The 143,116-nt window shown below is 44.5% G+C and overlaps 3 protein-coding genes and 2 long non-coding RNA genes across 18 annotated transcripts; 3 read left to right on the top strand and 2 right to left on the bottom strand.

Moving 5' to 3' along the window:
- The first annotated feature begins 30,947 nt into the window (after positions 1 to 30,947).
- Positions 30,948 to 107,317, top strand: SPATS2L (spermatogenesis associated serine rich 2 like). Of its 2 annotated transcripts, XM_081175292.1 has the most exons (13): positions 30,948 to 31,450; positions 59,961 to 60,022; positions 62,749 to 62,857; positions 68,222 to 68,271; positions 74,702 to 74,945; positions 80,085 to 80,273; positions 84,196 to 84,331; positions 95,185 to 95,243; positions 96,487 to 96,596; positions 98,657 to 98,759; positions 100,126 to 100,352; positions 103,342 to 103,768; positions 106,209 to 107,317. In XM_081175292.1, the coding sequence occupies exons 2-12, from the start codon at positions 59,984 to 59,986 to the stop codon at positions 103,738 to 103,740; spliced, it is 1,665 nt and encodes a 554-aa protein (XP_081031418.1). In that variant the 5' UTR covers positions 30,948 to 31,450; positions 59,961 to 59,983; the 3' UTR covers positions 103,741 to 103,768; positions 106,209 to 107,317. The 2 variants fall into 2 exon arrangements, with proteins under 2 accessions (XP_081031418.1, XP_081031417.1); XM_081175291.1 differs by lacking the exon at positions 106,209 to 107,317 and having other exon boundaries at positions 103,342 to 104,023.
- Positions 45,122 to 59,466, bottom strand: LOC308582226. Its single transcript, XR_014005562.1, has 3 exons — positions 59,415 to 59,466; positions 47,435 to 47,539; positions 45,122 to 46,646 (listed from the first exon to the last, which is right to left on the bottom strand). It is a non-coding gene; the product is annotated as an uncharacterized lncRNA (long non-coding RNA).
- A 119-nt stretch (positions 107,318 to 107,436) lies between the features above and the next one.
- Positions 107,437 to 125,218, bottom strand: KCTD18 (potassium channel tetramerization domain containing 18). Of its 3 annotated transcripts, XR_014004691.1 has the most exons (8): positions 119,904 to 119,985; positions 115,891 to 116,092; positions 113,927 to 114,138; positions 113,162 to 113,355; positions 111,798 to 111,892; positions 110,289 to 110,391; positions 108,479 to 109,532; positions 107,437 to 108,254 (listed from the first exon to the last, which is right to left on the bottom strand). XR_014004691.1 is itself a non-coding variant. In XM_081181217.1 (7 exons), the coding sequence occupies exons 2-7, from the start codon at positions 116,045 to 116,047 to the stop codon at positions 108,977 to 108,979; spliced, it is 1,317 nt and encodes a 438-aa protein (XP_081037343.1). In that variant the 5' UTR covers positions 116,048 to 116,092; positions 124,756 to 125,218; the 3' UTR covers positions 107,437 to 108,976. The 3 variants fall into 3 exon arrangements, 2 of the variants coding, with proteins under 2 accessions (XP_081037343.1, XP_081037342.1); XM_081181217.1 differs by lacking the exon at positions 119,904 to 119,985 and adding an exon at positions 124,756 to 125,218 and having other exon boundaries at positions 107,437 to 109,532; XM_081181216.1 differs by having other exon boundaries at positions 107,437 to 109,532.
- Positions 125,219 to 127,722: 2,504 nt separating this feature from the next.
- On the top strand, positions 127,723 to 142,150 carry SGO2 (shugoshin 2). 11 transcript variants are annotated; one of them, XR_014012534.1, is made up of 9 exons: positions 127,726 to 127,859; positions 128,897 to 129,074; positions 131,603 to 131,778; positions 133,328 to 133,405; positions 134,103 to 134,185; positions 134,996 to 135,210; positions 136,579 to 138,063; positions 138,404 to 138,518; positions 140,575 to 140,682. XR_014012534.1 is itself a non-coding variant. In XM_081211461.1 (9 exons), exons 2-9 carry the CDS (start codon positions 128,930 to 128,932, stop codon positions 141,864 to 141,866), a joined length of 2,427 nt encoding a protein of 808 aa, XP_081067587.1. In that variant the 5' UTR covers positions 127,726 to 127,859; positions 128,897 to 128,929; the 3' UTR covers positions 141,867 to 142,150. The 11 variants fall into 11 exon arrangements, 10 of the variants coding, with proteins under 10 accessions (XP_081067584.1, XP_081067587.1, XP_081067586.1 ...); XM_081211461.1 differs by lacking the exon at positions 138,404 to 138,518 and adding an exon at positions 141,761 to 142,150 and having other exon boundaries at positions 140,575 to 140,713; XM_081211460.1 differs by lacking the exon at positions 138,404 to 138,518 and adding an exon at positions 141,761 to 142,150 and having other exon boundaries at positions 140,563 to 140,713.
- Positions 129,083 to 130,671, top strand: LOC308582405. The gene is made up of 2 exons (XR_014005663.1): positions 129,083 to 129,576; positions 130,054 to 130,671. It is a non-coding gene; the product is annotated as an uncharacterized lncRNA (long non-coding RNA).
- Positions 142,151 to 143,116: the final 966 nt, after the last annotated feature.

Genomic DNA, 143,116 nt, shown 5'->3' with positions numbered 1-143,116 from the left:
CAGGTGGTACATGACACCAGTCAAGCTTGCAAAAATCTATCATCTGCCCGATAATAAATGTTGGAAATGTAAAGAAACTGAAGGTACATTCTTTCACCTTTGGTGGACGTGCCCAAGGATTAAGGTTTTTTGGGAGATGATCTATAATGAATTGAAAAAGGTATTTAAATATACCTTCTTGAAGAAACCAGAGGCCTTTCTGCTGGGCATAGTCGGCCAATTGGTGCTAAAGAAGGATATGACTTTCTTTATGTATGCCACAACAGCAGCAAGAATACTTATAGCAAAGTATTGGAAGAAACAAGACCTACCCACTCTGGAAGAATGGCAGATGAAGGTGATGGACTACATGGAATTGGCGGAAATGACTGGCAGAATCCGAGACCAGGGAGAAGAGTCGGTGGAAGAAGATTGGAAGAAATTTAAAGACTATTTACAGAAATATTGCAAAATTAATGAATGTTAGAATGATGTTGGAATGAAGCTAGGTGGTTTAAGCAGTAATGCTATAAAGGTGTATGTAAAAAAGGATTGATAACAGATGAAAATTTAAAGTTACAGTATATTAAGTTAAAGGATCGTGAGAAAACAAAGAGGGAAAGAAATTGCTGACTTAAATAATTGAACTGGAATACAAAAAAGGGAGGTATGAGGAGGTCAGGGAAACAAGGATATGAATGTAAGCTTTAGAAAGATTGATTCATTTTCCTTTTCTTCTTTTTAAGTGTTTTTTATTCCTTTTTTTCTGTATTTTGTATTTTCCTTGTATTTTTATTTTTTGTTTTTGTGTAATTCTTTTTTTCTCTGAAATTTTAATTAATAAATATCATTGAAAATAATAAAAAAGGAACTGCTAGGTTGGCAGGAGCTGGGACCGAGCAATGGGAGCTCACCCCATCGCAGGGATTCGAACCACCGACCTTCTGATCGGCAAGTCCTACGCTCTGTGGTTTAACCTACAGCACCACCCATGTCCCTTAAAAAAACTACCTTACTACTGCAAAATTTGATATTATATCAGATCTCATTCTTCCCTCCTATCCTACTGCAGTTACACACTAGTACAGATTTCCAAACAGACCACACACCCCAAGAGTCACTGCTTTGGATAATGAATTTAGACGTTGTGTTTTTTCTGTCTTCCAGCCTCTTCCTTCACTGCTAAAACAATCACTTTACTTGCAGTACTCTGGGATCTGTTCTAAGCAGCTTCCCCCCCCCCCCCTGTTCTCTCCATTCATTCCTGCTAGAGAAACTTAAATAGGATCTGCAGCGATTATGGCTTCCTCCCACACTGTTGCATTGTCTCTTGTGGTTTGAGAAAGTATTTTTGCAGGAATTTATGATCACTTACTATGATTTTTTTTTTTAAAAAGGCTTTAATTCACAATACCCTGCTTATTTCAGCAGTTCGCTTTCCTGCTTTCTTTGTGTGCGGCACCCACTGTAATTGTTTTTCCATGCTTAAGTCTGTTCTTGAACACTTTGCCATCACAGAGGTAAAAGGGCTACGCTTATGCTACACTTGGATGTCTTGAGCACATCCATGCACACACACACACACACACACACACACACACAATCCTAGAACCATCTTAATTTGAAACATCCTGAGTTCAAATAAAAAAATTCCTTCCAGTAGCACCTTAAAGACCAACTAAGTTAGTTCTTGGTATGAGCTTTCGTGTGCATGCACACGAAAGCTCATACCAAGAACTAACTTAGTTGGTCTTTAAGGTGCTACTGGAAGGAATTTTTTTATTTTGACTATGGCAGACCAACACGGCTACCTATCTACTACTGGAATCCTGAGTTCAGGCATCCTCCAGTCTTTAGATCTGTATTGATCTTGCATCAGTTCCAGTCACGGTGTACAGTATTTGGATGTTGGAAGATTCAAATTCATATACAATGCGTCATAACCCTAATGGACCATGCTAAGGTTTGTTAAGTTGGCTATTTTTATACCGTTTGCTACTTGTTGTCTTGGCTACGGGTTAAGATGATGTAGAGAGCTGTGATTCCAAATGCTTACTAACACCTTGTCTCATAAAGTGCTCATAGATTAAGTATTTGATGTTCAGGTTTGCTATTGTAGCAGGAACCCCCCACCCCAATCATTCAGTTTGTACAAACTTCACACACTACATATGCCACACTTCTGTTATAAATTCATAGAAAAATCAACCATACATCGGATTTGCACTGTTCCATTTTTGTTTTACTCCATAAGACAAGGACTATCAAAGGGGGGTGGCTTGGTTCTGGTCAGCCATAATCCCTTCACCATCCCAGCACATCCACAGGAGCCCTGCCCAGTTGCTATGCCAACCCTGATGGTCCTAGACAGAAGACCATCAAGATCACAAAGAACTTGCATATAGGAGTGGGTTCAGCATGGACTGAAACAAAGGACAATGATCAGCTCTTCCCTCTGGGGGCAGGAAACTGCCAACTCCCCTTTGTCTCCTGGAAGTGACTCATGGGGAGGGGGAAAGGAGGAACCAGCCAGGTGACAGGACACTCAGGTTACCACCACAACTCCTCCCTCAACCCATCCTTTCTGTAATGTATGCATGATGTTTCTGGGGGTGGGCTTGACCTAGAGGATGGGAATTTCAAAAGTTTTTATAAGGTCTTGCACACCATCTTTCTGGGTCTTTCCTCTCTCTTGCAAGTGAGGGGAACACCCTGTTGCAACAGTTCAATAAAGGCCAAGCCTACAGGCTGCTGTTTTGCTCCAAGTTATCCTGGTTGGTGTCTTTGTTTTTGTCCAAGGGAGCCCTCAGATTTTTCCGGTAACACTATGCCAGCAGAAGCCCCTTCCTGTTTGACAGGATTTGTAGGGGTTTAGCTCCTCTAATGTCCATTAGCACGCTGAAAGGTCCGGGGCGCTTCCTGCTATGTGTGCAGAACAAGGAGGCAAGTCATCATTTACTCCTGTCCTTTTAAAAGGGGCTGCTTTGCAGAATCACATTATCCAATGTTCGTCATCGTCGGAGCAAGCGGAACCTAAGTAGCTCACATCCATCTCCATTAGCTCCTATCCATGCTCAGGGAGGGAAGGAATAGACCAGAAGGTTGCCAACCTCACTGGTTCTCAGATTTGGGGCTGTAAAACAAAGCTCTGTTTAGGAAAGATAACCATTGAATGTGTTGAAGAATTCCCCAAACACCTAAAAACAGTGCTTTTTTAAATGTTTAGGGGTACTCTCATTTTCCTACTCATATTGAAATACTGCCCCTCAATGAGGCCAAACTTACATGCACAAAATGTTTAGGGGTATGCGTAGCCCTGCGTCCCCCCAGAAAAAAGCACTGCCTAAAAATAAAGTGTTAAGGGAAAAATCTAGGTGTGAGGCTGCTCAGTCACCCAGCTCGTCAGGCAGAGCCCGCGGGTCCCTGCGGAATAATGGAAGGAGTCCAGCCAACCGGAGCAAATAGCTGTAGACCAAAGTTTATTGCGCAATAGGTTCAAAGAGCAAATTTTGAACCCCGAGGATGGGGTGACAAAGACTTAAAACTTTCCCACCATATCCCAGAATACAGTTCGTACAGCATCATTGCTACATCACTGACATGTCACAAAAGGGGAAGGGTTAACCTTGGCAAACATGTCCAGACAAGTCCTTGGTACAAGATTAGCATAAGCAGACATGGCAGGTATAAGATTAGCATAGACAAAAATGTCTTAAGTACCCACCACCCAAAAGTACAATAGAAGTTCCTTTGCATGTCTGGAGCCTGAGGCGAGTCAGGTGATGAGATTTGGTTTCCTTTGGCTAACAATGAGCCCAGCAATTGTCACCTCTGGGAACATAGCTTTGGAATGGAGGAAACTGGGAAAGGAGATGATTTTATATTATTTTTAAAGCTAGGTAACTTCCCTGAGCTGTCAAGTTGAAAGGATACATTCAGGCATAATATTTGTAATATTTAACTTTAAAGATGTGCCCCCCCCCGTAATTTCCGTAACAAAAGAAACATCTAACCTTTCTTAGCCCTCTACCCCAACATCTGTTAGTTCTTGAACCATGGCAACTTAGACCACATGTTTCTTCAGACAGGATCCTGTCCCTTCTTCCCATGTCACACTGCCAAAGGCTGTATACGATGATGCACCGTGTGAACAGTAACAATTTATATCCTCCTCCTTATAGGTTGTCGTGTTTGTAAGGCAGAGTGAAAGCGCCACCTCCATGGCATTGATGTCCCCCAATGTGTTTGTTTACGCCATTCTGCAACCAACGCCCAGTGCTGATTCTAGTGCCTCTTGAACGCAGGAGAAGAGAAAGGAGGTCACACTCACTTTTCACATAGAGCAGGAGATCTGTTGAGCACTTGAGTGATTTGGCCTCATGGGCTGAGAGGGGAGCTTCTATAACATAAAGGTGCGACACAGCAACATGTTTACTTCTCCCGCTTGTGTGCTGTTGATGTAAGAGAGCATCTCCCTCTCCTTTTGGTCCTTCCTATACTTCTGGGACGCGGGTGGCACTGTGGGTAACAGTGGTGCCCCGCAAGACGAATGCCTCCCAAGACGAAAAACCCTCTAGACGAAAGGGTTTTCCGTTTTTCGATGCGCTTCGCAAGACGAATTTCCCTATGGGCTTGCTTCGCAAAACAAAAAAGTCTTGCGAGTCTTGCGATTTTTTCGCTCCCCCCTTTTTCTAAGCCGCTAAGCTGCTAATAGCCTTTTAGCCGCTAAGCCGCTAAGCCTTTAATAGCCACTAAACCGCTAATAGCGCTAATCCGCTAATCCGCTAATAGGGTTGCTTCGCAAGACGAAAAACCCGCTAGACGGAGAGACTCGCGGAACGGATTAATTTCGTCTTGCGAGGCACCACTGTAAAACCACAGAGCCTAGGACTTGCTGATCAGAAGGTCAGTGGTTCGAATCCCTGTGACAGGGTGAGCTCCCGTTGCTCGGTCCCAGCTCCTGCCAACCTAGCAGTTCCAAAGCACGTCAAAGTGCAAGTAGATAAATAGGTACCACTCCAGCAGGAAGGTAAACGGCGTTTCTGTGCGCTGCTCTGGTTCGCCAGAAGCAGCTTAGTCATGCTGGCCACATGACCTGGAAGCTGTACGCCGGCTCCCTTGGCCAATAAAGCGAAATGAGCGCCGCAACCCCAGAGTCAGTCCCAATTGGACCTAATGGTCAGGGGTCCCTTTACCTTTACCTAATAATTTGGGAGGGGCAATGTTAACAAAAGCAGGAGGCAGAGGAGGCCAAGCACAGAGCTGAGCATGGCGTGGCTTCATTGGCCAGCATCAGCTCCTGCCATGTGGAAATCCCTTGCAGATGACTGCAGCGCCTGGAGACAGACTGTCAGGTCATGTATCCACAGCAGTAACCAGAGGAGGAATGACCACTGGGAGGAGCATGGAGAGAATAAATGCCATGGTGTATCTGCAGCAGCACAACCGGATGGCTTCATCTGCCCCAGCTGCAACAAAACATGTCTCTCTTGTATCAGTCTCTACAGCCACAGCAGGAGCTGTAACTCCCCAATGAAAGGTCCACTTCTCCATTGTCTCCCAAGGCAGAGGGATGTCAACAGTCCACACCAGCAGTCTTCAGCCATCCCCTTTTAACTGTCTTTCCTAACTCCTTATTTCTCCCCTCTGACCATCAACTCCAAACTGACAACCAATCAGAGCCTGTTGTTTCCCAAGATCAATCAATATGAATTTACTTGATCCAGGCAAGGGATTTGGGTTTTCTTTCTCTCTCTCTCTTTTCAAATCTGGTTACCAAGCAGCTACATACCACTAAACAGGCAGCAACAAAGGAACGGCAGGAGACCTCCAACGTCAGCAAAGGTCACAGAAACATAAACAGAGCCACATCTAGACAGCATTTATCCATAACAACCTATGCTGTGTTCCTATTAATTTGGCAAAAGCTGTTCCTTGGCCAACACACTACCAGACAGACAACATAGAATCATAGAATCATAGAATCATAGAGTTGGAAGAGACCAGAAGGCCATCGAGTCCAACCCCCTGCCAAGCAGGAAACACCATCAGAGCACTCCTGACATATGGTTGTCAAGCCTCTGCTTAAAGACCTCCAAAGTAGGAGACTCCACCACACTCCTTGGCAGCAAATTCCATTGTCGAACAGCTCTTACTGTCAGGAAGTTCTTCCTAATGTTTAGGTGGAATCTTCTTTCTTGTAGTTTGGATCCATTGCTCCATGGCCGCTTCTCTGGAGCAGCAGAAAACAACCTTTCTCCCTCCTCTATGTGACATCCTTTTATATATTTGAACGTGGCTATCATATCACCCCTTAACCTCCTCTTCTCCAGGCTAAACATGCCCAGCTCCCTTAGCCGTTCCTCATAAGGCATCGTTTCCAGGCCTTTGACCATTTTGGTTGCCCTCCTCTGGACACGTTCCAGTTTGTCAGTGTCCTTCTTGAACTGTGGTGCCCAGAACTGGACACAGTACTCCAGGTGAGGTCTGACCAGAGCAGAATACAGTGGCACTACTATTTCCCTTGATCTAGATGCTATACTCCTATTGATGAGGCCCAGAATTGCATTGGCTTTTTTAGCCTGTCCTTTGGCAAGAATAGCGCACTCAGTTCTCCCTGCCATCTCTTGTTCCTGGAGGGCTTATTCTTGGACCTTTATTTTGTTCACTAAGCAAAACAAACAAACAAAAAACTGATGTGGGCTCGTCCTGATTGCTCAGGAAGTTGTGAGGTGTGGGAAGTTGTAGTTAGAGGACATCCCTTCTTTGACATGCCCCAGGGATCCTTCTCTCAGTGGCTGCGAATGGGGGTGGAGCTGCAGAACCAGGATGATCACCTACCAGGTACAGATCAGTGTCAGGAATAATGCTGAGGACTGCAAAGAGAAGAGGTTCGCCAAGCACCAAACACAATTCCTCCAGCCACTATTGTCCCCAAACGGCTTATTCCTGGAACATGGAAACAGCTTTTAGATAAGAATAGAGAACAGTATCCAGGGGCGTCAACTATGGGGGGCAGAAGGGGCTTTGCCCCCCTCAATATTCTTCTTCCACTTCTTCTTCCACGTTCTCCACCCCGGCCTACACAATCAGCCTAGACCATGGGTTGGCAAACTAAGGTCCGCAGGCCAGATCAGGCTCAATTGCCTTCTGGATCCAGCCCATGGACGGTCCAGGAATAGCCGTGTGGATCTGCAGTGTGCACATTCTTTCCCTCTCACTCACACGGCGCTGGTGTGGGCTCCTCCCTCCCTCCTCCTGGCTTCTCCCCGCCCTGCCTAGAGGAGGAAGGGGGCTGGGCTTTCTTGATGTCAGCAGCAGCAGCAGCAGCGATCGAGGGCTGCCATTTTAAGCAGCCCCTCTCCAGAGTCCTTTCGTATGCCACTCATTGTCCCTCCACCGCCACCGCCAGCCCCTGCCGCTCACAAGACACAGGTAAGCAGTCACCGGGGCTCATGATGCTCTTGCATCATCCCCCCCCAAAAAATATAGTCCGTCCCCCCCTCCCAAGGTCTGAGGGACAGTGGACCAGCCCCCTGCTGAAAAAGATTGCTGACCCCTGGCCTAGACTCCATCTGGAGGAGAATGGGAGTCCCTCTGAAGACAGTAACTCAAGGACAGCCATGGCTGATGTCTCTGCAGAATCAGGAAAAAAGAAAAACTGTCATTGCCATGCTACTTAAAGATTTTGTACATAATAATACAAGGTCATTCTCTGAATGTGGTGTTTTATTTCCCTCCCTAACCACACAATTATGGTTTTTCCAGTACATAGCCACTGAAACAAATGTCAAGGTCTTTGTGTCGAAATGAGTTCTGTGACCCTGCATTGAAAGCGGTGTTTACATGCAAGGTTTGTAGAATTGACTTGTGCAGGCCTTCTTGACATGGAGCTGACCCCTAAAGCTGACAGCAGACCATTTGATGTGCTTGCAATTTGTTTGGAATGGTCATTGATTTTTACTCTAGCATCTAACATCTGTCAAGTTGTTATCTCTAAGCAAAGCCGCTAAAGGCAATCCAAAGCACAGAGGACAGGAAGGAGATAAGGGTAAGTCATCTTACTTTCTATGGAACAACTTTGCTGATTTGGTATAAATGGTGTTCTCCAGGCTTTTTAACAAAAATGAGAAAATCAGCACTTTTCATATTGGTAATCTCAACCTTCCTCCAAGGAGCTGGGAGGGGGGGGTGTACATTTTATCTTCACAATTCTGGCTCATTCACACAAAGCTCTAAGCCATGGTTTGTTTAACAAACCATGAGTTTTCCTATCGACCATTAAAAAGAAACCCACAGCTTAATTTCTCAATCCCCCCCCCAACTGCTCTTGTATTGTACCTTTGTAATTTCATGGGGTGGGATGACCAAACAAACTATGGTTAAGGAAGAGTACCGGCTTTACATGTAACACCAAGTCATAGTTAAGACAAACCAAGGTTCATAAGACAGAAGCAAACTATGACTTGAACAAACCATAGTTAAGCTCTTCGACAGGATTCATACATAATACTAAGATGTGATTTAATAGGCCCTAGTTTAATAAACCATGGCTTAGCATTATGTGTAAACTAGGCTACTGAGAGGCTGATTTTACATATACATTTCTGAAGGCCAACTGGAGATCTTCATACTTCAAACCAAGCACTTCTCTGATCCAAGTTGATTATACTCTGCCCACAACACATGTTCTTGGTAATCACAGTGACAGATGATCTTGGATTTATGATTGTATTGAAAACCAAAATAGCTCTCAAGTAAAGTAAGTGTACTACTAAGACACTTGTAGAAACAGGCATTCTTACTTTTCAGTAACAGGAAAACCATGCGGCTTGTTGCTGTACAAAATAACAGCTGTACAAAGAACATTGAATTATACGTAGGGCTGAATTGGTGGTATGCTGACGCTTAATGTTCGAAGAACATCCTTTTATTGGGCTCTGCAGGTTTGACTTTTAGTATCTTTTGTTTGCCTCATACTTCTAATGTACAAATATTATTATTTAGAGAGGGGTTGTTATTGGTGTGATTTTGCACAGGAGCAGCAAAACTATGACACAACAGGTTACTCAGTGAATCTATAGGATTGGAATACAGTGGTCTAAGGCCCAAACACAATACTTCATGCATTAGTAGATGGATTGGCTGTGTAGCAGGTTGGCTTTCCTTGTCAGTTCCTCTGTACTTAGACTCCCTGTAGCTTGGCATACTTACAGAATCCGTGTATGAGTGTTAGACAAAAATCTTGCTCATCTAGCTCAGCAGTCAGTCTCCAACACTGATCCAGTAGATTAGTTTTCAATTACAATAATCCAATAGTAGCCTCATTATAACAATGCCAAATTATAATACTAATGCCAATCATTCAGATACCAAATTACCGTATTTTTTGCACCATAACACTCACTTTTTTCCTCCTAGAAGGTAAGGGGAAATGTCTGTGCGTGTTATGGAGCGAATGCCTGCGGGGAGATCTGCTGCAGTCGTGAGCAGAGGATCCATGGTTCCCCTTCCTTCCCTCCTCCATGGTTACAAAGCATGGATCCACATGGATCCTCAGGATTTTTGCATTGGGCTACTCCAAACTCACTGTCAGATCACATGTCTGTGGCCACAGCATGAACCACAAAAATCATATATCCACTATTTCGTTTAGAATATTTTTTCCCTTGTTTTCCTCCTCTAAAAACTACGTGCGTGTTATGGTCTGGTGCGCGTTATAGAGCGAAAAATACGGTATATAATTTAGGTGGCCCCCCACGTGCTAGAATTGATGGTTTGATTATTTACTTTATTTCTGCGTTCCAAGATCTTATTAATTTCATTTGCCCTCCTGTCAAAAGAACAATTCCTTATACAACAACTGCAGTATTAACAACTTCCATTCGTATTGAGACATCAATCTACAGGTGAAGCGTTCAAACTATATCCTTGTTCTTCCTGTGTGTGGCAATTATTCTGTCCGTGTTGTTTCTCCCTGTCCTTGTAGAATATTATGTCTGTCTTTTCCCAGTTGTTGCTGTTCTCCATCATGCATTGGGCGGAGCTAATATCCCATTGGAGTTTCAGAAATTCTCCATTGTTTTGCAACTTTTTGGATCTCCGTGCTCCATTGTTTTGCAACTTTAACAGCAGTTGCAAAAATCACACTGTCCCAATAAATAACCTGTTTTCACCATTTCCCCCTCAGCCTGGGAAGATGCCACTAGATACCACTGCCAAGCTCATAAGCAAAGGATGGTGGAGGCAGACATTCTGTACCTGGTTATTAGAGGCAAATGTCCTCTGAAAAAGAAGGTGATGTTGTTAACTAATAGGTGTGTAGCTAGATCTGTCCTCCAGTCAGGGGCGCCAACTCCTGGGCCCCACTAATAATTTGAAGGGACGCGGGTGGTGCTGTGGGTTAAACCACGGGGCCTAGGTCTTGCTAATCAGAAGGTCGGCGGTTCGAATCCCCGCGACGGGGTGAGCTCCCGTTGCTCAGTCCCTGCTCCTGCCAACCTAGCAGTTCAAAAGCATGTCAAAGTGCAAGTAGATAAATAGGTACCGCTCTGGTGGGAAGGTAAACGGTGTTTCCATGCGCTGCTCTGGTTCGCCAGAAGCGGCTTAGTCATGCTGGCCACATGACTGTACACTGGCTCCCTCGGCCAATAAAGTGAGATGAGCACCGCAACCCCAGAGTCGGTCACGACTGGACCTAATGGTCAGGGGTCCCTTTACCTTTACCTTACTGCTGAAGGGGGGGGGGATAACAAGGAAACTAGTGCAGTTTGGTGAAATGTAATAAAGTCTGAAACGTTAAATGGCTAACGTATTTATTATGACATATAATTTGTCTTCAAGGTGCCACAGGGCCCTTTGTAGGTTTCTCTGTAACAAGATAAACATGGCTGCCCTGTTCCTGAATTTAAAATAGCTGATTCTATATTTATGTAATGTGCTGAAAATTTGCACAAAACATTCCAGAGCATTCTAATAGTTCACAGATTTAGAGTGATTCTTGTGGAGGAATATACATGGAATACTGGCGTTGAAAATTCTCTTAACTTTTCAAGAAATGATATCTTATGCTATTTAGATACCATTTAGATACAGGGTCGGAATCTTTTCTGTAAAAATCCACATGGGTTTTCAATTGCAGTGCAATGCTTACCATATGTTTTCCTCCAGAAGACTCATTCCAAAAACCTCCCTGAAATTAAATGTTATGATGGCAGGGCTAAACAGCCTAGAGACCAAGAGTTAAATTCCCAGTGCAGTGAGCATATGAGACAACGTGTGGAAATAAATTTTCAGGCTGTAAAATATTCCATAAAACGAAATCTATGTTTGTTTGTTTTTAAAAAATACTGCTTGGGCCAATATTGATTTCTTCCCCAACACCAAATTTTAACATCCTTCTGAGCTAGCTTTACTTAAAACACTAAGCAAATGCCATTAATATCCATTCACCACGAGCAATGGAAGAATGCTAGGAATGTTTCATATAAGTCTAATATTTATCACCGTCTCCAAACACTGCTTAACATACAGGACACTCACTGCCTTGAACTGCTTGTTCCCGATAAACATAAAAAAAACCCAAGTTCTGCTAACTAGTGAGTTCTGTCTGGTTTGAGGGAGACCATTTCAGACGTGCCGAAAGGAGCTTCTCACAACAGGTCCAAATAAAAGGCTAGAATGTCTGGATATATTCTTAGCCAAGGTCAACAGGAAAAATAAGGAGCAAAAGCCAGGGAAAACATATCCCATGCATTGCATTACTTTAAGAATTTGTTTGACATAAAACTAAGGGATGGAATCAAGTGGAACAGGTAAAAGAAAGAGCAGAGGAACAGGCTTTGATGCTGTAAGAATTCTAATCTGAACTACTAGTTGCCTTTTATGAGGGGAAAGTATCTTAATTCCAGTCCAGAAATGTAATGCGTCCAGGTTTAAACAAATCAAAAAGCATTCTGATTAATTAGTAAATCAATTAGTAGAGGAGAGCTGTTGTTATTATTATTATTATGATTGTTTTACTATTAGGCTGTCAGCATGCTAGTTTCTGCCATGTTTTTATTATGTTTCTATCATTGGTGTTTTGTAATGTGTCTCTTGTTGTACATTGCCCTGAGATCTTTCGATAAAGGGCAGTGTGTAAATTGAAATTAATAATAATAATAATAATAATAATAATAATAATAATAATAATAATACTTGTTTTCCTTGCTCAAGGACTAAGAGCCTGTGGTCCTTCAGTTGCGTGTTGAGGTCCCCCAAAACCCCTTTCCCAATAACTCACACATCACACATAATTTTTGTTTAAGGTTTTTGGCATAATTTTGGCCACAACTTTATTTGAATACAAATTGAGAGTGGTTGCTTAGGCATTGGTTATGACTATCTGTCACCCCCCGCCATGGGGGACAGCACTGACTCCCTAGTCAGTCCCGGAGGAACAAGGGACAGAGTCAGCTGGAGCTGCGTCACAGGCCCTCAGCTACTCCGCGCTTGTACCTTGAAGCTTACGCGGCCCGCACCCTGCCGTCAGGGTTTGGACGAAGGGGATGGTAAGCTTCAGAATTCCTTTAACGGAATACCCGTCAGCAGCAGCATTGGAGGGGCAGGCACAGCCAATCCATACCCCTCCACCAACCAATTTTTAACCAATGCCTAACCGCCAACCTTACAAGTTGTGACGATTTGCTAAGCAGTAGGCAAAACCCAAAAGGCACGCACTAATCAGCCGATTGGAAAAATTCCTACTGGGCCCCCGCACCAAGGCGGACGACCCCATGACAGGCAGAGCAAGGTCAAGGCGCAAGCCCAAGCAAGGGAGGGCGGGCGGGAGATCCGGTGTCCACAGCAAAAGAGAAAGAGAAAGCTGTGGACCCTGCTTATAAAGCCATTGATCCCACCCCTAAATTGGCAACATCCAAATTGCCCCAGTAACAACATCCTCCAATCTGCTCCCAGGCCTCTAGCCATCTATGGCCTGGCCACTAAAATGGGGTTTTGTTCGGCCCCAACCGCAACACGTGCTCTCTTTTAATGTGAACACGCTTTGTGATTGGACTTCCGTAATCCTTGCCCACTGGTCATGTTGGCTGGGGAAGATGGGAGTTGGAAATCAACAACATCTGGAAGACCACATCCCTGTCCTAGCCCAACCCCCTAAAGCAGACATGTCCAAAGTTTGATTTTGGGGCCTAATTCGGGGGGGGGCTGGCCATTTTTATCCGGCCCCTCTGGCAGTTTATTTATTGTGGTCAAATCCCAAAAGAAGCTCAACAAGTTAAATCCTTTTAAAAAAGCCCAACAACTATGGGGTAAACTTGTAAAAAAGCTCAGCAACTTCAATGCTAAAAAAGCTCACCTCAACAACTTCAATCCTTTAAAAAGGTCAACAACTTTGGAGTAAAATCATAAAAAAAAAATATCTCAGCAACTTTGGTCGGCCCCCACACATGTTCACTTCATCAAATCTGGCCCTCTTTGAAAAAAGTTTGGGCACCCCTAAAGCATCCTCAGTGTAGAAACCATATAGTGGATATGTGATTGGTAACCAGGTGAGAAATGCAGAGTTAGAATGGGCCAGCACATGCAAACTAGTCCTTTCCCCCACCTTTTGGCCTAGAAAGGCTTTCTCAGCTGAACATATGAACTTGGCTTATACCATACATCTGGAGGGCATCACATTGACTATCCTGATCTGGCAACAGTGGCTGGCCAAGGTTTCAACAAGAAAAGAGTCTTCCCCAGCCCTGTCTGGAGACGCCAATAAGTCTTCAACATTTATTGAATACAGTGGTACCTCAAGTTAAGAACTTAATTCGTTCCAGAGGTCCGTTCTTAACCTGAAACTGTTCTTAACCTGAAGCACCACTTTAGCTAATGGGGCCTCCTGCTGCTGCTGCGCCGCCGGAGCACGATTTCTGTTCTCATCCTGAAGCAAAGTTCTTAACCTGAAGCACTATTTCTGGGTTAGCGGAGTGTGTAACCTGAAGCATATGTAACCTGAAGCGTATGTAACCTGAGGTACCACTGTAGATGGAAGAGAAGCTTTGGGGATTGCCACCATCTGTCTGCCATCACAGGAAACCATTGTCCAGGAATTGGTCAGCAAAATGTCCGGTAAAAGCCGGACGTAGGGCAAGTAGGGTGAGGTGTTGTTGTTTTTTAATGCTTTTAAAATCCAATATGGCAACGCTACTATAAGGGCTTCTGCAGAACCATCTTGCCCTGAGAGGAATGAGAAGAAGTGGTAAGAGCTGCTTCTAAATAAATAAGCTGTCTTTTCCATTTTATTGTAACTTGTTTTTTAAATTGATGCTTATTGTTTTAATAATATGTAAACCGCGTTCTATGGTTGGGGTATTATTATGGGTGGAGTATTATTATTATTATTCCTAAAATGGAGTCTTTCCTTCACTAGATATGTCCCATGTGACCAACATTAGCCAATCACATGAGAACTACTAGAGAACTCTCTAGAATTTAGTTACCAACCAATCAAATTTAAGTACATGGTAATGCCCACAAGCATTTACCATTTCAGTGAATTAAATCACTATACTTAACAGACACAAGGTTCCCTAACTTGTTCTTAACTGAACAAGAACCCTTGTGGATCTCATGGCTTTCAGTCACATGCCTACTTGGACAGTTTTAAAATTCTGTCAGTTGTTAGGAATGCTTTCAATGCTGCTTTGCCACATCTCTGACGGACTTCAATTAAGAGATAATTTAATTTGAATGCTCAAGTTGTTCACTTGGTTTCTTGATGCCAACCAATATATTGTTTATCTGCATAATCCATATTATGCTTCGCATCTTTCAGCCTTGATATTTTAGACTCATCAGTACGTTGCGAGGCAATCAATTTCCATGCATTGCAAGTGACACGACACAATAAACGACCGCTTTACAGTGGTACCTCGGGATGCGAACGGGATCCGTTCTGGAGCCCCGTTCGCATCCCGAACGGAACGTAAGACGCGGTGGCGTATCTGCGCGTGCATGGGTCGCGTTTCATTGTTTCCGCGCATGTGCATGATGTCATTTTGAGCGTTTGTGCATGCGCAGGCAGCAAAACCCAGAAGTAACGCGCTCCATTACTTCCAGGTTGCCGCTGAAAAGCAAAAGCGCTCAACCTGAAGCACATTCAACTCGAGGTATGACTGTATTCAGCTTCTAAGCAGGCAGGTAAAAAGGTTAGATCAGGCATAGGCAAACGCGGCCCTCCAGATGTTTTGGGACTACAACTCCCATCATCCCTAGCTAACAGTGGTCAGGGATGATGGGAATTGTAGTCCCAAAACATCTGGAGGACCGAGTTTGCCATACCTGGGTTAGATGCTAAATGCTAAGAATAGAAAGCCCCTCTGAAGTCATGAGTTCAGGAGCGTCCAGTGAGGAGGGGCAGTGACCCTTACCTGTCCTCTCAGCACCAAAGTCACTGTTGCTTACCAGGAGTGAGAGGGGCAAGGCATTGGGAGGTCAGCACAGGGCTAATCTGGTGGTCCTGTCAATGCATCCTCCCCATGCCAACCTGCCCACCATCCTGTCCCCCTCCTCCTAACAGCATACTGCATAGCTGTCAACTTACAGATTTGAAAATAAGGGACCAGCAGCCTCAAAAATAAGGGATCAGCAGCCAAAATAAGGGATTTCCCAAGCACAGGTATGTTCAACATCTGAGCCCCTCCGAGCCAAAGGCAGAAAGCCCAGCCAGCAGCCAAACGAAGCCTCAAGCGGTGGTTCCCACAGCGCAGCAACCCAGCAAAGGGGATGTAGCAAGGAAAGCCACCGTCACCTCTCTGCTGGGAAGCGCTGAGCAAAGATGAGTCCCCAGGCAACGCGGCCAATTTGATTAGCACATGGCATGCAAGCTCCACCCTCCAGTCGTTCTTAGACTCCTTATTGGGTGAGCAACGCAGCCAAGCAACACAGTTGGAGCCTCCCTCCTCCCTGGCTGGCAGGCAGAGAGGGAGAGGAGCTGCTTCCTTTGAAACCCGGGAAATTTAAGGGACATCATCAATAAGGGACAGCAGCGGGACATGGCGCTGGGATAAGGGACTTTTCCGCCAAATAAGGGACGGTTGACAGCTATGCAGCATAGGCATACATCAACTGGGGAAGCTTTTCATGACATAGCGTTAAACATAACCGCCTACCAATTGCTACAGATCCAGCAATTGTTATTGGAGCCAGCAATTATGATCAGGTTGAAAAGTCGGTGATGCTAGACGTGGTGTGCCACTCTAATTATTCTGCACACAGTTTGAAAAGGTTGGTCTTCTCACTTGAGCTTCACTACCAGCCTAACCCTCTTCAACTCTAATCAGTAATTCCTACTTTACAAGCTAATCAACTTGCCTGCTGTCACAAGTGGCATAATTACACGAGTAATTAACACTTCAGGTTCTAAGCAGGCAGGTATAAAATAGATCCATTTGTAAAGGCTGGAAGGGACGTGGGTGGCGCTGTGGGTTAAACCACAGAGCCTAGGACTTGCCGATCAGAAGGTCAGCAGTTCGAATCCCTGTGACTGGGTGAGCTCCCATTGCTCGGTCCCAGCTCCTGCCAACCTAGCAGTTCGAAAGCATGTCAAAGTGCAAGTAAATAAATAGGTACCGCTCCAGTGGGAAGGTAAACGGCGTTTCTGCTCTGGTTGGGCAGAAGCAGCTTAGTCATGCTGGCCACGTGACCCAGAAGCTGTACACCGGCTCCCTCGGCCAGTAAAGTAAGATGAGCGCCGCAACCCCAGAGTCGGTCACGACAGGACCTAATGGTCAGGGGTCCTTTTGCCTTTATAGGCTGGAAAGGGGAACCCAAAAACTAACAGTGAATTGGGGGTAAGTTCCGGCAGGGATTTGACTTTAGAAAATGCATCTCTAATCATGATGGGCGTTAAAAGAAAGTTATCCTAAAAGCGCCTGGGTCACTTGGCAGCACAGAACTTCAACACTAACGAATGTATTATGGCATGAGTTTCCATGGATGAAATATTTGACAAGATGCACAGTTTTAATTGGACTGTTCCACTGTTATATAAAAGCAACAGTGATGGCAAGAAAAAGTTTATACATTTTAAGCCACAGAAATTAGAATCATAGCTCTAACTCAATATGTACTCTCTAGCATCTTTTGTAACCAAAACTCATTCCTCCCCCTTTTGTATTCCAAAGCGGACAGCTGGAAACCTTCATAGGATGCCAAATGTGTGTGACCTACATTAGTAGCTGGGATGAAATCTTAGATATCAAGCCTTTTGACTTAGATTCCTTTGAGAGTGCTATGTCCAGGATAATGGTGAAACAGATGCTTTTCTGCTTCGTGGCATTTAAAAGCTTTGTTAATCTGTTGCTCACAACTTTATGAACACACACCCAAAGGGGCTCATTTCTATGCCAACACATTAATTGTTTGCAGGTATTAAAAAAAACACCAAACAATATTTCTACTTTTCCCCAGCAGCATTAAATAAGGCATCTCCAATCAGCCACATCACTTTCAGGCTATAAATATATTACTGGAACTGGTTCATTTACATTTTGATGACATCAGCTCGCGCTCAAGGAATCAGTTTATCAGGCTTTTGTACTCAGTGGGTTCTGTTCATTTCTCTCTCTCTCTCTTTTTAACATGGATTATTAATCAAATCCTTTTCAAGAGCATATGTTACACTAAATATATCAAGGCAATGGACATACATTTTTTTTTGTTGGGCAAGAGATTAGCTTCCTTTCATAGGTAAGAGATTAAAGGTGACACCAGTCATTTTGCTGAAGGTATTTAATGATGGAGCAGCATTTTTTAATTATTTTTAAAAGATGATTTAACTCACCCAGCTGCATGAACTGATGGTTCTACCATTAGGCAGAGCAAAGCAGCTGCCTCAGGCAGTTGATTTTGGGTGTTGTAAAATAGCTGCAAATTGTTATATAATTTAATATTACTATTTTTTTTTCTACAGTGAGAGCTGGACCATCAAGAAGGCTGATCGCCGAAGAATTGATGCTTTTGAATTCTGGTGCTGGAGGAGACTCTTGAGAGTCCCATGGACTGCAAGAAGATCAAACCTATCCATTCTTAAGGAAATCAGCCCTGAGTGCTCACTGGAAGGACAGATCCTGAAGCTGAGGCTCCAATACTTTGGCCACCTCATGAGAAGAGAAGACTCCCTGGAAAAGACCCTGATGTTGGGAAAGATGGAGGGCACAAGGAGAAGGGGATGGCAGAGGACGAGATGATTGGACAGTGTTCTCGAAGCTACCAGCATGAGTTTGACCAAACTGCGGGAGGCAGTGGAGGACAGGAGTGCATGGCGTGCTCTGGTTCATGGAGTCTCGAAGAGTTGGACACGACTAAACGACTAAGTAACAACAACAACAACAATTTTTTTTCTGCCAGAAAAGAGAGAGGTGCTTGTGGGATTTCATGCCTCAACTGCCAAAATAATTTAGCCACCCTTGGATATACGATGTACAATTTGCTGCTTTGCTTCAGGCAACCAAATGTCTTTGTCCAATCCCATACAAACCTTTATTTTCTCATTTATTTAACAGGAGTTATATATCACTTAATAATCAAAACCTCTAAGCCGTTCATATAAAATATACGCTAACGATACTGAGGAAAGCTGGTGTTAAAAAGCAAGCCGACCTTAAAATACAAATGAACTCAATGGTTTTAAAAGGGCATTATAAAGCAAAATTATATATTGATATGTCAAATTTGCATGTCTGGGTAGTTTCACCCAAACAAAGAAGTTTTTAGAAGGTGACGAAAACAATACTGTACAGTGAAGATGGCTGCCTAATATCCATGAGAAAAGCATTATGAGGCATTTGTAGCAGCTGCAACAGTCCGGAAGGAGACATTTCAGCGCTCTTCCTCCAGCTGGATAATTTGAAGTAGCCCGCCTGCAAGATTGGCCAATGGCAGATGGGCTCAGAGGCAGGCTCACTTTGAGGGACGGACCTGTCTGGGTCCAACAAGGACTCCACTCAGGTCCTCTTCCTGGGGATCCTGGAGGTGGTCTTCTGTCTGGACGTCCAGGTGGAGGAAGGGGGACTAGGGCCATAGCACTTCTTGAGTTGGCAATCCTCGGGAGGTGATACCTGTTTGATGTATGTCCTAGGGCCTCCTCAACATTGGTTTGACCCCTGGGGCTGGTTGACATCAGTTGTAACCCAATGCCTTTGCCAAACTTCTTGCATCTGTAACCAATAAAGTTGTGGCTGAATCTGAACCATGCAATGTAACCTGCAGGGACGCGGGTGGCGCTGTGGGTTAAACCACAGAACCTAGGACTTGCCGATCGGAAGGTCGGCGGTTCAAATCTCCACGACGGGGTGAGCTCCCGTTGTTCGGTCCCAGCTCCTGCCAACCTAGCAGTTCGAAAGCACGTCAAAGTGCAAGCAGATAAATAGGTACCGCTCTGGCGGGAAGGTAAACGGCGTTTCCGTGCACTGCTCTGGTTCGCCAGAAGCAGCTTAGTCATGCTGGCCACATGACCCAGAAGCTGTACGCCGGCTACCTCGGCCAATACAGCGAGATGAGCACCGCAACCCCAGAATCGGCCACGACTGGACCTGATGGTCAGGGGTCCCTTTACCTGCAGGGAGATTGGCACACAGCAAACATTGGTCACCCATATTAATATTAAGACCTTCAAAATGTTATAGTAGGCTGTGTACTGCACTGGTACAACAGTTCCACACAATACCTGAAGGGTCATTGAAGACTAGAGTATATTTATTGCTCAGGGCTATCTCACCTAAAATAAGTTGACGGAGTACATGCACTGGGATTTACTAGAGCCTATTTAGAGCCACATGACCCAGAAGCTGTACGCCGGCTGCCTTCGCCAATAAAGTGAGATGAGCGCCACAACCCCAGAGTCGGCCACGACTGGACCTAATGGTCAGGGGTCCCTTTACCTTTACCTTTTTATTTAGAGGGGAATAGGCAGGGTTACATTGTTCCCCAGTGGTGCAGCTAGAGCTGGACTTTGGGGGCCAAGGTTCAGGGCCCTATAGTCCAGAGGGCCACCAAACAACCACCCAAAGGATAGCAAACGTTGGAGACAGTGGCAAACAGCCCCATTGTTGGTGGAGTCTGGTCCATTAGGGCTAATGGTAACTGCCCTGCCAAACTCCACCTTCCATCAGCTAAGCTTCCTGCTTTCTTTGAGGGCACATATCTAGTACATTGACAGTGCACTGCTCTTGAGTTGCTAATATAGGTATTTTCAATCATGAAAAATAGTATTAAATCATGAAAAAATGGCACTGCTCACATAAGCAAGAATTAAGGTTTAGCTCGTGCTTGTGGCTGCATTTAGTATAGTTTAGTAGGTTTGAGCAGAGCACTGATTTTACCCTGAATAATTGCAGATGGTAAAGAAAACTGCTGAATCAGAACCACAACCTTTTTCAAGTAGCGTCTGAAAAATTTCATTATTTGTGCAGAGTGCTATTTTTTATATTAAAAAAACTCGCCCTGTTCCGAGTACACGTTGCATTCCTAATCCTGATCAAGCAATACATTATAAAGACTGCTTTCAATAGGGAAAGAAATATGTAAACATGTCTATTGTAGCAGCTGCAGAGGATTAAAATGTTCTGATTTATGATATATTATGCCAGTTTCTCATGGGAAACCTTTCAAAAGCGGGGTTCTACTCACAAGCTGCTATTCAGCAACATGTCAACCCTTCATTAAGATGAAATGCACGATTGCCGTAGGTGAGAGCAGAGAAATATTGCAAGACTAATTGTAAAGATAAGCTGATGAAGTTGATTAGGATGTAGACTAGGTCTTACTTGATGCAAGATCAATTAGTGGCAACTACAGTTACCATATTTAGAAAGATGAAGCTACCGCCTTTACAGGCCACAGAGCTTTAAAAATAGCAGGAACTATGTAGAGTACTGGTGAAGGGACAAAGTATAAGAAGATATAGGAAGGTAACTAGACCCTTGGCTAGAGCAGAGCTGGAAATGTCAGACACTTGCTAAAATTCCAGGGTTGCCCAAACTGGTCAGAAAAATAATAGTCTAACCTATTTTCTGTGGGTCACGGGTGGCACTGTGGTCTAAACCACTGAGCCTAGGGCTTGCTGGTCAGAAGGTTGGCGGTTCGAATCCCCGCGACAGGGTGAGCTCCCGTTGCTCGGTCCCTGCTCCTGCCAACCTAGCAGTTCGAACTCACGTCAAAGTGCAAGTAGATAAATAGGTACCACTCTGGTGGGAAGGTAAACGGCGTTTCCGTGTGCCATTCTGGTTCGCCAAAAGCGGCTTTGTCATGCTGGCCACATGACCCGGAAGCTGTCTGCAGACAAACGCCGGCTCCCTCGGCCAATAAAGCAAGATGAGCGCCGCAACCCCAGAGTCAGCCACGACTGGACCTAATCGTCAGGGGTCCCTTTACCTTTAACCTATTTTCTAAACTTCAGGGTCATTTTCCACTCTTCACCTTCAGCCTTTCTTTTAAAGTTGTACATCTTCAGTGAATAGGCAGCTTTGCAGTGGCAAAAACCCCCACTGGGCTTGATTCTTGGATCTGCTGGAAATGCAGTGCTTCATATCCAGATCTGTCAACAACATGCTCCATTCTTTGGGATATTAGTCTCATATAACCATCATAAAGGTAAAGGTAAAGGGACCCCTGACCATTAGGTCCAGTCGTGGCCAACTCTGGGGTTGCGGCGCTCATCTCGCTTTATTGGCCGAGGGAGCCAGCGTACAGCTTCTGGGTCATGTGGCCAGCATGACTAAGCGAAACAGAGCAGCACACGGAAACTCCGTTTACCTGCCTGCCGGAGTGGTACCTATTTATCTACTTGCACTTTGACGTGCTTTTGAACTGCTAGGTTGGCAGGAGCAGGGACCGAGCAACGGCAGCTCACCCCGTCGCGGGGATTCAAACCGCCAACCTTCTGATCGGCAAGTCCTAGGCTCTGTGGTTTAACCCACAGCACCACCCGCGTCCCATAACCATCATGCTTATGTCTAATTAATGCACGAAAGGGTTAAAACCATGGGTAGGCAAACTAAGGCCCGGGGGCCGGATCCGGCCCAATCGCCTTCTAAATCCGGCCCGTGGATGGTCCAGAAATCATGTTTTTACATGAGTAGAATGTGTCCTTTTCTTTAAAATGCAGCTCTGGGTTATTTGTGGGGCCTGCCTGGTGTTTTTACATGAGTAGAATGTGTCCTTTTATTTAAAATGCATCTCTGGGTTATTTGTGGGGCATACGAATTTGTTCAAAATTTTCCCCAAAATATAGTCCGGCCCCCCACAAGGTCTGAGGGACAGTGGACCAGCCCCCTGCTGAAAAAGTTTGCTGACCCCTGGTTAAGACCATAGAGTAAGCTGTGCTGCCAGAATTAGCTCACCTTGGGATGGATTAGGTAATCAAGCCTTTGTTTCCCCAGTCTACCAGAGAAGCTCAGTGTGTGAGGAGGTCTGAGCTGGTTGAGTTCCTATACCAATAATCTAGGAACTTTCACCACTGTAGCTAAGCCAAGTTCTACTGCCTATGAAACATTTTCTGACTGCTGTATGGAAAAGCACATGAATCTGACCTTTGGAACGCTTGTAAGTAAACCATTTTTTAACTTACCAAACATGCGGTCTGTTTCTGTGCTAGTGGGGAGAGGGGAACTTTGAAAGGAACTTAGAAGGGCATATTTTAAAGGTCTAACAGCCTATATTTCCACCCGTGCCAGCACACTTAATGGGTCTTTTCCCCCACCCCCAAGAAAAACTTAAAAGCTCTCTGCCCTACTTACTGGGCTGTAGGAGGTTCTCACAAGACCTTTTGAGATCTTGCAAGAAGCTCCCAAGCCTGGTAAGGAAGGCAGAGAGCTGAAATTCTTCATCATTCTACTGACAACCAATGCAAGTTCACAAAATTGTCCCATATGGGTTCCCGCTTTCCAGGTTTTGACTAGGACAAAATAAACGAGTGACATATTAAGCCAATTTAAGTTACTCAGCTGTTCTGCAGGATTATATGTGATGTAGACTAGAGAGGCAGTCAAAGACTCTCTCACCCCCCAGACTCTAGTTACTAATCCTGTTCCTAAAATACAGTATATTAAGGATGCTGGCATTGCTTACATATTCCGTATGGCTATTTTAAACCCCAAAAAGCTAATTTACATTTCAAGCAGAGTAATGAAATAATGGATACTGCAAGTTAGATGACATATTTCATAGACATTAATCTTCATAATTAAAACAAGACGGGAATAACAACTTACCAATACGATCCATTTGACATGTGAAGCACAAGCGTTTATCGTGAAATTAGGCCCACTGCAAGTTAAGAACTGTTCTGCAAACCCAAGTGACAAATTCACTAATTATATACTATGACACAGAAGAAGTTGCACATGGTTTTTACACAGGGATCAGATACTCTTCAAGCTAGTAAACAAATACTGTTGGAGTCATTCAGCCAGTGCTATGGTTAGCTAAAATCAGCAAATGGGCTGCCCTACATAGCCATCCAGAACAAGGCGATGCTTTGCAGTGCATATAACACTCCCTAAAGCAACCCTTTTAAGGTTCATTTTTCTTGAAGCATTCGAATTCTGAGCTGCAATATGATAGTAATACAGTGGTACCTCGGGTAAAGAACTTAATTCGTTCCGGAGGTCCGTTCTTAACCTGAAACTGTTCTTAACCTGAGGTACCACTTTAGCTAATGGGGCCTCCCGCTGCTGCCGCACGATTTCTGTTCTCATCCTGAATCAAAGTTCTTAACCCGAGGTACTATTTCTGGGTTAGCGGAGTCTGTAACCTGAAGCGCCTGTAACCTGAAGCGTCTATAACCCAAGGTACCACTGTAATATAACAGCATGGGAATGAACTCAGGTTGCCTTCTTGGAAAACGAAGTCATTAAGGAGATACATTTTAGGCACTTCTCTTGTTTCAGGAGTTTAGTTGTTTGAGATGACGGGGTGAGAACAAGCTACCAGATTTTTTGCTCTATAAAACGCACTTTTTCCCTCCTAAAAAGTAAGGGGAAATGTGTGTGCGTCTTACAGAGCGAATGCAGGCTGCGCAGCTATCCCAGAAGCCAGAACAGCAAGAGGGATCCCTCTTGCTGTTCTGGCTTCTGAGATTCAGAATATATTTTTTTCTTGTTTTCCTCCTCCAAAACGTAGGTGCGTACAGTGGTACCTCAGCTTAAGTACTTAATTCATTCCGGAAGTCTGTTCTTAACCTGAAACTGTTCTTAACCTGAAGCACCACTTTAGCTAGTGGGGCCTCCTGCTGCCACCGCGCCACCGGAGCGCAATTTCTGTTCTTATCCTGAAGCAAAGTTCTTAATCTGAAGCACTATTTCTGGGTTAGTGGAGTGTGTAACCTGAAGCGTATGTAACCTGAAGGGTATGTAACCCGAGGTACCACTGTATTATGGTCTGGTGCGTCTTATAGAGTAAAAAATACGGTAACTAGCTTCAGTGTGGACATTTCCTTGAGGCCATATCCGGTCTGTAACTCTGTATCAAGAACATAGCATATTAACTATATATCAACACCTTAAAACAAGCTGGCAGATTCCTGATAACACCCATGTGTGTTGGAAGGAACACACCTCGTTATCTTCTGAAATGTTTGTGCTGTGATCTGCATCAGTTTCATGTTGAGTTGAATATTTGTTCTTAAGCCAAATTCAAGAGTGCTCACTTGGTTTTCTTATCCTCCCACTGTTATTTCCACGAGTCAAAACAGGGTGAAATATTGTCACGTGTGGTCACCTTATCCCTTCCTATTAGGGATATTATTTCGAAAATCATCCAAATTAAAGAGCTATCAAGGGCAGTCATAAAGAGTACCAGTTGTAAGCATTAGCAGATTATGGAGGTGGTAGGGATTTGCCTGACCGAGCTGTGGAGTTTCTGCTACTTACTGGGAAGACGTTTGGGATGGGTGAGGTAGCAGGGAGGTCAGTGTTGTGCAAACACTGAGCCCATATGGCATATGGCATTTCTGCCAGTGTGTTTTGTTGTTGTTGTTTAGTCGTTTAGTCGTGTCCGACTCTTTGTGACCCCGTGGACCAAAGCACGCCAGGCACTCCTGTCTTCCACTGCCTCCTGCAGTTTGCTCAAACTCATGCTGGTAGCTTCGAGAACACTATCCAACCATCTCATCCTCTGTCGTCCCCTTCTCCTTGTGCCCTCCATCTTCCCCAACATCAGGGTCTTTTCCAGGGAGTCTTCTCTTCTCATGAGGTGGCCAAAGTATTGGAGCCTCAGCTTCAGGATCTGTCCTTCCAGTGAGCACTCAGGGCTGATTTCCTTCAGAATGGATAGGTTTGATCTTCTTGCAGTCCATGGGACTCTCAAGAGTATCCTCCAGCACCATAATTCAAAAGCATCAATTCTTCGGTGATCAGCCTTCTTTATGGTCCAGCTCTCACTTCCATACATCGCTACTGGGAAAACCATAGCTTTAACTATACGGACCTTAGTTGGCAAGGTGATGTCTCTGCTTTTTAAGATGCAGTGTGTTTTACATAGTCCCAAACTCCATGCTGACTCAACCCTTCCACTCTTCCCAGCTGGTAAGCAGCACCAACTCTGTAGCAGGGAGGTCAGGTAAGTGTTTGCTTCCCTATCCCACCATCCACTGGTTAGAAAGAGACTTGAGTGGGATGGTTTTTTCATTATTATTCAGACAGCTACTTGGAGACTGTTTCATACATGCAATTTTAGGGTGGCCCAGATTACTTTCAAGCCTCTTCTACTGGTGTGACCAATAGCAGCAGGTAGCCATGTTTGATCTGTTTCAGCAAATGCAAAAAACGTGCCTTGTCTTGTGGCACTATAGAGACCAACTGATTGTCTTGAAAAAGACGAATGTCACTTGTAGTCACTTTTTTTGCAGGTGAGATTCAATGGAGTAACAGCAGATATAAATTGGATTTGGCACTCTTGTGCAACAAACCTGCATCCAGAATTAGCTCCTGGACTTTTTGCAGTAAGTGACAGGAAGGTGCACTGGAAAGTGTGGGATAACAATGGCTTGTCTAGAAGTGGTCTAAGTCACAAGATTTTGGTGGTTGCTTTTCTGGCGTTGTAAGTTTTGGGTAGTATTCAACTACATTTTTGTGCTAGTGAAAAAGAAGCCTCCCCACCCTCTCTCCCCTTTGTCATTTTTGACATACATGCAATGCCAATAATCTCACTATGCAAAACTTTGGAATTAAAACCCCCAAATTTGGAGTATGGGAGGGTGCTCCTGAAATCAGTCCTGAGTTTGTTTTTGTATGTGTGCGTGGTGATCTTGTAGATACTTGTTGAGGTGGTGGTCACCAGGTATGAATGTGGCAAAGGAAAGTTTTGTGAAAACTGTACTTGTGTAGTGAGGTTCAAAGAGGTTTGGGGAGAGGTTTGGAAAAGAGATCCTACTCTCCAGTAACAGAGTTAAGCCCAATGACAATTACTCGAAGCATATTCAGATTTGGTTAGATTTACATCTACCCTCATCCACCTTTAAACAAATGTTCCCCACAAAAATACTTAGGCTAGAATAAATTACAGGCACTTAGCTTTGCAAATGAGTGAAGGTTTTACTCACAGTGTTTCCAGAAGTTAAAGCAAATAAGTATCCATCCATGGGCAGTAAAATAAATAAGAAAAAAGTTTACAAGGAACTTAAAAATGAAAAGGAATTGATTATAAAAAAAGGATCATGCAGTGTTTAGGTTAGCAAAGATGCAGGCTATAAAATCTCATTTTAGAGAGATTCTTCATTCACAAGCAGCATTTGCTGAGTTGGGAGCCAAGCCATATTTCTCCTTCTTCACTGGTTCCAGGAAGCATGAAGAGAACAAAACGGAGAGAGAGGAAACAAAGGTTAACCCTTTCATGCATGCAAGTGTGAGTCAGTAACTGTATATTTTTTTAAAAAAACACTGTACATTTATATGTTAGTGAATGCAGAACAGTAGGTTCTAATGCCTTTATAATGCATATTTTATCAAGAGCTATAGCCTGCAGTTCTGCTGTGAAAGAGCACATAAATGTCATCTGTATAGGCTATTTTTAGGGTAGGAAAATGTGTGGATAGAGAGATTTGGCCAGATTGCCAGCAGCTGCATTCAGTTATGAAAGGATACAGATCTCTTCTAAGGAATGATTTTATCATTTAATTATTTATGTGTGGGCAGTGAAGAAGTGACCCTGATTTATGCTGAACTCCTATGAAAAGATGTTAAAATGAGTATTATTTTTAGAGGTTTTAGACTGAACTCATCATTTTTGTAGCTTGCCTGTGTTCCCTAGCAGCATCTGAAGCTCCCCCTCCTGCCATCCCTCTTCTATAGATTCCTCCCTTCCCAAATTTGTTTTGCTCTTTAACAAAAAACGGCATTGGGATGCTGTTATATGCATTGCCACATAACTCTGTAGTTCTCCATAAAGGAGAAGTGGGTTTTTATTAAATTACCTTTATGGCGTTCCTGCATCTCTGGATAGTTGGACTTTTCCTGGCAGACAAATGAAGCACTGGCTCAAATGAAAAATGTTTCCTATCGCGTGAACCAAATGGCTACAGACTGCAAAACCAACTTTGGAGCTATGGCTGAAGTTGGAAAATTATTAACACAAAAACGAAGTATTTTAGATAAGTACAAATGATACGTAAATTCTTGGACAGCATCCTGATATGCTTTAGCATTTACTTTCCTAATACAGAAATGCATGTGCTTTCCACCCCCACACACTCCAGTCTATGAATCAAATGGAAAAATAAGCTAATTGACCTTTGGCTGAACATATACATTTGATGCATGAACTATACAGCAGGGCACTTTTTTGCTCACTTTCCAGATTTTTCTCTTCACTTTCCCACATCCAGATATAATTTGTAAATCTTTTACAGCCTTTTATCTTATAGCTACATTCCTCTCCAAGACCTTTGTCCGAGTCTTTTGTCGAATCCTGTTTTCCCAGCTGGTTTGCAATAACAGCTTTATTCTATAAGAATCCTCAGTGATTCCCAAAATCCCCACCGCGCTGCATAATATAAGACGCATGTTTGAACTTTGTAACTAGAAAAGAACTTGGATCCCAGAAATTCAAAATGTATGTTTAGAAAATTCAGAAGTTGCACGCAATATTTATTTTGATCCTTTATCCCAGGCATAGGCAAACTCGGCCCTCCAGATGTGTTGGGACTACAACTTCCATGATCCCTAGCTAGCAGGACCAGTTGTCAGGGATGATGGGAACTGTAGTCCCAAAACATCTGGAGGGCCGAGTTTGCCCTATGCCTGCTTTATCCCTACTAGGTTGTATGCCAGTCATATGAAAGAGAATACAAATGACAGCCCACGTAACATAGTGGATCAGAGCTCAAGTCTCCATTGTGACTATGATGCACACAGTGGAAAGCCACCAGAAAGCACTGTCTCATTTTAACCTTTTCCCCATAGATTGCTTTAAGAACAAAATGGGAAACCCTTTGTACACTCACCTGAGCACGGGCTCTTAGTTTGCATATGCATTTCACTCAAACAAAAAGCTAGGGAGTGGTATTGTTGCATGACACCCCTATCTCCGAAAAGTGCAAAACTCCAGGGTTTGTGTTTCCTTTTCAAAATGAGGCACAGTCAAGAGTGTGGTGTCTTCAGGATTTATGGTTTAGTTACGCATACATACAACCTGAGCATACGATGGAGGGGTTCGCAGCATCAACACCCCCAAAAGGTCTTTTTTCTCCCATAGCAGCAGCCTGTGATTGAAACAGAAATCAAACATTGCTCTCTGATCCTTTGCTTGCTGCTTTTACTCCAGCTTCTCACTCGCATAACAACTGTTGCTTTGTCCTACTCCTGATCTAAGAGAGAGAAGAGGAGGAGCCCCACCCATTTTGGCATCTGGCACAAAGCCCCCTTTCCTTGGTTCTCTTAATGGCCCGTTTGCCAGTCGATCACCTCTGCCTGATTTATATTTTGACACTTGCTAGGATTATAGGGATTAGAAGCCTGCCACCCACAAATCCATAATAGTATTATCCTGTCTGCAAGTTGAGACTAAAGAAAAGGAGCAACAGTTTAGACAGCACACAGACTTAACTCCATCCCAAGTTCTCTTGGGACACCAGCACTTTTCTAGGGAAATCCCTCTGAAGCATCCTGACATAACCACAGAGGGGAAACTATTTAATTTTGTCAAAGTGATTACTATTTGGGATTTTGTTGTTGTTGTTTAGTCGTTTAGTCGTGTCCGACTCTTCGTGACCCCATGGACCAGAGCACGCCAGGCACTCCTGTCTTCCACTGCCTCCCGCAGTTTGGTCAGGCTCATGTTTGTAGCTTCGAGAACACTGTCCAACCATCTCGTCCTCTGTTGTCCCCTTCTCCTTGTGCCCTCCATCTTCCCCAACATCAGGGTCTTTTCCAGGAAGTCTTCTCTTCTCATGAGGTGGCCAAAGTACTGGAGCCTCAACTTCACGATCTGTCCTCCCAGTGAGCACTCAGGGCTGATTTCCTTCAAAATGGATAGGTTTGATCTTCTTGCAGTCCATGGGACTCTCAAGAGTCTCCTCCAGCACCATAATTCAAAAGCATCAATTCTTCGGCGATCAGCCTTCTTGATGGTCCAGCTCTCACTTCCATACATCACTACTGGGAAAACCATGGCTTTAACTATTTGGGATTTAGGGCACTCCAAATCAGTTGCCTGAGGTAGTTCTCTAACTCTACCTAATAGAGAGGCAATCTCCTCTGTTTCTTCTTTGCCAAGTGTTTTTCTTTAATACACACACACTTGCAAATATGGTTGTTGGCATTCATGTTTTTGTATGTATGTGTAAAGTAAGCTGCACTGTTCCCTTAGAAAATATCTGCATGAAGCATCCTTTTGTTTGATCATTTCTTAAGAATATTGTTAGAAATGCCACATGTAACTGAACTACAGTTGCAAACACACAGAGAGAGATTGGGAAAGGTTAAGTACACACTTGGAACAGGATCCTGCTCCTTTTCAAGCTAGTAGCAAAACTCCCACTGCTTTTTATGGGTCATAGTTTCAGCCCCGGGTGACCAGAAGCGAAGGACAAGAAACAAGGTAGTTTTAAACTGCCATGGAACTGACATTGCATTGCTCCAAAATACCACACAACAACAACAATAAAAGCTATGCACATTTTACCTAGGAGCAAAACTCCACTGAACACAATATATCTTCCTCTTGAGTAAACTGGCATAGGATTGCTCTGCTGAAGCCAGTTTTTTAAAATCCCATATTTTGCCCATCAGTTAGCCACTACAACGGTACTTGAGCATTACTTGAAAATGGAAATTACTGGTGTTAAGCAACCAACCAACCAACCAAAGAAAGACCTGTCAAAATCTTTCAGCACCATCGTTTGCCTCATGGACAATTTGCTGAGAGATTCTTAGTTCCTTGAATGGATGAATGTGGTAAATAATTCAATCTGAGTACATAAAGTGTGGTTTGTTTACGTGTCCTGATGGAGGGAGTTTATTTATGGGGCTTATTTATGGGGGGGAAATAGTCTGAGGAGGAGATTATTGGATCCTTCTGAAGCAGTTCAGTGAGTCACCTAGTGAACTCTTGCCCTCTGTCTATGGCTAGTCTCTTTCGCCACCCATCTAACCCGCTATTTATTTTTTTTCCTGTTTGCCTCTTCTGTGTCTGCCCCAATGTGCTAGAATCGCAGGAGAAATCGCACCTCGCAACCTGGGCAAGTTGTGAGGAACGAAGACTTAAAATCTGACACAAAATCTGACCAAATAAGTGGGGCCGTTTCCCTCAGGATCCAGTTTGGAGGGCAGGGAGACGTGTTTTAGGCTGTGTGAGAAACTCCTCGCTATATTATTTCCCCCTCTGCAATGCCTCATCGAGAAAATATGCTGGCTATGTCCCCTTGGCTTGTCATGATCTCCCTTTCTCTCTCTCTCTTTCTTCACCTCTCTCTTTCTTTCTCTCACACACACCTCCTCCTCAATTCCAGGCAGAAGCTAGCAATGCACGGGAACGCAGAAGGGAGCCAAGGTTTTGCATTTCGGCGCGCAAAAGCGAGGGAACGCCAGTGGCGGCTGCTGCGGGGAACCGTAAAGTCATTTGGTAGTTGTGGAGGAGGAGGAGGAGAGCCGTTCGCCTTCCTGTGTATTGCTTTTTTTAAAAAAGAAGGGAGCGTAGAAAGAAAGAGAGAGAAGGAGGAGAGAGAGATTGTGTGAGAGAAGGGGAGTGTCTCCGCGGGGGGAGCATCTGGGCGCGCGCGAGGAAAGTTGGCTGGACGTGGAGACCCAGCTTGGAGCGGGGAAAGGACGCCGCTTCCCTGCCAAGCGAGCTCTGTGAGGGGAGCCAGAGGCGAGGAAGGGAGGAGAAGAAGAAGGCGCCCGCTCGACCTCGGCAGCTGCAGCCTTTCCCTTTTAGAAGAAGCCTGCCCTGTCGCCTCAGGCGACAACAGACCGTTGGCTGCGTCTGTGAGGTAAGGCACCCGGCGCGCCTCTCCGGGGCGCAATGGCGCCTCGACTTGGGGAATGCCTTTGGCTCCCCACACACGGGGGGCAGCAGGGTGGGGACTTGCCGTCTTCTCGTTAATGTTTGGAAGGATCCAGAACCCCCCACAAATAAAGTGCCCCCCTCCCCAGCCTTTCCAGGGCGCGCATATTTAGGAAGGCGATTTTGTGACACTGTGGGGGGGAACCAAATGTGGTCCTGGTGCTGTGGGGTCAGTTAGGGAACTCGGTATCTCTTTCTGTCTCCTCCACCCCCAAATCAAACGCAGCGTTGCTCTTCAGCCCGGAGAAACGAAAATAGAATCGCAGCTTTAGGGAAGTGTACGTTGAAAGGAGCCCGCCCGTGCCATTGTCCAATCTGTAAACAGCCTCCGGGATCTGATCCTGGCACTCCTTCCACAAGCGCTCCCCTTGGATTCCAGCACAGGGGGGCGTCAGAAGCCCAGGATCGGGTCCTTGGTTATGAGCTAGCTAGACGGGAGCTGCCGACCCATGTTTTGTTTTTGAGGCTTGTCTTACAGTACATAGTACAGTACTGATGCAATCCAAGGCTCTCTGCAAGGGGAGATGTTATGTGTGAGTCACATATAAACCACATTCCCCCAGGCGCCCTCCCTCATTCCTTGTCTCCCATACCCCTGCTAAAAGTCTCTAAAGGATATCGGTATTAAAGTTGGATGGGTTTGTGGAAATATTAATTCTGAATGACTGGAGCGGCGCTGTGAAACTCAGAAGTGACAGTGGTACTGGCTGCCCCTGGGGGAAAAAATGAAACAAAATGTGCTGAGACAGCAACACTGCTTGTTTCTTCGAGAAAGGATGCACGGCATTTTCTGGAGGAACTGCCCCCAAATTTGGCTGTAGAAATGTGCTGATTTAACGAGCAGATGCAAAGGTGAGTGATCTGTGGCGGCTGTTTGCACGGCGGTTCTGTCATTTTATTTTATTTTTTAGCTGCTGTTTCAGTCAGCGCTTCGCTGTTCACATTCAGTGTCTTCCCTTGCAAAGCACAACAAATCGCCGTTGCTATTTTCAGATCGTTTTGTGTCTACTGGCAGCTGGCAGCAACAGGATTAGTTTTGTTCCATATCATCACAGTGGTTTTCTTTTCCTGCACAACTGTAAATGCTGGTTCTTTCCTTGGTGAGGTAGAGAAGGAAAGAGATTTTGGTTGCCAGTGTGCAGCTGCCCACATTTAGGCAACAACCCATTCCTTGCATTCCTGCTCATGCAAAAACCTTTGCAACATTTGCAATCCGAAGTTCTGTCCATCCATTAGAATATGTGAATGAATATATGTGAGCAATTATAAATTATATATGAGTGCTGATAAAATGCAGGGTGTGTATTATCTGTCTTTAAAAGGGGGGGGGGCTGAAATTCTGCATCAAGAAAAGCTGAATTCTGCAACTTGCATAAAATTAAGGAAAACTGAATAGTTCTGTTTCCGGTTGTCTAGAGAGATGTTGCTGTAAGTCTTTCGGAATACACCTTTGTGGGAGGAGACAGACCCACAAAGAGAAAATACAAGCCTTTACAGCTTGATGCCTGCCCTTGTGGTCCATGACAAAAGAGAAAAGAATTCAGTGAGCCTGTACGGCTCATCCACAAATAACCACCCCAGCAGAGTAGTTAGAAAGTCTGCTGGGAAAGATGCAAAAAGGTAGGGGAGCTGTAGGAGAAACTGACTATCTCCACTGTCTTCTCCCTTGAGAAACCAGATCCCTCAACAAACCAGTGCATCTTGCCTGACCTTTCAAAGGAGCTGGCCTTTCCTTCTTGACTGACCTCTGTTGGAGCCGTGGCCCTGTCCAAGCAAACTCAGCACAACTTCTTTCCAAGTCAGCCATCCTCAGGTCTTGAGGAAATCATTCAGTTACGGTGCCTGAACAGTGGAGTTGGAAAATGTAAGGCAGACAAAGGGGAAAACCCACTGTCAGGGGTTCAGGGACAGAGGCACAGGTGAGGGGGGAGACGGAGAGCGATGGGGAAGAATCCCAGGACTGTGAGGAAGAGGAGGACAATGACTTGAGGTCTTCCATGAGTCTCTCAAGTGAATCGGAGGATTCCCAGAAGGGGGCGCCCCTAGTCAGGCCAAGGGGGTTCACAGGGGGGACATGCCAGGGGCAGGGAAGCAGCAGGGAAACCCCGAGTGGGAGTGGGAGATCGGGGCCGGCTTCCCAGCAGGAACGAAGTGAAGAGAGTGGAGTTCCCAGTGTGACACACGGAGCAGAGCAGGAAGGAGACAGGGGAAGGAGATCGGGGCAGAACGTCCTGCCGGAAGAGGCGGAGAGTAGTACAGGGAGTAGTGTAAGTGTCAAGAGGAAGGTCAGGGGTAGCGAACGCGCGCCAAGTTCAAATGTGGAGGGGCGCGGAAATGGAGAGAGCCCGGAGGAGGAGCCTGGCCCCAAAGCACGAAGGAGGGGGGAACAGGCATCTCAGGAATCCGCTTCAGGAGAGAGCAGGAGGGAAGGGACCCAGGGGGGCAGAAAGACCCTGCGGAAAAGGAAAGACAGGAAGAGGTGGACTAGCACAAGCCTCTTAAGCTGGTGTAGGGCCGGGACCGATTCAGAGGGGACTTAAAACGTCTAGGCTAAGAGACGCGGGGCTGCGCGCCTCGGTTGTGAAAGCAATAATGAACTGCAATAAACATCCTTGTATATAAGAAGAACCTGGCGTTGGTCTTTTGTGAGCTGAGACCTGAGGCAGCCCTGACACCCACCCTGTGAGTGAAAAGGGGGAGAAGAAATTCTTGCCTGCATCCCTACCCATGACGCTTTCCTACCTTGGCCTAAGGAAACATGAAGTCACTTTGTCTCAGCCCTCTCAGATGGTCACTGAAGCCTTTCCCCCATGACCACTGGGAATCCCAACTCAGAATTTCCAACTTTTGCAATTTCATCAAGCTTTGCCAACCTGCTTTCAAGACCAGTGCTATTTTTCTAGAAAAAGAGGTTCTGGAAGTCATCATGAATGCCTCCCTTGTTCTCTTACACCATGGGTAGGCAAACTAAGGCCCAGGGGCCAGATGCAGCCCAATTGCTTTCGAAATCCGGCCCGCGGACGGTCCGGGAATCAGCGTGTTTTTACATGAGTCGAATGTGTCCTTTTATTTAAAATGCATCTCTGGGTTATTTGTGGGGCATAGGAATTCGTTCATTCCCCTCCCCCCAAATATAGTCCGGCCCCCTACAAGGTCTGAGGTACAGTGGGCCGGCCCCTTGCTGAAAAAGTCTGCTGACCCCTGTGACTTAGAGGCGCCAGAACACAGTTTTGCTGAGTTCCGGCTGAAAAAAAGCTCTCTTCAAGACTATGTTAATTAAAAATAATTAAACCTGATCCGCCCCCACCCAGCATACTTCAATGGTCTTTCATGTTCTCCCTTTCTCTTAATACCCGAACTCTGAGTGATCCAGAGAAACCAATTGGCAGAAGATTCAAGGCAGACAAAAGAAAGTACTTCTTCACAGAGAACCTATCGAATTAGCTAGCACAAGTTGAGGTTGTGGCCAGTAGCTTAGATGGCTTGAACTGGAAAGTAGGCAAATTTATTATTCCATAAATAGTTACTAGATAGGATGACTTAAATGCAGTTGACAGATTTCAGAGGTGGTTTGATTCTGAGTACCAGTTGCTAGGAGCAACATCAAGAGAACATGGAGAAGAGTCTTCTTGCCACTGTAGAAAACAGGATGCTGGAGTAGAAGGACCCTTGGTGTGATCTGATGAAGCTCTTCTCATGTTCCTACACATTTGTTGAGAATGGTAGAATAAACAGCTTTGAGAATAGGTACAAAATGCAGATAATAAGAGGAGGTGTCAGGATGACCTCCCAAAGAAATGATATTAAAATTCCTTTTTAAGGCATGGGGCCCATGTAGCAAACATGTTACACTCTGGTGTAAAAGAATGGGATACAACTTGTGGGAAGGTATGTAGGTTGGTAACGCTTGGTGAAATCTCAAAAGCCACAGAAGTTTTCAGAGAGGTTTTTCACTGGAGAGCCAGTGTGGTGTAGTGGTTAAGAGTGGTAGACTCGTAAACTGGTGAACCGGGTTCGCGTCTCCGCTCCCCCACATGCAGCTGCTGGGTGACCTTGGGCTAGTCACACTTCTCTGAAGTCTCTCAGCCTCACTCACCTCACAGAGTGTTTGTTGTGGGGGAGGAAGGGAAAGGAGAATGTTAGCCGCTTTGAGACTCCTTCGGGTAGTGATAAAGCGGGATATCAAATCCAAACTCTTAAGTTCTGAGCGGGACTTCTAGAGATCAGGCAACAAGGCTTTAGTGGGCACCTGAGGCAGTTGGGAATTCTCTAGCCCAGGGCTTGTTTAAAGCTACTTTTGTCTGGGGTGCCAAATGATCGGTATTATTATTATTACTACTGCTGTAAGTCACTCGGTTAAGTAGCTTAGTTACAGAAAGCTTTCATAAGCACAATGTCGGCATCAATTGTGGGTTTAAAATGTAGCTTGCTAACTGGGGTGTAATTGCAGCTGTAAGAGAGAGTTTGGTGCTGATGGAAACGGAACGGTAAAGAGTCTGTGTGCATTCAGGCTGTTTAGCAGCACAAACCTATGCCTGTTTACTCAGAATGGAATCAGGTACATTGTGTTCGGTGGAGGTTACACTCAGATATGTGCGCAACATTATTATTCAAAAGTGCAAGTTAGCAATAAATGTAATTTTGCTATAAAATGGTTACCTCTATTTAAAAAAAAATTCCACAGAGTTGGAAACCCACAAAAAAGTATAGGGGTGAAAGGAGATTTGCTCCTTTGCTGTGTCACCCTGCTCAGCTTGGAGCCTGGGCTTAGCTCAAATTTTTAACCAAGACCCACTTCCCAGCCCAGCAAGGAGTCTGGATTCCTTTTCCCTTCACCTTCCTGGTCCTCTGCTTCCTTGCTGCTCAGCTTAGAGCTGGGGCTTGGCCCCAGGACTGTGCTCTCCCATCCAGCAATGGAGATGAGCCATTGTGCCCCTTCTCTTCTGCCCAGACCCAACATGACTTTTTTTAAGGCCTTGTGTAATCCAGCGGAAAGCCCCCCAACTCAGCTCGCATAGCTTCCCCTTCTGTGTGTATGTTGCCTTCAGGTGCTGGGATCCCAACAGACTGGAAGTAAGTAAGCATGACCGCACATTTATCATAATACAGCTAAAACCAGCAGTTTCCAAACCATCATTCTGCAATACTATTTTGTCATAAGCAGCCATAGTCAAATTTTGGTCCAGGTTATAAGTTTACAGCATCTGTCATCATCAACAAAGCCTCCTCAAAGTGAGTGGAAATAGACAACCATGTACTGTGTACCATCTTAAGCTCCTTTGATCCAGCATTTGAAACAATTGATTCCTTCTTTCCCTTGGGATACTGTAGTTTGTCCTAGACTTTTTACCCTTCACCCCCTGGAAGTGGCTGCAGCTTGGATTAATGACTTTTCAAACATGTAAGATGAATTTTTGTTCAATTTTGTAAGAGAGTAAAGCTGTTCAGGTTTGGCATGGACTAAAAAGGTAAAGGTAAAGGTACCCCTGCCCGTACGGGCCAGTCTTGACAGACTCTAGGGTTGTGCGCCCATCTCACTTAAGAGGCCAGGGGCCAGCGCTGTCCGGAGACACTTCCGGGTCACGTGGCCAGCGTGACAAAGCTGCTCTGGCGAGCCAGCACCAGTGCAGCACACAGAACGCCATTTACCTTCCCACTATAAAGTGGTACCTATTTATCTACTTGCACTTGAGGGTGCTTTCGAACTGCTAGGTGGGCAGGAGCTGGGACCGAAAGACGGGAGCTCACCCCGCCGCGGGGATTCGAACCGCCGACCATGCGATCGGCAAGTCCTAGGCGCTGAGGTTTTACCCACAGCGCCACCCGACTAGCTACTCTCAAAAAAGTGGTCTTGAGTATATTGTATACTTGGATCATCTTCCAGCTCTAATTAGTCCAATATGTATTTGTTGAGTATGTGTTGGTCTTGATCACATTTCTGTTGTCTACCCTCCATTGACTTCTCTGCATTGGGAAGGAACCCTGTATATTGTGGACTCTCCTTCCTTGGAGGTTTTTAAGCAGAGGTTGGATGGCCATCTGTCATGGATGCTTTAGTTGAAATTCCTGCATTCCAGGGCATTGGACTGTGTGACCCTCTACAATTCCAGACCTCATAAGAAGTACAACAGATTTTTAAGTGTTTCAACTTGAAGAGCAAACTTTCAGCTGTCAACAGTTATTACAGTGGTGCCCCGCAAGACGAATGCCTCGCAAGACGAAAAACTCGCTAGACAAAAGGGTTTTGCGTTTTTTGAGCTGCTTCGCAAGACAAATTTCCCTATGGGCTTGCTTCGCAAGACGAAAACGTCTTGCAAGTTTGTTTCCTTTTTCTTAACACCGTTAATACAGTTGCGACTTGACTTCGAGGAGCAACTCATAGAACGCGGTGTGGTAGCCTTTTTTGAGGTTTTTGAAGACTTTGGTGATTTTTGAAGCTTTTCCAAAACTTTCCTGACACCGTGCTTCGCAAGACGAAAAATTCGCTAGACGAAAAAACTCGCGGAACGAATTAATTTCGTCTTGCGAGGCACCACTGTATTAGCTACGACGTTCAGACCATTCATATTAATGTTTAGCATGCTCCTGGATGCTCTAAATTGTCAAATGCTTGATGGGAACCCTCCATTAGCTTTCTCCGTTGTCATATGACTTCTTATAGCATTATATAGGATGCGTGTGGCGCTGTGGTCTAAACCACTGAGCCATTTGGGCTTACTGATCAGAAGATCAGCAGTTCGAATCTGCACAATGAAGTTAGCTCCCATTGCTCTGTCCCAGCTCCAGCCAACCTAGCAGTTTGAAAGCACGCCAGTGCAAGTACATAAATAGGTACCACTGCAGCAGGAAGGTAAACGGCGTTTCCGTGCGCTCTGGTTTCCATCACGGTGTTCCGTTGCACCAGAAGCGGTTAAGTCATGCTGGCCACATGACCCGGAAAACTGTGGACAAACACCGGCTCCCTTGGTCTCAAAGCGAGATGAGCACTGCACCCCATTAGTCGCCTTTGACTGGACTTAACCATCCAGGGGTCCTTTACCTTTACCTTTATGGCATTAAGATTTACCCACTGCTGGAAGTGAGATATTGACATGAATGGGCCACTGAGCTGATGTACTCATTTCCCTCTCTTTCACTGCAAGATCTCAATTCAGTCAGTCATGCAATCCTAAAGACGCTTACATGGGAGTAAGTCCCGCTCAACACAGTGGGACTTTCTTCCAATTGCACTATTAGTCCCACTGAAAATAATGAGATTTGGATAACAGAGAGTATTGCATTATCTTGAAGACTAACACAGATTTATTGGGACATGAGCTTTTATGGCTAGAGCCCATTTTGTCAGATGCATGAATTGTTATCCTCTGTTGGCAGGCGCTTACATGGATATGGAGAAAAACAGATGTAATCAGTGGGGCCAAAAATGGGATGTAAGTTAATAACTAACTTTCCTTGGGTTTCAAGTGCGACTTAGCTGTGAGCTTCTTCATGCCTGGCACTTTTTCTATGCGAAAATAATCTACATGACGGGAAAGGGCATGGGTGAAGACCCACAAAGTATCCAGGAATTTCCAAGTTTCCAGAAATTTTAGGTTCAGCTGCAGTGTCCCGTTTACTCTTCTATGGGGTTTTTCATATTCTACAGGAACACACTCCTCATAACCAGCAGATGCAGGCCTCAGACGAGCACACAGATTGGCATTAAGTCTAGGATCTCAGTAAGATCACCCAGCAAATACAAGCAAATACAATCCGTAGTAATATATCAGGTCTTGTCCATTGCCTGAAATTTTAGGAGTACATGACACATTGTATGGTGGTGGTTTTCATTTCACAAGTCGTATAAAAATATATCTATGCAGCGTACAAAATATTGGTTGAAACCAAAGCAGCATAATATAAAATCAAAGCAAAATACATTATTGAATCAGGATTACAACATTAGTAATTGGACAGGAAGATAATAAAAATACATAATTTTCATAAGACGTCTTGCTAAAGTAACCAGCTCCATTGTTGGTGCCTAAAACTCTCTGTGGATGGGTAGCACATATCATAAACCTGGCATCGCCACACAAAACACACCATTTCTTGTTAAGGAGAGTCTGACATTACAAGGGAACATCTACATATTTATTTCAGAAGACTCCTTACCTACCCTTCACCATAAGGTCCCAGGGTAGATTTGACGAAAATAATATGCAGTTATAAAACGTATAGAACCATTACACAATGACTGAAGCAAGTAAAAGCGTTCCAAATGGAACAGAACAGTATAGACTCAGCAGAAGAGATGTCACACAAATAACTATCAAATGCCAGGATAAGCATATGCTGAAAGAAATGCAAAACAGGCATGTAAAAGCTTAATGCAATCTTTCTGTATACAGTCAACAACTATATATTCTTGCTTACCCTTCTTGTAGAAGTGTCAATGCAGTGTGTGTGTGTGTGTGTGTGTGTGTGTGTGTGTGTGTGTGTGTGTAGTCTTCACTCAGACTACATTTTGGAACCTGTATACAATATCCACACAAAAGACAGGAAGAACAGCTAACTTCAAATAGGCAAAACGACGCTGATGGGTTTTTTGTGTGTATGTGTTATTTCTAGCAACGCTTCCCTTTTCAACAAAATCCCCTCTTCCCCTCATGAAACTGAAATTCCCCTCAATTTATGGATGCTGGCTCTGTTGCAAAGGAGGCAGACAGATAATAGCCCAAATGCTAACTGTTGAAAGTGCAGTGTAGCCCATGAATGGTGATATGGGACCTATCCTATTATATGGGATATAATATATGCACATTACAAACAGACAAATTGCTGACACGCTATCCTGAAACACAAATGCCAACTAGAAGGGAGTGTCCTCTCAAAGGAATGTGTTGGCCTCTTAACCACTCACTTGCTGTTCTGCATGAAATGACATCCTGAGTTAAATTACAGTACTTAACAACTTTGCGGTATTGTACGTTTTCCTGCACTGTTAGGAAGAATTCTACTTCTGCATTGCATGTTACCAGCTGTCAGTATTACCACAATTATGATTTGCCCAAAAGATGCTTTACTTATTGAAAATGATTCAATATCAGATATAAAACTTTGGGTAAGACGTAACACTTCATCAGTTGAGTCTTCCAAGGGGTGTGTTATATAGGCATATATGGCATTTCATTGCGATTTTAGCTGTACAGAGCACTGTACAATTGTTGTATCTGCTCGCAGCATCCTTCTAAGGAAGGCAGTCTCTTCGCATTTTGCAGATGGGAATCTAAGGCCAAACATAGTGCTGTGAGTGGAATTTACGTGGGTCTGCAGTTGATTTGGGGTTTGAGCCTACATCTGCTAGGTTATATTACATCGCTTTCGTTGCAAATTGCTACTTTCTTGGAATGGGAATTTTGTTGTTTGCATCATTTTACCACAGAACAAACCATTTGTGTAGGGACTGAGCAACTCCTTCGACCCATTGTGCCATTTTTGCAGTGGCTTCCTCTAAACTGGGTCTTCGTATCCAAAACACTACTCTGTGTGATGCATTCACTTTCGTTTGCTGAGACACAAATAGAAATAATGTAAAATAGGAAATGCTCGCAGTCCCTTGAAATGCATTGCAGTGTGCTCTGGGGCTACGCCCAAGCCTGGACTGGAAGCCCCAAGCAAAATGCTGCAGTTAGACCATTGCAAGGGTCAGACTTCTAATGCCACCGTGGGATGCAGGTGGCGCTGTAGGTTAAACCACAGAGTCTGGGACTTGCCGATCAGAAGGTCGGCGGTTCGATGGGGTGAGCTCCCGTTACTCAGTCCCTGCTCCTGCCAACCTAGCAGTTCGAAATTACGTCAAAGTGCAAGTAGATAAATAGGTATCGCTCTGGCGGAAAGGTAAACGGCGTTTCCGTGCGCTGCTCTGGTTCGCCAGAAGTGGCTTAGTCATGCTGGCCACATGACCCGGAAGCTGTACGCTGGCTCCCTCAGCCAACAAAGTGAGATGAGCGTCGCAACCCCAGAGTTGGTTACAACTGGACCTAATGGCCAGGGGTCCCTTTACCTTTACCTTAACTGATGCCTAAAAGGTTGCACTCGCTGTCCATATGTAGGGTTGCTGTACCGTGCCTGGGCAGCAGTCGCTGAAATGTCCGGGAACCCGTGTCATTTCTGGCGATTTCCCTTTAGAGTAGCTCAAAAACACTTCAATTTTGGGGCAAATGTCAAAAAAGCTCAACAACTTTTCTGTCCGGATTTTCACTTTTTGAAATATGGCAACCCTACCACATGTTACCAGGCCCTTAAAAATTTGGGTCCAGGATACCTTAAGAACCTTCATATTCCTTATATGCCTGCCCGATCGCTGAGATCTTTGAGGAAGCCTCTGTGGTTCTCCATAGCTCAGATGCATAGCTTATATCTGCCAGAAGCAATTTAGTACTGCGGGCTTGAAATCAGATAGCACCCCCTGTAAAACTTCAGGTGCTTGATGAAGACCTTCCTACTTCAACACATGTTTTAAGGAGGCTTTCTGTTTTTATGATTTATTTTATCCACTGTATACTTTTTTTGCAATTTTATTGCATACCGCTCAGAAACGTCTTAGGTTAAACAGTCTATAAATGGCTACAACCGTTTCTTGGTTTTCTCTGTATTTGTGCAGTGCCACCCATAATCTGGCTAGTCCCCAGTCTTCCATTTGGACTAATAAGGATAAGGGCAACATTGGTCTTTGTGTGGTTGGAGGATATTGGGGATGATCTGAAGTAGACTCTATCTAGAAATAAAGCTGTTTGTACATTCCATCCCGTTCTTTCTGTTTAGAATTTCATTTGATTAGCAATTCGTTTTTCAGTTTAAAAAGAGTAGTGTAAACTTCATAGTCTGACATCAAAGGTTGCTTTCAGTATTCACTTCAAGGTACAGTTTAATTCTCTCTTTTTTTAAAAAAAAAAGCCTTTGGGGACAGTTCTCAAGAAAGTGACAGCAGAACAGCAGAAATAGTCAGTTTGTAACTTTGACAGCCTTTTTCATACAACAAAGAATAGGCGGCAGCGCAGACTTACCTTCATTTGAAAACATAATACAGTAGAATGGAGTCTAAATTGAGGAATGCCAAAGGAATGTTGAGAGAGAGAGAAAGAGCTGCAGTTACAATCACATTTGTAAAGGAAATGTGAGGTGTTCCCCCTGTCATCAACAGGGCTGGCCCAAGAGATTTTGGCACTTGAGGCAAACCACAAATGACTCCTCCCTTCGCCAGGGATCGAGGGTTGAGGGAAGATCTGCACTGGAAACAAGGGTGTGTGTGTGGAATAAAATCCTACGCTGGGAACAAGGGGGTGAGTAAAGATCTACAACTGCAACGAGGGAGGGGGAAATCAAATCAATCTTACCTGATGATTGAAGAAGGAATCAGAGGGAAATCAAATCAACCTTACCTGACAGTTGAAGAAGGAATCAAAGGTTGTCTTACCCATAGAGGCTAGTGGCGCGGGGTGCCAGGGCGCCAAGTTCTGGAGGGCGCCAGGGAAGAGGTGGAGGCTGGACGTGGCGCCTCCCAGCATCTGCTCGCTGCCCTCGCCCACCTCCGCCATGCAGCGCCACACCCGGCAGAGCGCCACACACACAGCAGAGCCTCCGTCTGCCGTGGCCACCACGGCATGAAGTGGCCAGCTGAACCGGAAGGCTAGCCTCTGCCTCTTCCCCACCGGAGGAACTGCCCCCCGGCCACTGCCCGCCTCCTCCAGCCCCGCCGGCAGCGCTGTCCTCCCTAAAAAACTCTGGAAAACAGGGGGGCCACCCGAGGGAGCTTTGCACCATGGCGCCAGATATGCTTAAGACGGCCCTGGTCATGGGGGAGAAAGGCGCTGACTCTGAATCAGGCTGGGCGGGTGCAGAGCCCAGGAGACCCCAGAGGGCAGCCCTTGCCATTCCTCCCTAGGGGTGTGAGCAGACCAGCAGCACCTCCTATTCTCCAAGAGGCTGCTGTAGAGGCAGCATGGGGTGCTATTGCTGAAGAGGTGGCAGATCCAGTCTCCAAGAAACATGTTGCAGCCATTGTTGCTTTTGCTGCAATGGCGGCAGACAATGCATTCTTTGGAGGCCAGATCTACTGCCCCTGTGGATCCTGCCGCCCGAGGCAGTCAGCACACCTTGCTTCATGGTGCTCATTAATCATACTCAATATAAAATGGCTGATTGTTTGACTTGCTAGAGACTGATGAGTTAGTAAATTTTGAAGCTTGTGGTTCAATGCCCATAATGAATATAACATGGTGGTTGGTTTTTTTGCAATTTCCTCCCAAGTTGTTTATTGTTTGGGACTTTTATTTAAAAATGAAGTTGCCAAAATGTTTTATTTACTCTCCAGTCAATTACAGTGGTGTGTGTATTCTAACAACAACAACAACAATAATAATGTTTTCTAAGTCGTGAGATGACTTTCCGTCCTTCGGATCATTCTTTCTAACATTCACTTACAGTAATAGCATTTTGACAGATACAGGTGGTATCTGCTAAGAGTAAACAGATCACAATTGGCCATTGCAGTTTTTAAAAAACGTGAGCCATACTTGTACTAAGTTGCTTTTGCCAAGGACTGAAACTGGCTTGATCCTAAAAAATGATGACTCTCATAAGGAGTGGGGCACACAGTATATTTAATTAATCTTGTTACCCCTTAATTCTTTCAGGTCTTTCAAGCTTTCCCGTGTTCATTGTTCAAACAATCATTTGCACATTTTCCAAACAAACAGAAATGCAAACCTAATAAACTATTTCTGTTTATGTCCAGAAATATTATGCAATACAAACAAAATTAAATTTAAAGAAAACTAAACCTCTTTCAGAATCTTCTTCTTCTTCTTAATGCAGTATTGCAACATTTCAAGCATAACTCCTAGCTAACATTTTATTTCATTTTGTGCCATAACAGATCATTTTCTGGACTCTGTAGGAACACATACCGTATTTTTCGCCCCATAGGACGCACTTTTTCCCCTCCAAAAATGAAGGGGAAATGTGTGCGCGTCCTATGGGGCGAATGCAGGCTTTCGCTGAAGCCTGGAGAGCGAGAGGCATCGGTGTGCACCGACCCCTCTCGCTCTCCAGGCTTCAGGAAGCTCTGCGCAACCCTCAGGAGACCGGCGGGAGGTCCCGCGGGCTCACAAGGCTTGCGGGCAGCAGCCTGCAGCCCGGGCGGGTGTCCGCAAGCCTTGCGCGCCCGGCGGGAGGTCCCGCCGGGCGCGCTAGGCTTGGGGCGGCAGCCCGAAGCACGGGGAGCCCTCCGGAGGGCGCCCCGTGCTTCAGGCAGGTGTGCGCAAGGCTTGGGACGGCAGCCGTGGCTGGGGGGGAGGGAAATAATTTTTTTTATTCATTTCCCCCCCCCCAAAAAAAACGAGGTGCGTCCTATGGGCCGATGCACCCTATAGGACGAAAAATACGGTAAGTCCTTTTTGAACGATCATTCAAAATACACTTCAACCGCAATTTAAGGTATTGCCACATCTGCCCTACAATCAACACCCTCAATTGCTCTTGCAGCAGTTGTATGTAAGGAGCCTCTCTGCTGTTTGCCACCTTTAAAAATAATTAAATAACACACAGAAATTGTGGCAGAACAGCTTCCAAATAATACAAAGTGTATCGGAAATGTCAAATCCATGTATCTTTTTTTTAAGCAGGAAAAATGGCACCACATCTTGGAACAACTAATGAAAGCCAGTAGGAATCTTATGTCCCTGTTCACAAGAATTTGGCAGTTTTGTGATTTTTATTGATTCAGTATTTTGTTTTTAATTCTGATATTTTTGTAAGCTGCCCTGGGATGATTTGGGGGAAGAACTTTTAGTATTAGACGTAATATTTCCATGTACCAACCACAGCGCCATGTTTCACACATAAAGGCATTTAATATCTTGTGGGAGGTATTGCATTTCCCCAGGTATACAATGAACTGTGCCTTGAAGGGAGGCATGTGGACTATGTGCAAAATATCATAAACAAATAGACTCTTGGTGTACAAAAAATAAGTATCCTGATTGTGGAGGAAAGTCCGGAAAGGTTTGCTGTGGCTGGAGTGCAAGGGATCTAGGATTTGTTGCACCTGGGAGAAAGACCTTGAATCTCACTAGACATAAACTAAACTTTTTCTTTTCTTTTCTTTTCTTTTCGATAAGCATATTTAATTCCAGGCAGGCAGACATTGTCAACTTGCAAGCAATTATATATGTGTCATCTGAGCACAGAGCATGTAACCCAGCTGAAATATATTACCTACCAGCTCATGAAAAGATTTGAACTGTGAAGCTGTTACTGAGCCTGGTCTTTTATTGTTAAGCTTGGGAAAGTACCTAGGGCGAGAGAAAGAGAATAGTTTTTTTCCGGTATTGAGGGTGGTATGAAAGAGGCATTGATGTTTGGACTGTATGCACTTGTTCTACTATCTACTAGCTAACAGAGTTTTGTGGTGCTTCAAAAATTTACAAAACCTGTTTAACCAGAGAGGATAATGACACCAAAGAAATATGGGTACTCTGCAAAAGCAACAATAACTTACATTGTACCATATCCAATTTTCTGTGTTCGCACATAACAATAAGCCAAGAAATTTGGGGTTGTTCCTACTTAGCATCTTCATCTGTGTGAGCAGGTAAACAAACCAGGAGGAGGGATAACTGAACCCAGGATCATGGTTTGTTTCTCTTGAGACAACCAGAGTTTGGTCTTGACATACGAACCCTGGCTTGTTAAGGGGGAGCAAACCACAACCCTGGGTTCAGTAATGCTAGCCTGTGTCTTTGCAAGTTCGCATTTACCCAACTGTGTGAAAGGAGGATTAAAGGCTACTTTCATGTACAGTACAGTTTATCAAGCTAAGGTTCCAGCTTATTGTTACACGTGAGTGCATATGATACCTTGCCTCCAACCTAGCAGAGCATGCAGTTCTGTTATCAGTTATTTGTACATCCTGTTGGCATCACTGTAACTCCGGAATGGGCAGGAGAATTGCTTTTATAATGTTTACTATTTACCAAAAACCATTTGAAGTGTGAGTACCTTTACTCCTTTCTTCTTCCCTCCCTTAAGTCATTATTTCTTACAGTGTTTTCTTTGACGATCTGCCATGGAACATTTAGCTAGTCAAGGGAGTAATTTTATTACAGAGGAAAGTTCCACATGAAACCATTTATTATTATTTTCAAGGAATTATATTCCATTTGATCGAACATGACATATACGCTATTGTTCTGGAAGAGGCTTTTTATATCAGATAAATCTTATTTGTACCAGCCTTATTTATCTTTCACTGCTTTAAAAATGCTTGCTATTTTTTTTTTAAATTGCTAGACAGGAGAAAATAAACCAATTTGTGACATCAAATTATCTGTGTTGTGATTTATAGCTTTACATCCTTATGTCATGGATTGATGGTGTTTACTGTGAAGGCGTGTGGGATGAGGAAAAAAACATAATGCACAAGGAGCAGTGACTTCATTGATGAAGATGCAGCGGCGGAGCAAGCCAGTTGGGCGCCTGGGGTGGTGTGTGTGCCCAGGGGTGGGGCCAGCTGCCCGCAGGGTGGGGCGAGCTGGGGCAGGACGCTCAGTGGGGTCTGCTATAGGGCAGCTGAGTTGGAGGCAGAAGGCGGACTGTTTGGGACAGTGCGGAGCCCGTGGGCGCCCAAGCCACCATGTCACTCCCAGGAGAGATGCGTGGCTCGGGCACACTGCAGGCCCCGCGGTGAGTGCCGCCCAGCATTTTGTCACCCCAATCAGTGGTGACATCCGGGGCGGCCCTCCCCCACCGCACCCCCTTCCTCTGCCCCTATGAAGATGGCTAGGTGATTTAAGTTTTCCTCCCTCACCTGGATAAATAGCAGTTAACTGCACCAAAACACATAAAATAAATATTTATAATACTGCACCTGAAAAGGGCTTGTCCCAGGAAGTCCATGGATTCGAAGAAATGTCTCTCAAGATCTATTTTGGCTTGCAGCACTCTGCAGTCTTCAGTGACAAGCCTGGTGGGGCTGCAGTGACATCCAAAACACAGTGACGTTAAGGAGAATTACAGTGGTGCCTCGCAAGACGAAATTAACCCGTTCCGCGAGTCTCTTCGTCTTGCGGTTTATTCGTCTTGCGAAGCACGGCTATTAGCGGCTTAGCGGCTATTAACGGCTTAGCGGCTTAGGGACTTTAAGAAAAAGGAAACAAACTCGCAAGAACTCGCAAGACGTTTCATCTTGCGAAGCAAGCCCATAGGGAAATTCGTCTTGCGGAACGACTCAAAAAACGGAAAACTCTTTCGTCTTGCGCGTTTTTCGTCTTGCGAGGCATTCGTCTTGCGAGGTACCACTGTATAAATTCTTACCAGAATGCTGGGGGGGGAATTAAGAGTGACTTATCAGAAGAGTGGTCATAAAAGATGATAATAAAAGGGTTGCTTTTTTCAGCTTTGGAATTTAGGTGTGCATCTATCACTTCTATTCCTGAAACATAACGACAGATTAAACTCCTCTTAGTTGACGTGGAAGATAGAAGTCATATGTAAAAGGTTTATCTGAGCTACCTGACCAACTGGAACTCCTGGAATGAGACATTGACAAAATTCACAGAACTCTCCCTATCCAAGACCAACACTGACAGGGGAAAACCAAGAGATATTATTGTGTGATTTCCTCACTACCTTATTCATACAAATATATTTAACCTTGCCATGGAAAAGAATAACATAGGCTATGAAAGTCAAAAAGTATTTGGCTTCCCTGACTCGAGCGTTTTAATCACACGTGTATTTTTACAGTGTATACCTCCTTCCTTAAAGATTAAGGAGTTTGCTACAGTTGGGGAGATATTCCTTCGAGAAGATAATTGTGTCCAATAAGGGTATCTTCCCATGCTGCTACAACTCACAAAGTGGCAAAGGCTTTATGGATTCCCTCTGCATTAATATGGGTGACAACATAGCTGCTGTTGATTCAGATGACAGCGAAATCAACTAGGAATTGAGAGGCACTTATCAGTGACAATACAGAAAAAAGAACAAGACCAGATGTCCGCAAAAGCCTGCAGGAGTGAACACAACTAGATCGCAGAATTCTGAGAAAGCTCCCAAGAATCAACGGAAAGGCTCCTGGCTCTTCCTTTTGCTGGCCTTTGGGAAATTACTAACTCTCACGTGCTTTATGAAAATGGCAGATGGACAAGTTTAGCTCTGGTGGGGGGTGTTGAGAGAACCCCCCCCCCGAGCAGCGAGGGGAGGGGGGATTGTTCCACCTGGCAAGCCAAAATACGATCAGATGACAATGAATTCCTCCCTATATTTTTTCCAATAACCCTAAAAAAAGAAAATCTTGTGTTGTTTTTAATTGCAAAATTTACCTCTTAAATTTATCCATTGTGGGTGTGGGGGGGGGTGAGACTCTGTTACAAAGTGCTTTATGTTGTTGTTTAGTTGTTTAGTCATGTCCGGCTCTTTGTGACCCTATGGACCAGAGCATGCCAGGCCCTCCTGTCTTCCACTGCCTCCCGCAGTTTGGTCAGGCTCATGTTTGTAGCTTCGAGAACACTGTCCAACCATCTCGTCCTCTGTTGTCCCCTTCTCCTTGTGCCCTCCATCTTTCCCAACATCAGGGTCTTTTCCAGGGAGTCTTCTCTTCTCATGAGGTGGCCAAAGTATTGGAACCTCAGCTTCAGGATCTGTCCTTCCAGTGAGCACTCAGGGCTGATTTCCTTCAGAATGGATCAGTTTGATCTTCTTGCAGTCCATGGGACTCTCAAGAGTCTCCTCCAGCACCAGAATTCAAAAGCATCAATTCTTTGGCGATCATCCTTCTTTATGGTCCAGCTCTCACTTCCATACATCACTAAAGTGCTTTATAGAAAACATATATGTGGGGGAACCTGGAAAGTCACACTAAACATTATGCCATGCTGCCCTTGCTAGCTGTTTCAGCAATAATTCAACTTAAACTAAATAGACCATTGGTGCAGATGAAACAGGCTTCTAATATCAGACGGGGACTTCACAAGACTGCTCTTTATTTAAAAAAAAAAATTAGACATGAGAACCATTTATGAAAAGTACAATGACTGTGTGGAGAAGATGGATAAATTAACACCCGTGCCCATATTCTTGCTCCTTCCCTTTCTCTTGCACCCTGTTTTATTGTAGTGAAAAAATTACTCAGAGATTAATTTCCAATCTCTTTCCAATATAAAGCTTGGAAAGAGAGAGGGTTTTAAATATGCAACTTATTTAAGACTGTACCCCCATTATCAGGTCCACAATTTGTAGAAAAGCTAGAGACTTTACAACATAATTAGGAACAAATCCTTTAAAAAATAATAATTGGTGGGTGGAGAGAAGGGGTGGGGGATTTTTGTTTCTGTATTAAAAATGCAAATAAAAACATAATTGGGTACAAATCCATCCAGATTTACACTTCAGATTAATTTGCAAAGGGTAGCACTAGACAATTCCAAAATTCTGGTGAGTTCCCCCAATAAAAAAAAAAAAGCCCTGACAAAATGTATACTATTTAAAAGCAGACATGGGGGGGGGGCTGCACAAAATGAGACAGAATGGACCTATAATTGAGCACCAGCAAACTGAAATAGGGTGGAATCATCCCAATACAGTGGTACCTCGGGTTAAGTACTTAATTCATTCTGGAGGTCCGTTCTTAACCTGAAACTGTTCTTAACCTGAAGCACCACTTTAGCTAATGGGGCCTCCTGCTGCTGCTGTGCCGCTGGAGCACAATTTCTGTTCTAATCCTGAAGCAAAGTTCTTAACCCGAGGTACTATTTCTGGGTTAGCAGAGTCTGTATCCTGAAGCGTATGTAACTTGATGCGTATGTAACCCTAGGTACCACTGTATACACCTTTTTTCTTCTTCCTGTACCTCTCAAAGATAATGGATTTAGAGACATCAACAGGACAAGTCTAGGAAAAAACAAACCTCAAGTCACATTTATCCTGGTGTTGGTGTTTTTTTTCTTTTTTCAGAATGCAGCTGGCTGAGAGGTTGTGAAATATTTTCTAACTTAGCTACTGCACTACTGGGAACTGAGGGTTTATGACGCAACCACAGGAAGTTAAAATGCAGTGTTTTCCTTCCTTCCTTCCTTCCTTCCTCTCTCTCTCTCTCTCTCTCTCTCTCTCTCCTTCCCTACTTCCCTCCTTCATGCAAGTATTAAATATAACAGGCAACTTCTTAACAAATTGTTTGGATCTCCTACTCTGTTCATTCCACACCAGCTGATTATTTTTATTCCCTAATAGCGTCTACTGAGGAAAACATACTTTGATGAAGGCTTACTTTAACTTGTGCATGTATACATTATTCGTATAAAAATTCCAATCCAAATGGATAGTTCACATTTAAAAAAGGGGGTGGGGACACTTGAGACAATATTTCTTTTTCCTATCCTTTTGCACAGCAATATTAATAAGCTTTTGCTTCATCTTTTATTTAACTGCTGAGGTAAAATTAGGTCACATTCTAGCCTATTTCCTCAACTATTTATCCACAAGAATGTCTTAATGGTTTTCAGTCAACCAAATGACAATAATGAGCTTTTCTCAGGCACTTTCTTTAGGGAGTCTGTTTGATTAATATGTTGTGCTTAGCTATTTCGTTTAAGAGGGCTTGAGTAATCTGATTTAGAAGGTCCATCCCTGCAAGTTATGCTGTGAGTTACAGCTAACAGAGATAGTTATAGGTACGTAGCCATGTTGGTCTGCCGTAGTCGAAACAAAATAAAAAAAAATCCTTCCAGTAGCACCTTAGAGGCCAACTAAGTTTGTTATTGGTATGAGCTTTCGTGTGCATGCACACTTCTTCAGCTAACAGAGATAACTATGTTCTAAACAAAAAACAAACAAAAAAAGAAAACAAATTAACAATTTTTAATCAGGTGTAAACTGACCCATTCTCTCATAGTTCCACACCCCAGCCAGTGTTAGAAACTGAGATATGGAGCTAAATGGTGCCTTAAACCTAGGTTATGTCTGCAACAATGGAATGTCTAGTCACACATTTTTAATAACAAGAATACAAAGCTGAAAATGAATGAACTGCAGTTGAAATATTATGTTCATTTTTCACATGGTCTAGTCCTTTCCCTGCCCACCCCCTAATATTCTTGAAGAGGGTCTCTTCTCCAGTCTTCAGAGAGGAGCTGGAAGTGGGGAGGCAGAAAAAGGTCCTCCCTTCCTTCCACTCTGCAATTTTAAACTGAAATCTTAGGCGCAGTACTGCTCCCAGAGGTCAGAAACTGCTCATGCCAATGAAATCCACTGTCACAAGATGTGCCTAGAACAATGGTAGTTTCGAACACTGACCACAGCGTTTACCAGACAGATCTTGAGAGTAAAATAGCCTTTCTGCCCTTCTTTAGAAAAACAAGCTAAACCCTCTTGGAATGCATTCTATCACAGATTCTCTGTGGAAGATTCCCAGTAATTCGTACTTGGAGTAGATCCAGGAAAACCAATGAACTTAAGTCCATTGATTTCAGTGGAACGACTCAGAGTATGATTATCATTAGACATTACCCTATGAGTTTGATCCATTACCACTGACCCCTAAATGGCAACTTTTTGATGGGCCACTTAGCATAATGTCTCATGCTTCCCAAAGGAACATTTTCAGACTTGACAATATTGATTTCCAGATTTGCATACAGCATTCTCTGAGAGCATTCAGAATTCACCTGTGATATTTGCTAGAAGGAAAGCTGGTAATATGAAACCTATGTAAGAAATCTTGCCTCACAGTTTTCATTTGGAGGCAGCCTTGCTCCATCATCGTGTGAACGCTCTAACAACATTAACTATTGAAATGAGAAATGATGATACTTGAAAAGATCTGTCTAGGCCAAAGTACTTTTAGTGTTCAAGAGGCTAGGTGCTCTAAGAAAGTTTACTGGGATTACATTTTATTTTATTTTTTTAAATGCACTTTAGTTTTAAAAAGGTAAAGGGACCCCTGACCATTAATGGTCCAGTCGTGACCGACTCTGGGGTTGCGGCGCTCATCTCACTTTATTGGCCGAGGGAGCCAGCGTTTGTCCGCAGACAGCTTCCGGGTCATGTGGCCAGCATGACTAAGCTGCTTCTGGCAAACCAGAGCTGCACATGGAAACGCTGTTTACCTTCCCGCAGGAGCAGTACCTATTTATCTACTTGCACTTTGAAGTGCTTTTGAACTGCTAGGTTGGCAGGAGCAGGGACCGAGCAACGGGAGCTCACCCCGTCGTGGGGATTCAAACCGCCGACCTTCTGATCGGCAAGTCCTAGGCTCTGTGGTTTAACCCACAGTGCCACTTGCGTCCCTCTGCACTTTAGTTTACGCACACACACAAAATCATTTTCCAAAAGTGAAATCAAGTATTTCGTTCTTCCGGTGGTACTTAGCGCCCCAAGTATTTTGGTTGCTTTAAAAACATGGTGCCGACATGCCAACTCTGACAGCTTGCTTACACAAAAGGACATCCTCTGCTCCCCCCTGTAGTCCCCTGTGTGCCCCCAAAATGTGCTCTGGAGGATCAGCGGAGCCTTCAGAGCAGATGAGGAGGCGTCGCAGTGGTTGGAGAGGAAGGATGAGTTCCTTTCCATCTGCTGGGGCAATGCTGGATCTTGCAGGGTTTTTGTTTTTTTAAGTCTGTTTTAAATTCTCTTGACTAAGCAGGTTGAAAGGAATGCCCTTTCTTTCCGTGTTAAGGGTGGGTCACAAAAGATCAAAACTGGAGCCCTAATGCAAAACCACGATCAGGACCATACCGTAATAATTTAAAATGCAGTTGCTGTAATCTTGAAGCGCTGCCCTCTGTGCAACATAAGCACTCTTAAAATAACCCTTTTGATACACGTGATTTTGTAAAGCGACATATTTTTTAAGTGCATATGGTGCATTTGAATTGCTAATAATGTTTTCTGCTTCTGCAATTATATCCAGATTGTGATGGAGTTCTGTTCCTGTTCCTACACACAAATCACCTTAGCCGTTTAATTAGAACAGCTAAATGCTCCCTTTCCTGCTAAAAGGTGCTGAAACTCCTCTTCAGTCCTGCCCTATTGTCTCCTTGCTGTCCGCTGTACTCAAAATTACAAGAATATAATACAGTTGGCCGTGTGGTGTTGATCAGTGAACTCATTTGTCTTTCAGCTGTGCAAATCTATGAATGTCACTCATCAATAAACTGTATTTAATCAGGAGAGTACAAATCTCATGGGCAGGGTTTTCCCGTGGGGGGAAGAGATGTTTGTGTCCGTGGAAGGGCATCTGATGGAAAACATTTCACTGGATAACTGCAAATGATTGGCCATCTGGCAAGGAGTAAGTCTCCCACCCCAATCAGTGGTGGTGTTGAGGTTTTAGCAGTGGCGTAGCGTGGGGGGTGCAGGGGGGGCCGGCCGCACCGGGCGCAACATCTGGGGGTTAGGGTTAGGGGGCGCAAATCCACGGGTTAGGGGGCGCAAATTACTTGCCTTGCCCTGGGTGCTGACAACCCACGCTACGCCACTGGGTTTTAGTGTCAGATTTGGAGTCAGAGAGCCACTTCAAGTTTAAGACAATCACTGTGAACCCAATTGCTAATGAGAGAGAGAGAGAGAGAGAGAGAGAGAGAGAGAGAGAGAGAGAGAGAGAGAGTGTTCATATCTATGGATGAGCTGTTTTGCTACACCCGCCATCAGCAAAAAGCATGATTTTCAGCATGTTTAGTCCAGAACCTTGGAACTACAACTCAGAATGTGAAATTCATTTCTATCGTGTACGTCTTTATCTTGCGACACCCTATTTGCAATTAAGGCTGCAATCCCATATAGATTTACTCGAGAGTAAGCCCTGTTGAACATTCTATACGTTTTTAGAATTGAACTGCATATTTTATAATTTTCTTTCTAACATTAGCACGTTAAGATCCATGGAACATATGCCCAAGCTCATGGTCCTAATTGTCTTAAGTCGCATTCAGCTTTTGCTTGTCTGGCATGTTTGCCAACACATTCGTTTCCTTCAACGGTTAAATAAGCCTGACAAATGTTGATTATGCCATAAAAGGAGATCGCCCATGGCGCTTTGCAGTGATGTTTTTCCTTGCAAATGCTGTTTGACAGGCTTAAGCAAAGCTATTGCGTGGCAAATTTCCAAATCCATTTACACATACATGATTAAAAGCAGGTTGCATTGTGGGCAAAGCCTCTCATTTAGCAATTTGAAAAGTGAAAATCCAGAAATCGTAAATGACAATTACCTGTGATCTGAGCTGAAAAGTCTTTTAAACGTGGCTATGTAAAGTAGTACAAAGCTTAGTTCTTTGTTCCTAGGATTTGGCTGGGTATTTGGTGATTTTCTGTTTGAACAAGCAAGGATATTACATATGCAGAGTGAAATATCCTGTCACAAATGAAAATACTATTTCACTGGTCGGTTTAAGAAAACCTCTCCTCCTAATAATAGTATTTTTCAAGGTGGTTCTCAAATTAAACACATTAATGCAAAAATAAATGCAATGGTTTGTATTGTGGAAAAACAATTAGAAGTTTTTGCGCAGTTGTCCTTTGCAGTGCAAAGGATATTGCATAAGTGGTGAGCTGAGGGGCCAGATAGCTATGAAATGGCCACAGTCAATTGTAACATTTCTTTACAGAGCTCAAATGTATATACAGTGGTACCTCGGGTTAGGTACTTAATTCGTTCTGGAGGTCTGTTCTTAAGCTGAAACTGTTCTTAACCTGAAGCACCACTTTAGCTAATGGGGCCTCCTGCTGCCGCCACACTGCCGGAGCACGATTTCTGTTCTTATCCTGAAGCAAAATTCTTAACATGAAGCACTATTTCTGAGTTAGCGGAGTCTGTAACCTGAAGCGTATGTAACCCGAGGTACCACTGTACAACAGGAAAAGACCAAAACAACAGCAACAACCAAGAGACTTGTAGTAACTAAAAGCATAAAGAATTCTAAAGTATGTGGCAGATGTGAAAAGGGTAAATTCCATGCTAGGGATCGTTAAGAAAGGGATTGAAAATAAGACTGCCGGTAGCATGATTCCATTGCACGAATCTGTGGTACAACCACATTTGGAATGGTGTGTGCAGTTCTAGTTGCCTCGCCTTGAAAAGGATCTTGGGTGGGGGGGAGGTAAAGGGACTCCTGACAGTTAAATCCAGTCGCGAACGACTCTGGGGTTGCGACGCTCATCTCGCTTTACAGGCCGAGGGAGCCGGCGTTTGTCCATAGACAGTTTTTCCGGGTCATGTGGCCAGCATGACTAAGCCGCTTCTGGCGAAACCAGAGCAGCGCACCGAAACGCCGTTTACCTTCCCGCCAGAGCGGTACCTATATCTCTACTTGCACTTTGACATGCTTTTGAACTGCTAGGTTGGCAGAAGCTGGGACAGAGCAATGGGAGCTCACCTTGTTGCGGGGATTCGAACCACCGACCTTCCAATCGGCAAGCCCAAGAGGCTCAGTGGTTGCAACATTTGGATCTCTTTAGATGTGATGTGGGTGTATAATTATGCATGGTGTGGTGAAAGTTGTTAGGTAGAACCTCACCCCCCCCCAATACATTCAATGACCTTGTAAGTTGGAAGATTCAGGAGAGACAAAAGAAAGTACTTCTTTTACACAGCACATATTATATAATTGGCTCCCACAAGAGACAGTGACAACCACCCAACTTGGATGGCTTCAGAAGAGGATTAGACAAATTATTGCAGGATAAGGATGCCAATCGCTTCTAGACACAGAGGCTATGTTTTTACCTCCACTGTTCTACATCCGCTGTCTAAGGCGGTAAAGGTAAAGGGACTCCTGACCATTTGGTCCAGTTGTGAGCGACTCTGGGGTTGCAGCGCTCATCTCGCTTTATTGGCTGAGGGAGCCGGCGTACAGCTTCCGGGTCATGTGGCCAACATGACTAAGCCGCTTCTGGCGAACCAGAGCAGCACACGGAAACACCGTTTCCCTTCCCTCCGGAGTGGTACCTATTTATCTACTTGTACTTTGAGGTGCTTTCAAACTGCTAGGTGGGACTGAGCAATGGGAGCTCACCCCGTCACAGGGATTCGAACCACCGACCTTCTGATCAGCAAGTCCTAGGCTCTGTGTTTTAACCCACAGCGCTACCCGCATCCCATTCAAAGGCTACAGCCTCTAAATACTATTTGCTGGAGTCGTAGGTGAGGAGAGTGATGTCGTGCTTGGGTTCTGCTTACAGGCTTCCCATAAGGCAGCATAGGTTGGTCACTGTAAGAGCAAAGCGCTGCGCTAGATGGGTCTTTAACCTGATCCAGCGTTCAGGCTCTGCTTATGTTTCTATGGTCACCTCTTAGTACAGTTATGGCCAAACTTGGCTCTCCAGCTGTTTTGAGACTACAACTCCCATCATCCCTGGCTAACAGGACCAGTGGTCAGGGATGATGGGAATTGTAGTCCTAAAACAGCCGGAGGGCCAAGTCTGGCCATCACTGTCTTATTAGCACCCCACTGCATCAGAGGCAACAGTTGTTTTGGTTTTGCTGCAGCATGCTAACACTGCTCACACGGAAGTAAGAAAAGAGTGTCCTCATGCTGTCTTGGGGGGGAAATGCTCAGATCATATTTGTCTCCAGTCGAAAATTTTCTGTAATCGGTTGAAATGTCCAGGAAAACCTGGCAGCCCATATTGGAAGTGTTGATTTTGGGGGGCAAATTTCCTTTTAAAAAAAATAGCTGAAAAACTTTATTTGCTTTTTGAAATACAAGCAGCCTTAGCTTAGAGGTTAATGCAAGATTTCTCAAAGTTCCATATCTCATCAAAATTTGCAATGAGTTCTACAAGCCATGCAAAAGTAGAACTGTGAACACTTCCATCTTAGAAAAGACAGCCATAAATACATCTTCCTTAAAAATAAAATTAAAAAATGCCTTTTTTGAGCCTCTAAATTCCAATACAGTGTGTCAGGGTTGTTGCTTTCCGTTATAGAATTTGGCACTTCTTAGTTCATTGAATGTCTCTTTGTTCTTCTTTCATGAGAAAGTCACAGCTACTTTCCATATGGGAGAAAAGCTCCAGCAAAATGGAAAGGCTTTCTGTTGCTTCCCCCCCCCCCCCCAGTGTACGGCTATTATATTTAAATGGCTCAGTTTTGCAAGGAAAGGGTGTGTAGTTTGAATGAGAACAGAGGCTGCCCTCCTGTCCCTTGCTATGTAAGGAATAAATAGAAAAGTGTTTTACTGTCTCAAGAAACATGTGCTTGGAAACCAGTTTCAGAAGGTGAGACCTTCTTTAAATAAGAGATCCTTTATTTCTTTTATTTAATCTCTCTCCCCTCCAGTTCTTCTCTCTTTCTCTCTTTTCTTTTTACAAGACTGATCATGCAATGACATTTCAGTATCAGAAATGTGAATGAGATGCTGCTAAAGAAAGAGGCATAATATTAAAGCTGACATTCAGACTTGAAAAGCTTTCTCTAGCAGGCTTTCTATACATACCCTGTGTTCAGTCCATTTAGTATTCAGGGCTTGAATTCACTGGAATGGTAGAGACCTTCCTCTCTCTTCCTCATTCTCAGAAGAAGAATCTTTAGCTTAAAAGGTCCTTCTATCTCCACTATTGCTGTCAGTTCGGTGGGTATCATTTTTAAGGACCCGATTCTGCTGTGCCTTCCGTATCCCAATTAAGGATTTGCTGGACTTTGTGTATACTTTTGTGAAAGGAAGTCATATTATATGACTATTTAATGGGAGACAACCGCAGTCACTGTCCTTTCACTCATCTCTAAGAAATCCACCAAACTACCTTGGCCGCTTACACTTATACAGTGGTACCTCTGGTTAAGAACTTAATTCGTTCCGGATGTCCGTTCTTAACCTGAAACTGTTCTTAACCTGAGGTACCACTTTAGCTGATGGGGCCTCCCGCTGCCACCGCACGATTTCTGTTCTCATCCTGAAGCAAAGTTCTTAACCTGAGGTACTATTTCTGGGTTAGCGGAATCTGTAACCTGAAGCGCCTGTAACCTGAAGCGCCTGTAACCCGAGGTACCACTGTAATAGCAAACATGTTTACAGAGATGCTAAACTACTTTTCTGTTTTGTTAAAATGCTTAGAAACCGGTCCTGAGAGACCTGCATTGGCTCCCAGTACGTTTCCCAGCACAATGCAAAGTATTGGTGCTGACCTTTAATGCCCTAAACGGCCTTGGCCCAGTATACATGAAGGAGCGTCTCCATCCCCATCGTTCAGCCCGGACACTGAGGTCCAGCTCCGAGGGCCTTCTGGCGGTTCCCTCACTGCAAGAAGTGAGGTTACAGGGAACTAGGCAGAAGGCCTTCTCGGTGGTGGCACCTGCCCTGTGGAACGCCCTCCCAACAGATGTCAAGGAAATAAACAACTATCTGACTTTTAGAAGACATCAGAAGGCAGCCCTGTTTAGAGAAGTTTTTAATGATTAATGCTGTATTGCGTTTTAAACATTTGGTTGGGAGTCGCCCAGAGTGGCTGGGGAAACCCAGCCAAGTGGGCGGGGTATAAATAATAAATTATTATGATACTTCAGGTAGGGCTTCCAGAGGAATTATCCCCCACCCAACAGAAGCGCCTTAGTTACATGGGCATAACCAGGATTTGGGGTTGCAGACCTTTTTTAGGGGGGGCAGAACCTCAGTTAGCTATGTATTTTTATTGATTTAGGGGGGCAACTATCCCTCTCTGCTCCCCCCCCCCAGCTACACCCATGTTTGGTTTTGAAGTACTGATCCCTTGCCTCAGTATTTGCAAACCACTTTTTCCTGCTAGGAATGTCCCCCCCCCCCAAGAAAACCAATGATTTAGCCTCTTTTTTTGTCCTTAACAGCTGCTCAAATCCACAGAAATTAGCAGGTGAACTTTATTCAGAGTATTCTCACCAACTGCAGAGAAAGGAGATCAGTAGCCTTCCAGATATTGTGGGGATCCAGTTCCAATCAGCTCCTTCCAACATGGCCAATTGCTAGGATTGATGGGAATTTTACTCTGACATCATCTGGAGGGCCAGAGATTTCCCACTCCTGCCCTAATGTCTGACAATCAAGTTCTGTTAAAACCAAGGGCTGACAAAAAGTTGGCAATTTTATGATTGTTCCTAGGATTGAAACTTTATAGCAGAATCTATCCCATTGTGTTCAGATTAAATTTACTGCCAGGTAAGTGCAGGATGATGACATTAATATGCAGCCTGAGGGTTTGAAAGCATTTCCATGTTTGAGATATCCTAAAGAGAAAAAATAAAAAATATGCTTGAGATAGTCTAAAACGAAAAATTATAAGGAAAGTGCATATAAAATGTCTTTATTTTTCTTGTCAATGTAGTTCGTTTTTAAAAAAATGAACATAACAGCAAAGCATTTCCATAGCAAGGGAAACATTTGAATTACTAAAATAATACTGTTTATTTAACTTATTGTAACCTGCAGGTCTTATCCATATCAAATTGGAGATGGCAGAAATTGGCTCGCAAGCAAACATCAAGGAAAAGGTAAGATCTCTAATTATCATACTGCTCCACATACACAGCATATAGGTCCAGAAGCTTCAGATGTTTTAAAAAAATATACTGGCCACGGCTGCCTTCCCACTGGAGATAAAATATTTAATCAACTCCTCTGGTTCTTGGCAGGCTCCACTGGGCTATTTGGAAAGTTGCGACCCTACTCTGCATTCCTGCCTCAGTAAAGCTTATTTGGACCTGTTTCTTTTGGTTACTGATCTCTGTCTCCATTTCCCCAATTTTTTTTGGCCCAAATCTCTTAATAAGGAGTTTTAAGGGAATAAGAAGGTGCCAAATTCAAAAGAAAATAGTTCATCAAGCTATTAATAATAATTATTATTTTATTATTACCCTGCCCATAAAAATGAGAATTCTTTGTGCAAGAAAATATCTGAAAAGCATTTAATCTCTCTGCAGTACTAGACATTTCCTGGCCTAGCTTGATAAATGCTGACTTCCCCCCATCAAATAATGAAAATGATAAAATCGTATCATTTATCTGAGGGCCTTGATGCATTCCATTAAATACCACAATGATAATGATATAGGGCTTTTTGCCTTAGCCATGGGTAAAGGGGAAAAATAGGCTGAGACTATGGTTATTGACTGATGGCATTTGGTTGCCTTAAAGCAGCTATCTAATATTGTCTGTAAACAGAATAACGACTAATTCTGTGTTATAGAATAATAATATAAAAAGACGGTCAATAAGCACATGACCTTCCATATTTTTGGGGGGAGGGACTACAACACCCATCAGGGACGTGGGTGGCGCTGTGGGTTAAACCACAGAGCCTAGGACTTGCCGATCAGAAGGTCGGAGGTTCAAATCCCGGCGATGGGGTGAGCTCCTGTTGCTCGGTCCCTGCTCCTGCCAACCTAGCAGTTCAAAAGCACGTCAAAGTACAAGTAGATAAATAGGTACCACTCTGGGGGGAAGGTAAACGGCGTTTCCGTGTGCTGCTCTGGTTCGCCAGAAGCGGCTTAGTCATGCTGGCCACATGAACCGGAAGCTGAACGCCGGCTCCCTCGGCCAATAAAGCAAGATGAGCGCCGCAACCCCAGAGTCGGTCACGACTGGACCTAATGGTCAGGGGTCCCTTTACCTTTACAACACCCATCATCCCTGACCATTGGTCGCACTCGCTGGGGCTGATGGGATTTAGAATCCAACAGTACAATTCTGCATCCTTCTTTATCCCTATTCGACCACCCCTCTATTCTCTGTCTGTTGCTGTCTTCTGCAGTGGTAGCAACACTCGATGAGTCAGCAGGAGGTTATTAAAGGGCACATCCTGAGGAGGTTTCTTCTCAAGATGAGACGAGGTCTTCTAGGTGCACTCTGCCCATATCTGTCACCCTGCACCTCATGTAAAAGGATCTAGGGGTCTTAGTAGACCACAAGCTTAACATGAGTCAACAGAGTGATGCAGCAGCAAAAAAAAAGGCCAATGCTGTTCTAGGCTGCATCAACAGAAATATAATATCCAGATCAAGGGAAATCATAGGTAAAGGTAAAAGTAAAGGGACCCCTGACCATCAGGTCCAGTCGTTACCGACTCTGGGGTTGCGGCACTCATCTCGCTTTACTGGCCGAGGAAGCCGGCGTACAGCTTCCGGGTCATGTGGCCAGCATGACTAAGCTGCTTCTGGCAAACCAGAGCAGCGCACGGAAATGCCGTTTACCTTCCCGCCGGAGTGGTACCTATTTATCTACTTGCACTTGGACGTGCTTTCAAACTGCCAGGTGGGCAGGAGCAGGGACCGAGCAACAGGAGCTCACCCCGTCTTGGGGATTCGAACCGCCGATCTTCTGATCGGCAAGTCCTAGGCTCTCTGGTTGAACCCACAGCGCCACCCACCTCCCGCTCTAATTCTGCCTTGATCAGACCACGCCTGGAGTAGTATATCCAGTTCTGGGCACCACAATTCAAGAAGGATATTGACAAGCTGGGGACAAAAGGTCTCCTTTCTTGAAGGTTTGGTTTTTTTAGCAGAGGTTGGATCACCATGTGCCGTGTATGATTTAGTTGAGATTCCTGCATTGCAGGGGGTTGGACTAAATGACCCTTGGAGTCCCTTCAGACTCTGCAGTTCTATGATTCTACACAGCATTCTAGGAGAAGCATAAAAGCCAGCACAGTGGGAGAGCTGAATTTAACCAGGGAAACAGGGCTTGTACTGCATCTCATTTTGTTGAAATTGTACAGTGTTAAAGTGCTGCTCCAACCATCTTAAATGTCAAGAGCATATCCAGGCTGGCAAAGTGTGTGTGTGTGTGTGTGTGTGTGTGTGTGTGTGTGTAAATACATACATGCATACATATTCATACATACAGCTCTGCTTCTGTACCATTGGCTGAAAATCAGTTAAGACTTATCAAGCAGTCTACAGGATGCAAATAAATGGAAAATATCAGCACCAATTTCATGTGCCGTTGGGGAAAGTTGTTGCTAAAGAAATAATATACTGCAACCTAGATCAGCATTCAGGGAATCGTCAGAAATGCGTGGGAAGGAATGGGAATGGTTTTCATTTGTTATTTTACGTGTTTTGGATGTAATTGTGGCGTAGTTAAGGCGCTCTTACTATGCAGCACAAAAAGTCCTTTGCAGAATTGTGGGGCATTTGTGTGAAAAATACCTACTTGCCTTGCGGTGTGGCGTGCCTTTTCTGTGTTTTAAGATGCCTGTGTTCATCTCTCTTGCTTGCAGATCAATGCGGTGCGATCAATTGTACCCAACAAAAGCAACAATGAAATAGTGCTGGTGCTACAGCAGTTTGATAACAACGTCGACAAAGCTGTACAAGCTTTTGTGGATGGTCTGTATCCTTTTTCTATTTCACAGACACTGTGAAAAGTAACACCATTTTGGACAGTCCACATGTGTTGTTGTTGTTGTTGTTTAGTTGTTTAGTCGTGTCCGACTCTTCGTGACCCCATGGACCAGAGCACGCCAGGCCCTCCTGTCTTCCACTGCCTCCCGCAGTTTGGTCAAACTCATGCTGGTAGCTTCAAGAACACCATCCAACCATCTCATCCTCTGTCATCCCCTTCTTGTGCCCTCCATCTTTCCCAACATCAGGGTCTTTTCCAGGGAGTCTTCTCTTCTCATGAGGTGGCCAAAGTATTGGAGCCTCAGCTTCAGGATCTGTCCTTCCAGTGAGCACTCAGGGCTGATTTCCTTCAGAATGGAGAGGTTTGATCTTCTTGCAGTCCATGGGACTCTCAAGAGTCTCCTCCAGCACCATAATTCAAAAGCATCAATTCTTCGTCGATCAGCCTTCTTTATGGTCCAGCTCTCACTTCCATACATCACTACTGGGAAAACCATAGCTTTTACTATACGGACCTTTGTTGGCAAGGTGATGTCTCTACTTTTTAAGATGCTGTCTAGGTTTGTCATTGCTTTTCTCCCAAGAAGCAGGCGTCTTTTAATTTCGTGACTGCTGTCACCATCTGCAGTGATCGTCCACATGTGTATATGCTGCTAAAAAGTGAACATTCAGAATTTCCTAAGATATTATGATGTCTTTCTTAGCAACCTGAGAGACCATTCTAAAAAGTCAAGAGTTAGCCAACCTGTGTGGGCATGTATACTCTGTATAAAAATCCCTGTGTAGATAACATCACGTATCACCCCAATCTCCAAGCGTTGTGAGATTCCAGGGGTTCCAGGCATGCTTTATGCAGGGTCCATGTTTCCTTTTGGGAAAGGAGGATTTGAAAGCAGGTTCTTAAGGTGGTAGGAAACCCTGGGCACAGGGAAACCTTAAGGTAAAGGTAAAGGGACCCCTGACTATTAGATCCAGTCATGACCGACTCTGGGGTTGCAGCGCTTATCTCACTTTATTGGCCGAGGAAGCCGGCGTACAGCTTCCGGGTCATGTGGCCAGCATGACTAAGCTGCTTCTGGTGAACCAGAGTAGCACACGGAAATGCCGTTTACCTTCCCACCGGAGTGGTACCTATTTATCTACTTGCACTTTGATGTGCTTTCGAACTGCTAGGTTGGCAGGAGCAGGGACCGAGCAACGGGAGCTCACCCCGTCGCGGGGATTCGAACCGCCGACCTTCTGACCGGCAAGTCCTAGGCTCTGTGGTTTAACCCACAGTGCCACCCGCGTCCCACCCCAGGGAAACCTTACTAGGCATTAACTGCAGCTAAGGTTGGTACCGACCCCCAGAGGAGGAAAGGAACTTGCGCCTTAACTTCACATGGTTAAGAAGCTGAAACCATTGGCTGCATTAGCTGCTAAAGGTCTATGCACAGTGCTCGTTAAGGACATACATTGCCCTAGGGATTGTTTTGGGGGCCTAATATGGCCCCCTGTGGCAGTCTATCTCCTGGGGTAAACTCCTAAAAAAAGCTCAAGAACATTGGGGTAGAATCGTTAAAAAAGCTCAAGAACTTTGGGGTAAAATCATAAAAAAAAGTTCAGCAATTTTGGTCGGCCCTCACCACGCATGTTCACTTCATCAAATCTTTGTGTGGGCACTCCTGGCTTAATAGACCACCCTCCACTTCCTGCATCTGCTCATTTTTATACCTTTTCATAGCACATTTCGTGTCCATGAACTAACCAAACAAACTTAAATATGGGTTTAATTGGCCTGTGTAGAATGCTGGAAGGTTGCTTTTAAAAATTGTGCAAACCTTCCTCTTCCAGTCTGCAGTTTGTCTTGTTCATATTTGGAGAGGGGGTGTGTGAACGCGGATTGCAATGCCAAGTATTATTTGCTGACTGCCTCCCTTTCAGTAGATGTCAGAAAACATTACCTAGCGGGAGATAGCAATGGATAACAAACAAGGAAAAACGTCCTGAGGTTCATTTTCAACTTTTCATATAAACCACAGGTGTCAAACACAAGGCCCGCGGGCCGAATCCGGCCCGCCAGACCTCGTCATGTGGCCCGTGTAGCCGCCGTTCTCGCCCGTCCAGTGCACCATCGCCTGGTTGTGCGCCGCGTCGCCTTTCAGCACGAAGGAGGTGGTGAGCAGAGAGGCCGCCTCCAGAGGTCCCCCGCCGGCGCGACCCCGCAGGCCGCCCGCCTCGTCCCATGGGCTGTCGCGTCTCTGGCGGCGGCTCCGGTCCGGCGGGCGCGCCGCCCAGGAGGCGCCCAGCGTGAGCAGCAGCAGCAAGCGGAGTGGAGCTGCCCGGCCGGACGCTCCTCCGCGCGCCCCAGCAGCTGCTGCTGCCGCTATGCTCGGCCTCCGCTGTGCCGCCGCCGGGCAGGGATGTGAGTCTGGCAGGCAAGGCGCGGAGGACGGGAGGGAGGGAGCCGAGATGGAGGCGGGAGCGCGGCGCGGGAAACAACGTCCCAGCAGGGCTTCCATGCCCAGGCGAGGCGCAGCGCCGCCCTCTGCCTGCGGGCCCCACCGAGCCCCGGAGCCCGGCCGGCCGCCTTCCCTGACGGCTGCTGGCAGCAGGGCTGCAGCGGGCGCGCCGGAGCAAGTGGACGGAAGCCCAGCGCCTGGGCAAGCGAACGTCCCCCTCAGCCTCGGCTTGCCACGGAGGGCAAGGGGAGGCGGCTGCCTCAGGCAGCAGGATCCACAGGGGCAGCCTGGCCCGTCGTGGAAATGTGCTTCCTCCACCAGCACCAGATTTGGGGCCGCGCAGGCGCCTCACCCGCCCTGAGCCAAGGGAGCACAAAATAATGATAACGATGCCTATTTATTCTATGGGGGGGCACCAAATTTTGTCCTCACTCATGGTGGGTGCCATATTACCAAAGTCGGCCCCTGCCCCCCCTCAATGGGATTTGAAATCCAGGGATTTGAAATCCAGGGATTTGAAATCCAGGGAATTGAAATCCAATAAATTCCTAGGAGTGCCCGTGTCCGTACTGAGTAAGCCCCTCAGCCCCTAAAAGCAGACAATACCAACTTTTCAACATTGTGATAGTGATGTTGTGATACGGTAGCGATATATTGCAGTGTTGAAAGCAGAGGGAGGAGCAAGCAGCATTGGCCCCTGTCAGAAACTGGGGTGCAACTGGCACATCTCCCCCCCCACCAGCGCCTGGCACAGGGAGGAGGCAGCAACAGGCGGAGAAGGAAGAGAAGGTGCAGACAAGCCCCAGCCACAAGACACAGTCCAGTAAAGGTGCCCTCAGACTGGGCCTGCACAATGTTATGATACATCACCACAGGGGCAGACTTTAGTAATCTTTCATAACAGGGGTGTCAGCCTGAATAAAATATTGAGGGGGGGGGCAGGTAGGCCCCACCTCACATCATCATCATCATCATCATCATCATTTATTACTGGTCAAAGACCAGCTCGAACCTCACATAATTTATCACATGCCACACACACCCCATTTAAATGTAAAAGCCCATCAACTTCAGGGGTCTCAGCCTGCTCAAATATTTTAGGCCGATACAACCGGCCCTTTGAGGGTGACCAAACTGCTGATGCGGCCCCCGATGAATTTGAGTTTGACACCCCTGAATAAACCTTATATTTCTTAAAGTACCAAATCAAAATGGTTAAAAACATACTCAAGCCAGTTTAGATTCTTGGGCAAATGACGAAGTCTGGTAGAAAAGCTAAATTTAGGAAACATTTCATTACTGCAAGTTTCACATGGGTAGTTATTCCTTATTTAAAATCCCTGCCCCTTTGATTTGTCAAAAACAAACCCTTTACACTGTGTTTTCTCACGGAAGAAGGAAATCCTGTTAAACCACAGGAGGCCCAGAACAAGCATTAAATTTGCTTTTAAGACTTAATTCAAATCCTTAGGCTATTCTAAAGCGAGCAAAATGACTTTGGTGGTCCATATGTGCGGTATGGTTCTCAGTAACGCTATTATTTTAACTATCAGTATGCAATACATGCACTGTATAATTTACCCCTTTAGTTTTAAAAAGGATTGCGATTGCCCTTGCCATGAGCCAACGCAAAGAGCTATGCAGAGCACTGACTCCACATTCCCTGGAAGCTGGATTCCTTACTCAGCCCAACTCTAGCTCCTGAGATTTCACCATGTTGCATTTTATCTATTACTCATTATCCATTCATTGTGAGCCTGAGGACTAGCCTGTTAAGGTTACCAGCTTTTTTTCAATGAATCCGGGGACACTTTTCAACTTCAATGGATTTTGTATGGGGACTGATTTGTAAATCCAGGAACTGTCCCTGGGAAACGGGGGTGTCTGGTAACCTAAGTGTAGGTTGAGAAACAATTGGGCACAGAGCTGGATTCAGCTATCGGGTACTGTTAGTAGAAACGGGAGCAATGACTCCTGCTAGTGTGCTGTGTCTTTTCTCCCTTGCCTCCCCTCTTCTGTGTGCCCTCTAGGCCTCCCCCAAATCTGCTGTGGAGGGTCAGGAAAACACCCTGAACCGTGTGCCGTGGGGAGGAGAGGGCAGATAGTTCTGCTGGGCACGCAAAAATGTTTGTGGTGACTAAACCCACCCACTATGTAGAAGGGTGACCTCATAAGAAAGATGCACTTTTAAGGAAAGTTCTTGTTGTTTTTGGTTGTCGATCTCACCAGAAGGCAGAGATACCTAGAGAAAGGTACATGACGGCCTCTCCACTTGGGTGCTTAAGTCTAAAGGTAAAGGGACCCCTGACCATTAGGTCCAGTCGTGGCTGACTCTGGGGTTGCGGCACTCATCTCGCTTTATTGGCCGAGGGAGCCGGCGTTCAGCTTCCGGGTCATGTGGCCAGCATGACTAAGCTGCTTCTGGCGAGCCAGAGCAGCGCATGGAAACGCCATTTACCTTCCCGCCGGAGCAGTACCTATTTATCTACTTGCACTTTGACGCGCTTTCGAACTGCTAGGTTGGCAGGAGCAGGGACCGAGCAACGGGAGCTCACCCCGTTGCAAGTATCCGAACCGCCGACCTTCTGATCGGCAAGTCCTAGGCTCTGTGGTTTAACCCACAGAGCCACCCGCGTCCCGCTTAAGTCTAAGCACCTGCTTAAATTCTGGGCTCAGCTGTGTTGCTAACCTGCCGTTTTTCAAAGCAGCCTGCAAGGGGTGGGAACAGGTAACAGGTAACTTTCTCTTGTTTTAAGACAAGGGAACTAAAGGAAATGAAATACCATTTTCACTGATTCTTGGGACACATTGACCAAAACAATGAAAATAAATTGAGCAAATGGTCAACAGCCACGAAGGGGGTTATTGTTGACTTGCTGAAGTCTCTTTTTCTCTCTCTCTCCTCTAGGCAGTGCACTTCAAGTTCTAAAAGAATGGAATATGTCAGGGAAAAAGAAGGTAAGGAGTTTCCTGTGAAAGATAAGTCACTAGGTCGATTTTATCATCATAGTTTGCTGGAGCACAACAGCATATTTGTTGCCAAGGCTTTTGCACACACACAAATACACTTTTCTTTCTTTTTAACAACTGCGAACTGTTTGCTCCAAGCCTGCTTTCAAAAGACTTCAAAATAAATAGGTGCTTTTTACATTTTTAATCCCGCTTTGCTGTTGCTGTTTTTATACCAGCAGGTTGAGCTTGCTATTCTGACAGAATTGTCAGAATAATTAAGGTATTCATATGGAAATCGCAAAACTGTTCTTCAGGATGCTATGAGCAGTTCTAATCAGCACCAAGCTGTTTCTCTGGCAACTGACCCTTGAATGATAAAAGGGCGCTCTCCTTTACATCAAGGGTAATACGTATGTGGGACTCAGCTGTAAAGATATGCAAGTGATGACAACCATCTTAGGACCAGAGAAGAGAAGAGACCTTGAAAATCCAGAATTGTATCTTCCATCTCTCTCTCTCTCTCTCTCTCTCTCTCTCTCTCTCTCTCTCTCTCAGCAGACTTCCCTAATTCAGATCTGGACTGCAGCCCCGAGGGAAGGGTTCTCCCTTTTTCCCCACACTTTTCCTGATGCAAAGCATATAAACACACACACACACACACACACACACACCACCTTGCTCTGTTAAGGAAAATATACTTTTGGGTAACACCCTTTCCTGCACTCTGGTCCTCGTTTGCATTGTTTAGCTGCTTCTCTTCCCCTTTTACCACCCCCTTCTCTGGGGCAGCCGCTGATAGCTAGCTTATAAAATTGCAGTTTGCTTTAGCTTCTTAATAAAATCCCGTATCTGGGAAAGCTCTGGTCTTCACTGTGTTGCTCTCTCCTGAGTACCTTACATGGACACGGTTCTTGAGTAGCGTCAGGCAGCGGCGGAGGAAGCCGTTCAGGCACCTGGGGCGGAGCGCCCAGGGCAGGCGAGTCTCCCATAGGGGCAGGGCGCACCGCGGGGCCTCTGGAGTCTGCCTGCCTCCTCCCACTCAGCCGCCCTACAGCTGGGGGGGAGGCAGCGGGCAGACCGTTTGGGCAGCGTGGAGCGTGCGCGCACCCAAGCCACCGCGTTACTCCCAGGAAAGACGCATGGCTTGGGCACGCTGCAGGGCCTGTGGTGAGTGCCGCCCGGCATTTTGTCACCCCCCTCAGTGGTGACACCTGGGGCTGCCTGTACCCACTGCACCGCCCCTGGCGTCAGGGCCACAATTGGGAAAAGGTTCTGCAAATGTTTGAGCTACACCCAGAAGGGCTTGTTCTCTGTATAAGAGAAGGACTTTATATATATATGTACGCAAAGGAAAAGGGATCCCTGACCATTAGGTCCAGTCGTGGCCGACTCTGGGGTTGAGGCGCTCATCTCGCTTTTTTGGCCGAGGGAGCCGGCGTACAGCTTCCGGGTCATGTGGCCAGCATGACTAAGCCGCTTCTGGCGAACCAGAGCAGCACACAGAAACACAATTTACCTTCCCGCCAGAGCGGTACCTATTTATCTACTTGCACTTTGACGTGCTTTTGAACTGCTAGGTTGGCAGGAGCAGGGACCAAGCAATGGGAGCTCACCCCGTCGCGGGGATTCGAACCGCCGACCTTCTGATCAGCAAGTCCTAGGCTCTGTGGTTTAACCCACAGCGCCACCCAGGTCCCATATATATGCACATACACTTGCCCAAAGAAAGCATGCTAAGAGGCCACAAGGATGCTCTGCTAAATTGGGTCTTCACCCCCCCCTTCCTCACAACTCTAGAAAGTAGTTGACAGCAGTCCAGTAAAAGTGTGCATTTTTCTATACAGTCATACCTCGAGTTCTATGTGCTTCGGGTTGAGCACGTTCGAGTTGTGCTCCGCGGCAACCCGGAAGTAACAGAGTGTGTTACTTCCGGGTTTCGCCGCTCGCTCAGATGCTCAAAATGACATCACGCGCATGCGCGGAAGCGGAAAAACGCGACCCGTGCACGCGCAGACGCGCCGTCGCGTCTTATGTTCCATTCAGGATGCGAACGGGGCTCCGGAACGGATCCCGTTCGCATCCCGAGGTACAACTGTAGTGCTCACTGACTCCTGGAAGGAATCAAAGGTGTGACATTGTGTGCCTCTGATTTCTCCCACTGTGGCTACACTACTTACTGATTCGCTCAGAACTATTTGCACAAGGCGTTTCAAGCTGGATGTCAACTTGAGTGTCCCTTTCTAAGATTTCTGATACGGGAAACAAATTGGTATTGAACTCTCAAGTGAAGACTGTTTAGCTCTGTTAAGCAATGGATTCAGCAGGTTCTAGGAAGTGCTTGTCTTTTTTATTGATACGGACGTAACTCTGACAGTATGTAGGCACTGAATGTGGCGCACAGAGACAATAGCACTTATTTATCTAATGGTCCCCAATCATAAAAAAATGAAATAAATTCTGTTCTTCAGAAACAACATTATGCCAGACTCATGCTAGTGTCAGCTCACAGATATCTTCTGTGAAACAGAAGGAAGAATTAGAGAGAATCTACAAGCAATTACTGCCAGGGCAAACATAATGTATAATTTCCAGCTATGGAAAGCACTTTAAATTACTGTCCTACGAATTATCCTGACTGTGCCAAATGGCAGGTGTTTGGCAGAAAGAAATAAAACCCATCTGAATATAGCATCCAACCGAGTCCAAAATTCAGTTGCTATGGATGTTGATTGCTGCTCCAAAAAGAACAGAGTGTATACTTTTGAAAAAAATATAGGAAACATGGGTTCTACTTCCATCCCACGTGATCTTCAGATGGCACCAAAAGAAATATGTGTTCTGGAATTCTTTGGGTGCCAGTATTATTTTTTTTTCTTGCTGTGAATGAGTGTTGTCCTCAAATTCCTTTTTATGTATACTTGATACTTATGGACTACTGTGGTTGAAATGAGCAGACATCTGTGTTCAGAATAGCAACTCAGAAAGATGCCAGATATTATGGTGTATTTGAGAAAGAGAGAAAGTGTGTGTGTATGTGTGTGTGTGTGTGTGTGTGTGTGTGTGTGTGTGTGTGTGATCAGAAGAAGAATCTTTATTTGCATCAACCACTAGCCATAACAATAAAATAAAATAAAATGTACTGAAGGTAGAGGTAAAAGCTTAACCAAACAAAATGCATTTTTGAGGTTTACATCAATAATCAAATAATAGATCTTATTCTAATTGCCCGTGCTAAAACCCTTGCAGTTTTTGCTGTAACCTGATCATCTTCATCTGCTAAAAGGAAGGCCACAGTAGCAATGGTTGAGCGACCCAACATGGAGAATAATAGAGAACCTCACTCCTCAAACCTTTATAAAGAGTGGAAGCCAGAAGCACATGAGCCACTGACTCAATACTGCCATCTCCACAGGGACATAACTGTTTTTCCAGCGATATTTTTTAAATCAACCCTCAAATACAGTCGAAAGCAGTGTATTCAATCTTGTGGAAGTGAAAGCGCGTCTATTTTGGAATTGTCAAATTTTGCAAATAAGGTGCCAAAGTATCAAAATGACTAGGTGGAAAATAAACTGGGCAACAATTTTTTACCTTTTGAATGTCTAAATTTCTACAATTGATTTAGGGTATTTTTGCACTGCTGAATCAGGAAACGGCATCCGTTTCTCTCCATCAGGTCAGGTTTTTGTGCTATGTTGATTTGAAAAAAATCAGATCTTGTGACAAAATCGATTACATTTTTGTGGCATCATCAGCTGATTTTTGTCAACACATATCATCCTAAATATGTTTTTAAGAGAAAAAAATGTTTTTCCAACAACATATATTGATTACCTGATAGAAACATCGATTACTGTAAACTGAATGGTGGGCATTGATAAAGGTAAGTACATGTAAATTGCATGTTGCTTCACCATTTTTCAAACTTCAGGGCTTGAACTTCCGTTTCTTGGAACTCCTGGAATGCTCAGCGGCAGGGAGGTCTCTCTTCAGAGTCCAACAGTAGTCAGCCATCATGACTGCGTCCCAGCAACCCTGATACCTGGTCTCCATCTCTTTCATGTCCTGATGGAATCTCTCCCCCTGCTCGTCACTCATTGAACCCAGGTTCCCAGGAAACCGGTCCATATGTGAAAATAGGTAGTGCATCTTGACGCTCATGTTGCAGCCCACGTTTCTGAAAGCAGTCAGCATGTTGTTGACAAGTTCTGCGTAGTTTCTGGCCTTATTGTTGCCAAGAAGGTTCTTCACACCAGAACAAATGCCTTCCACGCTTCCAGTTCCACTTCGTTCATTGAGTTTCCGAACTCTGGATCTCTTATGAGCTGACGGATCTGAGGACCACCAAAGATGCCAGCTTTCAACTTCTCCATGGTCAATCCTGGAAAAGCCTGGCACAAGTAAGTGAAGCAGTCACCATGAACTGCCTTGGTGAACTGCTTGATTATGCCGAGCTTGGTGTGCAGCGGTGGGAAGAGTATTCTGTCTCTGTCCACCAGAGGGTCGTTGACGACGTTCCTTTTTCTGCAAGGCACCAATTCCTCCCGCACAGGCCAGTCCTTCTTCGTGTAATGCTGAGCACGGTCCCTACTATCCCACATGCACACAAAACATGGGTACTTGGTGAAGCCAGACTGTTGTCCCAACAAAAAGTTCACCATCTTCAGGTCAACACAAATAAACCACTTATATTGATCATAACCAATTTTCTCCAGACATACTTCACCGCTTCATAGTTCTCCTTCAGTGTACTCAAGTGAGCCAGGGGTATAGAGGCAAACTGGTTGCCGTTGTGTAGCAAAACACATTTCAGTGATCGCTTTCTGCTGTCAATGAACAGTCTCCAATCTTTGGGTTCGTAGTGTGGTACTCCAAGCTTGAGCAGAAGCTGCACAATATCTGCACAGTACACCACGTCCTTCTCTTCCGAGAAAAAACGGAGGTACTCTTGATGCCTGTTGCGGAAGAAGCTGATGCGAGCACTGTCAGAGAGGAGTTTTTTTCCCTTCAATCTGGATGCCAACAGTTCGGCAGAGTCCTTTGACAAGCTGAGGTCGCGAACTAGATCATTCAACTCCTTTTGGGAAAATGGAGGTGGAGCATCATCTTCAAGAAACACTTCTTCATGTCCTTCAACACTGTAGGCATCTTCGTCACTAATGTCAGGAAGTTCTCCGAAGATAGGCAATGGAATTTCATCACAATGAGCTACAGGACGACGTGCTGATTGAAGATCAGGATACTTGAGGCTGCTCCGGTTCTTTCTGTTGATCCCAGTCACATCAACAGCGCAGAAGTAGCAGTCAGTGACATGGTTTGTCGGCTCCCTCCAAACCATGGGAATTCCAAACAAAAATAGGTACAAATTAGTCATAAGTTGGCACATGCGCGAGTGGAGTTTCCTATACACTTCGTGGGGCGGCTGCCCCATTAACTTAGTTTTGATCCCCCAACTTTAGGCTTTGCCGCACCAATTTATGGAAGATTTCGAGGTTTTATGACTTCAAACTGATCCCTTTTCGACATAATCACCCAGAACTATCGGACCTGAATACTTCTTGTCATTAAAATAATCATTTCCAATCAAAACAATTATTCAACATGGCATTTTACCCCCACCAACTTCTTCTAAAAAGTTCCACGCAAGCGTACATGTGAACAAAAACGTAAAAAAACGGCATGTGGCCATTAGCTCAAAAACTTGACCTTATTGAGCAAAACTAATGAGATTTTTGGATTCAGCGCATCAGATTCGTCCTAAATCAACTGAAAAAACGCAGACAACAAATTTGATTATAATCATACCATGAAAAAAATTTCCTTATTGTGGCCAAATTATTCTGTCGCTCGATATCATATAGGCCAGGCATCCCCAGCTAACACGACTAGTGGTCAGGGATGATGGGAATTGTAGTCCAAAACATCTGGAGGGCCGAAGGTTGGGGATGCCTGATATAGGCGCTGTCAGATTAAATTATTTGCTTTCTGAAGCCTGGTGTTAATAACTGTTGTGGTGATAAACCAGAAAAGTAAATCTTTTGGTTGACAATTTTAGTCCAAGCGCTCTCTCATGACAATCTTGCGATTCTAAGGGCAGTAGACGTGGGGGGGGGGGTTAAATTTAGCCAAAGCCAATAATTAAATGTCCTGCACCAAATCTGTAATTCAACAGAAGGGAGATTAGCCTCCAAGCACAATGAGGCATTTGGAACACAGAATGAAACAGGGAAAAAATGGCCCTAGGAACTTAGATTGAACAGCTTCTGTAGATCCAAGATCCGATATAGGTTAAGGTAAAGGGACAATTTACTAGTACAATTAGTAAAATTTATGCCATGCTTTGGAAAACGAAAACATTGAGGGTTGTTTTACCTTCTGCAATGTGATCTATATTTCATGGCATTGCTATCCTTGAATTATTTCCTCCCCCCCGCAGAACAGCAAAAGGAAAAGAAGCAACTCTAAGCAGCACTTCCATAGCAGAGATATGAAAGGTAAAGAGGATGGGAGAGAAAAGCTGTCGTCTCTGGAATCCCAAGGATTATATGGCTGCCACCTGGATGGCTGTAATAAGGAGATTTCCCCCAGCGAACCTGCCAGTGAAAAACCGAAAGCAATTCCTCAAGAACCAAAGAGCTTTGAAGGCAAGGACAGGGGAGAGGCAAAACCAGAAACCGCAGGTCAGTGCACTGTACGCCAGGTGGCTTTTGCAAGATGCGTAAACAGCTTCCCTTTCAGCCCCCCAGAATGGAAGTCCTCACACCAACAGGAAGATTTCGTTGAACACATTGTTGTATTTATTCTGGATAATAATAATAATTTATTATTTGTACCCCGCCCATCTGGCTGGGTTTCCCCATCCACTCTGGGCGGCTTCCACAGAGACCAAAAATACACTAAAATGTCACACATTAAAAACTTCCCTGAAGTCCTTAAGATGTCTTCTGAATGTCAGGTAGTTGTTTATCTCTTTGACATCTGATGGGAGGGCGTTCCACACGGCGGGTGCCACTACTGAGAAGGCCCTCTGCCTGGTTCCCTGTAGCTTTGCTTCTCGCAATGAGGGAACCGCCAGAAGGCCCTCGGTGCTGGACCTCAGCGTCCGGGCAGAACGATGGGGGTGGAGACACTCCTTCAGGTATACTGGGCCGAGGCCATTTAGGGTTGTGAATATAGGTGCATCTCCTCCAACCACTTCCTTTAAAGCTGACCTGTGCTGGAGGCAAGACCCTGCACTTCACATCCAAACCCCACCTCTGTTCTTTGATCTGTCTTGGATTCCAGCCTGTCTGGAATGCAGGCGGGAGCTATCATGATTGCCAGGAGTGATGTGCTGTTTGCAGTGTGTACAAGTGGTACCTTGGTTCTCAAACGCCTTGGTACTCAAACAACTTGGAACCCAAACACTACAAACCTGAAAGTAAGTGTTCCGGTTTGTGAACTTTTTTTGGAATCCGAACATGCTCTGTTTTGAATCTTACGCTTCCGATTTGAGTGCCACAGTTCCATTTTGAGTGTTACACTGAGGTCTGTCTATTTACCGTATTTCTCACTCTATACGACGCACCAGACCACAAGACGCACCTAGTTTTTGGATGAGGAAAACAAGAAAAAAAATATTCTGAATCCCAGAAGCCAGAACAGCAAGAGGAATCGCTGCGCAGTGAAAGCAGCAATCCCTCTTGCTGTTCTGGCTTCTGGGATAGCTGCGCAGCCTGCATTCGCTCCATAAGACGCACACACATTTCCCCTTACTTTTTAGGAGGCGAAAAGTGAGTCTTATAGAGCAAAAAAATACGGTATTTTGCGTTTTTGTTTTTGTGACTATGTGGAACCCAGTTCAGCTACTGATTGATTGATTGTTTATTGCTTTCATTTTATGGATCAACGATCTCGTTAAATAGTAAAATTCATGTTAAATTGCTGCTTTAGGGGTTGTTTTTAAAAGTCTGGAACGGATTAATCCATTTTGCATTACTTTCTATGGGAAAGCACGCCTTGGTTTTAGAACGCTTTGGTTTTGGAATGGACTTCCGGAACGGATTAAATTTGGGAACCAAGGTACCACTGTAGATGTGGAGATTTTATCCTCCCACATCAGTCTTAACATCAAGAGAGAACATTTCTTCCCTTTGGTAGTACATACCTCTCCTGGGGCTTTTGTAGTATTTTACTCATCCTTGATTCTTAAGGAAGACTTCAAAGCTGCTGCCAATTTGGGGCTGACTTATGTCTTTCTGGGACGCGGGTGGCGCTGTGGGTTAAACCACAGAGCCTAGGACTTGCCGATCAGAAGGTCGGCGGTTCGAATCCCCGTGACGGGGTGAGCTCCCGTTGCTCGGTCCCTGCTCCTGCCAACCTAGCAGTTTTAAAACACATTTCAAAGCACCACTTTGTGCAACATTCATTTATGCATTCATCCTTCCTTTTATTCAGGCAGAAACATTTTCAAAACAATTGCAAGACTAACTGGGAGATGGGGAGGTTGCTTGTGGTATCGCAAGCACAATTGTCTGACATGTTTATTGGTTTTAATTTAATCGTATATTTTATTGGTGTGGTTACCCCCCCCCCCTTTAATTACATTTTAATCCACTCTTTTGCTAAGGGGAGGTACATAAATTTAATTAATAACAGTAATGATTGCCTTAAATTAAAAAAAGAAAAAGAAATCAGACTGCTGCCTTGTGGACTTGCAGAACATTTTTTTTTTTTTGTGCTACAGCTAAACCCTACGTAATAAAATCCTGCCTGAATGCAGCAAGGAAGCTTTCAAAGCGGTTTCATGATATACCGTGTTTTTCGCTCTATAAGATGCACTTTTCCCCTCCTAAAAAGTAAGGGGAAATGTGTGTGCGTCTTATGGAGCGAATGCAGGCGGGAGGCTCTGCTCTGTGCTCCCTTTAAAGAGCCGTGTGGAGTGTGTGTGTGGCTCTTCAGGGCTTTTTCTTGGCTGCCCTTCTCCCTCCTCGGGGAAAAGCCCCCAAGAGTCGCACACACACTCCGCTCGCTCTTTAAAGGGAGCGCGGCTCTTGGGGGAGCCTTAGCCGCGCGCAGCCTCTCCTGGGCAGGGGGGTGAATGCTCCCCTTGCCCAGGAGAGGCTGTGTGCGGCTATCCCATAAGCCAGGGATAATTGCTGCACTGCAATCCCGCTGGCTGTCCTAGCTTCTGGGGTTCAGAATATTTTTTTTCCTTGTTTTCCTCTTCCAGAAAACTAGGTGCGTCTTATGGTCTGGTGCGTCTTATAGAGCGAAAAATACGGTGTATCTGTCTTGAGAGCTAATGAAGCAATTCTGTTCAGTTAGAATAGCTTAGATTTTGACTACCTTTGACATCTTGCTGGTGGACACATCTTTATATAGAAAAGCCAAATAGAGATATGTGGTGGGCATTTGCCTAGAAGCGCCTGAAGTTTTTCCGAAATCACCTTTCGTTATAGAGTGGTGGTTGTGGTGTTTCTCGCGAAAGGCAATTGGCAATTTCCCCAACTCCTAGCTGACCGTTCAAAGTAGCTTTTTAATAAGAAAGGGATTCTAGCTTCAGGGTGAGCTCCCCCACCCCCTCTTTAGGGGGTTTGAAAATATCGAGATAAAACAGCCAGTCCTTGGCATGTGGCAGCTTGGGATTCAGAGTAGACTCTTTGAGCTCATCCCATTATCAGCAGGCCTGATAAAACACTCAGCCCTTAATACAGTGGACTGGAGAGCTACATCTCAGATAGTGTTTCAGCTCTGTGTGAAAGAGATTCTAAAGGGTACTCTTCTGGTTCTTGAGACACCGGCAATTGATTTCTCATTAAGATGTTTGTAACACTGGCAGCACCTCTGGTGCCCTCGAGTTTTAAGTTTTGTTAGCGAACACAGTTTTCCATGTGTCACAAAGTTTGCTGAGAAGTCTTCACAACAAAACAAAACACACACACAAAAACACAATAAAAGCAAAATATATCAAAAAAAATAAAGCATTAACTTAGGCTCTTGAATCAGATGTACGACTCAGTAGTGGTGACCAGGAAAGGGCCCTGTTTCAGAGTACACGCCTTCTTCAGCTCGGTTTTTTGACGACTATAAATCTGTTGGAAGTCTGTTTAAAAAAACGCACAGAGAAACGCAAGAAAACTTGGATGCAATTATATAAGACGCATGTCGAAAAAGAAACATAAAAGAATTAAATGATACAGACTTCCAACAGATTTATAGTCGTCAAAAAACCGAGCGGAAGAAGGTGTGTACTCCAAAACAGGGCCCTGTCCTGGTCACCACTACTGAGTCGTACATCTGATTCACACTCCGGATACTCCTTTTTGGCCCTAATTGATCCTTTATTCTTTATTCTTTATTCTGATTTTATATAATGTGGACTCTTTTTGACTGCTATTGAGACTTGTATAAAACAATTGTTGTGCACTGGTATTTCATGTACCTTTGTACTATATCACTGTATATTTGAAACTACATTATTTCTGTACTTAAACGTTGTATCCAAACTTACCATTACTTTAAAACTATCGTACTTACACGTTGTGTTTAAATTTACTACTAGCTTCAAACTGTTATTCTTAGCAGAATATACACGTTTTTCTTTTCAACTCTTGAGTAGGAATTATTCCTTATATTGAAACTTTTGGCCAGAGTTCTTGATATATCCTTTTCAGTGCAGTTTCAACAAGAACTGCAATGGGGAAGATGGCATAACACCAAATTGGATAAGCTGCAGTGCCTGGCAACCTTATGCTCACCATGGGAAGTCAGCTATGTCCTGCTGGCCCTGAATGTGGAGATCACACAATATTGATTGTACAGTGGTACCTTGGTTTAAGGGACACGGGTGGCGCTGTGGGTTAAACCACAGAGCCTAGGACTTGCTGATCAGAAGGTCAGCGGTTCGAATCCCCGCAACAGGGTGAGCTCCCATTGCTCGGTCCCAGCTCCTGCCAGCCTGCCAGTTCGAAAGCACGTCAAAGTGCAAGTAGATAAATAGGTACCACTCCAGTGGGAAGGTAAACTGCGTTTCCGTGCGCTGCTCTGGTTCGCCAGAAGCGGCTTAGTTATGCTGGCCACATGACCCTGAAGCTATACGCCGGCTCCCTTGGCCAATAAAGCGAGATGAGCGCTGCAACCCCAGAGTCGGTCACGACTGGACTTTATGGTCAGGGGTCCCTTTACCTTTACCTTACCTCGGTTTAAGAACGATTCAGTTTACAAACTCCGCAAAACTGGAAATAGTGTCCCGGTTTGAGAACTTTATCTCGGTCTAAGAATGGAATCCGAATGGTGTAAGGTCACTGGCAGCGGGAGGCCTCATTAGGGAAAGCGAGCCTCGGTTTAAGAACAGTTTTGGTTTAAGAACGGACTTCAGGAATGGATTAAGTTCATAAACCAAGATACCACTGTACACACACACTGTTGCTGTCTAATAGCAGAGAGGGAAAACATACAAGGTGATCACACCACACCGCCTCTGAGTTCACAGAAATTACTTAGCACCATTTTCCCCATAACTTGAATCTAGGAGGACTAGAGACTTACTTACTTTGAACAAAAGCTCAAACTCTGAGGCACCTGCCCAGTAAAAGTCTTTATGGGCATCATGCGGCCCCGGGGGCACTGGGTTGGTGACCCCAGGACCAGAAGTTGTAAGAGAGTATGGGAAAAGTAAGCAGGAGGATGACATTTCTAATCATGGACCTTTTATAATTCCTCTCCTCTGTACCTTTAGAATTTCCCCCCCACGAGAAAGAGCCTCTGATTTCTCACATGAACTGATACAAGAAACTCTGCCATTGATCTTCCAACTTGTTGTTTTTGGGTTTTTGCAGACCAAAAAACCATACCTATAGAAGCAGGACGAAAATATGCAAATAGCGCACAGCTGCCTGATCCTTTCCAGTCCTCCCACCCATCTCAGTGCAGTGTTGGTAGGCCGAAGGCAAAGACATCCGTGGTTAAGCCGTCTGTCCCCACAGCCCATCTTGAAATAAAACCAGAGGATTCAGTCAAGAAAAGAGGTACAAGAGATTTGTTTGCTCTGAAGTGCAACCCAGTGCATTTTTTTTCTTACTTCCAAAGCTTTTATTAACCTTACCAAAAATTCTGTGTAGCCATTTAGTAATCTTTAAAAGAAGCATCGTATGTCAATGCTGTTTTTGTCTTCTCTGTAAAGTAGGAGTGGGGAACCTCTGGCCCTCCAGATGTGGTTAGTGTTAAATTGTGGGTGAACATATCAGACGACACAGCGATTCTTCAAACAGCTCTTGTTTATTCACAGGCCAGGACAGAACTGAACTGAAGGGTTCAGTCAGCCTGCTTATATAGAGCTCCAGTACAACGTAACTGTAACAATTTTCTAAAACTATCCAATCACTGAACATCACTTTCGATCCCTTATTTGCATAACTACCGTATTTTTCGCTCTATAGGACGCACTTTTCCCCCTTCAAAAATGAAGGGGAAATGTGTGTGCGTCCTATGGAGCGAAGACGCCATAGCCCCGCGACCCTCTCCCGACTGGAGAGGTGACACGCGGCTATGGCAGGAACCTCTACAGCCCCGTGTCACCTCTCCAGCCGGGAGAGCACGCGCACGGGGCTAAAGAAGCCCCCCGCGACCCTCTCCCGGCTGGAGAGGTGATGCGCGGCTATGGCAGGAGCCTCTATAGCCACCCGTCACCTCCCCAGCCGGAAGAGCGCGTGCGGGGAGTGTCTGCAAGCCTCGCGCACCCGGCAGGAGGTCCCACCGGGTGCGCGAGGCTTGGGGCGGCAGCCTGTCGCCCGATGCACGGGGAGCCCTCGGGAGGGCTCCCCCTGCTTCGGGCGAGTGTCTGCAAGCCTCGCGCACCCGGCAGGAGGTCCCACCGGGTGCGCGAGGCTTGGGGCGGCAGCGGACTGCTTGCGCGCACCTAGAAGCTTGGGGCGCGCTGAGCTCAGCACGCCCCAAGCTCCTGGTGTAGCGCAGCGATCCGCTAGCCCTGGGAGAGCCCCGCGGCTCTCCCAAGACTAGCGGACTGCTTGCGCGCACGCAGAAGCTTGGGGCGCGCTGAGCTCAGCACGCCCCAAGCTCCTGGTGTAGCGCAGCGATCCGCTAGCCCTGGGAGAGCCCCGCGGCTCTCCCAAGACTAGCGGACTGCTTGCGCGCACGCAGAAGCTTGGGGCGCGCTGAGCTCAGCACGCCCCAAGCTCCTGGTGTAGCGCAGCGATCCGCTAGCCCTGGGAGAGCCCCGCGGCTCTCCCAAGGCTAGCGGACTGCTTGCGCGCACCTAGAAGCTTGGGGCGCGCTGAGCTCAGCACGCCCCAAGCTTCTAGGTGCGGGCAAGCAGTCCGCTGCCGCCCCAAGCCTCGCGCACCCGGTGGGACCTCCTGCCGGGTGCGCGAGGCTTGGGGCGGCAGCGGACTGCTTGCGCGCACCTAGAAGCTTGGGGCGCGCTGCTTCTAGGTGCGGGCAAGCAGTCCGCTGCCGCCCCAAGCCTCGCGCACCCGGCGGGACCTCCTGCCGGGTGCGCGAGGCTTGGGGCGGCAGCGGACTGCTTGCGCGCACCTAGAAGCTTGGGGCGCGCTGAGCTCAGCACGCCCCAAGCTCCTGGTATAGCGCAGCGATCCGCTAGCCCTGGGAGAGCCCCGCGGCTCTCCCAGGGCTAGCGGACTGCTTGCCGGCACGCAGAAGCTTGGGGCGCGCTGACCTCAGCCTGCCCCAAGCTTCTGGATTAGCGCAGGGGTCCGCTAGCCCTGGGAGAGGCGCCCGGCTCTCCCACGCTAGCGGAGACCTTGCCGGCACGCAGAAGCTTGGGGCGCGCTGAGCTCCGCACGCCCCAAGCTCCTGGTGTAGCGCAGCGCACCTGGGGGGGAAATAAATTTTTTCCCCTTTATTTCCCCCCAAAAAATCTAGGTGCGTCTTATGGGCCGGTGCGTCTTATGGAGCGAAAAATACGGTATCTACAGTATCCCCCTGCTGGCCCAGAGTGAGAACTTCAGTACATAACAGCTAGACTACATCTCAGAACATCCTGATCCCTGGCCATGCTGACATGCACTCCAACACGCCCCAGGGTAAAACTGGGACGCATGTCGTTTGGGTCCGTGTTCCTGCGCAGGGGTGTAGCATTGAGAGGCTGCCAGGACGATCGCCCTGGGCACATTTTTGGGGGGGAGGCGCTGCTAACGCCACCCTCCCCAAGTCAGCCCTGTGCCGCTTGCGAGGCTGGAATCTGATCAGACCCCAGCCTTGCAAAGCAGCACAGGACCCTGTGTCACTTTGCAAGGCTAGGACCATTCCAGCCTTGCAAAGTGGCTCAGGGATGCTGTTGCCCAAGTGACAACAAGGGCTGGGTTGGTATGCAGCGGGCTTCATTCACCCTCCGGGTATGCACACATGTGTTCCCTGGGCGCCATGACAACGTGCTCCGCCGCTGCTCCGGCGTGAGCACATGCGTCTTTCAGGGCTGTGAGCTCATGGGAGCCGGGTGACTCGCACAAGAGCACAACCCCCCCCCAAACGGGATGTTCCACTTAAATCGGGACAGTTGAGGCTGCTGACTGTGTGTAATGAGATTTGGGGTCCAGCGATAACTAGAGAGCCACAAGTTCCCCAGAACTTCCTTAAGGCAGCTCAAGTGTCCTTGGTGATTAACCAATTCCAACTTCATTCCGCCTCTTTATCCATGAAGACCACCATTTTCACGGCTCAGACAAAAATGTATGTAACGAACTGTGTTTTCACTCTAGTATTTCATGGAACGTATCAAGTGCAAATAAACTGTGAGATGCAAGCAAGGTTTGTTCTTTGCTTACTGCTCATGGTTGTTTGGAGTGGTAGGGGAACCCATGGGTCCATGTTCTGATGTAGTATTAGGCCAAACCATGGTTTCGCTTGCAGCAGCTCAGCGGGAGATGAGAAGGGGCAAAGCACCTGTGATTTCAGCAGCATGGTGGTGCACACATATGAAACTATAGCTTCGTTTGGCTGTGGTTTAAAGTGATGTGATATGTAGTGATCAGGTGGGATTGCTATGAGGAATTGTAACAAATATAGAGTAAGCCATCTGTGTCAGCAATGAAAGCATTGCGTTGACTGGGTTTAAACTATTTTGATATGATTCTTGATCAATCCACACCTCTGCATCCCTGTTCCATTTCTCGACCAGTCACGTACAGTGCCAGTTGTCCTGGGCCATAAAGATAGTGGGCAAGTTTCTTTGATGTATCTTTTATGATATGTTAATCTTAGGATGTTAATCTTAGGGGCAGGAAACAGATCTCACATGAAGGTGATAATGATCGCTGTCCCCCTGGCCATCCTTCTTATCATGTATATTGCTTGTTTATCACCTCCGGGGTTGCCAAATGAACTCCTTTGTAGTTCTGTTCTTTGTTTACCCCATGTTTAATTAGTTTTGGTAGTTTAACTTTGTCCCCACATGAGTTTCTTGAAATGCTCAGAAGAAATCTGATTGGTTCTTACGAACACTCTGTAAAAAGTTCTTTTGTGAATAAAACGACCTGGGCCGAGGGGTAGAGACAGAGAGAGACTATTATACGCACCCTTCCCAGAGCCTTGCTGGTTCAAGCCTCTGTGTGTATTCTTATTAATCAGAGTTCATTCCTTCATTTACTTTGGGAACGCCTCAGTGATAATCAGGCCAGTATGGCATAATATGAGGGTGAGAGAGTGTTCTCTATCTCTGCCTTTTTCTATCCTCCTCCACAAGTTGCAGGATTACTGTGCGCAGCAGGGAAGCCCTGTCTATTTCATAATAGAATTGCCATTTTGCAAATGACGGTTTCTTTACAAGCGGGTGTTGTCCTGCTTGCACAAAGCGCTCGTTGGCGCTACGTCGAATTGCAGCCCAACACATCTGCTGCTGCTTAGTGAAATTTTTCTTACTTCCAGATTAAATTTGACATCAGAAGGATAGCTGACATTTGTTTGCTGTTACAGGTCCGAACATTGAAAAATCTGTAAAAGATCTTCAGCGGTGCACTGTTTCGCTGACAAGATACCGCATGATGATTAAAGAGGAGGTGGATAATTCTGTGAAGAAGATTAAAGCCGCCTTTGCAGAACTACATAGCTGGTAAGTAGGCAAAGGACAAGGAAGTCAGGTGAGATCTTTCAGAAGTCCATTCCGTTAGAGGACCATTCCAGTCTCACTGGACTTACTCCACACAAAAAATAAGAGCACTTGAGACCTTGGCACATTTTATGTTCTTTGGTTGCTGGTCTCAGAGGTAAGAATTGCAAGGACCTATTAACCAAGATTTTACCCAAGCAGGTGACTGCAGCTCAGTTATTTTTCATGCCACATTGGGGGAAAGGCAGCTCTGTCAATATAAATTTTGTTCTTGTTATTTCTGAAATGTTTTCCTGTAGCACAGCAACAACAAAACAAAATTGGGATCCCATCCAAACCTGTACCAAAGTTTTGCAACAAAGCAGATGTACAATGCAAAATCTTGGCGCAGATTTGGAGTTGGCCCCAGATTATGGGGTTCATAGTTAATGAAGCCGTGAAAAGCATTTGGGGAGATAAACCACATAGGGGGGTGGGGAAATGATTCTGCCCTCTTTTCCCCTTTTGCTGCCAAAATCAGATCGCGCCCATTCTTTCTATGTAACTAGGACAGTTCTGTTTTATAAACATGTAACTTTGACTGTCCTGTCTAACCTGATGCACAAATCATTTTTCTTCTGAACCTTACCCCCTTGCCATTGTGCAGGGGTGAAACTAGTCTTTATTTCACCCGGGTCAGAGACCCAGTTTGGCACGCACCCCCACATTTGCATACAAACACACATAAAGCACCCCAATGGAGGTTTCCCCCAGGGCAAAAAACCTGGCTAGCCCCCTCCCCCCCCACGTAGCTACAGTACAGCATTGTGGTGGGTGCTGGGCCAATTTCATCACTAGAATAAAAGGGATTATAATTAATAATTTCTTGCTTGCATTTCACCAACAGGTCACAGGGTGGGTAATAATATCCTAAGTTTCACAAGTATTTTGAGGCTGAAACTACACCTGGCACACATGCTTGCGTAATTTGTATCATAGGTAAAGGTAAAGGGACCCCTGACCACTAGGTCCAGTCGTGACCGACTCTGGGCGCTTTATTGGCCGAGGGAGCCAGTGTACAGCTTCCGGGTCGTGTGGCCAGCAGGACTAAGCCGCTTCTGGCGAACCAGAGCAGCGCACGGAAACGCCGTTTACCTTCCCGCCGGAGCGGTACCTATTTATCTACTTGCACTTTGACGTGCTTTCGAACTGCTAGGTGGGCAGGAGCAGGGACCGAGCAACGGGAGCTCACCCCGTCACGGGGATTCGAACCGCCGACCTTCTGATCGGCAAGTCCTAGGCTCTGTGGTTTAACCCACAGCGCCACCCACATCCCTATTTGTATCATACATGACTTTTAATTTAGTTTATCTGTATTTCAGCTTGTTCAGTTGCTTTCAGATTTATTTATTTTTGTATAAAACAACTAGCAAATGAGAATGATGATGATGATGCTTCTCTTGAGGGAGATCAAGAGCAGTTGGAGGGGAGGCTGCAGCGTTTTTTTAGCAAAGCAGTACGTACAGAGAATGGGAGCTGTTGAATCCTTTCTCACTCCAGCCATTTTTACAAGGTTGCAGACTCCCGCAGCTGCTTTTGATTATAGAAATGTTCCAGGCGAAGAAACACACACACACACAACGGCCTGCTATCTAGTTTCATCTTTAGCAGCCAAGGGCACAAGGCCAATGATAGCAGCTCCAACAGGAAGTCTTCTATCTATGCCTGACTTTCTAATTCTCACCATGCTCCTGATAGGAGGACACTGATTCTGAATGGGCAGATTCCCACTGCTGCCTCCCTCCTCTTCCCTGCTCCAAATAGTCACCTAATCAACAAATGATGCTCTTCCTGTCCTTTTAGCATACAGTACATGTGGGACGCGGGTGGCGCTGTGGGTTAAACCACAGAGCCTAGGACTTGCTGATCCGAAGGTTGGCGGTTCGAATCCCCGCAATGGGGTGAGCTCCCGTTGCTTGGTCCCTGCTCCTGCCAACCTAGCAGTTCGAAAGCACGTCATGTGCAAGTGGATAAATAGGCAAGTCGATAAATAGGGACCGCTCCAGCGGGAAGGTAAACGGCGTTTCCATGCACTGCTCTGGTTTGCCAGAAGTGGCTTAGTCATGCTGGCCACATGACCCGGAAGCTGTATGCCGGCTCCCTTAGCCAATAAAGCAAGGTGAGTGCCGCAAGCCCAGAGTCGGTCACGACTGGACCTAATGGTCAGGGGTCCCTTTACCTTTACCTTACATATGTAGAACAGTTGGGTGGCATGTACTGCAGTAATAAAACAGAAGATAGGGAGGACTTATTTCCTAGCTTTAAAGGAGCCAGATATATATTTTTTTAAAAAGAGAGAGAGAAAATGTTGTCTAAATATAAAAGCGTGCCAGGATGGGATACGCACATGTGTGTGTACACACACACACATATTTGCATGCGGTAGAGTTTTCACCGCACCTGCAAAACGGAAGCCGTCCCTCTGCTGTCACTGGATGACTGCATACAGATGTGATGCAGCTGTTTGCTCTGCTGACTAGTAGGACCCTCAGCGACTCAGTCAGAAGGACCAAGTGCATTGTGTTTATCAGTGAAAAGCCTCTTTGTAGCATGGTTTGTGTGGCACAGCAGGGCTGCAGTGGGAAGAAGACATCAACCCTGCAGGGAGAGCAGGGGTTCCAAGAGAACCATTGCATGATCTGGAGTGGTCACATTGGACAGAGCAGGGCTTAGTTTCTGAGTTAGCACAACCCTGAGCTCACCTGCCCAGTACCTTTCAGGTAAGCCGCAGCAACACAGGAATCAGGAAGAGAGTTCCACCCCAAATTACTGCTTTGCTACCGATGAAAAGTAAACACCTGTTCCTAGGACCGTTTGGTCTGTCGTTTGCCACCGTTGCAAAGCAAACTGTGGGAAAGAAATAACCTAGACGTCATTGTGTTATGTGCGGAGCTGACTGGAGAAGCAGCTCGCCTCCTTTTGCCTCTCAAATGTTCCCATGCGCCAAATGGCTTAGGCCAAGCATTAAGTTCAGTGTATTTAAATATTTGGAAATGTGCAGATAGTACTTTCAGAGCTTCACCAGATGCTTTCAAGAAATTGGTTCCAGAGTAACACAGCGGGTGCGGGAGGGAGGCAGAGAGAGGAGTAATTCCAGACGTTATTACCAGTCCTAAGAAAACTTACATAGAATGAATCCATGAGCAATAAAAAGCAGGAAGTGAGTGGAAAGCCAAAGTCAGCACTGATAGAATTATTTTACTTACATACAAGAGGCGAGGAGTGTGGTATTAGCTGTATAAACCCCAGAACAGCTTAGTTCTGCTGGGTAAGGAAAATGGGGTGGCTAATGTTTGCTTTCAGTTCAACATTGTGTTCAGGCTCTGTCTATATTAATACCACATAGTGTCAGAGCAAAGACTAACTGGGCCATCAACAAACTTTGCAACAAACAAACATACAAGGGGAATGCTTCAAGCCTGATTCGGCCTCTTGAGACACTTCTTGCTGTTTCTGATAGGGCAGAGGTCTGCAGTTGAGAAGTCATGTCTGTAAGCTAATTATGAGTTCAAGTCAGCTTCTACAGCACACAGCTGCAATCTTTGCTACCTCACACCCCACCCTCTGCTTCTACGTAAAGGGGACCCCTGACCATTAGGTCCAGTCGCGGATGACTCGGGTTGCGGTGCTCATCTCGCTTTATTGGCCAAGGGAGCCGGTGTACAGCTTCCGGGTCGTGTGGCCAGCAGGACTAAGCCGCTTCTGGCGAACCAGAGCAGCGCACGGAAACGCCGTTTACCTTCCCGCCGGAGTGGTACCTATTTATCTACTTGCACTTCAATGTGCTTTCGAACTTCTAGGTTGGCAGGAGCAGGGACTGAGCAACGGGAGCTCACCCCATCGCCGGGATTCAAACCGCCGACCTTCTGATTGGCAAGTCCTAGGCTCTGTGGTTTAACCCACAGCACCACCCGCGTCCCTGCTTCTAGGTAGCAGCATCTTTTGCAGAATTTGATTTCTAGCCCTCTGAATGCTGGCCTCTGAGTTTTTTCCAGACATTTTCCAGACATCTACTCTGGATAAACAACCAATGATGGGTGAATACCCTTTTGTATGCTGCAGGCTTAGAACATTAAACTAAATCTTCCCAAAGTTCAGAGAGCTTGGGGAGAGCTCAGTGTAGGCAGCCTGCTTTCCTTCATGCATCCAGGCTATGATCCTGGAAAACAAAAGTGTTCTGTATGTGTTTGGCCAGCAGTTGCAGAGGTTAGGGTGAATAAACCCACTTTGCAAAATGTTGGATCCAATTATTTTTATTACAGAATAGAGTTTTTTGTTACAGAGTGTTCAGGTATTTTAACTATATCCTACAGAGTTTACTCTTGGACTTTGGCCCAGTTGCTTTATATTATATCACATGTTTAAATCTCTCCCCACCCCCACCCCCTAGCAAGCTTAATTCTTGTATCAAGAATAAGAATGAAGCATAATCTGGTTTGTTATTCAAATCTTGTGCACAATGGATATAGCTGAGGTAATAATGGAACAGTGTTGTATTCCAGAGCATGGCAAAAATTATGTAATTTAATGGCTATCCTCCTGGGGTCCTAGCTGAATAGAGAGCCTGCCTACATATTTCCACCCAGCCAGGCAGTGGTTCTATTCATCAGTCATTTGACAAAGCTTCTAATCACTTTTCTAGATCTGTAATCATGCATATATTTGCATTAAGCACCCAGGTAATTATTTTGTCTCTTGTTATTCACATTGCATTGAAGAGATGCAGAGCTCGTACAGCTGAAGGGGCTTCTTTTTGTCTCAAAAAATGAACAAAAGTAGTTTCACCATTGTCAGAGCCGCTTCCAGGTCCCAGCTCACAGAGGACCACGCTAGCCGGCAGTACTGTACAAAAGTCTTTATTGAGTTACAGTTTCCATTTTCAAGCCGCAGCGTGCAGCTCTACGTCTTAGAAGCTAGACCGGCGAAGCTCCGTCTGAGTCTCCGCCTCCTGTACACCAACTTAATACTCTAGTCTTACTCCACCTCTTCCGTCTTTCCTTCCTCCTCTGGGTCCCTCTACCCCCCGTGGTCTCTTCCTTCCTGGACTCTTCTGACGCGGACCCCCCGGACTCTTCTCCCTCCTTGCGGCGGGCTTTAGGACCTGGCTCCCTATCCGGGCTGCTTACTGTGCCGCCTTCCTGTGCATTTGAACTTGGCGCGCGCGCCCAGCCTTCAACCTTCCTCTTGACCGTTTCCTCGCTCCCCGATGGAGGTGTGGCCACTCCTGACTCATGCCCTCCCGCTTGCGGCTAGCCGCCAGATCCCGATACCTGGGACCCCTCCCCCCTACTGCACTCTGGCGGGGAAGCTGGTCCCGATTTCCAACTGCTGCTCTCTGAGTCCCCTCTGGTCCCTTCTTCCTGGGGTGTCCCCCTGGGCGTCCCCCTTGCTCTGACCACTGGCGCCCCTTTCTGTGAATCTTCCGATTCACTGGAAAGACTCAGAGATCTCGGGCCGCTGTCATCGCTCATATTTCCTTCGGATTCCTCCCCCTCGCTCTCTGTTTCCTCCCTTTCCTGTGCCTCTGCTCCTGAACCCCTGACAACCATATTTAGGGTTTGAGACGCCACTTGACAATCAACTAATATTGTTCCCTAAAAAATATTTCCAGTTCTAAGCATTCATCTAAACATAAACAAATATTTTTATTAGTGCTTTACCCGAATTCCTTTTCTAAACTCCATGCAAATGCAGCAGTTGTTGCAGCAGCAGTAAAAAGATCCTTTGTCCTTAACCTACAAATTTACATGTGGGGTGTGGGCCTTTTGTTGATGTTTCTATCAGCATTTCTGGAAGTTTTCCCCCTTCATGTACTACATACCTTATTTTTCGCTCTATAGGACACACCGGACCATAGGAGGAGGAGAACAGGAAAAAAAATTCTCCCCCTCTCTGCTCAGCGCCCCTTCAGCGAAGCGGCAGGAGAAACGGAGCCCCTTCCATTTCTCCTCCCGCTTCGCTGAAGGGGCGCTGCGCAGAGAGGGAAAACTGTGCAGCGCCTCTCCAGCGAAGCGAATGCTGGAGAACAAGAAGGATCGGTGTGCACTGACCCCTCTCGCTCTCCAGGCTTCAGGCGGCTATCCGCAAGCCTTCGGAGCACGGCAGGAACTCCTGCTGCGCTCCGAAGGCTTGTGGATAGCTGCCTGAAGCCCCCGGAGCGCAGCGGGAGTTCCCTGCGCTCTGGGGGCTTTAGGCGGCCTCAGCAAAAGCAACGCGAAGCCTCCGGAGCGCGGGGGGAGCTCTCCCTCTGTGCTTCGGAGGCTTTGCATTGCTGTCGCTGAAGCCAAGGAACCTGCATTCGCTCCATAGGATACACACACATTTCCCCTTCATTTTTGGAGGGGGGAAAGTGCGTCCTATAGAGCCAAAAATATGGTAATCACTATGGCGTGGTGGTGCTGATGTTCCAAAGATTATCTGTGCAAGTGGATATGCTCCTTTCAGTTTGTTTTCATTTGTGTGGGTGCAGAAGCCAGCAGAACTCTAGAATGTAGAATTCCCACTAATAAAATTTCTCACTACATGGGGTATTTGAAGCAGCAATGAAACGATTTATGTTGTTTACTCTAAAGCCCTTCAAGGCAGCCAACTTCCAATAACATTGTGGGCCAAGTTCTCAGTATGGGGAGGGAGAGAGAGACATTTTTTTGGCCTTTTGGAAACAGCAAGAAGCCAGCCCGAATTAGCAATCGCCACACAAAACCTGGATCTTCTCTGAGATGATTTCATGCTATCTTTAGAGACCTTCCCAAACATGCATTGGCTGCTTAATTTGCCAATGGGCAAGCACTCAACATGCACTTCAGATTTCACAGTGCTGTCTCTTACTTCAAAGGACCCTGTAACTTTGCCTGTGAGAAGTAAATCAGGGCAAAGGCAGAGACACATATCTAACGAGAATTCACAGCAGATTTTTCCTGACATTGCAATGCGTGTGACAGACACACATATCACGGATTCCGTCATCAGTCCTGTCCCTTCTCACTATTTCCCTTTTCCTTTTGCCCTAATTTTTGCCCCCAGTTGTGCCATATGTACCTCTATCTGCTGATGTGTTCATCCTTTATCTTTTTAATAAATAAATAAATAAATAGCAGCATTTAAACACTGTTGCAGAACTGATCCGGAGACTGAGCATTTAGGCGATTTCATGGGTGCAAACAGGTCAGTGCTACTCACGGCGAGCCCATGCTGCAAACTTGCAAAATCGTCCGCCTCACCAGCAAACATTCCCACCCCACCCTCCCAAATCCAACAACCAGCTTGATGCTGGGGAGAAAGTTCCGATTGATTTTGTTAAGTTGTGGGTGAACATATCAGACGACACTGCGGTTCTTCAAACAGCTCTTGTTTATTCACAGGCCAGAACAGAACTGAACTGAAGGGTTCAGCCGGCCTGCTTATATAGAGCTCCACTAGAACGCAACAGTAACCACTTTCTGTAACTATCCAATCACTGAACGTCACTTTCAATCCCTTATTTGCATATGTGGACCTGACTGAAAACTATCTACAGTATCCCCCTGCTGGCCCAGGGTGAGAACTTCAGTGCATAACAGATTTGGTGAAAGTGCTTCCAAACTTTACCGACTACTGAACACTGGTATTATTTTACCCCACAAAAATGTGAGAATAGTTATTGGTCACTGTAAAAGCCTTGTTGGTGGTGGTTGTTATTCTTGGCATCCGTCTGTCTCAAGAGACCGTGGAGTGTGCCTCCAGGGGTAAAGTCAAACCGCTGCATTAACAGCATCGAAGTGACCCCCTCCAGGGGCGCAAGCCTGGACAGTGTGTTTGGAGGTCCTGGGCTAACCAGACAACAAGACCTCCCTCTTGGCCTCTCTGATGTGGCCCAAAGGAAAGCAGAGCAATATGTTTGGCACCAGCTTGGCTGCAGGAGTTGCCAGAAGGAGGCTACAAGGTGCCATCTATCCGTCTTAGAGACTGCACTCCAGATTTGTGTAGAATTTACTCTTTAGCCTCTTCTTCTCCCGAAGATATCTGCACAGCAGTGGAGGGAGGAGACTGACTGATTAAGAACGGTGCTTTCTCTTGAGTAGGGAGGGACCACTGATTCAGCCCATCTGATCCCCGGTTCCCTGTAAAGGCATACCAAACCCCAAGAGCTGCTATCTGAGCCCAGGCTGGTCTCCCATGGCTCCGTATGAGCAAACATACCCCACCACAACGCATGATGTTAACACTGTATTGCACTAAAAGACCAACTAAGTTAGTTCTTGGTATGAGCTTTCGTGTGCATGCACACTTCTTCAGATACACCGAAACAGAAGTTGCCAGATCCTTCTATATAGTGAGAAGGTGGGGAGGGGTATTACTCAGAAGGGTGGTGGGAATGGGAGATTGGCAGATAGCTGAGATGAGCCTGTTGACGACTCTTAACGACTGTAATAGGTCTTACAGGAAAAGGCAAGGGGTGAGAAGGTGAGAAATGGCTTAGTCATGTATAATGAGATAAGAATCCAATTTCGTTAAGAGTCGTCAACAGGCTCATCTCAGCTATCTGCCAATCTCCCATTCCCACCACCCTTCTGAGTAATACCCCTCCCCACCTTCTCACTATATAGAAGGATCTGGCAACTTCTGTTTCAGTGTATCTGAAGAAGTGTGCATGCACACGAAAGCTCATACCAAGAACTAACTTAGTTGGTCTTTAAGGTGCTACTGGAAGGAATTTTTTTATTTTGACTATGGCAGACCAACACGGCTACCTATCTGTAACTGTATTGCGCTGTACCACATTGTTCCTGTTATAAGAAAAAACTGCTCCTCCTTATAACAGTTCCCTAAAATCCCCTACACACACACACACACACACACACACACACACACACACACAGACTCAAGCTGAAGAGCTAGGAGAAATTGCCACTGAGTTCCAAGTCAAACCCTTTAAAAATATATTAAATAGGAATTGGGGAGTGGAGGGAGGGAGAGACAATAGCTGCCCAGTATTGTAATGGTTTTGCAGTAATATCATCTCATACCACGCAGAAGGAAGATGGGGGTGTTTGTAACTGGGTCACTGGGATCCGTCATGGGCAAGTAACATGGCGGGGGGGGGGGGGCGCTTGGCGCTGTCCCAGCTGCCAGACCTCTTCGTTTTTTACAGATGTTCCTTCCTGATACTGGACCAACATTCAGAGCGGCAGCACCTAGAGAACCTATGCATAGGGCGCCATCTGCTGGAAATTGCATCTCAGCTGCGCCCGAAGCAGAATTGCTAAATCAAATCCAGACCACAAAAAACTGATTTCCCCAATAGGTGCAGGAAATAATATGCACTAATGCTAATTTGTGTCATGCTTGCAGAACCGGGGGGGGGGGGGTGGGCTAGGCAGCAAAATTGCACCACCCACACAGAAGGGAGAGGTATTGGCAGGCTCTGTGTAACCCCAAGTTTTGCAGATTCTCAAAAAAGCAAAGGGGTGCGGGAATAGAACGGCGTTGCTGAAAAAGGAGGACAGAAGCAAACGCGTATATAGGGTAGAATGAACTGCCTTATTGTCTGGATAGGCCGCTCTATATTGTACATTCCACATTGGGGTTGTAGAGCTCCATGCGTAGAAATGTTCTTCAAGTACCAAGACATGAAAGCACTGCAGGAGCTCAAATCCGTTGCTCCTTTACAAGAGAAGAATTCTAAGATGCTGCCCACGAGGAACATCTTTTGTCAAAATGCATTGGGGGCTGCGCTATGTTTAATGAGACTGTTACCTACACCTATTCGGAACACCTCCTTTTGTGAGGTGCCCTTTTGTGACATTTAAAGGTAAAGGTAAAGGGACCCCTGACCATTAGGTCCAGTCGTGTCCGACTCGGGTTGTGGCGCTCATCTCGCTTTATTGGCTGAGGGAGCCGGCGTACAGCTTCTGGGTCATGTGTCCAGCATGACTAAGCCGCTTCTGGCAAACCAGAGCAGCGCACGGAAACGCCGTTTACCTTCCCGCCAGAGCGGTACCTATTTATCTACTTGCACTTCGATGTGCTTTTGAACTGCTAGGTTGGCAGGAGCAGGGACCAAGCAACAGGAGCTCACCCCATCGCGGGGATTCGAACCGCCAACCTTCTGATCGGCAAGTCCTAGGCTCTGTGGTTTAACCCACAGCGCCACCCACATCCCTTGTGACATTTAGGCATTCTTAAAATATTTATTAGGTGAAGAAGCTGGTTAAAATTGACAGGTAAAGATAAAGGTAAAGGACCCCTTGGTGGTTAAGTCCAGTCAAAGGTGACTATGGGGTGTGCATAGTCCATGTTTATGATGATTTATATCCCCCCTTTAGATGGAATGATTCTCAAGGTTTAATGCAGAAACACACACACACCAATCCATATCCATATCCCCTCCCTCTGAGCTAACCACACATTGGTTACAGCAGCCGTAGCAGCAAAATATAACCAGTCCTGGCATGATGTGACTGTAGCCTGCTCTGTAAGGCTGCAGTCCTGGGCGCACTTTCATGTGTGTTCAGTGATGCTTGCTTCTGAGTTGATATATGGAGGACTTGCATGGGAAACGTGGGGCAAAATACCATCACCACTAGCCAAATTGTGGCATTTGTAATCACTGTGTTCTGTTGGTAACAGCCAAGTAATTCTCTTAAGATAAATTGCACAGGCTTGAATTTAATAAAGTAGCGACATATGGTGATTTACTATCGCGGCACTCAGAAATTTGCCCATGCTTTATATCTTCCCAGAAATTGCTTATAATATGTGCCCAAACTGCCAAGGTACTGTCCGTATGTCCTTCGAAAGAATATAATTATTTTGAATTTCATGTTTTTAATTTTCAGTATCATAGACAAAGAAGTCTCTTTAATGGCAGAAGTTGACAAAGTTAAAGAGGAAGCCAGTAAGTAAAGATGAATGTAAATGGGGAATGTTGTATGCTTTGAAACAATTGGGAAGGGGTGTTTATAGCTGCTTTTGCAGAAAGAAAAGCAATCATTCATCTGTTCAGAAGCAGCATTGTGTGTTTCACCACATAAAGTTTTTGGAGATAGAATTGCACCTAGGTTTTGTGCTGGATGTTCTGGCCTGAAATTGCACTTTCAAGAGTAATGAAGGTTGCTGTGCATTCAACCATCATAAGGCCACACATGGTTATTGGGTTGAGAGTAAGGTTTGAAATGTTAACCACCCCCCTCTCCAAAAAAGCAAGTTTCTAACTATGAAAGTAGGCTTTAATGGAATTGGGTGAATTCTCACAAGCCAAAAGCATGGGCACAGAAGGCTGGGGTCACAGTGGGATTTGTAGTGTTCAAAGCCAGGGTTGTCTTGCACACCTCTTTGCGTAAGATTGCACCCAGTCTCACAAAAGTGGATTTGGGCAACCTTGCTCACACCACATCTCAGGTTTTCCCTGAGAGTGTTGTTGCCTCCAGGAGAGCTTTTTCAAGAACTGCCAGGTGCGGCAGGTGCCACAAGGAAAGCAAGTGGCCGAGAAGTGGGCACTCCCATCAACCTGTCAAAGTTGGCCTGTGAAAGGTACAGAGATTGTGGATCTGGCCTGCAGGCAAAGTACAATTCCTGTTCTGACATTAAATGCACATTAAACTTTTGTTGCCATTTAAGGTGCTGGTTTTAACCTTTAAAGCACTATACGGCCTAGGACCCTTGTACCTACGGGACCGCCTCTCCTGGTATGTCCCACAGGGAAACTTGCGGTCTTCAAACAAAAACATCCTGAAGGTCCCAGGCCACGGAGAGGTTAGGCTGGCCTCAACTAGAGCCAGGGCTTTTTCGGCTGTGGCTCCGATCTGGTGTAACGCTCTGCCACAAGAGACTAGGGCCCTGCGGGACTTGACATCTTTCCGCAGGGCCTGCAAGACAGAGCTGTTCCACCAGGCCTTTGTCCAGGGCACAGCCTGAATCCCTCCTTTGGCAATCTTCACAGAACTCTAGCCCAATGGTTGCTATCAATTTGATTTGAATTAATTTTATAATGAAATGATTTTAGAATGTTGTACTATTTTATTGTTGTTAGCCGCCCTGAGCCCGGCTTCGGCTGGGGAGGGCGGGATATAAATAAAATTTATTATTATTATTATTATTATTATTATTATTATTATTATTACCACCTTCTTGTTTGGCAGTGGAAATCTTAACCGCTCGTCAGAAAAAAGCTGAAGAATTGAAGAGGTTAACAGATTTGGCTAGCCAAATGGCAGAGACTCAGTTGGCTGAACTGAGGGCTGAAATTAAGGTTAGTCTGTGTGGCCATTTCTTTTGAGGTCGTCCGTGCCTCCTTTCCTGTAGCGTACGAACCAGACACACAATAATTCATTCCTCAAATACAGGGTTGGTGGGTTTTTTTAAAACAAAGTGCAGATCTGACTTCCTAGGTAGGTCATAGAATCGTAGACTTCCCAAGAGTCAAGTCCAGCCCCCTGCAATGCAGGGAACGCAGCTAAAGCATCCATGAATTTCACTTAGTGTCATGAAATTAAAAGGTTGACCTCTATTGAGCCCAGAGACGGTAAAAGCAAGATTTAAACTCTTCCTTCTGGTCTTTTGCCCTTAGAGAAATCTTCCCTGAACCATGCATGTACTGCAGTAACTCTGCTGCAGTTCTTAACATTTTGTTTTATTCCCTACCTCGATTATGCCTGTGTCCCCAATTATGTATCTGTCCCCAGTTGTGCATTTTGCTGCTGTTTAGGTAAAGGTAAAGGGACTCCTGACCATTAGGTCCAGTCGTGACCAACTCTGGGGTTGTGGCACTCATCTCGCTTTATTGGCAGAGGGAGCCGGCGTACAGCTTCCGGGTCATATGGCCAGCATGACTAAGCCGCTTCTGGCAAACCAGAGCAGCGCACGGAAACACCGTTTACCTTCCCGCTGGAGTGGTACCTATTTATCTACTTGCACTTTGATGTGCTTTCAAACTGCTAGGTCGGCAGGGGCAGGGACCGAGGAACGGGAGCTCACCCCGTTGCGGGGATTCGAACCGCTGACCTTCTGATCGGCAAGTTCTAGGCTCTGTGGTTTAACCCACAGCACCACCCGCGTCCCTATGCTGCTGTTTACAGATTACCTATTGGAATTACCATTGTTACTATTCTGGCTATTGAAATGTATGTGGATGTGGATATAGATATAGAGAGATGCACACATTTTGATGTGTGTATGAGCATGGAGTGCTACTCAAAACAAGGCATGTGGGGTGGGATTGCAGGACCATCACAGGCATTGGACATTGCTTGTGAATACATTAGTGTTGAGCAACAACAAAAAACGCCATTCATAGTTTCCCTCCCAGTGTTGCAAAAGTTTTGGATTTTTTTTAAGGCTTGTGCTCAGCCTCCTCTGCGCTAGAGCACAGGATCATCCTTCAATCAGTGCCGGATTTACGTATAAGCTAAACAAGCTATAGCTTAGGGCCCCACTCTCTTGGGGCCCCCCAAAGTATTTAAAGGAAACAAAACCTGAATGTACATTTCCAAAATATAAGATAAAAAACAAATAAAATAAAACCTACATGCAGCAACAGTGTTTTGTGCTGTGTATGCTCCTATGATGTAAGTAATGGGCCGCACCTGCTCACCTGCTCCCTAAAATATCACATATAAAAGGCCCTATTACCTTCAGTAGCTTAAAGGTAAAGGGACCCCTGACCATTAGGTCCAATATTGGCCGACTCTGGGGTTGCGGCGCTCATCTCGCTTTATTGGCCAAGGGAGCCGGCGTACAGCTTCCGGGTCATGTGGCCAGCATGACTAAGCCGCTTATGGTGAACCAGAGCAGCGCACGGAAACGCCGTTTACCTTCCCGCCGGAGCAATACCTATTTATCTACTTGCACTGGCGTGCTTTCGAACGGCTAGGTGGGCAGGAGCTGGGACCGAACAACAGGAGCTCACCCCATCGCGGGGATTCAAACCGCCTACCTTCTGATCGGCAAGTCCTAGCCTCTGCGGTTTAACCCACAGCGCCACCTGCGTCCCCCTCCAGTAGCTTAGGGCCTCATCAAACCTATATCTGGCCCTGCCTTCAATCCACTTTTTTTCTTTTAACAACTGACAAGCATTTCCCAGATCATGTGATAGAAGGGTGTTGTTCTTTTTTGTGGTGCATTGATAGGTGTGGGGACATTTCACAAAGCCTAAAATGTACCCCGACGCTTTAAGACTGGAGTGTTCTGCTCTCCAAAAGGCTCGAGATTCAGCAGATGAGGCTCTAAAATTATTTTGTATTGGGCAGGCTTCTTTCACATCTCCTTTATTACCTGGTTTATAACTTAAGTCATCCCCCCCCTACCTTGCAGCACTTTGTAAGCGAACGTAAATATGATGAAGAATTGGGAAGATCTGCCCGCTTTTCCTGTGACATAGAACAGTTGAAGACTGAGATTCTGCAGTGCGGAGAACGTAAGTCATGGTGCTTCTGACTAAGCCTTGTGTAAATTCTTGATTCCCTTGGATTTGATATCCCGCATTATCACTACCCGAAGGAGTCTCAAAGCGGCTAACATTCTCCTTTCCCTTCCTCCCCCACAACAAGCACTCTGTGAGGTGAGTGGGGCTGAGAGACTTCAAAGAAGTGTGACTAGCCCAAGGTCACCCAGCAGCTGCACGTGGAGGAGTGGGGAAGCGAACCCGGTTCCCCAGATTACGAGTCCACCACTCTTAACCACTACACCACACTGGCTCCCTTGTACAGCTTGTACCTTTCTAACTGCATTTCTTCTTGGGAAGCTAGGTGGGCAAAGCGTGTGTGCACTATAGTCTCTTCCTCATTCAACTATCCCACCTTTGAGCGAAATAGGCTTTCACAAGCTTCTGCCTTGATGGTTGGTCACTTGGCAAGGTAGAAGATGACCAGATGACCTGCTTCTAAAACGGATTAGATAATTTGAAAATATGATTGAAGGAATCCAGCTGTTCTTTTATTCTGTGCAGTGTACCTATTACAGAGGCTGGTAAATGCCATGCCTGAATAACCCAAAAGAATATGAACTTGTATTTAAGTCCAAATGAAACTGAACAGAGGAATATATGGTAAAAATTAAGTTGGAGGGCCAGCAGATGTCACTCATTACTGTTTTCCTGAAATTCTCTAAATTGATTGAGATCTGACTTATTTGGTTTATATTTAAGAAACAAAACATTTAAAAGTGGGCCATGTTAATTTCATATCTGCGCTGAGGTATCCAATTGGAAAGATTTGATAAAGCACAGTTAATATGGTTTTAAGTGTTGTAAACATAGGAACGCGGGTGCCACTGTGGGTTAAACCACAGAGCCTAGAACTTGCCAATCAGAAGATCGGCGGTTTGAATCCCCGTGACGGAGCGAGCTCCCGTTGCTCGGTCCCTGCTCCTACCAACCTAGCAGTTCGAAAGCACGTCAAAGTGCAAGTAGATAAATAGGTACCACTCCGGCGGGAAGGTAAACTGAATTTCCATGCGCTGCTCTGGTTCGCCAGAAGCGGCTTAGTCATGCTGGCCACATGACTCGGAAGCTGTACGCCGGCTCCCTCGGCCAATAAAGCGAGATGAGCGCCGCAACCCCAGAGTCAGTCACGACTGGACCTAATGGTCAGGGGTCCCTTTACCTTTATCCAAAACTTTACTCAAAGATTATTTTTATTATCTTGGATGACTGTTGGTTGCCAAATCACAGCACACAGCAACAAAAAACGGACTCCTTTCTGCCCTCAGTTAAACTGTTGCCATTTTGGAACCAAAAGCTCTCTTTTGTGATTGCGAGTGTTGGGCATTTTTCTTCCTTGTAGTTTCTCACCCAAAGAACAATTATTCCTCAAGAACACCATCCGGCCCACTGCTGCAGTCGACATCTTTGCGCACAACAACCAGCATACCAAACACATACATCCAAAAGTCTTCAAATCGAATTCGTGCCAAGACTCCTGATGGCAAAGCAGCAACACCTAAAGTCTCCAGCCAAGTTAGCACAAACACCACAGAATCCTCTCCTCAGACCATTTCAACAAACAAACAGGTAAGGTACAGAAAATAATAGTGGCTTTCAATCCCTACCAATATTTCGTATCTTGTTTTTGTTTTAAGAAAAGACCAAAACGTTTCTCAAAGTTTGTAATTTATTATCCACTCCCCTTAACTTCCCTGGAATCAGAAATGCAGTAATATCAAGCTATCTCCTACTTTCACATTATCAGTCCTGCACTGGGTAGAAACAGGTATTCGTAAAACCTATTTGGTGTTTCGCAACTTTCTGACTAGTTGCAGGACCTTAGCCAGACCTAGCAGAGTACACGCAGAATCCACAGAAGTAATTGGCAACTTGGCTGCAGACAGAATAGACGAAGCAGGAACCAGGAACTTGTAGTTAGGTGTTTATTATATACAGTGGACTATTTACAGGGACAGAACACTGATCTTATGCTAGCTCTTTCTGACATGACTCACAACTCCTACACTGACACAGAACTCTGAACTCACGAACTCCAAACTCTGAACTACCAGTTAGTAAAGGTAAAGGGACCCCTGACCATTAGGTCCAGTTGTGGCCGACTCTGGGGTTGCGGTGCTCATCTCGCTTTATTGGCTGAGGGAGCCGGCGTACAGCTTCCGGGTCATGTGGCCAGCATGACTAAGCCGCTTCTGGTGAACCAGAGCAGCACACAGAAACGCCGTTTACCTTCCCGCTGGAGTGGTACCTATTTATCTACTTGCACTTTGATGTGCTTTCGAACTGCTAGGTTGGCAGGAGCAGGGATCGAACAACGGGAGCTCACCCCGTCGTGGGGATTTGAATTGCCAACCTTCTGATCAGCAAGACCTAGGCTCTGTGGTTTAACCCACAGCACCACCCACGTCCCTTCCATTAATTATCACTCCTTTGAGAGAGCTTGACCAATCAGGGCGCGGTCTCTATGTCTCTGTTATCACCAGGCAGGTTTACTCCTTCAGATTGCCTTCTGGCTGTCCGCCAAACCTTAATTGACTCTGTGTGAGTAGCTGCACATACACAGTTTCTCAACAACAGGAACGTGGGTGGCGCTGTGGTCTAAACCACTGAGTCTCTTGGGCTTGCTGATCAGAAGATCAGCGGTTCGAATCCCTGCGTTTCCGTGCCCTCTGGTTTCCGTCATGGTGTTTCGTTGTGCCAGAAGCAGTTTAGTCATGCTGGCCACATGACCAGGAAGCTGTCTGTGGACAAATGCTGGCTCCCTTGGCCTGAAAGTGAGATGAGCACTGCAACTCCATTGTCGCCTTTGACTGGACTTAACCGTCCAGGGGTCCTTTACCTTTTTTATTTATACCTTACCTAGAAACACTCTCCTTCTGTTCCTGCAGCACAACACCCACTAGAATTAATTTGATTTGGTTTTGCAAATTGTTGTTGTTTAGTTGTGTCCGACTCTTCATGACCCCATGGACCAGAGCATGCCAGGCACTCTTGTCTTCCACTGCCTCCCGCAGTTTGGTCAAACTCATGCTGGTAGCTTTGAGAACACTGTCCAACCATCTCGTCCTCTGTCTTCCCCTTCTCCTTGTGCCTTCCATCTTTCCCAACATCAGGGTTTTTTCCAGGGAGTCTTCTCTTCTCATGAGGTGGCCAAAGTATTGGAGCCTCAGCTTCAGGATCTGTCCTTCCAGTGAGCACTCAGGGCTGATTTCCTTAAGAATGGATCGGTTTGATCATCTTGCAGTCCATGGGACTCTCAAGAGTCTCCTCCAGCACCATAATTCAAAAGCATCAATTCTTCGGCGATCATCCTTCTTTATGGTCCAGCTCTCACTTCCATACATCACTACTGGGAAAACCATAGCTTTAACTATACGGACCTTTGTTGGCAAGGTGATGTCTCTACTTTTTAAGATTTCAAATTGTACTCTTGATTATTTCAGAGAAAGGACCTTGTAATGTTGTTGTTATCATTGCTGTTGTTGTTCCACGGTCAAAAGTACCTGGGAAGATATGGTTCATGGTGAATAGGAAAGGACTAACCATGGAGAAGGCATGGCAACTCTTTATCCCTTTCAACATGGTCCAGTAGTCAGCTCGACAAAGCGGTCCTTCAAAAATTATAAGCACACTATAAGCACACAATGAAGAGGCTTTCACACTAATTATCAGGCCTCCTTAGGAACTCCTTATTCCCCTCTTGCCACAACTCACCAACTGAATCTCAGGTATCCCTCCTTCTTGGTTCTGCTCTCGTCTGCTCTGAGAAAGTGCTCCTGCAGTGTCTCCTTCATTGTTCTCCAATCTCCTCTTTGTTTGGATGCGGAGGCAGCGAGAAAGCGTCAGACACCCAAAGGCCACAGGGCTCTTCTTCCAGCCTGCCCATGTTTAATTGCACACAGGCCACAGTGGCCAGCAATGGTCTTGATCCCAAACTTTATGTTTAATAAGTATGCGTGGAGGTGTAATAATATTATTAATAATAAGAATCTATTATTTATACCCCACCCATTTGGCTGGGTTGCCCCAGCCACTCTGGGTGGCTCCCAACAGTATATTAAAAACACGATAAAAGATCAGACATAAAAAACGTCCCTAAACAGGGCTGCCTTCAGATGTCTTCTAAAAGTCAGATTGTTGTTTATTTCCTTGACATCTGATGGGAGGGCGTTCCACAGGTAGGCCCTCTGCCTGCTTCCCTGTAACCTCACTTCTCACAGGGAGGGAACTGCCAGAAGGCCCTTGGAGCTGGATTTCTGGGCTGAATGATGGAGGTAGAGAAGCTCCTTCAGGTATACAGGTATAATGAGAATGATTCTACTCGTCTTTCACCAAAAATGGCCACAGGAAAGATGCAACCACATCCATTGGCAGAGGCATTTTTTAAAAGCGCAACTGGTGTGTCTGTGCTGCAGGGGGTGCCACAACATTGCTGCAGAATGGAGCACAAGGTGGGGGGGGGACCGCAGGCCATGTTTTAGCATTGCACAGGGCGCCGTTGAAGCTTGAAAGCCCAAAATCCACAATTGCCATAACCCTTCATTTTCTTCCTTGACAGAATGCAGCTTCTAGCCACAGGCGGAGATTTCACACGCAGTATCATGGAATTCGGCTCAATGGACCGCTTAAGTCTCCAAGTGCCATTAACGAGTCAGAGCAGAACAGCACGAAAGGCAGCTCTCGGCAGGAATACAGAAGACAGCACCATAATAGTTTCCGGTCAAAAAACAAAGGCACTTTTAAAACCCAAGAGCATTCTGCAGCAGCAAAAAGCATGGAAACTCTAACATATCCAGAGAAAACAAGACGAAAGCATCCTGTGCCAGGCCCCACAGAGCCCAGGCCTTTATGCAGCAATATTACAAGGGTTTCTCAGTGCAACTTACGTCCTGCAAGAATAGAAACCTCCACAGAGCCCCCTGTCCTTTCAGTGCCAGCTGTGACACTGGTGGCATGAGGATTCGAAAGACAGACGACTAGCAAATGTAATGCATTTTCATATTTAAGTTTCTAACTAAAGGTGCTTTCTTTTTATTCCAAATACTGTACACACACAAAAAAGCTTGTGTAGAATACTACAATTGTGGTAAAACAAACTTACTGGGGTTTTTCTAAACCACAGTAATCTGCCATATCTCATTTCATACTATAAAGGCTTTGCTCAATATACTCGATATTGTTTTTTCTCATAACAATGCGGCTTTTAGCTAGCCAGTGCCTAGTAAAACAATGAAATTGTTGTTAAAAATAAATGGTAGGAGGATGTCAATATAGATAATGTGTTTGTTACTGTCCAAAAGGTTGGTATTAGGGTAATCCTGGCATTCCTATTGTTGGTCTGCAATCAAGATACTTGTGTTCATATAAAATTGCTCTTAACTACAGTGGTGCCCCGCAAGATGAATGCCTCGCAAGATGGAAAACTCACTAAACGAAAGAGTTTTCCGTTTTGGAGGTGCTTCGCAAAACGAATTTCCTATGGGCTTGCTTCGCAAGACGACAATGTCTTGCGAGTTCCTGCTGGGTTTTTTTCCTCCCCCCCCCTTTTTTCTAAGCCGCTAAGCCGCTTATCAGCTGATCCGATCAGCAGATAAGCCACTAATAGCGCTAATCCGTCAATGGGCTTGCTTCGCAAGACGAAAAAACCGCTAGACGAAGAGAATCACAGAACAGATTTTTTCGTCTTGCGAGGCACCACTGTATATGGACCCCAAATTGTTTGTGCAGAATGAACCTCATGGTTCAGTTTGATGTAACTGAGTTTTTATAGCCTGAATGATCGTCAAGATGAGTCCCAAATACTAGCTAACAAACGGCATATTAATATTTTTCTGTGCTGTGCCACTTGTACAAGATTGGGTAAGATATAAATTTTGAACTGAAAAAGTAAGAGTAAGTTTTCCAGCTTCTTAAATCCTTTTCAGTTATCTTTGCAGACTAAAAATCAGACATGTTTCAGTCTGAGATTCTTTTATTTTCTTGTTCATCGCTGTAGACATCCCTTCCTTATTTAAGCACTATTGGCCACAAACATGTACGGAGTTGTATGCACTTGATTTCTTTGGGTCTCATCCTATACAATTGATTGTTGAATTATGGCCTGTGTGTCTTGCACATCTGACAGGATACCATGTATATCATACCTGAGCACATGCAAAATCCCAGGCTTATATTTTAAAACAAGCTCACAGCTTTAAATAGCCCAAGACTGTACTTCAGAAAAATTATTCCCCCTTTTTATTAAAAAACAAACAATTTTACAAAATGCAGTGTTTTATTTTGCAACAACCAAGCCATCTGGATCCTGCTGTTACCTTATTACCTTTTCCCCAAATCAGCCATTCCTAATGATGAAAAGGAAGATGTTGGGCTCACTGTTCTATGACAGGGGTCCACAAATGTTGGCCTGCATTAGTAACCAGCTAGTATTTGTAGAGGTACGCGGGTGGCGCTGTGGGTTAAACCACAGAGCCTAGGACTTGCCAATCAGAAGGTTGGCGGTTCAAATCCCCGCGATGGGGTGAGCTCCCGTTGCTCGGTCCCAGCTCCTGACGTCGAAAGGACGTCAAAGTGCAAGTAGATAAATAGGTACCGCTCCGGTGGGAAGGTAAACGGCGTTTCCGTGCACTGCTCTTGTTCACAAGAAGCGGCTTAGTCATGCTGGCCACATGACCCGGAAGCTGTACACTGGCTCCCTTTGCCAATAAAGCGAGATGAGCGCCACAACCCCAGAGTTGGCCACAACTGGACCTGATGGTCAGGGGTCCCTTTACCTAGTATTTGTAGCTTTCCATGCTTTCTTCCCAAGTCGTCTTGCTTTTTACCTTTTAAAATCCTAATGCAAAGTGAAAGATTCCTCTTCTTCCCTAAATCCTGTTCATTCAGCTGATAATATTTTTTTAGGGGGGTGGAGCAGGGAGAGGAGGTACTGTCGCTAGAAAAGGTGTTGCACTATTCCGCACCCACCTTTGGAACATGAGCCTCTGAAGTGAAGGCAACTTCCGTTTTCCATTTTTTAAGCTTCTACATCTGCCTCCATTCGTTGGAGTAACATACTCACCCAAGCTTTATCACTGAAAAAATAACTCAGCAACAACTTGCCATAGAGACAGCAAGTGGTAATGGAAGGAGACAGGGGTGGAACACCGTAGTCATGAAGTTAATAATGAGCAGTCACCAATTTGAGGAAATTCAACATGCTGGCAGTGATCTTCATCCCTCAGTCGGCTATGGCTGTAGTGGATCCAAGCTTGCTGAGAAATGCTCTGCCATCATTGGTCCATGCGTCAGAGACTGGAAGTACCATGGAAGTACTGAGCGCATGCCATTTGACATACTCCTGAAAAGTCTTGTCATCGATCAACCACTTCTATTAGATCTGGAAATAAAATCTGAGCGTTATTCTTTTTCTGCCTTGCATGACAGGGAATGTCTTCCTTGGTTGGGAAGCAAATGGCCTTGCTTAGGAAGAGGAGATCTACTGACCCTTCCAAGTTCCAAATGATAGTCAGGGGGTAAGTCCAAAATGGCAAGCAGTAAAGATTCAATAAAGACACCCCCACATTCCCTCCCTTTGGAGAATCCGACAAATTCTTAACATTATGTTTTCACTTAATTTATGACAGCTTTTCATCTCCCCAGATTCATTGTTTAAAAAAGTCATGCTATGGATTCTAAAACAATCATGTGCTTGTCATATGAAATTATCATTCGTTTTCACATTCCACCCTACAGCTATTTTAATGAAAGCCATATGAACGGCATCTCCTAAGGACAGTTAACAGGCTGACTAACCCATGCTCTGTCACATGCAAATGATTTTGTCATACTGAATTTTACATCTGGACTCCCTTGTATTGCCATCCTCTCAAGTGCGGGGGCAGGATTACTCCACTGTGTTTCTCATATAAGAGACTAGAAAGAGAAGTCAACTTTGACTGGGTATCCTGTGTTCTTTTCCCTTACCTATCCAGCTCTACTGCCTCCTCTAGGTATGAATGGTATTTTTTTTAAAAAATGTCATTTTAGGCTCAGAATGCACTTTTGTAATAAATAATCATTAAGTAAAGTCGTATTATAGATTATGTGAAATGTAGCAGTACTTATAAAAGTATTATAGCAGGAAGAACACAGCCCACCCAATATATTAGCAGGCCTAAAAGTTCTTTTGGGAGGAAAGGCAATAAATTTAATAAATAAAACAAAGGACAAAGCTTTGTTCTACAACTCTTGATTTCTTTTAGTTAATGATCTCTTTTAGTTAACATAAGTTTATCGCTTTTGTAGTTTTTTTTTACCAAGCTTTGCAGAAACATGTTTCTTGTGACGTCATTGACAAAAGTATTATCATTAATAAGACCCACTTAAAATGGATTTTAATGTTACAAATGAGGCCAGAGCACTCAATTCAAATCAAACACTAAGCACTAGAAGACTCTCAATCAAGTTAATGGCTCAATAAAAATGTAATCACATTCATCACATTGCCAGTGTTCAGCATTTTCCAATTTGTGAATTTCAGCATTTTCCAATTTCCTGCTACTGTAGACAAGAGTTTTCTTAACAGAGATTTTTAAAAATAAAATCAAAAAATCCAGCAGGCATACTCTCATCTGACTGAATGCACTGATTTCAAACCAGAATGAATGGCTCAAAACTTCAAGTTGATTTTAATAATGTAGCAGCTCCTGATTTGTCAATAATCTTTACACGCTGAACTTGCAAGGAATGGCTACAATATTATCCCCGTATCACAGGTGGAGTACTAAGGATGAGAGAAGAGTGGGAATTAAAACCAGACACCATGGTTCATAGCTCTGAGCTCCTAATCTTCACCAAAACATTGGTCATAACTTAGTATTACAAATATAAGCCACACCAAGCCCTGGGCCGACACATTCCTCCTTCCTCTTCTGACACGTCTAAATACAGTAGTACCTCTGGTTGCAAACGGGATCCGTTCCGGAGTCCCATTCGCAACATGAGCAGAACGCAACCCGCGTCTGCGCATGACGTTCATTTTGCGCGTCTGCGCATGCGCGAGCGGTGAAACCCGGAAGTAACCCTTTCCGGTACTTCCGTGTCGCCGCAGGACACAACCTGAAAAAACGTACCATGGAGCAAACGAAACTCGAGGTATGACTGTACTCTGAAAATCTCACTTCTGTTTTATATTAACTACAACTAGTCATGCTCTTCAAGCACAGGCACACTAGTTCATTGTAACTATGGACCCAATTTCAAATCCTAGTTGATGGAACTGGCATGTTTCAACCAAGTCTAGCTAACATTAGCTACAGTTTTTAGAGTTCAAAAGACACATACAAGCAGAGGGTTTCCAGTCTCCTCTTAGTTGTGCCAGAGAAGGGGGACAGTTTGCAAGCCCAAGGCTTGTTCTCAAAATGTAGCCTAATTTTCAAGGTCTACTGAAAGATCCCGTGGTGCAGATTATAAGGTACCGTATTTTTTGCTCTATAAGACTTACTTTTTCCCTCCTAAAAAGTTAGGGGAAATGTTCGCGCGTCTTATGGAGCGAATGCAGGCTACGCAATTGCTGCTTTCACTGCACAGCGATCCCTCTTGCTGTTCTGGCTTCTGAGAATCAGAATATTTTTTTCTTGTTTTCCTCCTCCAAAAACTAGGTGCGTCTTGTGGTCTGGTGCGTCTTATAGAGCGAAAAATACGGTATGCCATACAGCCCAAACAGCTACAAAGATGCGCTTGAAAAAATGTGGACAATGCCTGCTGAGAAACTAGAATTGTGGAGTACAGAGTTTTCACTGACCTCCATAAGCCCTTGATGCTGTTCAGGAGGAGCAGAAGTAGAATAAGTTACACAAAATGGAAAGAGATGCAGAATAAGTTACACAAAAAGTATATGGAGTGGGAAAATTGGGGGTTTAGGAAAAAAAGGGACGAAGTGTACACAAAGCCTGGCACAATCTCTATTCTAGAATGATTGAGCAGCTCAAATTTTATTTATATAATGTAATGAGTGAACGACAAAAAGCACGTAATATTTCTGAACAAACATCCATAGGCCTCTTTCGCTACGCAAAGAGAAAAATCATTATAAATCTGATTATAAATGTGAATGTTCCCCCCTCCCAAATGTGTCACATTTATTAGGACTCCCAAAAGATCAGAATTTTGTCTCTAGCAGATCATGACGGATAACACCATATATATAAAATTCATGCCACATCGTTCAGTTGGTCTTCCTGTAAATGATTCTTAGCGGTAACCTTTTCCTCGGAGTGTCCAAATTCCTCCTGGCCTAAGTTTTGGGAAGCAGGAGTGGAGCCAACTGCAACGGATGGAACTTGGTGCTCAGCTACTGTACTCAGCACCTGGGAAGTGTGTTGAGTTAACCGGTCGTTACAGAGCGGAGTCCGCTTGAGTTTGACCGCACGGCTGGTTGCAGGCTTCTTCGAGAACGGGGCCTTTAGCGTCCTGTGACAGTCTGCCCCATTTTCAGTGCTCCTAACGGATTCTTGAGAATTTTTAGTCAATTGTGTGGGTTTTGGTACGTCTTTGCACAGTAACGAACTGTCTCTGCTAGGTCGCTTGAGAGTCTTCTGGGAACGGGAAGATGTAGGGCATCCTGCTACCTTTACAAAAGCAGAATTCTTAATTGTGATGCGAGTACTTGTGGACGGACCAGAAAACTGAATTGGCTTTCGGCCTGTTCTACTGCTCAAGTGACTTTCTTCTTCTTCTTCTTCTTCTTCAGAAAGATCTATTAATTGTCTGTAAACACGGAGAATAAAATTACTGACGCGATTGCTTTGGGAAATTACGCACAGATCATAACTCAGATGCAACTAAGGGTGCTTCCTACATTCACCTCTGGATACAATATTTCTTATTCCAGGATCTGATTAACACTGCAGTAGGTGTATGCATTCAAATTTATTTTTTATATTGGACTTACCCAGAGCAAGAAAAAATATACAAGTATAAAACAAGTATACAAATACATGTATATTCAGCCAAAAATAACCAGGCCAACATACTGGAATGAACCAGTTGGATTCAACACAAATAAAAGGGAAATCATATTCTTTTATCATCTAATATGGATTGCAGGATATTTCTAAGTACTGAGTCTTATGCTCCTGATTAAATTTTTATGAAATGGGCTAATGGCTGGCTTTGTAATATATAGCATGAGGCCCACCACACAGATATCTGTGGAATGCATAACTTACAATTATATATTTTCCTGTTTTAGGATATGCGTTTGCAAGAGACAGTCCTTAAAATGTGTACAATTATAGTTTTGTTGCATTAACTTAGTTATGTAATTAGCATTATACCAGCTTTTGTAATACACTTACAATTAACAGACTCTATATGAAACCTTCCTGCATCACCTTTTGATTTTACACCCTTATAACTAGGAGATGCACAAATATTAACATGGAGATAACGCTATTTTTGAAATAGTCCCTGTTCCATATGAAGCATTCTTTGAGAAAACTAAGCATGATTAGTAAGACGTACCGTCTATGAATTGGAGGCATGCTTTGGAGACTTCCTTTCAAAGGGCGTTCCTCAAGAGTCCAACATTCTATCAGTTCCTGCGGGACTCGCCAATAACTCACACCTGTAATTTCAAATGCAATTTCAATACAATATTCAAGATATTTCTGTCAAATGTATAAGCCCAATGATACGCAATCAGGGATCATTGGCAACTCTTTCAGACACCATATATCTCCCGAGTGCTCAACTATAATGCTCAACTATAACACAATGTACTCCCACCCTGAATCGTTTTTTTTCCAAATTAAAGAGCTAAATGTTTTATTTACAGTCTTTTTTCCTTCTCTCAAAAAACTGTCTGATACAGTGGTGTCATGTTGGTTCCGGAAAAGAGAGGGGAGGGAGAGTGTGGTACTCGGTGGACTAAATCCTGCTTTTAAGAATGTGCAAGCGTTCAGAACTCACAGGTCTCTTCTTCAGACACAGCGAACACTCAAATTTAAACTAACATACATCATGTACAGAAGGCTGAAAGCTCTCCCAAAATATCTGATACTTCCATGTATTTCACATTTGCCTTCGGCATTATTAATCCAAGTAGAGGACAAGTATTTGAAGCCAAGTGACATTAATGTCCAAGAAACATGAATTTATCTAGGCTAAGAGTCAGATGTCTACGAATTTTCTCCTAGGTTAATAAAAAAACAAACAACCACCAGAAGAGATCTTCCACTGATATTCCACAAGCATGTCTGCAAACTTAAATCTTAAAACTTAAAGCAGTGCACAACTGCAATGCAAAATAAATCGGCTGTTTTGAGAGCTCAATAGGACCAGTGTATGAAAGCACATTGTCTTTGTCCACGGAGTTTTCTTGGCAGGGATACTGGAGTGGCTTGCCGGTTCCTGCTCCAGTTGATGCAAACAATTGATCCTTTTGAATTATGGTGCTGGAGGAGACTCTTGAGAGTCCCATGGACTGCAAGAACATCAAGCCTATCCATTCTGAAGGAAATCAGCCCTGAGTGCTCACTGGAAGGACAGGTCCTGAAGCTGAGGCTCCAATACTTTGGCCACCTCATGAGAAGAGAAGACTCCCTGGAAAAGACCCTGATCTTGGGAAAGATTGAGGGCACAAGGAGAAGGGGACGACAGAGGACGAGATGGTTGGACAGTGTTATCGAAGCTACCAGCATGAGTCAGACCAAACTGCGGGAGGCAGTGGAAGACAGGAGTGCCTGGCGTGCTCTGGTCCATGGGGGCACGAAGAGTCGGACACGACTAAACAAACATGAAAGCACAGACTTTTAAATAGATAAATACATCCATAACCTAGCATTCTGCCAATCGCAAGGTTTCCCCACCAAACACCCAAACACAGCCAGTTCAATTATTCCCTTTCCTTATTAAAGGATAGTTGGAAATATAGCCTGCCTGCCCTTCACAAATCGACACTAATTCAGGACAAACAGCTGCAGGGTAAACATTTATTCTTTACGGAAAATACTATAATAAAAAATGAGATACCTCTCCCTTCCCAAGCCTCAAATGCATCCATCATCTTTTCCAATTCGGACCCTGAATAATAGCTCCAGATATATTGGACATTGTTTCCGGCTTCCCTGGAGAAAAAAATGTAGGAAAAGAGGGGAAATTACGCTGCTTTACAAGACGAATAATAATTTTTAAAAATTGCTAAAAGTCTAAATGCAAAGTATGTTTAAAACTGATGGCATAAAAACACAGTTTTCCCAATTTTGTAATATACCTTCATTGTCAAAAACCACTATTCTTTTGAGTTTCATACTCACGACTGTAAATGGTTTCCATTTCTGTGGCGACTGCCCATTTGTGGAATGCTCTCCCCAGAGAGGCTTGCCTGGCAACTTCCTTACATATCTTGAGGTGCCAAGTGAAGCCTTTGGCTGATAAACATTCAATGGCCTTTTAAATGGGCTTTTGAGAGAGGGAGTTTATTGATTCGTTTTTGTTTTATTATGTGTTCCCATGTTGCATTTTAATGTTATTAACTGCCCTGGGATCTTCTGATGAACGGCGGCATGCAAACTTAATAAACAACTTTTCCCCACAACAAATGGGAACGTTCACAGCAACTATTGAATCACTCAGCCAATGGCACTAAGGTTAGTCTTAATGGGTCCCTCAAGCTTCAGTGTTGCCATTTGGACAACGTCTCGCAGCAACTGGCTTTAAACAAGACTCCGGATCAAACGGTTTGCAGATTGTAAGCTTCTCCTTTTCATGCTTTCTTTGCACCAAGGTTAAAGCAACACTCTCACCTAACTGTCTAGGGGGGAAATACACAAAATAAACAACAGGTACCGCTGACGTCTTCTGATACTCAAAAACAACTCTTTTGAGTATTGTCTTATGAATATTCTAGCAAGTCTAGTGTTTCCCACATTCAGGTTGACTATTATTTGTTTATATCTGGAGGAGAAGCATTTAGATGTTCCAGCCTTTGCTTTTGTTTATGATCAACTGGGGCCCAAAGTATTTAACAGTAATCCACCAATATTAATATAATGAAGGAAATTTGTGTAACTAAGCATCTCTTTAAACTCCATAGGCATGGAAGAGATGTGCATGTCTTTACACATCTGATTCTGCCATCTCTAAAATAGATACAGTCAAATCTCAGTTTCCAAACGCCTCCATTTTGGAACATTTTCGGTTTTTGAATGTTTTTCGGAGTGCAGGAAGCTCCTGAGGCCAACTGGATGCCGCGCCTCAGTTCTTGAACATTTCGGAAGCCAAATGGGCTTCCGGAACAGATTACGTTTTGACAACAGAGGTTTGACTGTACAAGATTCTCAGCAGAATTTTACAAGCACGCTTTGATGTAATCACATGACTATAAAGCTTCTTACCTCTTGTAAATATTTTTGCTGTGTATTCTTCCTCCCAGCTCCTTTTCAATTGCTGCTTTTCCATCAGCCCTTGTGGCATACACACCCATTATTCTACTCTCACAACTTGCACCAGAAGTGTTGAGGTAGTGTAAGACCCACACTGTAGGCTTAGTGCATATTAAGCCGTAAGACTCACAAAAATCTAGAAGTGCCTGGGGAGGAAATATACAAATACATACAAACAATTTTATTATTTTCTGTGTGTTTGTGGGACTTTAAAAGAGCACAAAAATGTGCTCAGACTAAACCTGTACATGTTTACTTATAAATCCTACTAAATTCAATTGTACTAACTTGCAAGTGTGCAAAGGACTGCAGCCTTACTGCTTTTACTCTGAATAATAGACAATGGAGATATTTCCTTTAAGGACAGTGGGCTGTTGCCCCATTAGAGCCCATTGGCCTCACAAATGTCTCCTGCCCCCATCTCCCACCCATATAAGCCACTTGCTTTGCATCTGCCTGGTCCATTCATCCACCCATCCATTCATAAATGAATGAATGCAAGGCTTGTGGTTATCAATATGACTCAGGGCAGCCTTATGTCACTTTGGTTTCACTGTGTTTGGGGTGTTTTTATTTTTTTCAATTTCTGAGTCAACTTTACCTTGCCCAGGACAATCCTGGGTATCCCAGGATCAGATCAAAGCCACCCCTGTGCTTCAACTGCTAATGACGTTTTTAATTTAATTTTAATTTAAAGGCACAGGAAAATTCCCATACCTTTTTGAGTTCTGTGTTTGATCTTAAAGAATAGGTCTCCATTTCATTGGCCAAATGGTCAGCAAGATTGTAAGGGTAAGGAATGCCAAAGTAATCAGCTTCTTCGTGCAATGCAATTCGCGTCTGCTCATCTTCTGGTAGCTGAACCTCTCCATGAAGATAATCCAAGAGGTATTTAAAGAGGCTGCCATCTCGATCAATAAGGCAAGCTCCTGTAAGGGCAAATAAAAACATGTACAACATTTATAATGTGCCTATCTTCTTCACCCTCCTTTACTTCTTCACCCTCCTTTATTCTTCCAAGCAACCCTGAAAAGTAGGTTTGGCTGAGAAAGAGTAAATGGCCCAAGATCACCCAGTCATGACCATGGCTGAATGGGGATTTGAATCCATATTTTGAGAAGGGCATGGTTATCATAACTGCATCCAAGCTGTCAATTGATCAAACAAATACAGTCGTACCTTGGATCCCGAATGCCTTGCGAGTTGAACGTTTTGGCTCTCGAACGCCACAAACCCAGAAGTGAGTGTTCTGGCTTGCAAATGTTCTTTGGAACCCAAACGTCTGACGCAGCTTCCTATTGGCTGCAGAAGCTTCCTGCAGCCAATCGGAAGCCACGCCTTAGTTTCCAAACGTTTTGGAAGTTGAATGGACTTCTGTAACGGATTCCGTTCGACTTCCGAGGTACCACTGTATATCTCAGTACGCTCTTCTTGGCGATGTTCTATTTTAAGGAGACGTATCTTTTTTCAATCTCTCTTTCAGATTTGCTCAAATAAAATACTAGACACAAAGAACCTGTGTATGTATTAATCGACAGATAATATCAAAAGGCAAACATAATTAAAAAGGTTAATTCTTTCCTCAACCAGCTACATTAGTTTGTTGCTTGTGGCAAGCAATTTACAGCCCCGACTAAGTGCTAAACCCGAACATAGGCCCCAACTGCATAAGGAAAGTCCTCTCTCCTGCTGGGGAATCATAACCTGAGGCAGCATAAACAAGTCGCTGGGGAGGCGGGGAGAGAAGAGAGATGCCCCGAAAATCTTTTCTTTGGACAACCCCTTGATAGAGTCTCTCCTTATCTGGAGGATTTGCAATAGTTGGCGTCAGGCTGATCAGAGAAGATAGAAAGGTTGTTGTTTTGTTCTGTTCCCCCCTGCTGAATGGGTCTTGGCTCACATCCTTGAGCAACCTAGTACTACTTCCTGCACAGGCTCCAAGGAAATTATCTGTGAATGGAAGGAAGGCTACACCCCAAGAGTAAACTGATGCAGATGGCAAAAACCCAGAGATGCTAGCTTGCAAGAAGCGTTCTCTTTGTGAACAGCAGTCCAGAGGAACCAGAAGTTGCCTTATATCGAGTCAGACCATTGAGCGATCAAGCCCAGTAACATCTACACTGACTGGAAGACACTTTCCAGGGTTTCAGGTAGGAATTTTTCAGCCCTTTTCTCTATTATATTATTCTCCTCTATTGTTCAAAATTGTCCATCTTTCTACTTAATTTGGGACCAGTCAGACAAAATGGCTGACGTCATGCTGTAATTTTTGCCTGAGGGAAATCTGTCAAATTCTAAATATACTGAGAGCAAAACAAAATATTATTCAAACTACACCTGTTTACCGCACAAATATATTGTGCTACCTAGATGAACCAAACGATTGATGATGTTGCCAATCCTATATTCAAGCACAGAGATTTGGTGACATCTTTAGCTCTTTCCAGCCCTACATTGTATTCTATGATACTTGATGTTTTTCTTCTACCACACTTTATTGGAAATCGCTAACCTTTAAACTATTAAATAAGTTGCTCATTATACTGGAAATAATAAAAATTACAATGCATTTGTATTGACCCATGTTTATTATCCCTTGGCCAAAGCTGGAAGAATATTAGAAAATTGAATTCATAATTACTTTACAATCAAGTTTTAGCTATTTACTACTTTTTTTTTACCTGTGTCATCCATTTTCAGAGGAAAACGTCCACTGAACATAGATGCTAGCATTGAGTCCTTAAAACGGCATAAAGATGTACGCCTAGCGGTGTACATACATCCGCCAACATTCAGCCGAATAATATCTGCAACCTTTTCGCTCTTGCTATCTTCCATCGCATTTGTGGCTAACGTTGCAGGCTGGGTGGTGTGCTTTCAAAGCTGTGAAAAGAGTAAAAATTGTACTCAGAACAGTGAATAACTTGGCTTCTCCATGAAGATCAATAATTTATGCTCCTGAAAAGGCAGATAAAAAGCATTTATAACATTTATACCGTATTTTTCGCCCTATAGGACGCACTGGCCCATAGGACGCACCTAGTTTTTTGGGGGGGAAATCAAGGGGAAAAAATTTATTTCCCCCCCAGGTTTGCGCAGCCATCCCCAAGCTAGAAGAGGGAGACGGAGCGCTCAGTCTCCCTCTTCTGCCTTCAGGGACAGCTTGCCCCGCTGTCCCCCGAGTTTGTGGGGCTGGCGGGGGGAGAAACAAGCTTGCTTCTCCCCTCCCCCCCCCCCAGCCTCCAGATCAGGTCGAGGAATAGCGGGATGGCGGCGCTCCGCCTCCCCGCTATTCCGCGAGCTTGTGGGGCTGGCGGGGGGAGAAGCAGGCTTGCTTCTCCCCCTGCCAGCCTCCAGATCAGGTCGGGGAATAGCGGGGTGGCGGCGCTGCGCCTCCCCACTGTCCCCCAGCTTTTGGGCTGCAGGCTGATGCCCTCAAGCCTTGCGAGCCCACGAGACCTCCCGCCGGGCTTGCAAGACTTGCGGATAGCTTCCTGAAGCCTGCATTCGCCCCATAAGACGCACACACATTTCCCCTTCATTTTTGGAGGGGGAAAAGTGCGTCCTATAGGGCGAAAAATACGGTAAGTTGCTTTTCCTCCAAGAAGTTAAAGGCAGCATATATTTGAACCCCAGCATAAGGACAGAGGTGGGTTTACTTTTTTAAATTTCTTAGTCGCTTTATCTTGCCCAGAGCAATTCTGGGTCTTCCAGGATCAGTTTATACAACCACTCAAAAGGACTGATGTAAATGACCCAGTTATCTGCAATGGAACATGAAAGGGCATGCTAGGCTAATGCATCTTCTCTACAAGAACATCTGCATTGTTTTGGCAAGTAAGCAGGACAGAACTGGATGGCATCACCTTGACTACTGAGAAACGTCATGTGAACCACCTGCCACCTGTTTACCCAGTCCAATAGTCAAACCACTAGGCCACACTTCACCAACTTAGTGCCCCTCCCTCAGATACTTTGGACTACCACTCCCATGATAACTGACCATGCTGGCAAGGGCTGATGGGAGTTGCAGTCCAAAATACCTGGAGAAGATCAGGTTGGTGAATGCTGCACTGGATCATGTTACCTGCCAGCTTTGTAATACAGGCACACAACTCAAACAGTATGTTTGGATGTGTTACCAAGTCACCTATTGTCTGTCCACCACAGTGGGGCAGAGAAAGTGTGTGGATGTCTTGATACAGCTTATGTTTTCAAATTGGACCAAAGTCATTTGGTAGCGAGTGCAGCGGTACCTATTTATCTACTTGCACTGGCGTGCTTTCGAACGGCTAGGTTGGCAGAAACAGGGACAGAGCAATGGGAGCTCACCACCAACGAGTGGATTCAAACCGCCAACCTTCTGATCGGCAATCCCAAGAGGCTCAGTGGTTTAGACCACAGCACCACCCGCATCCACACTGGTGTGGCAGGAAGATTCAAGGACAATGAAACATGTAAACATTTCACGGTAGTCTAGTATCAAAATAATCTTTTTTATTTTCAGAATATGGATATATTACCAAAATGAGAGAAAGGGCATCAAGTGATACTGAGGACAATCCTAGTTTTGTTCACCAATGTATTTCTTATGAATAAAATTTTTTTGGTGTGGCACAAGGAAATCGTTATTCTGAAAGTGTGGCCCGGAGGAAAAAGAGTCTGAGAACCACTGGTCTAGGTGGAACTGAAGCACTGGACCAATATGCAGCCCAATCGTAGAAGCAAGACCCCACCACCACTATGGGGTTAAAAAGCCATCAGAATCCGAAACAAGCACACAACTAACCACTGCAGCAGAGGTGGCTAACCTTGCAAGCCTCCAGATGTTGCCGGACCCCCATATGGGTGTAGCCAGTATTTTGGGGGGGGGCAAGCTTTTGTTAGATGTCAGAGAACCTCAGATAAGTATCTTAATTGATTTTTATTGACTTGGGAGGCAGCTATCTCCCCCTACCTACACCTATGGATCCCCAACTCCCACCAGCCCCAGGGATGATGGGGGTCGGGAACCCGGCAACACCTAGGAGGTTGCAGGCTCCTCAGCCCCGGAACAAAATTGCAAGGGAGCCCAGGGGTCATCTAGCCCAGGCATAGGCAAACTCGGCCCTCCAGATGTTTTGGGACTACAACTCCCATCATCCCTGACCACTGGTCCTGTTAGTTAGGGATGATGGGAGTTGTAGTCCCCAGACATCTGGAGGGCCAAGTTTGCATGTGCCTGACCAGGTCCAACCCTGTGAAATGAAGGCATCCTAAGACTCTCTTGAAATATCAACAACCTCAGATATGCAGATGACACAACCTTGATGGCAGAAAGTGAGAAGGAATTAAAGAAACTTTTAATAAGGGCGAAAGAGGAGAGCGCAAAATATGGTCTGAAGCTCAACATAAAAAAAAACTAAGATCATGGCCACTGGGCGCATCACCTCCTGGCAAATAGAAGGGGAAGAAATGGAGGCAGTGAGAGATTTTACTTTCTTGGGCTCCTTGATCACTGCAGATGGTGACAGCAGTCACGAAATTAAAAGATGCCTGCTTCTTGGGAGAAAAGCGATGATAAACCTAGACAGCATCTTAAAAAGCAGAGACATCACCTTGCCAACAAAGGTCCGTATAGTTAAAGCTATGGTTTTCCCAGTAGTGATGTATGGAAGTGAGAGCTGGACCATAAAGAAGGCTGATTGCCGAAGAATTGATACTTTTGAATTACAGTGGTACCTCGGGTTAAGTACTTAATTCGTTCCGGAGGTCCGTTCTTAACCTGAAACTGTTCTTAACCTAAAGCACCACTTTAGCTAATGGGGGCTCCCGCTGCCGCACAATTTCTGTTCTCATCCTGAAGCAGAGTTCTTAACCTCAGGTACTATTTCTGGGTTAGTAAAGTCTGTAACCTGAAGCATCTGTAACCCGAGGTACCACTGTAGTGGCACAATCTGGCTGATAATGCATAGAACCAGTGACAAAAGTGTTCTGGATTAACTAATCTAGAACAAAGGCTGCCCTGTTTTGATTTTCACCATGGCTACATCAGATTAGCTATGTAACCTGAGGTACCACTGTATGGTGCTGGAGGAGACTCTTGAGAGTCCAATGGACTGCAAGAAGATCAAACCAATCCATTCTGAAGGAAATCAGCCCTGAGTGCTCACTGGAAGGACAGGTCCTGAAGCTGAGACTCCAATACTTTGGCCACCTCATGAGAAGAGAAGACTCCCTGGAAAAGACCCTGATGTTGGGAAAGATGGAGGGCACAAGGAGAAGGGGACGACAGAGGACGAGATGGTTGGACAGCGTTCTCGAAGCTACCAGCATGAGTTTGACCAAACTGCGTGAGGCAGTGGAGGACAGGAGTGCCTGGCGTGCTCTGGTCCATGGGGTCACGAAGAATCGGACACGACTAAACGGCTAAACAACAACAACAAGACTCTCTTAAGTCTGAGGAACACGCCTCCTCCGCTCCCTTTCCCAACGGCTTCGTGGCCCCGACACCGCCATGGTTCTTGAGCCGCCTGAGGCAAAGGGGTCGAAGCAAAGCAGCCAGGCCGGAGCAAAAGGGGGGGAGGGGCCCAAGCCTCGGGTTGCCTCCCCGCCCAACCCCCCCCCCCGCCGTGGAAGAGCCGGGTGTGAGGGGGGATACAGGCGCGAGTGGGGAGCCGAGAGGGAAGGAGGGACAACCGCGGCAGCTCGTTACCTTTCCCGGTTCGAAGCTCCGCCCACCTCTTCGTCACCGCTGTCGTCACGGCCCACCAAACGCGCGCCGAGCCTCTCTCGCCCCACCATTCGAGGGGGAGGGGGGGAGGGAGACGCTGCGGCGCGGGCGCAGAGGCGCCTGCGTTCAGCGGAGGGAAGGTTGTTGGACTACAACTCCCATCATCCTCTGGGAGGAGCGGGAATGGAGTGAACGGAATAACGAAGGAATCAATATCTGTCTATGGTGACGCTGACGTTGAGATTCCTCCGCTGCAGGGAGGCTGGACGAGATGTAGCGCGATCGTAGAAGCAAGACCCCACCAGCACCACCACGGGGTTCAAAGGCCAGAAGCATCGGAAACAAGCACACAACTTTCCAGTCTGTTCGCAGAGGCGGCGAACCTCGCAGCCCTCCAAATGTTGCCTTATTTTCTAAACTTTGGGTGTCCCCCCCCCCATGTTGTTGGGCTATGGGACTACAACTCCCATCATGCCCTAGCTAGCAAAATCAGTGTTTTGGGATGATGGGAGTTGTAGTCCAACAACAGCTGGCGACTCCAAGGTGGAGAAAGGCTGCCCGCCAGGCAACAGGGATGAAGGGTTGCAGGCTGCTCAGCCCTCGAATAGGATTGCATTTGAAAGTTAATTCCTTTCGAGGAATGAATGAATTGATTGATTGATTGATTGATTGATTGATTGATTGATTGTAGAGTCGGCAGGGACCCCGATGGGTTCTTCTGCGTGGATTTTTGTAAACGTAATTCATTTGCTCTGATTCCAGGACAAGTGGCCAAAGGCATTGGGCTGTGGTCCAGGAGGGAGGGAATCCCTGCCCAGCCAGAAGGACCCCCACCTGGGGGAAACTACAAAGGGGCTGCACCACCCTAGGGTTTTTGCAGAGGGCTGTGCCCGGCCAGAGAGGCACCTGAGCCATGCAGGCAGATCGGTCCAGCCCAGATGCAGGAGGTGTTAAAAAATAACGTTCTTGTGTTGAGGATCGATGGCTGTAGTTTTGACATCCGTGTAAACAAGCGAGGAGAAAAATGCTGCAATCCTGCCTGCAAGCACTAGAAGGAGCCGACAACCCACCTGGGAGCATCTGTTCACTCTGAAAGAAACCTTTTACAGATAAGCTCGAGGGTTCTTTTTATTTCTTGCTGGAAGTATTTATTGTTCTATAGACTCTAAGGGGATCCCTTCTCAAGGAGGAATTTACATGTGATTTTGGTTTTTTGGTCGTTTTTCTTTTAAATTTTATGCTTATCAGATTTCTACATTTCACTAATTTTACAATCATTTTAATTTTTCAAACCTTGACTTCCTTCCCCCTCTTTCTGTAGTTCTTTATTTTTAATATCTTCTGCATATCCAAATTAACTTAATTTGCTCATTTATTCATCTACTTTAAATATATACTCCTATAAAACTGCAGGTTATTACAATAATCCTGCCAATGTTCTTATCTGTTTACAATTTATCTGTAAATATTCAATAAACCATTCTTCTATAAAAAGTTTGTTATCTTGATTTCTTATTCTTCCGGTAGGTTTCGCGATTTCTGCATATTCCATAAGTTTTTGTATCCATTCTTCCTTTGCTGAGACTTCTGCTTCTTTCCATTTGTGGGCGAGTAACACTCTTGCCGGGACGCAGGTAGCGCTGTGGGTTAAACCACAGAGCTTAATCCCTGCGACGGGGTGAGCTCCCGTTGTTCGGTCCCAGCTCCTGCCAACCTAGCAGTTCGAAAGCATGTCAAAGTGCAAGTAGATAAATAGGTACCGCTCTGGTGGGAAGGTAAACGGTGTTTCCGTGCGCTGCTCTGGTTTCGCCAGAAGCGGCTTAGTCATGCTGGCCACATGACTCGGAAGCTGTACGCCGACTCCCTAAAGTGAGATGAGCTGCCTTGTGGGATATCTTCAGGAGAAAAAAGGCTAAGGAATAAACCCTACACAAATCTGAAGTACAGTGGTGCCTCGCAAGACAAAAAGAATCCGTTCCGCGAGTCTCTTCGTCTTGCGGTTTTTTCGTCTTGCGAAGCAAGCGGATTAGCGGATTAGCGCTATTAGCGGCTTAGCGGTCTTAGCGGAACAGCTGATAAGCGGCTTAGTGGATCAGCTGATTAGCAGCTTAGTGGATCAGCTGTTAAGCGGCTTAGCGGATCAGCTGTTAAGCGGCTTAGCGGTTTAGGATCAGCTGATAAGCGGCTTAGCGGCTTGGGGAAAAGGGGGGGGGGAAAAACCCCGCAGGAACTCGCAAGACATTTTCGTCTTGCGAAGCAAGCCCATAGGAAATTCGTTTTGCGAAGCACCTCCAAAACGGGAAACCCTTTCGTCTAGCGGATTTTCCGTCTTGCGAGGTATTCGTCTTGCGGGGCACCACTGTAGAGCCCCTAAATTGGATGGATTGTGTCTTGCACAGTACACCTCTTTGTGGCAACTCCTGCAGCCAAGCTGGTGCCAAACGTGTTGCTCTCCTTTCCTTTGGACCACATCAACAAGGCCAAGGGCAGCCCAGAACCTCCATATACACTGCCCAGGCTTGCAGAGGTCACTTCTGTGCTGCTAAAACAGTGGTTTCACTTCACCCTTTGGGGTGCATTCCATCGTCTCTTGAGACAAACGGAGGCCAACAATATACAATTGCAGGCGTACCTTGGAAGTCGAACAGCCTGGTTCTCGAACTTTTTGGCTCCCAAACAATCAAAACCCGGAAGTGACTGTTCCAGTTTTCAAACGTTCTTTTGAAAGCCGGACATCCAGCGGAGCTTCCACAGCTTCTGATTGGCTGCAGGAGCTTCCTGCAGCCAATCAGAAGCCACAATTTGGTTTTCGAACGTTCCAGAACGGATTCCGTTCGACTTCCAAGGTACGACTGTACACATATGCTTACACACATGATAGCTCTGTTGGGAGAGCATGAGACTCCTAATCTCAGAGTCTCAGAGTTGTGCGTTTGAGCCCCACATTGGGAAAAAGATTCCTGTATTGCAAGGGGGTTGGATAGAATCAGGCATGTCTAACAGGTAGATCATGATCTACTGGTAGATCACAGGGTGTTCCTGGTAGATCCTGGTTGATCTCTGGTCCCTCAGTGATCTCCTTGCAAAAAAACTCCACAACTTTGCCTTTCCTAAAAAAGCTCCACAACTTTGGCTTCTTAAAGAAAGCTCAACAACTTTGGGTAGATCACTGCCAGTCTTTTTACGACAATGGGTAGATCACTGCCAGTTTTTTTATACTGTGAGTAGATCGCAGTCTATTGTGAGTTGGACGTCCCTGGACTAGATGACCCTCGTGATCCCTTCCAACACTATGATTTGATGACTTTCTATGACACACACACACACACAGAGAGAGAGAGAGAATATCACAGGGTGCTTTCAGACAATATGTTTATTGTGCATTCATCTTGATTTGTGGGGAGCTTTTCAGTGCATTTTCTCATCACTTGCCTTACTTCAAACAGTCTGATATTTTGGGGAAGTGGCTTTGTTGTGCAAGAGCTACAAATCAATTGCAACTGTGCAAGCTGACCTCAATACATGATTGAATCCCACACAAAATAGATGATCTAAAAGCACCCACAGTCCAGAAAGTGCAATCTGCATACAGAAGCAGGCTTCTGAATAAGGAGGCTGCAGAAGCAGTTTCCCTTGCTGGATAAATGCATCCTGCAGGACAGCTATTTGCATACACAGTGCATATGGTTTGGCAAAGCAGACCCCCTGTTCGGAAGGTGGAGGAAAGTTAACAGTAGTAAACATCTGTCTGGTTGAATATGCCTGTGCAGGGATCCTTCCAACTTGTAGCATGTGTGTTTTGTGATGCTCAGCCTATACATTTGTAGATAAGAAGCCTCATCCACAAGAAGTCAATTTACATTGTATTAATTCACAACAACAATGAAACCTCACACCACTCAAAATAATTTTTTGTTGTTGTTTAGTCATTTCCAACTCTTCGTGACCCCATGGACCAGAGCACGCCAGGCACTCCTGTTTTCCACTGTCTCCTGCAGTTTGGTCAAAATTAATTAGTGCTTTGTAAATCAAAGCTAACAATGGGCATGATCCATATAAATTTAACCACTTGACTATGGGTGTTAAACAGTGCATAAATGTGTACAGTGGTACCTCTGGTTGCGAACGGGATCCATCCCAGAGGTCCATTTGCAACATGAAAAGAGCGCAACCCGCAGCAGAGCACGCGCGAGTTGTGATTCGTTGCTTCTGCACATGCGCATGATGTCATTTTGCACTTCTGCGCATGCAGAGATTTAGGATCAGAATTTTCCTACTCTTAGATGGGCTATGTTCCCAGGTTGACCAGCCCCATAATGCAACAGGAAATCTTATAATACCTTCCACTGAGTGCCTGGCATGTTTGATCCCACACATTGCTCATGCTGACTAGGGTTCAAATCACCATTCAGATGATTCATCATGATCCTCACATTGTTGGTCCCAACAATTGGTGTGGCTCCAGCCACTAGGCAAGCCTTCTATCATACCAATATCATGAGGCCATGACTGTGACCCTATAATCGTTTTTTTTCTAATAGAATACTAAGATGGCATAAACTTTGACATAAATTACCGTAGAAAGGCTCAGCAAAAGAGATTGCTGATGCAGCAAATATATAAATAAATAAAGTAGCTTTGAGTGTTTCAATTACATTTTTTTCCACAGTGATTGTACAAAACCACCAGTTACTCATTAGCTACACTCAGTAACTCACTGCAACATGGGTCTTATGCATGGTCAATTATCTGTGGTAACAACTGTTTGGAAAAAGGTTTACTAAGAGGTAAAGATTAACTAAGAACCCCATGGTGAAACCTGGAATATAATTACATTTGCTGTTGGGAACAGAGGAGCATAGATAAAACTATTTGCCCATCTAGCCCAGTCTTGTCTTGTCTAGCCCAGTTCTCCAGGGTGTCAGGTAAAAGTACTTTCCATCTGTCAGGAGATGCCAGAAATTGAACAAGGAACCTTCTGCTGGCAGATATTATCCCACAGAAGCAAACGACCCTCCTTTTGGCATCCCACTTGCCCTAACACCTCCATTTATGTTCCAAATCTATGTCTAAAGCTATGATCCTGTGCATGCATAAGAATAAGCATGAACTTCCAATCAAACATGCATGGAATTGGGCTGTAAATTGTTTTTACAATAGCTAGAACACGCTTTACAAGCATATATAATTTGTCCTGGATAGTTAGGAAGCTGGAGCAGTAGGCTCAAAGTGAGAGGTTCAGGACTACTCTCAAGTACAGTGGTACCTCTGGTTACATATGCTTCAGGTTACATACGCTTCAGGTTACAGACTCCGCTAACCCAGAAATAGTACCTCGGGTTAAGAACTTTGCTTCAGGATGAGAACATAAATCGTGCTCTGGCGGCGCAGCAGCAGCAGGAGGCCCCATTAGCTAAAGTGGTGCTGCAGGTTAAGAACAGTTTCAGGTTAAGTTCGGACCTCCGGAACGAATTAAGTACTTAACCTGAGGTACCACTGTACCAGCTTTTGTTTAGAAATGGCAGTACTGAACATTGAAGGACGTCAACTGAACCCTAAATAAGAAACAATGCGGCAACGTGAAGAAACGATGGTGGTCATATGTTCAGAGAAGGAGGGGGAACCTGATTTTAAGAAACTATTAGATTAATTTGGGTTGATTTCATAGGCGCCGACTCCATGGGGCTTGAGGGGGCCCGAGCCCCCTCAAAAATTCGTTTGGGGGGGCTCCGCCCCCCCAATAATCTCCGACGCCCCTCCAGCAGAGCGCCATCGCCGCCCCTCCCCCAGCCCAAAATGCACAGGGTCGGGCTGCATGCCTCCTGCCCTCCCTCCCGAGCAAAAGCTCCACCCAATTTCCTTCGGAGCTGATTAATAGGCGCAGCACGCTCTCCCCTATTCGCTCACGAGGAGGCGGCGCCACTTTATTTGCATATTCATGAGCTTATTTATTATTCATGAGCTTTCCCGGGGCCCCCCAATATTTTTTATAAGTCCGCGTCCCTGGTTGATTTGTAATAATTCGGAAAATTAATAATAATTTGGAAAAAAGGAAAAGAAACGGCAGCGCAATCCTACAAAAACAATTGGTCAGCAGTATGATTTGCCGGGTGGCGCTGTGGGTTAAACCAGTGTTTCCCAACCGGTGTTCCGCGGCACACTACTGTGCCGTGAGACATCGGCTGGTGTGCCGTGGGAGGGAGGCGGGCGAGAGGCGGCGGCGGCGAGGATCCGGCGGGGGTGGGGGGAGCGGGGGCCGTCGCGCGCAACCGAACTCACTTGGCGCGCTGCCGGCTTGTCCTCCTTCAACCCGGGTCGGGCCAGGCCTGCTCACGTCCCCGGATCCCCTAGCAGCAGCCGCACGCTCTCCAAAAGCGCAACGCTGCGCGCAACCGCTCGGCCAGCTGGTGCTCTGCGACTCCGCCCTTTCCCCTCCCAGCGCCGGAGGGTTCGCGCGACCGCAGCTGTTCCCTTTCGCAGCGCACGGGAAACAATTCCAGGCCGATTGCCTTGTGCCGAAAAGCACCGCCTCTCCTTCCAGCTCAGGCCCGGGCCGCCGGCTCCCCGAATGACGTCACGGGGGCGGGGCTTTAATGGTGGTGTGCCGCGAGATTTTTTTCCGGTAAACAGGTGTGCCGTTGCCCAAAAACGTTTGGGAAACACTGGGTTAAACCACAGCGCCTGGGGCTTGTTGATCAGAAGGTCGGCGGTTCGAATCCCTGCGACTGGGTGAGCTCCCATTGTTCAGTCCCTGCTTCTGCCCACCTAGCAGTTCAAAAGCACGTCAAAGTGCAAGTAGATAAATAGGTATCGCTCTGGCAGGAAGGTAAACAGCGTTTCCGTGCACAGCTCTGGTTTGCCAGAAACGGCTTAGTCATGCTGGCCACATGACCCGGAAGCATAGCTGTCAACGTTTCCCTTTTTTAAAGGGAAATTCCCTTATTCCGAATAGGATTCCTCGCAAGAAAAAGGAAAAGTTGACAGCTATGCCTGGAAGCTGTACACCAGCTCCCTCAGCCAGTAAAGCGAGATGAGCGCAGCAACCCCAGAGTCGTCCGTGACTGGACCTAATGGTCAGGGGTCCCTTTACCTTTTAAGCATGCACAGTGGTACCTCAGGTTAAGTACTTAATTCATTCCGGAGGTCCGTTCTTAACCTGAAACTGTTCTTAACCTGAAGCACCACTTTAGCTAATGGGGCCTCCTGCTGCCGCTGCGCAATTTCTGTTCTCATCCTGAAGCAAAGTTCATAACCTGAAGCACTATTTCTGGGTTAGCAGAGTCTGTAACCTGAAGCCATGTAACCTGAAGCGTATGTAACCCGAGGTACCACTGTATAGGAGTCCAGCCTCAACTAGTAAAACTCTTCTGTTTGGGGAGAAAGTAGCTCTCCCAAAATGTTTCCAAAATCTGGTTGTGTTTTGTTTTGAAGACACAGGGGCAAAGCAAGAACAACGACCTCCTTCTGTTTTCCCAGGGGTGAATTTGAACTTGGGTATGCACTGCTGAGCGTGAGAGAGCAAACATCGAGTTTACCCACTGAACCCCGTGGGTCTTAAGTTTTTGAGCAAACACGTGGGTAGGAATGGATCGGGCTACAAAGTTTTGCAACGCGCCCCGCGCGCGCCCACGTGGCTCGCGAGAGGCAAAGCCGTCCGGGTCGCCCTCGGCAGGGTCGCAGCAGCTGATGGTGGGAACCCCGCAGCTGCGCGCGCGCACCCTCCTCGGGCTTCAACGGTTTCAACGGCTCCGGCGCGAGGGACGGGCCATCCAATCAGCGCCCCGCCAGCCGCCGTTTTGGCGGGAACTAGAGCGGTGGGGGAGCTGTGTGGAGAAACGACGCCGTGTTGCCTCCTTTTACCTCAAACTTTGCTTTAAAAAAGGGTCACTTTTTAAAACTGACCCCGGGGAGCCTGTGAGCTCGAGTCCCTTTCCTCAAGTAAATAATAAATGGGAAAGATCATTTACAGTGCCGGATTTACTTATAAGGTTAACGAGCTATAGCTTAGGGCCCCACTCTCTTGGGCCTCTTAAAACATTTAAAGGAGGAAAAAAAACTGGGTGTACATTTCAAAAATATAAGATAAAATAAAACCTACATACAGCAACAGTGTTTTGTGTCCTGTAGGCTCCTATTTGTTGTGTGCAAATGGCTTTAGATACCTACTGTATTAGGTCCTTAAATTACCATATAGCATATATTCAACACAAAAAACAGCGACAATTTGTTGTTGACAAAGGACAACTACATATAAAGGGCCCCATTACCTTCGGTAGCTTAGGGCCTCATCAAAACTAAATCCAGCCCTGATCATTTACCTCAGTCATATAAAAAACAGGGCTTCCACTGTGTCTTTCTACCGTGGTTTACACATTTTTCCTAATGGAGAGGGCTCAAAAATAATTTCCCCATACTGTACTTTGTAATTCCTGTTCGTGGCCTAGAAAGGCTGCCCTGAGCTTTCTGCAGTGGAAGAACAGGATACAAATGGGATGTATTATTAATAATAGCTCACATGCAGCTTTGAATTTGATGGTGAATTGAACAATTAAGGAAGTGCTGTTAGGAAAATCTGAAGTATATTATTTAACTAGTGTGTTCAAAAAAGACCTAAGGACGGACAAACAAGAGTCATTTCCTTTCTGACTGATTTCTTTTATTCAATATGTTAATAGTTCCAAACGGAGTCTCACACATGGCCAGCTCTGGAGAGACTGTTAGATAGTAATTTCACTATATTGCTCCTACTTTTTCTCTCATGTCCCTTACATACTTTGGAAATGTGTGGAATAACTTGGGATTCTGGAGAGTGAGTGAGTTGGTTAAAGATATATTAAAACTTGTTTGTTTGTTTAAGAATGAATACAAGACCCAAATGATGAATAATAGAGTATGATAAACCTTAACTGAAACTATGGAAATAAAAATATCCACTAAAACATTAATGTATCTTTCTTTGTGTTATCCATTGTTAGATTTCTACTGGGTAATGAACTGAATCCTTTAAAATGGATAGCAATCCATTTTCAGAAGCACCTTCCTCATTGATCTTTGGAGATATTAAAAGACGTGTTGGGGGGAAGAAGAACGGATCTCTAAAAGCTGGGAAGCTGAATGCTTCTCTGGCATGTAAAATCAAAACTAAGATAAGAAGTGAGTGTCAACTAAAATTTTGATAATATATGTAACTCTCAGAAAAATAAAATACTTGTAGACCTCCTTAGTAATAGCATTTTTAAAAATATCCAGTATAATATGTCATCCGAAATGAAAAAAGAGCCAAAGTTTCATGAAACCTTTATTCAAATTATATTCAGCAATTTTGGGCCAGTCACACCGTCTTAGCATAATTACACCTTTTGTTTTTACTGGTTTTTATGTTGCTGTTTTTAAAAAAGATATTGTTTGTTGTTTTTATGTTGTACAGTACTTGGTGGTTTTAAAATATTAAGTGGTTTATAAATGCTTCTAAATAAATAAACTAGTAGCTTGTACAAATAAAACAGGATAAGCTTAATAATGTTATGCATGTGGGCACAATGACCTTGAGGATCTGCCCCTCCCACTGCTACTCCTTACTGCCCTTTTCTTCATGGGCTGGCAAGGGTGTCTTCCCCAAAAAGTGCATGGAACTGAAGGAGAGGAAGCTGGAAAAGTAGCATACAGTGGTACCTTGGTTCTCAAACTTAATCCGTCCTGGAAATCTGTTCCAAAACCAAAGCATTCCAAAACCAAGGTGTTCTTTCCCATAGAAAGTAATGCAAAATGGACTTTTAAAAACAACCTCTAAAACAGCAGTTAAACATGAATTTTACTATCTAACAAGACCACTGAGCCATAAAATGAAAGCAATGAACAATGTACTGCAGTCACGCAATCCATCAATCAGTAGCAGAACTGGGTTCCACACAGTCACAAAAGCAAAAAAAGCCACAAAAACAAAAAATAAATAGCATAAACAGACAGACCTCAGCATAATGCTCAAAATGGAAGTGTGGCACTCAAATCAGAAGCGTAACACTCAAAACGGAGCACGTTCAGCTTCTGAAAAAAGTTTGCAAACTGGAACACTTCCGGGTTGGCAGTGTTTGGGTTCCAAGTTGTTTGAGTCCCAAGGCATTTGAGAAACAAGGTACCATTGCACTTCCCATTTCTTCCCTCTTTCAGCTCTATGTGGTTTTCAAGATTTAGATTGGCAGCTGACAGAAAATGGAGCAAGCAAGAGAGGAGAAGGAAACAGGGAGGAGGTTAGGAGATTGGCCACCAGAGTGGTTGGTGTTCCTCAAAGGTTCAGTTTCACACAGGGACCCCAAATGGTTGGCATCCCCTGTGATATTACTGTCTCTCAGACTGTATTCACACTACTGTTTATTGTGTACTCACAGTTTCCAGTGCTAGGTTTCTAATCTGTGTGCACATATCCTAAATGCATTGCTTCTCAAACCAGCTTCACACTGAGTGGATTTCTTAAGCCATTTCTAAGTTGTCTCTAGCCAAGTTGTAAACATCTTTGCACAGGGTAAAGACAACCTGTTATGTACTGAAGTTCTCGCCAGCAGGGGGATACTGTAGATAGTTTTTACTCAGGTCCACATATGCAAATAAGGGATTGAAAGTGACGTTCAGTGATTGGATAGTTACAGAAAGTGGTTACTGTTGCGTTGTAGTGGAGCTCTATATAAGCAGGCTGGCTGAACCCTTCAGTTCAGTTCTGTTCTGGCCTGTGAATAAACAAGAGCTGTTTGAAGAATTGCTGTGTTGTCTGATATGTTCACCCACAACTTAACACAACTCTTCCCCATCAACGTCCCCTGATATGTACACAAACATAAACAAATCTAACCTTCCTGATGTGAACAGCTAGTGAGGAAAGCAGTGTGAAACGGGGGGGGGGGGGGCAACCGCCGTCCTTTAAGGCAAGGCCATTTTCAGTATGATATACTGTAGATTTTAATTCATTATCAATTCCTGATAATAAATATTCCCTTATCCGCACTACTCCTTAAATTATCACTCAGTAATATTGTATATAAGGGGTGGTGCTTGCATTCTGACTTGTTAGAAATAGAAAGCAATTTTCTAGAAATTAGAAAATATGGTGAGGCAAGATTACAAGCACTGTACACAAGAGCACAAACTTTGTCATTCAAGCATTTTAACTAGAAAATTGTAATTGTTTAACTGTGCAGTCTTCAGTATGTTTACTCAGATGTAAGTTCCTTTGAATGCAATAGAATTCACTCCCGTGTAAGTGTAAGCCCAACAAGTAGTCCTGTCCAACAACATTTGGGGGGCACCGTATTAGCTACCCCAAGTATATAGGCCTGAAGGATTTTATTTGTTTTTTATTATATTTGAATATGTGATATTTAAAGGTTTTAAATAAATAAATACAATTCCTCTCAATTAATTTTTAATAGTGAAGAAACAGAAGTTTTGGCACCTCCAAATTATTTTTTTTGTGTAGAGTGCAAGAGTATTAGCAATATCAGTATTTATTTGTATGTCTTCTGTATAACTATTCCATGGTTGTGGATATGAGTCTGGATGCAGGTTTAAAATAAATACAAAACAATTTTTTAAAACATAAAGAAATAGAATAGATACATTTTTTAAACACACTGATACATAGGTGTTTTTTAAAATCCCAAATTATTATTTCATATTTTTATTTTATGCAGGCAACTCTTCACTTTTTAAGATTTCTTTGAAACACAATAATAAGGCTCTGGCCATGGCCCTCAGCGCAGAGAAAGAAAATTCTAGGAAGCTAAAAAATGAAAAGCTCTTATTACAGAAGGAAGTGGATGAGCTGCATTTGCAGAATGTCTTACTGCGCCAAAAGCTGAATCGTCTGGTATGTTCTGAAAAATACTATTTGAGCTATTACATTATTCATATATTGTGAAAATAAAACTTATGGGGAGGGATTCGGCTATGAGTCCCAGGGCACCCCCACAAACACCATACTCCCCAAATTGGCTGGGGGTGGGTCAGGTTGGAATAACCCCCAGAAGAGTGCATGTGGGAGGAGATGCAATGCTTGCCCTGGTGGAATGCTCACCTTAGTGCAGTGTAAGCAGCTAGTAGCATCCATCTGTTCCAAAGATCCTGTTCAGTGGGATTTTGATAAGCATTATGATGCAAATGATATATCATAATGGGAATTACACCAGCGGTATGCACATGGGCATAGCCAGGATTTTGCAGGAGGCGGGCTAAACTGAGCTATTGTAGAGAAGAGCTTTGCGCCCGGGACGGGGAAATGGGAGTCAACAGACACTCAAGGAATAGTTTCAGAGAAAAAGCTTTATTTCTACCATCCGGGCTTGTAGAAGGAACAAGTGTGATGATTCACACAAAAAAGCACACGAGTTCACAGCCATTTGCACAGAGCATATATTCCCCTTCAGTTCCCTCCCCTTTCTCCTCCTCTTCAAGAGTCCTGCCCCATGTTGTTTCCTGAGCATGAACAGAAAGCTCCTGTCTTGGGACTCTTTTGGACTCTTCCCAGGAAAGGAGGTTGAGAAGCCTTGCGTTCAGTATGTCTAAGATATGTTACCTTTCTCTTGCTCTATTGGCACAATTCCTGGAAAGAAAAGTTGCAAGTTGAATGTACCTTTTGGCAAGGTCAGCTAGCCTGAGAAGCAACCTTTGTTACAGCAGAGCGAAATGCTTCTGATGCTTAGCTAATGCCTTTTAGCTGCTGAGAAAATGATTTTGAGAAGCTTTGAGCCTGCTTTGGGGGGGTGACTTCGGGCCTAGGTGGGGTCACCTGTCCTCACCTCCTTCACTATCGGCAATGTGATTGATCAGTTAGTTAACTATTTTTATTTATTTACTTGATTTACCGGGGGGGGGTAGCTGCCCCCCAGCCTCTCCCCCCCCCCCCCGGCTACAGTATGTCCATGAGTATACACATTTCTTCCCTGTTATATCAGGGCAAAATGTTTATTAGCTCTTGGTCACACTCAGACCCTGTGTGTGCATGCACGCCCAGCAACTGGAACTGTGCGCTCAAAGTTCCTTTTAAACAATGAACAATCACACAATCAGCCATTTGGGTAACACATTTTCTTCATCAGGTAAACACTAGTATACTGCTGAACCTTAATCTGTTCTGTATAAGGTACGTTACTTTATGTGTAAAAGAGCAGAGGGGAAAATGCTCCTGGTTGGAGCGGGGGAAGGTTTTACAATATTTTTTTTATTAAAAAAAATTTATTGTTTTCTTGTTTTTAGATAAATTTCATCTCTTTAATGCCAAATAAAATATATTAATTTCTCAAAACTGCCTCTTTCTTTCCTCCAGGAATATAACTCTTTTTATCATTGTTTTTCTCTAACTTTCTAACTGTGTTAAATAAAAGTTTTGATTATGTTTATATTTAATTTTTTGTATGCAGAATAAAATTCTCATAGAACTGGAAGCATTTGTGAATAATAACATTTCAACTGCAATTGAAATGAGCACTCTTTCAGAGGTATGCTGCTTTGTGACACTTATTATCATAGGGTGAAGAGGGAATTGCTACTGTATGCCTTCATGTTTTGAAAATCAGTATAAAAACTGATTTGGTGATCAATATTCCTTTGGTTTTTCAGAAGTTAGCTGTGGATTTACTTTTGAGGTTTGATTAAAGTACAGATACAGCAGGACAAACATGTTGATCAAAACAATGGAAATCCAATTGTATTGTTGACATATTTCTATAGATTTAAACATACAACTAGATGACTTCAACTAACATAATACACAATATTGCTGTACTGTACTTTCTAGCAGTAAAATGATACCCATGTACAAAATCAATGGTTTATTAATAAACTTTTTCTGTTATAAATGCTCAATATGTGCACAAGAAGAGTGGCATTTCAATGAAATAACTACATTATGTGAGCAAATATTTTCTTGACCTGCATATTTGTGCTTTATACATATATTCCTAGTTTACAACTGCTAATCTTTACACTTTACATTACTGTATTAAAGTTGTTCTTTAATTAATGTTCTCATTGAAATAGTTTAACACTCGAAATCTTAATATATTGGTATGGGTGCAATTCTATACCCACAAAACTGGGAGCAAACCCCCTTCAACTGGGAATTATTTCTCTATAGACATACTGTACATAAAATTTCTCTTTAAGTGTTCTGAGTGTTTTCCTCTTTTTAAACAGCATATTCAGAAACCCTTAGCAATGGAAAAAGACCACTGCAACAGTTCTGGTCAACAACCTGAGATTTCTGATCAACCAATTAGGTAATATTTGAATTGATTTATTAATCTAGATGGAAATCAAAACGTGAAACTTAAAATAAAACCTGCCAAAAGATTGTATTGATCAGGGCTATAATCCCACAGGTTCCTAAGGGCTGCTTTAAAGGCTTATTTATAGTTTAGTTTTTGTACTTATAAATAAAAAGAACTAGATATAATTAAACACAATTCATTAACAGTGTCATGTATAAACTGTGTTTTAGGCTGCAATCATATGTACAGTTTGACTGCTTGAGGGTGCAACTCTATACTTACACCCAGAAGTAAAGTCCATTAATGTTAGCAGGATTTACTTTTGAGTAGACATCTACTGTATAGGATTGCATAGCTAATCCTGCTGAGGTTAACAGGATTTAACTAGTATACATGCAGGATTATAGTCTTTGCTGGAAAAATACATGACAAAGACTCTGATCTTTTATGAACTGACATTTATGTGTATTTTGCCAACAAAAACATAATTTATACCTATACATGGTAATTATTGTTTGCAGGCTATTAGAAATAGCAATTTATACCTTAGGTTAAGGTAGTTTACAGTAGTACATGTGCTAGCAGTTTTTCTCCTTAGATGTAATCTCATACACTTCTGTTTTACAGTTAGATCTTGTTTCCTACTTATTTTTTTTGGGGGGGGGGTTTATAACACAAAATGTGATTTATTATTAGATTACAAATCCGTGCATTGTTATCTGGTAGTGTCCCACTGAACAAAGTGAAGTTTACTTATGAGTTAAATGCTGAAGTGAATCCCATTTCTTAACTCTCTTTCATAATAAATTGTTCTTTCAGAACTATCAGGCAGCATGTGAGCACTCAGACTGAAGAACATGATGGAAATCAGCAAAGTAACATTTCAGTCTGTGTAGCTGATGATCTTGTTACATCAAAGGAAACTGCAGCAGATCAAATCAATGCAGAGTTATTTGTGTCTGAAAAAAATACCTCAAAATCAAGTGAAACAAATAAAATAGAAACAGTATTTATTGCAAATAAATTTACAAAAGGTATACAGCATATTTTATTGCATTCACTTCATTTTCTAGGGTCCTTTCTCCCCAACAAATGTTGCAGAAAGCAAGAGTCTCAATACAGGACTTTTAAAATATAATTTGTCGGCAGGAGAGGTATGGATTGTGACCCCGGCATGGTGGGTAGATGTCTTCAGCCCTTTCCCTTCATTGTAGTTCCTGTCCATATTGGGTCTCTGGTGCATGCAATTTGTAAAGGAAAAATACACCCACTGGAGGAATTTCACCCCAGTGCACATTGCATCAGGTCCACAGAAGGGGATAAAGGACTAAAGCACCTTACAGTGGTACCTCGCAAGACGAATGCCTCACAAGACAAAAAACTCGCTAGACGAAAGGTTTTTCCGTTTTCGATTTGCCTCGCAAGACGAATTTCCCTATGGGCTTGTTTCGCAAGACGAAAACGTCTCGCGACTTTGTTTCCTTTGTCTAAAAACAAAGACATGTTTTGTTTATAAAGTTAATTTATTTTCCCTTCAATTTTTGAACTGCTCTTTACAGTATGTGTGACTTTAAAGAGCAGTTAATAAACTGTTGTTGTACCAAATTTGGCTTTGTTTGGACTTTTTTTGACCATAGGAACGCATTAATTGATTTTCAATGCATTCCTATGGGATTTCGTGATTTGCAAGACGAAAAATTCGCTAGACGACAAAACTTGCGGAACGAATTAATTTCGTCTTGCGGGGCACCACTGTACTTCCCACTCCATGCCTGTGTCTTGATTCAGATTGCGGGGAGGGGGTGTTTCATGCTGGCAATCTATGTTTATAAAATCAGGGACAATAGAGCTAGATATATGATTCATGTCTCGTTCGAGTCTTAAAAAATAAATGAACATTTATGTTGGGACACATCAACACAGAAATGCATAATGTTACTCCTAATGTTTTTTCATTATATTTTAAACAATTAGGCACATAAGATACTTTTATGTAAGCTATTTAAAACACTATAGTAGGTTACAGACCAATTTGAATAAAATAGCTCCAGTATCACTAGGTTTGTTCAGGTCTCCCATCTGATATTTATAAAAACACTGTTAACCGTTTCAGTTAAACAGATGCATGTTGTTGATATATAAATAGTTAATAATAATGGGTGGGATTCCCCTGACGAACCCTATCAGCTGAAGCCCTGCTTTCCCTTCTCCTTGCGTGCTCCCCAAATGGCTCTTGGGTGTCTGGAGATCCATCAGAACACCACAGGTGTAGGCAAGGGGCGAATGTCCCATCTGGCAAGCTGAAATTGTTTTTGAAGATTATAATAAAGCATGTTCCAAATGGAAAAACAAACTTTTCCTGTTTATGCAATGTAAATGAACCTGGTTTGCTTTGTTTGCAGAAAATCCATCATGTATGGATCAGATGTCTAGTAGGACCTTTAAGCTGGATCTGGATAATGCATGTTCTGTAGAAAAATATGAAAGACAATCAAAAGCACACAATAGTCCTCTTCTAATCCATAGATATGTGACTGAACGGAAGAAACGAGGACTGTCCTGCACATCAAATATTCAGTCTACTATAAACAATTTTGAGAGTAAAACACAGCAAAATAACATATTGCATTGTGACACTGACGAAGTCCACACTATTGGTCAGATGGCCCCAAAAGATGTTTCATGCACTAAATCATCTCAACCTAGAAAGGAGTCTGATCACATCGATAAACTATGTTTTATAAATGGTAAAAAGCCAGAAGAAACTGTATATGATGCTGACATGGAATTGACTGCTAGTGAACTAGGTGAGATACTCTTAATTAAATCAAAAGCCAAGGTTGAGAATGCTAAAATAGTAAAAACTGATAAAATTTCAGCAAATTTGAGAAAAGTGAAAACTAAAAGCACAGAAAAACAGATTGAGGATAAATATAACATTAAACCTAAAAAATGTAACGAGAAAGTTCCTAGTAATGGAAAAGTTAAAGATATTGATATTGTTGAATCTAAAAATGTTCTACCACCAGAAAAAGGATTGTTTCAAATGAGAAATGATCAGCAAATGAAACTGAAGAACACCAATAAACTTGGAGAAGATTTCAAGAACAGTAACAATAATGACAGACAGGTGCATCCCCTAAGACTTGTAGACTTACGGCAAACAACTCATGTTTTAGAAAAAGAAAAAATGAAAGATAACATTTTTGAAACAGCTCAGAATTCAGAAAACCAGGTCCCAGAACATGATTTTAATGTACCTAGTGGTAAAGTACCATTAGAAGGTTATTCTGTTGAAAGCTTGCCACCAGTACAAAGCTGTGTGGTTTCAATACAGGATTTAGACATAAATGAGACCTATCCTGTTGTTTCCAAAATAAAAAAATCACATTACAGTGAAATGGAAAATGGGCAGTATTTGAAAGGGCCTAGATCAAAGGTATGCAATTCTAATAGCCAGACTATACAAGATGAAAAGACTGATATAAAAAGTGACTTTAATAAGAGAGAAGTGTCTTCCAATTTCGGAACAACAGAGAGATCTGCTCATGCTTTAGGTATTCCTAAAACAGATCAAATTAATGAAGAGTTTTCACATGGTGATAAAAGAAGAATCTTTGCAAAAGCTGGTAGGAAGACATACATTATATACCCAAGCTCTCAGAAAAAAACTTCTGTGAAACAAAAGTTACACAATGAAAATGTGTATACTGAGAATATCCATGAAGGAAATGAAAACATTCAAAGAAATTCCAATGTTCAGCATGTTACAATTTCATGTTACCTAAAGAAAGCGGCTGAATGTTGCATTGAAACAACCGAAGAAAGGGTAGATTCTACACCAAACCCAAGCAAGAAGACCTATAGTGTTTCTTCATGTGATCAAGGTAAGAGCGTAGAGAAAGTAATTTCTAACAATACTGAAATAGCTACTGAGTTCCATAAAATTCAAAAAAACATTCCAGTTCTGAAAAACCCTGAAACATTGCAATTCTCAAGAATTTACCAAGAAGAAAATTACTATGCTTCCACAGAGAATGTGAACATAATTTGTAAAGAGTCTTGCAGCAAAAGACCAGTATCAGACTTTGGTATGTGTAGCTTTACTTTGGATATTAGGAAAGGCACTCTAGGTATTAGTCTGACTCTTGTCAATTTCTGCCCCCGTTCCCCAATTTAATTGGGTGGGTATTGTGATTTTAATAATACTTGATTTAAATTCTTCAGATATACATCCCTGTACGAAGAAACTAGAATATATGCAATTGACTAGGCCTGGACCATAGCCATTATGGATCAGGTAGTGTGCTCTGGGTGATTAGGAATCATGTCCTATGCTCTGGTTAGTATCTGGAAGCGCATGTAGCACTAACTGCTTTTCTGGTATGAAGTGATGCTTATATGTCCATCAGTGGTATCCTACAGGGGTATGCAGAAACTTTTGAGCTATATTTAAAAATCTAACGATTGTTGCCTCATATTCATGGCCTTCTAGCCCACTTCATATATCTGACAAAGTGAGCTATAATAGTCCATGAACATTTATGCCATACAATAAACTTGTTAATGGGTGGTTCCCTAGACCTGATAACAGAAAGCTGACTGCTCTTTATGGGGTTACACTTCCTCTGAAGGATATGTAAGTTGCGGGTACTTCTGGATCCATTGCTGTTCTTTGAAGCTCAAGTGGCCTCAGTAGCATTGAGTGCCTTCCATCAGCTTTGATAGGTGGCCCAGTTACACCCCTATATGGAGAAGGATAGCCTAAATTCTGTTGTCTATGCTCTAGTAACCTCTAGGTTAGATTACTGCAATATGTTATATGTGGGGCTGCCTTTGAAGATGATTTGGAAACTGCAGCTGATTCAGCGGCCAGGTTGCTCACTGGAGCAAGACGGTCTCAGCATGTAACACCAATCCTGGTCTGATTGCACTGGATACTGGTTAGTTTCCAGGCCTAATTTAAAGTGCTGCTTTTGACCTATAAAGCCTTATGCATATCAGGACCCTAATACCTCAAGGACCACCTCTCCCCTTAAGAACTGACCCAGACCTTGCAACTGTCATCTGAGGCCCTTCTTTGTATGCCCACCTACATGAGAGGTCTGGAGGGTAGCAACACAAGAACAGGTCTTTTCAGTGGTGGCTCCCCACTTGTAGAACGCTCTCCCTAGGGAAGCTTGCCTGGGACAATTTTTACATATATTTAGACCAGGCTCTTTGGCTTTTAATCATCTATGGCTTTTTTTTCATGGCTGGAATGTTTTAGTGTGCAGTGGTACCTCGGGTTACATACGCTTCAGGTTACATACACTTCAGGTTACAAACTCTGCTAACCCAGAAAAAGTGCTTCAGGTTAAGAACTTTGCTTCAAGATAAGAACAGAAATCGTGCTCCAGCGGCACGGCGGCAGCAGGAGGCCCCGTTAGCTAAAGTGATACTTCAGGTTAAGAAGGGGCCTCTGGAACGAATTAAGTACTTAACCCGAGGTACCACTGTACAGGGTTTGTTTTGGGGTTTTTTAAAAGAAAGTGTTGGTTTTAATGTATGTATACAGGGCTTGCTTAAAATATTGTAAGTCGTTTTAAGTTGCTGTGGCAAAAAATTAATTATAGAATTGTAGAGTTGGAAGAGACCCTGAGGATCATTCAGTCCAAACCCCTGCAACGCAGGAATATGCAGCTAATCCCATACAGGGATCGAACCTGCAACCTTGGTGTTATCAGCACCATGCTGTAACCAACTGAGCTATCCAGTTGACTGATAAATGTTAATACTGTAATAATAATTAAAGGGAGACACAGTGGCTAAATATGGTGAACATGCACAACAGTTATGTGATTGATTGCAGTTCACAAGTATGTGTCGCTCCGTGTTCACAAATGTGCAACATCCCTTCACACACTATATAAAGTTTGCCCTCCATGTAATCAGACATTGTACTTCTATGCTACCAGCTGTATTGCCTGATGCAGTAGGTGAGGAAATAACATTAAGAGTTCTCACTTCAGCTATGTTTCAGTTGCTAAAACTGGGAATATTACAGCATCTACTTTTTACAAATCACAAAGTTCATTTCAAATACCATGGCTTAACTTGTGTTTGATTAATTAATTACAGTTTCATCCTGTTGGTCTTCCAGAAAGAGCTATGTTGCCCACCAATATTTTATCCTCACAACAATTCTGTGAAATAAATTAGTTTTAGAGAGGGTGACTGTCCCAAAGCCACCAAGTATCATGGTTGAACAAAATCTGAACTCGTCTCCCCAATTTAAGTTTGGCATGCAATCAACCACACTACCGTGTCTCCAAAAATATATCTTTATTATTTTTTCAAGTTTACTAACGTTCCAAATATTTTTGCAATTAATGATTCAATAATAGCTGTAATTTCAGGGCGTAAGCCTCTTCAAGAACTGACAAATATCAAAGCACCTTCCCTTCCAAAACCCAATAAAGACTTAGAAGAAAATTCCACATCACCTGTTAGACGCAGGCGAGCTACAGTTTGCTACAAAGAACCCAAAATCAACAGGTTAGTTTTTGTCAGATGGTTTCTTTTTGTTTTGTTATATTTAAATATTTTTCAAAGTATGCTTAACACCTTATTCTGTAACTGGCATTTATCAAGCATATTTATTTTATGGAAACATACAGTTGTACAAAAAAGAATCCCAAAAGTGACCCAGAAACATTTTAGGAGAGTAGAATAATTACTTTGTGAGAGTTTATTGAAACACTTTCCATAATCATGACAGTTGAGACTAATAATACCTAAAATTTAGGTTTGATTTTAAGGAATAACACATACACAGAGAGACAAAGCTGCAACACATACTCAAACTAGTCTAATAGTGCAATCCTATCCTCACACTTCCTAGGACTTGGGACTCAGCTATACAGCTGCAAATAAATAACATTTTAAATACGGTATGTTGTAAAGTGCAATATACAAATGGGACACTAGATGGCAACAGTGAGCTATGCCAAATTCAAGGTATTTTTTCAAAACATTTTTTAAAAAAGCATTTTCACATCATTTTTTATGTGTGTGATTCCACCTAAGTCCCATTAAACCCATATTTTTGAGTAGAAATGAAGGAGATGGATCTGTATTAGTCATTTCATTGCCTCATAAAAAGAAACATGGGTGCTGACGTTTTGCAAGTGGAGCACGAGCACAATTACACAGCTGCTATGACTTTTCTAAATGTACACAGATTTTTGAGGGGCTTCTTGTGTGAATCTAAGCTAATCTAGTATAGTGACTATATCACATACCGGTAATTTCAAGTACCCCATTAGAGAAAAAGTTCAAAACTACCATCTCTCAATCAACTGCAGCTTATTGCAAAATACAAAGAATTTACTTATGTATTTTTAGGGCTGTAAAGGGGGAAGGGATGGGTTTTTTACTCCCAGGTAAGTAGAGTTAGGATTGCAGCCAAAGTGTCTTAATTAGAGGAATGACTATTCTGTATGAATTCTTATACTAAGTAAAATTTATGAATGATATTTGCCAGAAAAGCTCACCAGTTCTATTCTCAGTGCCACTAGTGATTCAATTATTTTTATCTTTCAGCAAATTGAGGAGAGGAGATAAATTCACAGATAACGAGTTTCTTAATGTTCCAGTCTTCAAAGTCAGAAACAAACAAAGCTTTAAAAGTAAATCAAGATTACTCTAAAGAGGATATACAGAAAAGTGCCTACTAGTATGTTGTATCTACTTTTTAAACAAATTTTATTATTTCTTCTTTACTAAATTCCATTGACTCAATTTTTATTTGAACTAGATTGCTTTCTTCCACTCTCTTTTTAATCAGAATGAACGAGGTGAGCAAAAGTATATCTACACAGACAAAACTTTAGTGTTGATAGTTTATGTAAGTTTAAGCATTTCGTAGCATCTTTTGCATAGCATATTCTACTTTAAAACTGCTGAATTAAAGTTTCCAAGTTTTGCACACAATGTAAAGTGAATATAATTATTTCAGAGGATAACAGAAGTTTTCCATTTTACTTGGGAAAGTAGTCTATCTCACAGCCTGAACCAATTCTGAGTTACAGCTGTTGTGTCTTGTATGTAGAGGCCTATATAAAAACATGGGGTGACCAAATGACAAGTGAGGACAGGGTTCTTATACAAGATAAGGAAGGTTGGTCTAGAATAGATACCTTCCCCTTGCTTGCTTCTAACAAGAAGAAAACCCTCTGCTACCGTTCCCTGCATTGATATGATTTTGATAGGAGTTTGGGATCTCTTCCTAAATGGATTTTGTCCTCCCCTTCTTACCATCTGTCTGCTCTCTCTTTATTGTACAAAAGCCTTGTGACTGCACCATGAGGTGAGTGTTCCTCATGAATTTTCCTTTGCACAAAAGCACTACTGCAAGAAGTAGAATCAGCTCCTGATGCCAAATCAAGCAGGCAGAGGATACTTTGTATAGACTGGGAACCCAAGCCTATTCCTGTGCATATGCAAGACTGAGCTGTTTATGCGAGGTTTAAATGTTCCTTTTTCAAGAAATGTGAAACCTACATTGACAGCAATGTACATTTTATATCCATTCAACGTTTCCCCTAGCATTAACAATATTTGGATATGGCACAACTAGCAAGAACACTTTTGGCTTCTCACAAAATATGTCCACCTTCCATGACAATGAGAAAATACTCAGAGAACCTCCTACCTGGAGAAATACTTAGCCACCGAAAAGTGTATAAATAAAATGTGACAATAATGGAGGCACCAGGGTGGTCAATTTCATATTCTCTAATTTTGTCTTTACATTTAATTAACCCTGTTTTCTAATCACTCCTGTGATTCGCTGTGCTTCCAATTCATTTGAAACATTATCTTAATATTAAGGGCTATCCCCATGTACCATAACAACAACAACAACGGTATAAATAATAAAATCATCATCATCATGAA

Source organism: Podarcis bocagei (assembly GCF_964188305.1).
Source record: "Podarcis bocagei genome assembly, chromosome: 1".
Taxonomy (NCBI): domain Eukaryota; kingdom Metazoa; phylum Chordata; class Lepidosauria; order Squamata; family Lacertidae; genus Podarcis; species Podarcis bocagei.
The sequence above is the reverse complement of the archived record's forward strand: the minus strand, read 5'-3'. Positions and strand labels throughout refer to the sequence as shown.

What these genes read in the sequence shown, in the direction of transcription:
- SPATS2L (XM_081175292.1), top strand. Translation starts at nt 59,984, where the DNA reads ATGGCAGAAATTGGCTCGCAAGCAAACATCAAGGAAAAG. An exon ending in TGTACAAGCTTTTGTGGATG is followed by an intron (nt 62,858 to 68,221) that starts GTCTGTATCCTT and finishes TCTCTCCTCTAG; the next exon opens with GCAGTGCACTTCAAGTTCTA. An exon ending in TTTGCAGAACTACATAGCTG is followed by an intron (nt 84,332 to 95,184) that starts GTAAGTAGGCAA and finishes TTTAATTTTCAG; the next exon opens with TATCATAGACAAAGAAGTCT.
- KCTD18 (XM_081181217.1), bottom strand. Translation starts at nt 116,047, where the DNA reads ATGGAAGATAGCAAGAGCGAAAAGGTTGCAGATATTATTCGGCTGAAT. An exon ending in CAAACACAGAACTCAAAAAG is followed by an intron (nt 113,356 to 113,926) that starts GTATGGGAATTT and finishes TTTCCTCCCCAG; the next exon opens with GCACTTCTAGATTTTTGTGA. An exon ending in TGAGGCTTGGGAAGGGAGAG is followed by an intron (nt 110,392 to 111,797) that starts GTATCTCATTTT and finishes TTGAAATTACAG; the next exon opens with GTGTGAGTTATTGGCGAGTC.
- SGO2 (XM_081211452.1), top strand. Translation starts at nt 128,930, where the DNA reads ATGGATAGCAATCCATTTTCAGAAGCACCTTCCTCATTGATCTTTGGA. An exon ending in ATTTCTGATCAACCAATTAG is followed by an intron (nt 134,186 to 134,995) that starts GTAATATTTGAA and finishes TTGTTCTTTCAG; the next exon opens with AACTATCAGGCAGCATGTGA. An exon ending in AAAGAACCCAAAATCAACAG is followed by an intron (nt 140,714 to 141,760) that starts GTTAGTTTTTGT and finishes TTTATCTTTCAG; the next exon opens with CAAATTGAGGAGAGGAGATA.